This window comes from Lipophrys pholis, assembly GCF_963383615.2.
Source record: "Lipophrys pholis genome assembly, chromosome: 11".
NCBI lineage: Eukaryota > Metazoa > Chordata > Actinopteri > Blenniiformes > Blenniidae > Lipophrys > Lipophrys pholis.
In genome coordinates, this window is record NC_137631.1 from 27,194,364 (window position 1) to 27,333,665 (window position 139,302).

Here is a 139,302-nt window from a genome sequence, read left to right on the forward strand (position 1 = left end):
TAACAGGTACAAAACACACAGATATTCCGGATGCAGTGCTGTCGAAGAAAAATATATTTATATTACAGAAGTCACTCCACTTAGATAGACGGTTGAACTCACTGAACCAAAAGGGCAAGTTTCCTCTGGGTGTCAGTTCACAATGAGGAAGCTCATACAGGAAACCAGACAGAAGACGATCAACAAACCACAGTGCACGCAGAAATCAATGTCACACATAAGAATAGACAGATCTCAAAGGGCCCGTTCGGACCTGGGGTTAACGTGCATTTCGGGTGATCCAATTACATGTGGCGAGCCCCGAAGACAAGAGTGAAAAGTGTCGTGGTCTTCTTGGTGGAACGCTGTCCTGGGCCAGATGCGTGGGTGGAAGACCAATCGAACATAGTAACACTAATGGTTGTAACTATACTGGTACTCAGCTGCTCTACTCGTACAAAACAGACAGGGAGAGCGGAGCAGGATGCAAAAGTAGAGTTTTATTGCTAAAACCCGGTGCTCAGATCAGTCCCCAGACAGATGCCAACGATCAGACACTTCGCTAGGCACGATCGAACACAAAAATAACTTGCTTGGGCTTGGTTCTTATATACACTGCAGAGGGTCCTCCTTCCAAACATGTACTTCCCATTTTCCTCGAAGGGGGAGTCCCCCCTTGCACAACAGGTGCCGCCCATATCTCTTTTTGCCATTTCAGCATTGGTGCGGAAATAACCGTATTTTACTAGAGCATGTTTTGGGACCCCTCCCGTCATAAATTCATTCTCTTGTTGACACTAAGGGTGTTTTCCGTCTGGCCCTGTCTGGTCTATTTTGGGCTTCGTCTAGCACCTTTTAGCGGACACAGTTATAATCGTCCATGTTTGCATTCCAATTTTTAAAAAACCTTTATGAGTTCAATACATTGCTCTGGTATAGTTTTCATACATAATATGTGTTAGTGCTTCTCGAGATACATGAATAATTATTCAACAAAAGCCACCAAAGCACTTTCACTCAAACCACTTCCAGAGGCGCATTTGACCACAAAGGCTTTGTGGCGTGAACAGCCTGCGTCGCGAATGCGTCCTAAGGTAGTGGCATTGCAGGAAAATAGGTCATAGGTAATATGTAAATGTCTGAGTTATACCGTCTTTTAAACTTTCCAAAGCAACTATAGAAAAGAACATAGAAATTGGTGCCTGGGGGTCTGCAGAGGCACACGGTGCCTTAAAGCGGCCGGAGCAGAAGAACCGTCCAGCGCAAGCTGGATGACTCATAACTGCGAGCCGGGCCATTTAGTGAAAGTGACATATCGGCAGTAACACAATCCAATCCTAACGCTTTCGATTCGATCCAAGCAAATTTGTTCAGAGGAATAGAGAGAGATCTCTACTAACATAACGTGTGTGTGTGTGTGTGTGTGTGTGTGTGTGTGTGTGTGTGTGTGTGTGTGTGTGTGTGTGTGTGTGTGTGTGTGTGTGTGTGTGTGTGTGTGTGTGTGTGTGTGTGTGTGTGTGTGTGTTGTTTCACCCGGAGAAGCTAGAGAGGGAAGCTCATGCATGTGGGAGGGTCCAGGCGTTCTTATCTCATGGACACGGTGACTCCCTACCACGAGCCTCCTGCAGGTGTTTCATGTAACTGGCGTGGATGTTAACGGTGACTCACCCGGTAAAGATGTGTTTGCTGTAATTCAAACTTGGAGTGCCGTTGCAGCTCAGTTACCATTTTATTTGCCATTCTTTCAATTGGACAGAAACTCGACTGAAGATACTTCTCACAGGAACCCCTCAGGTGAACCTCCTATAGACAAAACATTCTGCTCCAAAGTTGGGAGGGAAACGAAGCTGCAAGTGGGAAACTGGGCAGCCTCACGGACAGATAAACAGATCCAAGGTCACAGAGTTTATGCACTTAAAGACCAGGGGTTGAAGGGAGATCACTTAAACAGAACACAAAGGAATTTTCCAAGGCCTTTAAATGTCTACTACAATTATGCCCATGTTTGTTCAAATGCTTTTAAAGAAAGATAAACTCAGCCTTCAGAAGATAATGGTGTCAGCAAAAGCAGTGGAAAACAGTTAGTCAGTGAAGGAGATCAGCTGAGATGAAAGGCTTGACAAAGAACTGCTTCGGCGATGCTTCTTTGTTTGAATTAAAGATGTTTAATGTTGAACAGCATCAGGAAAATCACAGACCGGTGGAAAATGTCTGTGGGAGAAGCTGGCTTCGTATATGTTTTCTCCCAGTATGAAAGTTCAGGCTGGCTTATATACTGTTTAAGAAACTGCAAACATGTGAGTTACATATTCAGTGCGTAACAACAGATAAGATAATAATCAGAACATCAGAATAAGCACAAAACATCAATCTTTGCTCAGGGGCCCCTCATCATAACGGGGTGGAACAATAACTCTTAGCCTGAATTTGAAACACTGCATATTATATGATCACATAGGAGAAGGACACAATGACATAACATATAATCAGTATGTCATATAGGAAAATACACTTCATCAGTAAGGGTGAACAAAGAGATTGATGTGACACGGAATGGGCCAAGAACCCAGAAGGCCGACATGATTATTTACAGATTTTTTAAATGTGGGGCCTGAGAAAAAAGCCAAGAACCAAGCTTTTTGGAGTGTCCTATTTTAAAAAAAAAATTGTTTAGCATAATTCATGCACAAGTCAAAATCATTGTTACATGTGTGAAATTGTGGAAAAATAAATAGATAAATGAAAAATTATTTGAATTGTGGGAATGGCCTAACATACTATATAAACACAGATGGCATAATAAAGTGCTATCTGTCTATTATTTTAGTCAATGTTCTGAGCTTGAGTTTATTCTTTTAAATCGGGGCTAATTTTTTCTCGGTTATGTCCAATAAACAATAGATTTAACTTATGAAGGATGTGACCTAACATGGCGTTGTTTTTGTGATTATAACCTTGTGGAAAAGTTGTTGTCAGATTATAGTGACTGTCGTGGATAAATCTTGGGTGTCGTTCAGGGTAAAGGATATATGATGCTCCCATAAGGCTCATGCCTGGTGAAAACAAGGTTTGGTGCAAACATCTGATAACACAGACACAGGTGTCAGAAGTTTCGTGCCAGTCTGTTTATCCGCTTGAGTGAGCAGCTGCAGCAACTGTCACAAGGAAGTGTCCTGATATGGAGGTGTGTCTCCAATAGGGAAGCTTATGCGCTGTGCACAGCAACATGCTGTTGTTCTATTATAACGTTGCTGAGACATCCGCAATTCTGAGAACTAAATAAAGATATGTGCCTTGTGAAACCACATGCAAAGGGCTGACGCCCTAAAAACTGTATATAAACTGTTGTTTTCAGGATCTCGGGGCTCTTCCACTCTGATGCTTGGTCCTCCCGGACAGTCTGATGATTGAGCCCGAGATCTCGCTGTATTCCATGTATTCTGCCCGAAGTTAATTATCAATAAACCCAGTGTGATCAATACCATTTCTGTTCCTTCATCAATTCAAAGAACACACTAATGACTGCTTTTCCTTCAAGGGCCAGATGTCGAACCGTTGGATCCCACGAGCATTTTCCCTAATTCTCCAACTCTAATGGTAAAAGACTTGAGACTTGCAGCAAAAAGCAGATGAGAAGTTGGACTTGAATGCAAAAGAGTCTCCAGAATAAAACACTATGAGCCGCGGATTGCTCCGCCGGCTGACAAGCACAGTGATATGGGCCTTATATATGCTCTCTTTCCCCCTTCACCCCCTCCGTAACTCAGATCATGCCACCGTCATAACCTGGTCAGAGCGCTCACATTTTTGTATTCAACCAGCATACATCTCATCATACTAACACTTTATCTGTGTTTCACTTGTCTTTCGCCGGCACAGATTTATTACTCTGCTTTTGATGTTGCTGTGTCCGCAGTGACCATGCAGACCTGCCTGCCGGTGAGTTTTGTTCCCCAGAGGCTCTGAGCTCGCGCCAGGCCTCACCCCAGGTGCCTGACCTGCATTTGAACTGCCTCTACTCTCCTCCCTTCTGACTTTCTGACTCTCCCCCTCCCCTTGTCTATGTGCTCAGGCCTGTACCTCTTACAGGCTTTAACTCACTCCAGCGGTGGTCACTCTGCTCCATTGTTTTTCTCCTCCACATGACCCAATGTATCGTCCGTCGACGTTACGAAATCGGTCAAAACCAAATCAAAATAGAGGAACAGGAAAACACACACACAGCACAACACACTCAAGCAGCTGAAAAAGAGATATATAAGTGAAATTACTCTTTATGAGGGTGAGCAGAAACAAACTTGTGGGGAAAGGGAGCAGAATATGTTAATAAAATGTTTAAAATCTTCTCTGTCAAACATACTGTTGGGATGTACTTTCTTAATAACTTGTATATACTGAAATACGTTCGAGACATGTGCACCCCAGGCAGGGGTGGACTGGGGCAGAAAATCAGTGCTGGCATTTTCGGCCCTGACTGACATTCATTTCATTCACAAAAGATGCGAAAACAAGCATGCCGGTCCTCCAGAAAACACACGCACGCACGCACGCACGCACGCACGCACGCACACACACACACACACACACACACTTTGTCCAGTCTTACACTACCACCATGGTAAAAGATACATCTACTAGATGCACTGGGACACGTCATCAGTGATGTAACCTTGGCTCATCGAGTGTTTCGGGTCTTTGAACATCAGACAACCTTGACAACCTTGCCTTGGCCCGGGCGACCCGACCAAGGTTGATCAGATCCCAGCCTGTGTCCCAGCAGCGTTTGTCCACGGCTCCGCCCTCTTGATCCATAGCCACTCTGAAGTGGATTTAATGGCCTTTTGCTTTGCCTCTAAAGTGAGGCCCAGCAGCATGAGCACTTTGCAGAGTGACCGCCCCGCAAATCCACAGCATCCCACCTCCAGGGGTTCACACCAGGTTCTCCAGCCTTGCCTCCTATATTTTTCCACCAGCTCCTGGTACTTGCCACGTTTCCTCTCAGAAGGGCCTGTCCGTAACGCGCAGTTCTTATTTATACCTTTACATACACTACTCCAAACGCATATTGGTCAGTTCCTAGTGATGTACTGTATGTGTTACTATGGTAATGTTATTATTCTCTTCTTCTGACTCCAGTTTCCAACCGGTTTAATTCTGCTTCGTACTTTTGGCTCATCGTGGGCATAATAGCCTCCACTTACTCCCTTCTCTTATCTTTACCTGACCTTCACATGTTCAACTCCTCTTTTAATTCCATTCCCTTATTTGGACCTGTTTATGTTCACCAGCTGCTCCCTGTTTTTCACTTTACTAAGAATGTGTCTGTGATTGCAATGCGCAATTATACTTTCAACACACATAATCATCAAATAGTACAATTATACTCTTCGCTATGTTGTCAGTAACTGCTCTGAGCACCTGGTCATGGCACCAGTAATAGGGTCCATCTCCATCTGTTCAAGGAATCCCCGGCCTGGGCATTGGGGACCAGAAGGTGATTCTATTTTGTCCCAGTTGTGAAGGTTGGCTGGACTTGGTAGGACGTCGTACACAGCTTGGACCAAAAATCTGATGCAGTGGAAGTCTGCTTTCCAGATGTTCGGCCAAGTAATCTTGTGTTGTTTAAGATATTCGCTTTCTTTGAATTATAATCTAAAATTAACAGTAATAAAAGCAAAAAATAGGAATAAATAAAGAGATAAATATACGAATAGAAAATAAATAAATAAATAAATAAATAAATAAATAAATAAATAAATAAATAAATAAATAAATAAATAAATAAAAATAGATCAATTGTTTTAATTTGTCAAACGAAATGTGAAAGTCGTTTTTCTGTGCCTGTATACATATTTTATGAAAAGAAATACAGAAGAGGACGTTTCCAAGACAGATTTATTACATACCACATGAAAGTAAACCTAACACTGACTTGGTGCTGCCTCACCGAATTGTGTTATACAGGATACAATAAAGATCACAGTGTTTGTTCTGCACAGGATGGTCTCTAAAAGCTGTTATTGTGCGAGTAGAATTTTTTTACTTCGCTATTTACTCTCACACACGTATCAAGGAATGTATTATTCTCTGTATTATCATTTTTTCCTGCCCTGCCTGAAGGTCTGAGGGCCACCTGATATCTATTTCACAGAAACAAAGTCACAGATGGCTGTCAGACACAGCTGCCACAGATAAGCTCATGTCTCACATTCCCATTGAAACCAAAGACAAACAGAGTGGAAAAGAGTGAAAAACTGGGTTTAGTCGTCGAAATGGATACACAGCCACTTTACCCTGAAACTTTTTACACATCAAGTCCCTACTGACTGGTTATGAAGAGTGATTTTTTATTGGATGCTGAGCATCTTCTCCAAAACCAACTACTGTCTCTCAAATGTGTTCCTGAGCAGTGATAAAGCCTAAATCATGACCACATCCCTCAGCAGTCTGAGACTTTAAAAGGATTTTTTTTACTAGCTCCATCTCAATTGTGGAAATTGCAAATGACCTGTGGCAGAGTCACATGGCAGAACAAATCATCACCTGGATAATGGAGGGAAAACCGTGTTTGTGCATGCGTGCGAGTGTGCGTGTGAACACACATTGTTGCGCTCGCATCACGCTGGCTCACACACCGCTGATTCAAGGTTGCAATTCCCATGAGAAATCAAGTCATTACACCTACTGGCCATGATAGACAGCAGCCATCTATAAAAACAATCCCTGAAGAAGCTTTGAGAGTGTCCTGCTCCCGGCGGCAAGGGTCAGCCCTGGGTTACTTCAATAAACCATCCATTTGGAGTCATCCACCTTTTCCATCAAATTGTAATACTGTATCAGAAGATGAGAATAGAAGAGAGCAGCTGTAATAGCAGACTGAGGCTCCAGTCCTGCCGCCACCGTAAATAATGTCACATCATGTGACCTCTCACGCCCACCTTGATCATACATGCTGTAAAGTGTCCTCTTCGAAGGTTGAAACATGTAGTTAGATCCATATATAAAACTAGAAGGGAAACCCGACATGAGCTCTTATTTCGTTTTCCGTACATTAGGAAGTGATATATTTTATTTTACATTACAAACAAGTTAAAGATAATTAACTCATTATTAGTACTTTACTTGTAAAGAATATATGATGCTCCCATAAGCCTGATGTGTACAAAGTTCAGTGAAGGATGTCTGATAAACCCAGACATAGGTGTCAGTGGTTTCGGTACAGGCTCAGGCCTAGTGCAAATAAAGTTCAGTGCAGATGTCTGATAATCCCAGACATAGGTGTCAGCAGTTTCGGTACAGGATGTGCCTGTCTGGTGATCTGCTCTTTCATGCAGCTGCAAGCAACAGTAACAGGGAAATGCCCTTATGTGGAGGTGCGTCTCCAATAGAGAAGCTTATGCGCTGTGCACAAACAACTTGCTATTGTTCTATTATTACAACGTCTCTGTGACATCCGCAATTCTGTGAAACTAAAATAAGGATATGTACCTTGTGAAACCACATGCAGAGGGCTGACGCCCTAAAAACTGTATTTAAACTGCTGTTTTTGGGGTCTCGGGGCTCTTCCACTCTGATGCCTGGTCCTCCCGGACAGTCTGATGGTTGAGCCCGAGATCTCGCTGTATTACATGTATTCTGCTTGAATGTAATTATCAATAAACCCAGTGTGATCAATATCTTTCTGTTCCTTCATCAATTTAAAGAACACATTAATGACTGCATTTCCTTCACTTGAAATCAATTAGCGCGCCACTTTCTGTTGGAAGGAGAAATATTGAGTATTGATACTTAATCATCCATCCATCCATCCATTTTCTCCCGCTTATCCATTTCCAGGTAGCAGGGGTGGCAGTCTGAGCACTGTCACCCAGATCACATTGCCCCGATTAAGAACCTTTCCTGCGGGTGGTGAGCCCACAGGAAGTACTTAATCATCAATAAAACAATTTATCAGTACTTCAAAACTCTGATGGTAAGTCCAGTGACCATATAGAAAACTGCAATAACTGGAGTGATGATGCGACCAAAAATAGCTGGAGATGAATATTTAGTTTTATGTGAATTTGGACTCTTTAGAACAGATATGTGATCTGGATTATTTTGACTTCAGTATCATATTAAGACTTCAAGCTAGGGAAGGGGGAGAATCATGGGGCAGGTGGGATATGAGGCTCCTGGGGGTGTAGAGTTGACTGTCCTCCGACCAGGGCCGGCACGGGCCTTTGCTTTCCTGGGTCTGGGGGCGGGGCGGGGCTGGTCCGCTCTGCCTTGCCGGGTTTGGGGGGGCTCTCGGTCCGCTCGGCCCGGGGGCCCTGCTACGGCCTTTTCTTGGCTTGGCGGCTTGGGTCGGGGCCTGGGGCCCTGTGCCCTTTATCCTTCTCTTGTGGGCTCCTCTTGCCTGGGGGGGATTCCTCTCTGCATTCTCCGTCGGGTGCTTTTTGGGCGGGGGCGTGGCTCTCTGGGGTGGTTCGCTGGGGTCTCCCCGGGCCTGGGGGGCTGCCGTCTGCCGGGGTGGCGGTGTCCGGGTCGATGGCCTCGGACCCCGGGGTGTCGCCACGGGTCCCCCCACAGCAGTTCCGGTCACACCCAGTGGACAAGCCACACACACACACACACACACACACACACACACACACACACACACACACACACACACACACACACACTTCCACTCCTCACGAAAGGTGCTTCTGAAGTTGCTTGTTCTCTGTCATCATTTGCTCAAACTTTAAAAATCATGTTCCTCTTTTGTTGTTGCCTCTTTGTTAATTCATGTTCCTGCTTCACGTTACTGTCTAGATAGAGCTGCTCAGGCTGGTTAATCTAAGAAATCATCTGACTGCCAAGATAGGGCTGCTCAGGCTGGTTAATCTAAGAAATCATTTTACTGTCTAGATAGAGCTGCTCGGGCTGGTTTAATCCAAAAACAGTTGGAAAGTATTTGGATCAGTGTGATAACTGCAAATAATATATGTAGCACAACAAGGATATTGTATGTTATCCCCTTCCCCCATTTAAAAGACTTCAAGCTCCTTTTAAAAGACTGTTGTAAAAGTCAAACTGTTCTGACATTGAGGATAAGATTAGTCATAAACTGATCTGAATAACAGAAGATGTTATTCTGGTGGATGTTGCTGTATATAATCTGAGGAAATAACAGGTGGGAGTTATAAACACAGCGGCAATCTTTCTCTCAGTCAATTTACTTGTGTTTGTGTCTTTGCAATCAAAAACAAACCTTGTGTGTGTGTCAAAATCCAGACTCCTTATCTTTAGCTCTGTCTCACAAAACTCCACAACAATTTAAAATGTGATGTGGGGGATGAGATTATTGAATTTAAATTTTGATAAGTATTGGGACAACAGGTATGTGTTTCCTCAGATCAATCACCAGCTCCTTGGTCTTTTATTTTGTACTTTGATATATTCTGCAATTCTATAATGGTGCTTTAGAAAGAAATTAGCCTGACATTTAAAATAAAAAAAGAAAGAAAAGAAAGAAGGAAAGAAAGCTCAGTTGAGCACCATTAAATTGATGCTAACAGGAAGTCAAAGAGCAATTCAATCTTAATAACATACATTTTGGAATTGAGTGTAAGTCAAAAATTAACACATCATTTGTAAAACTGTGTTTTCAATATTTTATTCTGGACAAGAACTATACTTGAATAAAACCTACATTACATTATAGAATCAAGATTCATGATCAGATATTAAGATGTAATTTCAATTATTTATGACATCCATCGATTAAATTCATATATCGTCGGTTCAATACTGTTATGTAGGAACCTTTGTAAGCGGAACTGAAGTTATAGACAATTTTCCGAGGGGACGATGAAACCTTTGTCCGACTCTATTTTGAGCTCGTGTGGAAACTCGCCATGGAACGGAGGAGTGTTCTCCGTTTGAGTTGTGTTGAAACATTTTAAAAGTCTGTTAACTTATTTACAGTGTGATATAATGGCGATCTATTTTCATACATAATATTATGCTCGGTTCTAATGGGATTATTTGATCCTTGTTGTGACAAATAGCGTTTTACTGGGATTATTCTCTTGTTTCGGGGCGGTGTGTGACAGAGAGAGAGTTAATCTGATGATTGTGTTGTGATATAAAGAGTTTTAATGGGATTATTTTCTATGTTTGGGCTGTATTGTGATATATAGAAATGTGTTTACTTTCCTACAATATGATGCATTGACAATCTCTTTACATACTTCATAATATAATCGAAATTTCCTATAGAAATGTATGAAAATAGCTGAAATGTGGCCTCCTTGATGTGCTGTTTTACTGAAAGTTTATAGTGGAAAAAATACCATGATGTTAGGTCTTGTCAATCCCAAAAAATTGTCCTTCAGTATTAAATTATTTAGACTATTTACACAACCACACAGATTGAAATATACCTCACAAGCCGGTCAATCTGAGGAGCACATCAGGAGGTTTATCTCAGAGAACACAGATATTGTCGGGGGGGGTCTGACCCCTGAGATCCAGCTGAGGTTACTCACACCAGCCTGCAGGTTCTGGAGAGAGAAGCCTGACCTCTGGCCTTTCCAGGACCCGTACTGGGCCATATACTGGCCCGGAGGACAGGCACTGTCCAGGTGAGAAAACAAGTGACATCACTTGATTGTAACCAAGAATTTCTAACGCCTTGTCCTTTATGAAGGTATCTCCTGGATCACCCCGAAGTGTGTCGGGGTAAATCCATCCTGGATCTGGGGAGCGGCTGTGGAGCTTCAGCCATCGCAGCTAAACTCAGTGGAGGCTCTCATGTGGTGGCCAATGACATCGACCCTGGTTTGTGTCCAGGTTTAATACATCTCATGAAGTCAGAATACAATGGGAAAGTTATTTTCCCGATATTCATTTCAAACTGTGAAACCTCCTCCTTATGATTTGCATTCATTGCACATGAACTGAAATATGTCAATCATTTTCTATTTAATTTTAACTTACAAGTCATGGAAGGCAGGATGGAATGCAAATGTATTTCTATAGCACCATTCAGACACAAGGTAGTTCACAAGGAAATTAAAGACATTCATTAAAATTATATATATATATATATATATATATATATATTCTTTATTTGCCTGGATGATACAGAGCATGATCGTACTAAATCTATCTTTCTCTGTTGCAGTTGCTGCAGTTGCAGCTCACATGAACTGCGAGCTGAATGGCCTGGAGCCCATAGCTTTTGTAACTGACAACCTAATCGGTTCCGAGCCCGAGAGTTTTGACCTCATCCTCCTGGGTGACATGTTTTACGATGAGTTCCTGGCCACCAGCCTTCACAGCTGGTTGGATCGTTGTGTTGAGATCCGCGGCACCAAAGTCCTTATCGGAGATCCCGGTCGAGCCCACTTCGAGGGTCACGCCATCCGAAGACTCTTGCATCAGCAGGCCCACTTTGAGCTTCCCGAGTCTGTCAGAGAAGAGAACTACGGCCTCACCTGCAGCAGCGTTTGGTCCTATCGTTCTGAACCTGTTTTCTTGATCAAATCTACTTAGCCACTCGAATGTGACTTTCTAAAGTGTGGATTGGAGCCTCTTGCTTTGGCCCATGTGCCTTATGCCTGACACCCCTGGTTTAAGGTGTTAATTCATATAAAAGTTCACAAATGTCTGAGCTTTCTTTTTGTTTGTTTGCTTGTTTGTTTTGTTTACCTTCAGTTTCATTTGTGTAACATGCAATCATAACTTTCATTGAAGATTAAACCCACACAAAAGTTACAATTGTATTCTCTCAGGCCACGTTTCCATGTTCACAAGTATTTGAAAAAACGATGATATTTCTCTGCGCATTTACACAAAAACGCAGCTACCACTCGGGGGGTCGTTTTTTACAACTTCCCAAATTATTTTATGACGGCTTTGATGTAGGATTTTCAAAGGGTTTTATTGTTTTACGGGGACTTTGAAGAATTTAACGGGTTTTCTTATTGTTTGATGTGGAATTTTAAAAGGTGTCTGCTTATTTTACAACTTAAATCAGATCTTTGAAGCCAAATGGTTTTTTTTTATTGTTTAATGTGAGAGGAGGAGGAGGGAGGAGGAAGAGGGGGAGAGGAGGGAGGAAGAGGTCTGAGGTTAGGTAGGGAGCAGTTCACGAATTTTGGCCAAACCTTGGCCCGACTCCTCCGGGCTGGCCGCACTCGGCTGGCTCGTTGGGCTGCTGCCTGGTGCTCCTGCTTCGCTCCCTCAGGTGGGCGGGGGGGTTGCCAATGTAGACCTAACACTTAGTAACCCCACCCTCCCTGGTCCAGAGTAAATAATGATACTGAAGTATATTTTCTATATGAAGTTTCTGATATCTTATTTTCCTATTCCTCACCCTGGAGCTTGGTGTTGAGAAGCCTAAGCTAAAGTTAATGTTTCATCTTGTTATGATGCGATAGGCAGTGAGGGGCTCCTGAGCAAAGACCGATGTTCTGTTCTTATCTTATCGGTTGTTTTGCACCTAATATATAAATCGCGTGTTCGCCATTTATGACCAGCCAGAACTTCTGCACTGGGAGAGAAGCATATTTGAAGGCCGCTCCTCATGCCACCAGTCTGTGATTTCTGATGCTATTCAATATTAAACATATTTATCAAAGCAAAAAAGTGTCGTCGAAGCAGTTCTTTTTCACGCTCTTCATCATCAGCTGATTTACGTCAATACAATGTGACCATTCACCTTCAGGGAGGGCTGGCGATGGTCACTAAAATGCAAAAAAAAAAAAAAAAAAAAACACCTATGATGATCACTGATACTCTGAGAACTTGGCGAGATGGAAATGTGAAACTGAGGTGTTAAGAAAAGTCATCTGAAAACAGTACAAGTACAAATACATGAATTTTGAACATCTGCTCCACATTGATGAACATCCTATTTAGAATAAAGAGAAAATCCACATATGGCAGAACAAAATGAGACTTTTCGTGAGAATACTCGTGATCCTACAAGTGTATTCTTGTTTCATTTGTGATATCAATCTTTAATTTGCTGAATTGACTGCCCCCCCCCCCCCCCCCCCCCCCAAACAAACTTCCCCATGCTTGTCTATTCCCCCCCACCCTTTCTATGGCTGCTAATGTAACATATGAAAGGGTACAGAAAAGTAGAAAGGAAAACAAAGATTACTGATGCTTTTGCTGATACACATACATTTAAACAGTTTTGAAGTAAATAAACAGTAAAAAAAAATTTATAAAAAAAACATGATTAAAAAAAGGTCCTTGAGAAATTAATGTAATGTTTCTCAACAAATGTAATTGGCGGGGGAGGGGAAAACCCCTCTGTGCCAGTCAAAGAGATTGATTTCCATGTTCACAGGGGGGTCTGCTAAAAGTAATTCTTTAATTAGTTTACCTTTCAAAAGGTGAAAAGTGCTTGTATGGTAATCAGACTTTAACAAAAGTTATGTCACGGTAGAGTAATTGCAGTGTTAATGGGAATAATGAAAGGGCAGTGTTATTCTGTTTTTTCCCCCTTTGTATTGCAACAGAGACCTATTTCAAAGATAAGGTCTTTGAGCTGGAGGTTACAGCTCCCAGTAGTGTTCCACTAATAACATTTTCATGGACAAATGTCGGTCGACGGAAATAAATATCAATGACAGGCTTGATTGCAACCCAGTATTTCCCACTGCAGTGCTGTGTATATTTTGGTGTCTTAGCAGTATTGTACTAAACAAAAATGTTCACAGTTAAATTTAATAAAGAAAAGTAAAATACTTCCACAAATATATGGGTGTCTTTTGGTGCGGTTTGCCATCACTTCATTTACAGACGCTTTGGTGCTTTCAATTCGCACCACAAGTCCTTTTGTTGGCAGTCTAACTAAAGAAAGACACATGAGTCAGGTTTCTTAAAGATTGACCATCAAATTATATTGAAGTGCGATAAGCAAGCAATATTCTCAATTTACAGAATTCTGGGTCTTGGTTCCTACTCTAAACCGAGCGACGTGAACTGCGAGCAGTTCACGGGAAGAAAGACGTGTCTGCCTAGGCGACATTTGCATTTATGCATTTCCTCTGCTCGCAGGCAGAGCATTCCAAATGGTGAGTCACGGGGTCTCCGCAGGTTTAGCTGAGGTTTGCAGGATGTCACGAAGCCAGCCTGGGGTCAAGGGGTACTTGAGCGAGGTCATCAAAAGGGACCAGCTGTGACGGGTTTCCACCGATTGTAGTCTAGGTTTTCGTTCCCCCAACTTAAGATGTTGTGTCTCAGGCTTTGTCTCCTACAAACACTTGAGATAACCACATGTTACAGGTCACGTCCTGCAACCATAAAATAGAGGTGTTTTTCATTAGTGCAGACCTCAGCAAATTGTTAGTCAAGCGGTCAGCAAATTCCTCAGTGCACGTTAGTATCTTTCACACAGCTTTTAAGAATAGAATCTCTTAACAACGCCGTTGTCCAAGATATTTGCATGTTCACAATTATTCGCCACACTCTAATTCCATGGTGATGAAGTCATTATGAGATTGGTCATTTCAAACAATTTGTTTTCTGTGAAGCAGTAGTGTTGTTAGAAACATCCCAACCTTAATGGATTGAGTTCAATATAAGTGTTTCTCCGACAGTACACTCATCAACATGCTTTACACCTTGTATGAATTCATTCAGCTTTGCCTCCATTACTGCCCCCATCTGAATGAGCTTAGCGGGCCCAGCGTGGGTCCTTTCAGCCCCGCATAGCCCAGCCTTACCATTTCAAAAAATGTTTTACCACCTCGCAGCTCTAAGAAATGTCATGCCATTCTCTCCGGTGTGGACACACCAGTCCTGGTGGTGGTCAAAGAACCCCGGCCCTCACAACCAACAGGAGGCCCAGCGTTCTGAGAAATGGGAAGACATGAGCTACCGATACATCTTGTCGGGGTTTTTGTTTTTCACCATGTTTCTGAAAATAAAAGAGAGTGAAAGAGACACAGCGATTAGTTGGAAGAGATATAACAGGTTTTAGGGAATTCTTGTGATGAATAAATGCAGCAATGTTATATGAAACACGCATTTCTTCTTAGATTCATTATAATCTCATATAAATCCAAAATATGATACTTTTTGTTAAGGTGTCGCTCAACCATGCAGCGTTTCTATGTTCTCCTTGTGCATGCATTAGTTTTCTGTTGATCAAAGAGCTCCTGGTTTCTTCACTCAACCCCAAAACATGCACGTTAGGTTAAAAGGTGTCCGTGCCTTACCTGCAAGTATGTGTCTGTGTAATTGCTGTTGAGAGTACCCATGGATGGATGGATGGATGGATGGATGGATGGATGGATGAATGTTTCCAGTGTTGAGGGAGATGCTATGTTTTTGTACTGAGCAGATGTTGAAAGTTTTTGTACAAAACTTTACTCTGGAGACTCTGATCATAACACAGTTTCTTATTTGCAGCACCTGATTCCTAAAAACCTGAAATTGACACTATCAATTCAAGGAAAATACTCGTCCTCACACTGGAGACCGTTTTTCCTCGTAAATATGAAACTTTAACGCCGCAGCGGATCCTAAACCTCGCACAGGCTTTGTCCGTCACACACACACTCCTGTCAAACTCTTAGAAATGGTCAGAGTAATTTCCCTGGAAGTATTCGCTGCAGTATTTTTTTACCCCTTTTTTGAGTTTCTCGTCATCTGTGACATGCACTTCTTGGCAACTTGTCACACTGTTTGGACGCTGGTGTGTTTTTGTTTCAAGTCAAATAAATATATTAGTGATCACTCTTTAAAGGAATGGCTGTTAGTGTTCAAAAATAATCTCCTTTTCTAATCTCATCTGAAGTTGAGCTCAGCTCATTCTAAACTGTGCTTAATAAAGAGGTATTTAGAGTAGCTGAGCGACAATTCTTGTTAAAAAATTCTTTCCCGGCGTCAGTTTGTAGTTTTTCAGCTTTTTGACTGTCACGAAAGACGGACTCAAAAGACGGCACGACCTCACTACCGGTCTTCTTCTTCAAAGTCATTCATAGGCCCTTTTTTAAAAACACAGATAGTTATAACCGTCATTATGTTCGGCCAACGCCCGCATATCGCAAAGATCTGCCCGAAGTTGTCTGAGAGGTTTGATAACAAAAACCCTATTCCTGGCCAAATGTATCCTGGCAGGCTTATGCAGAGTATAGCTGACTTGAGAGGATAAGAATTCTTTCACATCTTCTATCTTGACTTTCCTACCGTCTCGTTTTTTTAATATGCTTTTTTCATGACCCGTTTTTCAGCCATCTGACCTCTCGTAGTTTCAAAAGTTTAACTGATCGAACGGGTGATGCAAAGGCACTTTATTGAAAAACAGTTATGGAATATATGTACGTATAAAGTTTTAGTTTTCTTAATTAAAGATTCGTGAACTGCTCCTCACCTAATCGCAGACCTCTTCCTCCTCTCCTCCCGCCAACCCTCATCAAACAATAAGAAAATTCATTAAATTCTTCAAAGTCCCTATAAAACAATCAAACCCTTTGATAATCCAACATCAAAGCCGTCATACATTGATTTGGGAAGTTGGAATAAAACGACGCCCCCCCGAGTCAGAAATCACTTAGTTAAACACATAACACATAGTTATCGCTCAACTGTTATCCAGATAAGATAGTATTTCAATGTATTTTGTCTGACGCAATATTGAACTCAGACTATCGAATACAGTTGAGACCATTTATTCCACAAGAGTGGAAGGTGTTGGAGAATTAGATGTGATTTCATATTCATGTGCTTATTGGGCTGTGTTACTCTAATACTTATCGCATCAGTCACAGTACAGGTGTTGTGGTTTTCCTCTTTGTTCTTGTGAAACTGTCACGTGTCTCATATTTTTCTATGCCTACAGTCGCTTGCGTTGCAGCGTTGGCTGTTTGTGCTTGTAGTGATACAAACAGTTCAGAGTCTGTTACCTTGGTGACGCACACGGAGTGTAATTTAGCTCTTTTTCTGCAACAGATAACTCAAGTTTCCCTCGTCTCAGGGTTAAACATACTAGTTTTCACATAACCTGCTTTGTAGAATACCCTCCTGGTCCCGAAAGCAGACTGACAACACCGCAAAACTCCTCCTTTCTCCTGAGTTCTTAGGAATGCACATTAACAAGACCAGTGTCATGCTAGATAAACCACATACGGACTCTGCCTGGCACACGCTGTTCCTGCTTGACGACAATAACACACAAACACACTATATGGCGGAGTACAGGTGGAAAGATTGTTGGGTTATTCAATCCAAATCATTCTATACGTTAAACACTTTCTATTGGTACATTAATTTATGTTGTAATCAGGATTACATTATATATTTGAAAGGGGCATTTTATACCAGTTTTATTTACGGTTGGCTTTAGTCCTATGAATTCCAATCTGTCAGGACCTTCAAACTCAAAGTTCACTCCATAACCAAATAGTTTTTTTACTCTGTACATATTTTATTTATTCACCATCCAGCTTTAACTTGCATATATTGACATTTATTTACATATTGATTCTATTTACTGTAAACTACTGTGTGGAGCAACATTGGTGAGACTGTCCCCCTGATGGTAAAGTATTTCTAGTCTACATCTTCAGATGAGGCAGACTAGTCTAATTATATCAAGCAGAAGAAAATCTGAAATCACAGGTGTTACAGTTTGACTGTTTTTTACTTTGGAGGAGAACTCAGGATTTTATGGTTTGATATTGTAACAACGTCCTCTATAAACTCTTGTAGCCTCTTTTTATGGCAAGTCTTGTCAGTATCGGTTGATAGTAATGCAATTATACAAGTGTCCAGGATGTAAACAGTTTATTCCCACAGTGACAAAACGAACAGTTGCAAAATCCAATATAGAATTTAGGTTTACACTTTACTACTTAAACGCAGAGAAGTTATTCCACCATATCAATAGCGCAATAATAAAAAAATTAAAAAAACATTCAAAAGGTCCAAATACAAAAAAAATAATACACTGAAAAAAACTCAAATTCAACAAAAAATACTTGTCGAAAAATACGTAGAAAAGTAGTGAATATCAAAATATATTTTTGTATCAAAGTGTTTCATGAGCTTATTCTGCCTGAATGAGATGAGTTAAAAACGGTAAACTGATTTCACTTATGTTGCATTTTGTTTTGTTTTTTTGACCGCTTGAGCAGTCCTCAAAGCATCTCATCGCATTCACACACACGTTCACACATTAATGAAGGCAGCTGCCACGCAAGGTGCTCAGTCAATCTAATTGGGAGCGGTCAGGGGTTCAGTGTGTTGCTCAAGGGCAGTCCAACATGTAGAGATGGGGGAATTGAACCTACCCGGGAGAGAGACGACCATTTCTACCATCCGAGCCGCTGTCGCCAACTGTCAGAAATAATACGGCCCCAGTTCACTGATATGAAAAAGGAAAAACGCCATTTTGGTCAAATGTACCATTTCAAAAGAATCATTTCCCTGAGAAAAGAAAACTTGGCATCAAAAATCGAGCTGCCGTGTTCATCGCCTGCAAACGGCAGAGGTTCTTTTTGTATGTTTCTTCTGAAACTCGTGAAAGATGTTGGACTTCTTGGGGAAAGGAGTCGGCAGAGCGAGCTTTGCAGGATTCATATTCCAGGTGACTAAAAGAAAAAATGTGAAAATCAGAATTAGAAAATGTATTCTGCAGCAATGAGCCACAATGAAATGAAGAGGAATTTGAGAGTTTATTCCCATTTGTCACCTTTTGCTTTGTTGACGGCTTCATTGTGGCTCTGGTGTTTCCTTTCAACGGGTTCAGGCTTCTTCACAGAGAGCTCGCATCCAGCTGAGAATGGAAACCAAAAAGGTGAGAACAAAAACCAGAATTACTTCTTTAAACATCGGAACGTTTTATACAAAATGACATGTCATGTCTCATGATTTAAAACGGCCTTAAAGAACATCATTGGGTTAAAATTTCAATGAGCGCCCTGTAGCAGGTTATCATTTTTCCGGAAATAACCATTACAATTAATTTAATCCTTTATAGAGAACTAACTGGAATATTTTTGAGAATGTTAATCCATAAAAATGTGTTAATGAATATTTCTAAAACTTTTTTCTTCTGGAAAGAAAAAAAAAAAGACGAATGTTGATAAAATGTAATGAAAATCTGTTGGAAACTATATAACCAACCAAAAAATCATTGCCGTTCACAAATTATGGTTTTATAAAATCTCTAAATATTTAACAAAAAAAATCTCACTGGATGTCTTCAAAAAATCTTTCAGAGCCTTGTTGTCTCACGATAATCACCACATGGCTCTAGTGCCCTGCAAAAGAAGCAAGAAAAACCTAAAAGTGGCTGCATATGGTCATTTTCCCCATCAGGGGTTAAGCCAGTGTTTTAGTACGAGTGCTCTTCTGCCATGACTTCCTGTTGACTGTGCAAACTTTCCCCTGTAACAAATTTGCAGACAGGAATTCTTTAGGAAGTGGGTCTAAAGCCCAATTTACACAATATTTCAAGTGAAAACTGAATTTTTTTCATTTTCGTTTCAGAGAAAGTTTAGCATTTACACGGCAACGTTTTGAAAGCGTTGTCCGTTTACTCAGAAATGGCAGAAAAGCTGAAAACGATGCAGTTAGCATGCCAGGCCACAAGTTGGCGCCCAACACAGGGGGGCTAAACATAGGTTGGTAAACAAAAGAGACGGGCGAAGAAAAATATGTTAACCACTAAACCAAGCGGATGTGCAACCATTGCAACCATATACTGGAATATGTGGAATATGGAAAATGCACTGAAGTGTAAATACATGCTAAAACATGCAACTGGAAGGAGGGGAGGCACTCTTCGGGTCATAAAGAAGAAAAGTCCAAAAGTCAAGACACAGGTGGGAATTGAAAATGTCACCTATTAGAAGAAAAGAATAATCCATCAGAGGTGAATTGTCGCTCGGAGGAGGCTGGGGAGACTAAAGTCGGTCAACTTAGAGGTTTTCACTTGTTGATTCCTGCACTTCTTTTGACTCCACATGTGAATTTCTTAAGACAGCTGTAGCTCCCAATGTGTTGGTATAGGCCCACTTTACCACTCCGAGCACTGTCGTCGTGTAAATGGAACCCAAAACACCACAAAAGTTTGCCGTTTTCACTTAACATGGCTGTGTAAACGGGGGCGAAGGCGGCCTTCAGAGCAAACCATAGATCTCTCGTGGATACAAGACTGACTTGTATTCTTCCATCTATTAATGTGATCCAAAACATGCTCTATACAGTTGCAATCTGGACTCTGAGGGAGGAGGGTACCATTACTTCAACGGTCTTAACACCTAGAAATTGGTTTTATGCTCCTTTGCTGCAGAATGAATGAAAGCCATCGTGTAAGATTCAATGATTTTCAGCCAATGTTTGTCTTGTTTGAGGTCATCTTTTACCTGAATTAGCAGCAGGGGTTTCCTCCATCGTCTCTGGTCGGTCTTTGAAGTTGAAAGTATTGGGCAGCACTGTAAACTTCAAGATGATGTTCTCCTGGATGGCCAAAGGATCCTGGTTTTCATTTTTAGGCTCACTTTTTCCACGACCGTCCGACTCCTTCACCGTGACGGCGTATTTCTTGGGGTTTTTCTTTACAACTTTGCGTCTCTTCAGTTGCCTGTCCCTCTGATCCATGCCCGTCTTTTTGGTTGAAACCGGTCGGTTGCCCGTCTTTAGGCTATTAGCAGATGAAGTTTTTTTCTTTTGAATCTTGACTGGTTGAAGACTTTGCATCCATTTTTCAAGAATCCGTTGCTTGACTGGTTTGTTGGCTCTACAGACATCCTCTTGACCTTTTCTCTTCAAGGGATTGAGAAACACAGACAGAAACGTTGGCGGTTCAACACCAGGGCTCTTGAACTGCGCCGAGCCATACAGCGCAAGCTGTACAGTTTCTTGTATTGAACGCGATGGCCGAGCAGCAGCAGCATCAACAAAAGTCTCATCATGTTTTGAAAACCTCTCGAGGGCATGTTGTGAATCCACATCGGAGAGTTTGCATTTCTTTGGCTTCCGGATTTCAAAGGACTCATTGCTGCTCAGGTCTGATAGGTCACTTAATGGTGCCTGGAAATCCAAATGTGGCTCATTTACTTCAGCAGATTTTACCCGACTCTGTTCACAACCTGCCTGATCGTCACTTTCATGGCTGGTTGGATTGTCCGGACTCTCCAGGGTGGTCATCTGCACAGATGCTGCACACGTTTCCTCGGCTGCTGGTGTGTTAACGTCGGGATCTGGTATTTTGGCGGGAATTTCTTTTTCAACGATGATAAAATCCTCATCCTCGTCACTTAGAATTATTGCAGTCGACTGGTCGTTGGTCAAGTCAATTAATGTGATGTGATGAGTGTTGTTCTCATCTGATGAACCGTCTCCCTCCGTGGCAGCGTGAACTCTCTTGTGCATCGGTTTACTCAGCAGTGATCCTGAAGGCTTTTCCATCGTCTTTGGGTCGGGAGCTTCATCGGTCAACTTTGACTCACTAGAGCCGGTATCTGTATCCTCCTCCATACTCAGCGTCACAAAGCTTGCAGCTTGCTCATAAACATGTTTTGCAACATCGGGAGGCAAAACATCCAGTTTGAAAGAGTAACATGACTCGATGTCACCGTCATTTACTGACTTTGGACTCCAGGCTTCTGCATCCTCAGCCGTCTGAGCAGGACTGAGCTGCGTCTGTGAAAAGACTTGGTTTGACGTCTCACTTCCAGGAGGAGAAGAAGCGCCTGCTGTCATCATACCATTGGTCTCGTCGTCACTCTTATCACTCTCGTCATCACTCTCGTGTTTGTAATACTGACACTTCAAAGACCACGGGAAGCCAAACTCTTTATCAATGTCATCAAGCTGCTCATTGACATTCAGCCACGATGATTTGTAGGGCTGTTCTGTGTAGACGTCATCCTCTTTAAGAAGAAACACATTCGCGGATGCTGGACAAGACGTTTCCTTCTCTTCCCCCTCTTCTTGGTCTTTTGGACTTTCTGTGCTTTCTAGTGTTGGAGAAGGTACAGATTTTTGAGCATCTCCTTTTTCGTTATCCAGTTGCGATTCTTGAACTGAACTTTGAGGTGATGAACGTACATCCAACAAATCTGAATCATCTTTAGATCCACCTTCATTGGTCTTCATTCCGCAGGTTTTTCCCGAAAAGCTAGCCACCTCTTTCCTCAACCACGCAACTATTTTCTCCACAGTTGAGATACAGTCTTTGTCCTTGTCGGGGGACATCCGCTCACTGCAAACCTGGACATTTTCACAGGGTAGTGGTTGCACAACAGCAATGACTTTTGTACCCGGAGCAGTGGCATGGGCAGAGCAGTCACTTGGTTGAACCGGTGAGGTCGTGTCAGTCTGTATAAATGTATCAGAGAAGCACCGGGACGATTGGTTTCCGTTTCTTGGGGGTGAAAGATGTGGGGTCGTCACCCGAGATGAGTCGCTTAAGGACACAGCCGGGTTCTCTTTTGAGATTCTGTTATCAGATGGAGACGCATTTCTGGCTTTAAGTTTTTGGGCACCTGTTGCGTTGTGACTGGAAGTAGTTAGCCAATACCTCAGTGTAGAACCTCCATCTATAGGTGGACTACTCAAGGCTCCTTTTGAAATGTTGCTTTTGAATTGCCCATGTAAATATTGCCTGGAGTTGTCCTGGGAGAGACGCACGTTAGGTGCAGGTTCTTTTTTTGAATCAGACTGAGAGTTTCTGACAGATTGCTGCACACTGTGACCTGAAGCACTGTATGGTGGAGGAGGACCATTAGTGCCAGATCCATTTGCAACCGTCCCACTGAGCATGTGTTGGCCCTTAGTCGCAGAATATGAGCTACTGTCATTAAAATCGTTTACTTTGTGCATGACATATTGTACGGAATTGGTGGCGTTGCTGCCAGCTCCACCATAGTTATATGCTGAGCGGAGTTCAGCGGGGTATTGTTGAGCCTTCTGATGAGCATTGGATGCAGACAAATTTTGTCCATTTGACAAGGACATTGCATTGCCATTGTAAATAATACATTGAGAAGTTGGCAAGTTTGACGCATAAACATTGGGATTGGATACGTGCCGAGCATCGTTTTGTCTGTCACTGCATACAACATGTAAGCTTCTCAGATCAACAAGTTCAGTCATTAATGAGCTGCCACGAGACGTCTGGTTAAATGAAGCCGAGGTAGTTTTTGTTGTCTGGGCCGGCGCCGAGTCCGTGAAGCCTTGGTTGATATTTCCATAATGTCGATGTGCGAGAACTCCGTGAGACGTCGGGAAGCCAGTGTTCTCCCTTTGGCTATTAGGTAATTCTTTTTGGCCGTTGGTCATCAGTGCTTGACGACTGTAGTGCGTCACTTCAGTCAGTTGCTGAGGTGAAACTGCTTGATGGGAGACCACATGTTTGTGCCAGCCAGACATCTGTGGGTGCGAGTATCCTCCATTGTGCAAAGCGACATTGGACCCCTGAGGTTGTTGGAAGCCGGACCTCACAGTGTTGTACCGCCAGCTGTTACTTTCACTCCCGGCTTGCTGATTTCTCCATGTGTTTTGTGTATGATGAGAGATAGCTTGAGAGGCTGCTCCAGCCTGCTGGTATTGCTCGTTCATCGATGGAAATGAATACATTTCAGTCTTCCGTTGTGCCTTGCAGCAGATTGAAGGATCAGACTTTCTGAAAAGAGATAAGCGACAAAAAATGTAAGATGTTTTACATCACAGGTTAGCTTTATGATACACCAAAAAAAAAAACACTTTAAGGTCATTAAGTGAAGATGGATTTGATACTTGCCACATCTTTTTATAATGCCTAGCATTTTTGCCGTCAGGATTGTAAAAAAGCAGAGGCTAGCTTGTAGCTCGCCAAAAATTCAACACCGACACTACGCACTGCCACATCCGCATGTATGGTGTACATGAGTCTTCACCTGCATGCATGTTATCATACTTTTACTTATACAAAGTATTGTGTCTAGACTGCGCTGTTCAGATTTGGAAAACGGGTCAGCAGTCGCCCGTCTTCAGTTTGAAGACTTTTATTACGGAATTACAAAAGTCACAAAATGTTTTCTCTGCTGAGAATAAGCCTCTGCAGCCTCGTCTTGTTCTGACACAGGAAACCGTTCTTGAGATACAGGATGTGTCCCTGGAGGGGCAATTTCTACATGCACCACAACTTTTAACCTTATAGTGCATTCTCACATCCGTTGGACTGGTAGAGTAAGCCGATTCGAAACCAGCTCCTCTCACCCCGACTCACGTCATCAGTCTGATTTCTTTGACGCCGTCCAATTAAATATTAAACATTGTTAACCAAGTGAAAAAGCATCTTCGAAGCTGTTTTGTGGAATATTTATACAGGATCGCTTTCAGTAGGCGCACAATCAAAACACAAACACTTCTTGGCTAGAATAAATGCGTATTTTATTCCCCACCAATACAATACACAGCAGTGATAAATCAATCGCTTCCCTCACCCGTGACGCTGATCTGGAGAGCCCACAGATCGGGCATGGGAAATGCTGTGCTGGTCCACGCGAGTGTACGGCTCCGATGGAAGACTCTAACTATTCTTTCCCTTACTCCATCTTTATAGGGACGAGCGGCCGCCCCGCCTGCGCATCACTGGAAACTGGCCAGGTCTCCAAATGCTCAGGAGCGGGACGGCTAATCATCCGTACAAAGAGGATTCCTTTGCCGAAGGTCTCTTGTGCGAACGTGCAAATCTGCACGCACGCATTATTTCCCTTACAGAAGCAAGTTCTTTTTTCACAATCTTTAACGTCAGCTGATTTTCATCACAAGCTTCCAGTATACAAACGCCATCAGAGGCTGGACAGCCAGCCTGAACAGGCTCCATTGAGTTCATTTGTGTAATCAGATATTTTATAATATTCATTATTTAAACATCCTCCTGAATAAGGGATTTCAACACATGGACGGTAGCGGAATTACTGCCACTCATAGCAACTGGTTCATCAACAGATTTGCACCAGTCAAAGGACTTCGATGCTGGCATCAAGAGGATCGTGTCACCAACTCTGGAAAAATTTCAAAAGCTTACTGAGGAGACAGAATGTCAGACATTTACTCATATCTGCCCAGATAAATTTTCCCCTGCATCGTCCTGAGTTGATGATTCCTAATGATGATTTACACACAAAAGTGGCAAGCACAAAGCCATTAGTGAAAACCAGACAGCATAACAAGAGTCATAACTATAAATAGTTAAAGGAAAGTCTCCATAATGTCAGAAAGAAACAGAAATGCAGAGGGATCGGATGATTGCCATCAAAAATTTAAGAATAAAACAAAAGAATAAAACAGCTATTAAGATTATGAACTAGAAACTAAAGAAAAAAAATGAGCAAATTTAACATTACAAAATTAAGGCAAGCGACTTTACAAGTGCTCAAAAAACAATACGCTCCCTGACAAAGAAACATAGTCAAATGAAAAAGTATTATAAGCAGTCGAGGAAGTCATTAAAATTTGAAACGATGACTTTGGAGGATGAGGAAACTAATGAGCGAATTGTGAACCTGGAGAGAAGGCTTGCAGAAAAGGGAGAAGAAATTGTGCAACTGCAAACAAATCAGCTTGTTCCTGAGGAGAAAGTTCAGGAAATGGAAAATGACAAAAACCAGTAAGTCGGAAGGATAATCCTACAACTCAGAAATGCGGATGATGGTTTTTGATGCAGTGGAAAGCCAAGTTCCCAAAAACAACATTCAAAAACTAATTGAGAAATGTTCTATTCGGAATGGTGTGACGCTGCAAGAAATTCCTCAGTGATCGAGTGTGGAAAATAAGGTTGGAGAGCTGGGGGCCAATGCAGAACTTCCAAACTGTCGAGGCAGTTCTTCAAAATGCAAATACCAAATAAGGATTTGACACAACTTCCCAGGAGGGCACGCACATAAACAGTGTCCATTTTACAATGGTCACGGATTGATGATCTGCCTGGGGGGCACAGCTGATGACTACTGCAAGCACATATGTGACACTATAAACAATCTGGCCTCAACCCACTCCTATTTTCATGATGCGGATTACAATGGCACACGACAGAGAATTATTTCCCACATCTCAAAACACACATTACTGTCACGTCCATTTTGGTGGAAAAGTGAAGAGATGTAAACGTGACAATCAAAAAAGTGAAAGGAGTCAAAAGTGGAGTGACAAAAAAGAACAAAGACTAAATCTTCCAAACGAATACAAAACAACTGTGTGTGAGGTTGGCACTGGGGGTTGTGCCAAACAAAACTATAAGTACAATAAAACCAGGCCTTACTATTCCTCACCCATATCAAACAAAACTTACCCAAAAACCTGACTGACTCATCTAAAAACAGTGGATAAATCAAAAGTAAATACAATGGTGGCACCAGCCAAATAGCGTAGTGTATTTAACAAAAAATGAAAAATGTAAAGGATACCCCAAACTTACCAAAAGTCCTCACCTCATACTACAAACCACTCTTGGCCAAATTGACAGGGATCAGAGCTCCACACACACAGCAGACAAGGATCAACGAAAGACGAGCCCCCCCCCCCCTTTTTAAAGAAACACACACAACAGGAGCCACAGGTTCATGGAGTTAAGCTGATCACACCTGAGAGCAGACAGGAGGAGGAGCGAGAGGAAAGCGCAGGAGAGAAAATAAACTCACCCACAAACCAAACTTAACTATATTTATACGCCTGGCATGTAACACGTACTGATAGATGTGCCACAAACCACACAGCAATACGGTTGGTGAATCAAGCCTGGAACAAGGTTGTAAATGAAGAACAAGGAGATAATCACTGACTTCAGGAGATCAGAGGGGGGGGGGGGGGGAACGCTTCCCCCACCAGATTCACAAAGAAGCTGTGAAAAGTGTAGAGTGTGAAGTTCCTTTAAGGCCACGTTTACGCGACAAAAAATTAGAGTGTATCCGCAAAACTTTCTTCACTTCTGGGGGGTCCGTTTACACGGCACCAGTTTGCGGATGCACTGTATCCGCAAAGTTTTTAATCCGGCTCCCAAGGTGGAAAGATTCTTTCACGGCGCAAATCCCTCCTGCGGAGACTGCCGGAGGCAACAGAGCCTGTTACTGCGCATGCATATCTCTCCCCCGCCCTCCTGCTCATTCAGTTGTAAACAAACATGGTGGCCGCGTAGTGGTACGACCCGCTGTACATATTCTAGTTTTATCGTCCAGATCAGTAGTTTAATAGTTGAGACTCACCCTGATAGCATCCGATGTGTCACCAGTCCATGCGGATGTCGGGTGCGCTCCATTTTCTTCACGTTTATAGTGTTTTGTTCTCTGCACACGTCTGTGTGGTTTCATTAAAAAAAAAAATCAAGCAACAGCGCCCTCCAGTGGCCCGGCATACTAACTACATTGTTGTCTCTGTGTCCGCTGCTGCAGTGTAAACGCACTCCTTTTTTTAGCGGATTAGGTGTTGTCACGTGAAACGTTATCGTGTAAACAGGGCCTTAGTCAGTGTTCTCAACCAATTGACAAGGACTGCAAACACCTCAAACCTGGTAAAATAATCTCACAGACTCTTCTTCCTCAGAAAGGTGAGGAAGGCCCAACTCCCCCATGGAACTGATGCGCAACTTCTATGGAACTGCACAGCTGCTGAGGGGAGGGCCCAGCGCCTCCAGGGCATCACCCTGCTGGAGCTCCCTCACCTCGACACACTCTATGCCAGCAGTTTGAGGCCCCGTTTACACAATCCAAGCAAAAATGGATCGTTTTTGCTTGAGAAAATGTTCACATTTAAATGGCAACAATCTGAAAACAATGTCTGTTTACATGGCAACGACAGAAAAACTGAAAATTATGTAGTTAGTATGCCAGGCCACGAGGTGGCTCCGTTGGTTGATTTTGTCATGAAGCCACACATACATGGGTGCAGAGAACAGTACGCTTAAAAACGTTAATCGAGAGTACCCAACATTCATATGGACAGATGACAAATTGGATGCTACCAAAGCTGAATCCGAATATAACTACCGATATAGACCATAAAACTAGAATACGGACTGGGACTAGTCTTCATGTGACCTCACACGTCCAGTCTTCTGCTGATCCTTCGCCATTTTTTGCAGTCAAGCAAATGTAAACAAACACTGAGCCAAAACCAGCTACCGTTGATTTGCGTTGCTATACTTGGCAGGGCCAGGCTGGGTGGAGCGTACAATGGCAAGTAAACAAAGGCTCAAGTACATAGACACTTTACATTTACTAACAGTGTTAAGGCTTCCCCATACTGTAAGATTTGAACAATCTTGAGTCGTCACCGCCTGTCACACTGCACAAGAAAGTAGTAAATCAAGTCATCAGACTGTACGAACACAAACGCTTTCACGATACGCCAGCATTGCTCTGACACAATGCATAATGTAAATGTGCTCTACATGTAACAAAGTGATCCGAGCACAATTTTGTGTTGGCTGAGGGGAGCAAATGCTGGAAATCCACGCATTTCACAGACGCTCATTAAGCTTTATTGTTTGCTGACCCTCATGAAACTTTTGTCTGCCCCCTGTTCAATTGGGACAGCCACTTGTTTGACGCTTTACGCTTCTCTTCAGTGGCTTCCTGTTGAGCCGAGAATAGAATTTCAAGTCCTTCTTTTAACTTATAAAGATCTTAAGGCTGGAGGCTGACACAGTCTCTACTTTTAAGATCAGGTTTAAAGCATTTCTATTTATTTAAGCTTACATTTAAAGGTTGTTCAGGCCACCCTGGACCATTTTCTAGTTAAGTCGCAATAGACAACTGAAAAACCCTACAATTACTCACTATGGGCACGTACAAGAAAAGATGGGGAAAATAATAATAATAATTCTAATTAAGTATTTGTCACCTTAAAGGAGACATATCATGCTTTTAAATCCTTCCTTTTTACATATAAATCATACAGTTGTGGTCTATACAACGCGAAACTGCAATGCTTGGGTCTAAATTCCTCATTATTATAGCTCCACAGGCCCCTTTTCTACCCCTTTTCTGATGTGCTTCTGAGAGCAACTCGTTTTGGGGCGGTCTCTTCAAATGCAAATGAGACACTTCATACCCCGCCTCCTCTCCAGGTTGCAGAGGTGACACTCGGTTCAACGTCACCCTGTTCGGCCATCTTTGTAGTTTGATAGAACAGATACAATTATCTAGCGGCGCAGAAACTTTATATTCACACATTATTTACAAAATGTCAACAACGGAAGATTTGTCCATCCAGCCATACATGTTGGAGCCAGAGTCGGACCCGGCGGAGCGAGATGAAAATGACGATGATGCAGCTGCAGAACAACGTCTTCATATGGATGTAACGCAATGGTGTGTTACTATATTTACACTAACTTCTCCATCCATGCCCACTACTACAATACTGCCTGTATTACAACGACTATTTAACACAGAAGTTACATTCTAATCTAAAACGAGCACACAGCGCTAACATATGAAGACGGTGCAACTGCTAATGCTAACAAAACAATGACAGGGACGTCTTATCATCACACTTTTTAGCGTTATATACAGCTTACCGAAGTGCTCTGTTCGTCGTCTCCATAGATAGAAGGAACTGACCGCTCAATCAGACCAAGTCTTTCGGCAAATCCTTCTTTATACTGGCGGAGGTTGCTGAAGCAGTCGTCCTTAAAGTGATTCGCGCACACAAAAATGACCTTACCCACAGATGTGGGTACATTTCTGTGAAAAATAAAACTCAACCAGGCACTTCGAAAAGGTTCTGATGCTGGGAGACGGTGTAACGAAGCTTGTGGGTTACTACATCCAACAACCGAACATTTCCACTTATCCTCTCGTAACTTCGGTTGGACTACAAAATCGCAGCGAGAAACAAAAATGGCGGATTGCTCGAAACGTCGATGTCCTAATTTGGCAGTTCCGCTGAGAATAGTGTGACGTCATTGTTCAAAACACGTAATAGAGAATAGAAAAATCGAAACCGATCGCAAAATATGACCAAAACAGAATATAAAGATATCAACGGAGCACCTGAAGAGACTACTTTGAACTTTTCTGTACTTCTAAACACTCTAAATATACAACAAAATGCATTTAAGGGCTAAAAAAGTGGATTTAGCATGATATGTCCCCTTTAAGTACCTGTTTCCATATGAAAACTTTGCTTATAATGAATATTTATTCAGGGAAAACCACAGAATTAATGTCAACTCAACACACAGAGACTCTATTTAAATTCAAAGACTATTTTTATCACATCCTTTCAGCTTTGTGTGAAACTGTTTCTCTCCAAGATTAGCAAAATAATAAAAACAAAATAATAAAACATAAATTAAATGATAAACCTCTAACATAAATCAGGGTTTGTTGGAGCGCAGGTCCACCACTTTGAGAATTTGAATATTTCTAAAAAGTTGTAAACACACTTTCGTTATTCCTGCAACTAGAATGCTTAGCAATTACAAAGCATTTCATGCCTTAAATGTTCTGAGAATTTGACAACTTTGTCTTTTAAAAAGTAAAATAAAATAAAAAAGTAAGAAATAAATTTAGTTTACATGCAAGTTGCTGTCAAAGCCATTTCGTGATACTTTTGAATTTACTTTATTTGGTCTTGTTTATTATAATTTTTCACCACTTAGAGGAGTATTGTACCAACTTGTAAAAAGGCGCATGTGCCGATACCAGTATCGGGAGGGGGGGGCGATACCACACTAAAAGCTGGTATCGGCAGGTACGAACTATTTACTCGCCGATACGCAGCGCCACGTATTTTTCTCTCTCCCGACTCGCACTCACTGCTGACCTGACTCTTGATCCATGTATGGTGACGTATTCAGTGCATGCCAAGGAAAGCCTCTATCTATATTATTTATTTAAATTTTAATTTAACTGCGGTTACAGTACTGTTTTACATGTATTTACCGGTACATGGATATTGCACTATTTTTTGGCATTTGTGAGCTAAAACTCTTTTTTTTTTTCAGTTTCACCCATATCAGGTAGGAAATAAAAAGGTTTTACTGTGTTGGTGTTTTTTTCCAGTTTCACAAAGGTTTAAGCAGTGCCAGATGAAGCCATAATAGCAATGATTTATACAACCAAGTGAGTATGCAGTTCTTAAGAATTGGAAGAAAAACAGGCCAAATCTTTTTTAAACACTGCGGTATAGACAAGTATCGGTATCGACCGATACTATGCAACCGGGTATCGGTATCAGGATACAAAATTGGTATCGGAACAACACTAGTTTCAGGCTTTAGGTTAAAGGTAATCACAGGCGAAGACAAAATTCCAGAGGAAATGTTCTTGTGTCTAAAGAGTGTTCCGTCTGACAACTTTATCCAACTTAAAGGCTCACAGAATAAAAGTGGTCCTATATGTTAAGATATTAATTCTTAATGTAACTGTTCCGCTTAAAAACTGTGTGAAAGATACTAACTTGTTCTGAGGAAATTTGCAAGCGCATGACTTACAATCTGCTGAGGTCTGTTGCCATTATTAACTCCCCACTGCCCCTGGTGCATCATTACAACGCGTTGTGCATCTTTCTTTTTTTGTTGTTCTTTTGGTTTGGAGGAGGACCATGGAACTCAGAAAACTCACGCAAGCGCACGAAAAACATGCAAACTGCAAACAGAAATGATCCTATCGTTGTGCATCCTTACAACCCACTCCAGAGTCTTTATGCACCGGTCGATTAAATACTTCTGCAACTTTAAAAGTGATCGCAAACTTACTTTTTTGGTTTCTTTCTTTCTCATAACGGAGTCCAAGCCGCGCTGCAGAGCTTCAGTTTCTTGTTGCGTTCATCCGTCTGCAGAATGTAGAAGATACATAATCCTCTGGAACTCTCCGCGTGCAGCTGTCTCTCGGTTTCACTTCGCTGAGGGAGGAGGAGGAGGAGGAGGAGGAGGACGAAGAGGAGGAGGAGGAGCACAGCCAGCCCTACCCAAATGTCGCCACAGGACACATTTTACATGGCGCCACCCTCCGTCGGTGATTTGCACACTGAATAGAAACCAGATAACGTTATCTCCACCATTGTTTTAATTTAAAAGAAAACATGACACCCAATTTACATGCTTCACAAATTATAAATAAATGCCCCAAACTGTGAAATACAATACAAATACCACATAATTATAATAACAATAACAATAACAATAACAACAACAACAACAATAACAATAATAAGAATAAGAATACGAATTGATGTTGTTGATGATGATGATGATGATGATGATGATGATGATGATGATGATGATGATAATAATGATAATAATAGGATTATAGGAATCAGAATTACAAATGGATTTATTAAGGGTAATACATGTAATATTGTGATGTGCGAGTTTGAATGAGTCGTTCAAAACCCGTGAGTCACGTCACTGAACGGTGACTCACGAGTCATCACATTCATTAACTCGTTCACTGAGTCATTCTTGTGGAAAACAAAAATGTCACTGGTGTGCTGCTGCTAGTCTAACTGACAACTATATAATCCTCATGTCTGTGGACAATGATATTGTCATACACAAAGAGGCAGAGACCAGTGCACTGCTCAGGGTTTATTATTGTTTTAGGGTCGGCCATGTTTCTTTGAGTGTTATAAGAAAGTACATTTTTTAAATTCTATATCATGAATCTAATATTTAATGTTTCATTTGTTTCATTTTTAAGGTTTGGATATACGTTAACGCTTATTTGAAATATAGATTCAGAAATTATAAAAAAAAAAAAAAAAAAAGATGTGTTGTATTATGGTGCATTTGTGTTGAACAAACTTTTCATTATGAAGCAACCCTTACTTGCAATGAAATAGAAATATTTTTGACAATAAACACCGAATTACAAGGCTTTACAGAACAGTGTTATGGACTTCACACGTAAGATTATAATTAGATGCTTTTAATAGGTCGTGATCTAAAGTGGGTCTGAGGTATGAAACTCCAGGGCTGAAAATGGGTCCCACTGGCCTTGGTCCTCTCCCACTTCCGGGTGCCCTCTGCCTCATATTAGGGTCTTTATTATGGTGTCTGCATGCGTGTAGAGAGAGGAGCTCCTGCTGAAACTTTGACTATAGAACCCTTTGTATCGAGTCAATGTGTGTTCTTCATTCATCTTCTTGAAAGTGCACATCACCAGCTAGCATCGAAAATTCAACAACAGTCCCCTATAATTAGTTCAGCCCTATGAACATCACATTATTTATTGATACTAGTAAAAAGAGAAAATCTGAATGTTGGATGGAAAAAACAACTATAAAATCATATGTATATATAAATATATACTGTATGTCTGCCACTCTGGATGCCTGGTATTTATTCAGTTTAACCATTTATTTAATTTATTTCCTGGTTCAAATAAACCTAAAAAACAACACAAATAATCTAGAATAATGAGACCAGTGCCAATAAAAACTAGCGTGTACTTATTGTTTATTTCCCTCATAAGTGTTTCAGCATTTTACTATGACCACATGATGCTCCCCCGTGGGTTGTGATGTAGTTCAGCTGAGCCTCCAGGTCCTGGAGTGGGTGGAAATGGTGCTGTCGTGGTCTTCTTGGTGGAACGCTGTCCTGGGCCAGATGCGTTGGTGGAAGACCAATCGTACATAATAACACTAATGGTTGTAACTATACTGGTACTCAGCTGGTCTACTCGTACAAAACCGACAGGGAGAGCGGAGCAGGATGCAAAAGTAGAGTTTTATTGCTAAAACCCGGTGCTCAGATCAGTCCCCAGACAGATGCCAACGATCAGACACTTCGCTAGGCACGATCGAACACAAAAATAACTTGCTTGGGCTTGGTTCTTATATACACTGCAGAGGGTCCTCCTTCCAAACAGGTACTTCCCATTTTCCTCGAAGGGGGGTCCCCCTTTGTACAACAGGTGCCGCCCATATCTCTTTTTGCCACTTCAGCATTGGTGCGGAAATAACCGCATCTTACTAGGGCATGTTTTGGGACCCCTCCCGTCATCAATTCCTTCTCTTGATGACACTAATGGTGTCTTCCGTCTGGCCCTGTCTGGTCTATTTTGGGCTTCGTCTAGCACCTTTTAGCGGACACAGTTATAATCGTCCATGGTTGCGTTCCAATTTTTAAAAAACCTTTAAGAGTTCAATACATTGCTCTGGTATAGTTTTCATACATAATATGTGTTGGCGCTTCTCGAGATACATGAATAATTATTCAACAGTGCGCATGCACAACTGAATCAAATGACTCAAATGACTCAGACAACCGGATCACTTGGACGAACGACTCAAAAACCCTTGAGTCAGTATAAGGAGTTGGGAGATGGTATACCAAGACCCCTTTCATCAAACTCATTTAACAGTTTTAGGTCAAAGGTTAACAACGCCCCCTTTTCCCACCCCCACCCTTTGCATCTTCCTTTCCCGTGCCTTTACCCACCACCCTTTTTTTCCCCGCCTATCGAACCCTGTTGGATCGAACAATGATTACATTATCATTACATGACAATGTCGCTATAACCTTCCGATCCCTGCCAAGCCATGTGTCCTGTCACCCCTCGTCAAAGGCAGAAGAAGAAAAGAGCAAGTGTTCGTGACTCAGCTACTCAGACTGACCCTTGTAGACGCAACCCCCCACCCCCACCACACACACAGATTTTCTCCATCCATGAAAATGCACTTTCCTGAAACAAAAACGAAGCAGTTTCTCTTGAAGCATTGTCGTGTAAATGGGGCATTTGAAATCATTTGAAAAGTCTTTCTCAAGTGGCTAGATGTAACATTGCAATAATGATGGAAATATATACTGAACATAATAGTGAATGTGTTGGACAGTGGCATTGTCTTCTGGAGAACCAAGTTGGTAAATTATGCAACATCTGCTTTTAATTGGTTTATTTTAAAAATGTGCAAACAGCGGAGGAAACACATTTCGATCCTCTTTGACATCATAGTAGAAACTTTTTTTTTTGTCTAAATATAACACAGTAAAAATGAAAAAAAAAAAAGAACAAAGTGTGTCCCTGAAAAACCGCGTACAATTTTAATTGTGCTTGAATTAAATATTCACCAGTGTAAGCAGTATGTTGTATGTATAAATATTCTTTCCCGGGCCTTTCTTCCTGCTGGTCCTACACGTGGCCCGAGTCACCGACGCACCACAGGGTGACAAAAGCAAGAGAGAGGAGACCAGTCCCGAGAAGGTCTCCCAGGGCAGTGAGGTAAGGTATCGAGTAACTGTCAGGGTCTTTATTCCTCCGCCAGAGACAGTGGATCATACAGTCGGCTATACACAGCAGGGAGAAGACCTGCGAGGAAGAGACACAAAAGTTACTGCAGAGCAGGATGGGGACCTGCGACGCCCCCCAGTGGCCATAGAGGAACCATATAAGGGACCAGGATCCTTTGGTCTGGTAGAGTAAGCCGATTGGAAGCCAGCTTCTCTCGCCCCGACTCACGTAATCAGTCTGTGATTTTTGACGTCATCCGATTCGATATTTAACATTTTTAACCAAACGAAGACGCGTCGTCGACACAAGTTCTTCTTTCACGCTCTGCATCGCCCGCTAATATCTCACCACAACTGTTTTAATGTTACACGTTTAGACATTCTGTCTCTTACCTTAGAAATATTATTGGTACTGTTGAGACATTTTAAACATGTTTGGGTTATGGTTGGGGTTATCTTTATTTGTTTTGTGTGTTTTTATGTAATTTTGTTGACATCAATGTAATAATTTAATTTGTGCCCACATGTCTGAAATAAACCCCAAAATCAATTTTCTCACATTATTACTTCTTGCCTCATCAAGTGATTCTTTCAGTACAGTTGTTTTAACAATTTTGATTTGCTTGTTTATTTTGTAGGTGTTTTGGGTGGTTTAGAGTCTTATTTGTAATCATTTCAGCCATTGTTTTCTCTTAGAAAATCCCCCAGTACTTTGTGCGTCTTCGGTCTGCACCACCAGAGGCAGTTCAATGTGTGTGTGAGGTTACACCTCGCCACACTGAACAGCCTCGGAATAGATGACATGGAACTTGAAACAAAAACAAAACAGAAGCCTTTGTGTGTGAATGAGATGTGATCATAAAGAATTTGCATTCCAGTGAAAAACGCAGCCTTGTTTGTGGTAAAAATATCTATTGCTTCTTCAGCACTGTATTAGGAATTTCTGTGTTTTACACCTGTTAAGCTGAGCGTTAAAATAGCAGTTGCCAACAATGAAGGAATGTTTTTTACGACATCTGATCCAGACACCAGTTTAGCATGTAACCAAACTAGACCAGCATAAATGAGATAGTTGAGTAATTTGCAAATGTATAAGAAATGCTGATATGTACTCTGTGTGAACTCTGTGTAAACAAACATATTATGCATGCTGACTATATCAAAACAATGTATTAAAACTTGTACGTGTTTTTTAAAAATTGGGAAGCACCCTTTTTCTACATGCTCTACTGCTTTTGCAATGAAGAAATGCTTGCTAACCTTATTATTTTTTTTATTTTATTTTCATTCATTCTTTAATACTCAAAACAGGAAGGAACATTAGAGGAACCTTTTTTTGTCTCAAAGAATGATGTGAATTTTTTTTTTACTCTGAAAATTCTCCTGACAGTTTCAAAAAAACCAAAACCAAAACATTCCAGTACATTTGACTCACCTGAATCAGGGAGGCAGACAGGAAGAAAAGCGTGAAGAGTGGACTGGGCAAAGTGTGCCCACCTTTAATCAGGTGGATAGCGTGTAGGAAAATCAACTGACCAGGGATGACCAAAAAAAGCAGAATCTGGGCAGAACGATGGTTTGCTCCTGAAAGGACAAAATATACCGTCAGTTTGTGTGTTCATGTGGTATTTTGTGCGCATAAGATAGGCACACATCCAATTTATAGACATACACAAATCAATTTATACACTCATATAACCATTTATGATTAATATGTCGGATTCATCTTGATTTTCTGGCTGTAGAATTGTCAAAACCCGTGCAAAAAATGTGTCTTTCAAGCTCTGGTAATTCTGGTGTTCTTCTATCACAGCATGTTTGACTATTACATGTGACGGCGTTTGGGTGTGTGTTTTCAGGAGTTCATCTCTGACGACAAAAATCTGCACAAGGTTCTTCAGGGCCATGATCTGTGTTTTTGTCCATTGAGGATCTTGTGTCATATATTTCTGACTCTTGTTTGACTCTTCACCATGTGGAATTCCCTGCCTGCGAGCAGATGAAAATGCATAAATAAACATCTCGCAGAGACAGAGACGTCTTTCTTCCCGTGAACTGCACGCAGTTCACGTCGCTCGGTTTAGAGTAGGAACCAAGACCCAGAATTCTGTAAATGATGATTGCTTGCCTATCGCACTTCAATATAGTTTGATGACCAATCTTTAAGAAACCTGACTCATGTGTCTTTCTGTTGGAATAATCTTACGAAAGGTTATCACATTCATTGTACCAACATTCTTTCTCATCTGCTACGACTTGTATTTCTCTACTGTGGTCTATTATGGTAAGGAGGAATGTGGCCAGCAGATGGTGAAGTGCCCTGTAATAAGATAAGAGGACCCCTGTGATCTATTATGATAAGGAGAAATGTGGTCAGCAAATGGTGAAGTGCCCTGAAAGAAACACAAGACTTTCTTTAGTTAGACTGGCAACAAAAGGACTTGTGGTGCGAATTGAAAGCACCCAAAAATATCCAGAAAACAGAGACTGGATATCCGAGTTTCAGTTGAAACAGTATCCCATTGTTGGAGGGGTCAAACTGCCCTGACCTCAAAGGAGTTTACACTGAGTCATGAATCTGAGGAGTAGAGATCTTCAGAGGCCAGAGATAAGGACAGACTGGGGGCGGTGTCGTGATAAGCCGACAATGTTGCTCTGGGCCAAATGATGTGCTGAATCTTAAGCTCGCCAGTGATTCTCAAAAAGTTGAGTTGGTGCAAATAAAATTCCGTAGATTGATAAATCTCCTGCATTTCCCACATTTAACCTTGAAAGCCTTCCGGATCAGTGGCCCTCAGGCCATCAGTCCCCATCCTGTTGTACCGCTGCAACAGGGGACAGCTGCCTCTTATTTTCCTGTCAGATGTATCAACACCATTACTTCTGAAGACAAAATCTTCTCATCTCAAAAACATAAACGCAAACATTTTACAACACGGAGGTCTACAGACATTTACAACACACGGCTTTAAAGTTTAAACTTTACCGTCTAAATCTCATTAGATCATATGATCACATACTTAATATAGGATTTCCTAAACTAATGACATTGTGAATACATAAAAGTTCAACACACACATTCCAGTAATTAGTCCCATATGGAGACCTCGTCCCTTTCGTTGCTGAAAGGGTCGGTTTCATCCCACATTTACGATTCCCATTTAGACGCCTAAATATACGAAGTGAATTATTTGTAACATTTCAGTGACCTAGGATGAATGGTAACGTATTTGTACACATGAAGAAACATAGTTCCTTCGAAAAAGTAACTCAACATTAGTTTAAAATTGCCACGGGGGAAAAAAAAAAAAAGCATGTCGGACTAAAAACATGTTTTATAAAGACACAAAGCAGTTCAACAGCAGCCGCCTCCCCGCCTGCAGCAGTGAACGGACAACTCATCCAACTGTCCTCAGCTGCGCTGTGAAGCTCCTCTCCATTAGTTCACTTTTATAGTTCTCCTGTGTGAGAACATCGTATCTCTGATACGTTTCCGCGCAGATCAATTGTGCAATGCAGCAGAAAGTATTTTGCCAATACAGAGTTTTGAATTTAAAATTAAGATTACTGTAAAATCAAGGACTATAAGTATAGAACGTTTAAAACGTTTGCATCAAGCCAAATTGTCTATCATGTCTAAAAATGAGCTGATTTGCCGTGTTGGAGATGCTGAGACTACCACACATGTTGGAAAACTCAGATTTACTTGACATAAGACAAAATACTTTCTCATGGAAAGTGACAGTTAACATTATAAATGAAGATAGAACCATTATTTATTTATTTCATAGGAGGATCAGCTTTATCACAGAAAGCAAGACTCCATACTAGGAGCAGGAGTTTAAATTCAGGAGCTTTTAATTCAAACTCCTTATCATACTAATGTGAATTCTTCCTCAACTGCCGACTCCTCATCTTTCGCTCTGTGTCACAAAATTCCACAACCACTTGTGCATATCAACAGATCTATATGTGAATGAGGAGTTTTTGTCATGAGAAGTACACCAAACAAAAGGTAGACACCAAACAATGGAAGACTACTCCTTCAGCTGAACTTGTGTCAACATTCGCTTATTTGCACAGAGCTGCAGCAAACAACTGTGAAAATGCAAAAATGAGCTGCAAGAAGAGAGAGAATGTAACATTGTGGATGCGACCCACACAAAACAAAGGGTGGACCTTTTGGACAGGGCTGTTTTATTGTTTTACAAGCGGAAATGAGGCCTGTTATTTACATCATGAATGGTCACTGCAGACACGTGGAGATGCACAAGACAATCTCTACCTGAACCAATGAAAGTACGGCAGGGGCTGAAGCATCCCTCACGGCTCTCAGGAACTTCTCCAGGAGAATAATTCATATGCAGATTAGTTGAAATGCGACTGGATTGTATTGAAACCAGGTTTCCTCCGATGCCTGGGAGGGAAAGAAAAGACAGAGACACATCATTGTTATACCGTTAAGTATTTAGCCAGCAGCAATGCAATGACGAAATGCAGCATAAGAAAGTTTTAACGACTGAAAAGGAAATACTTTTAACCCTTTTGTACAAGGCCCTGTTTACATGAGAACGGATACGAGTGTATCTGCAAAACTTTCTTCACTTTTGGGGGGTCTGTTTAAATGACACCAGTGTGTGGATTGACGAAGAAAAGGGCTATTAACATATATGCTGCAATAAATTTTTTATGACTTTGTTTAAATCTTGTACAGCATAACTGATATCTGCAGCTTCAGCTTCTTGGAAATTGGGTGCAGAAGGTAGAATCCTTTGTACAGCATAATTGACATTTACAGCTTCTTGAAATAACTATAGAAAGTGCACGACGTGGGCAGCAATGAGCCTTGAAATAAAAAGACGGCCAGGGTGTAAAAACAGGGCAAGGTGCGACTTCAGCAGTGAAAATGCCAAAGACAGGATATAAAGGATGTGTCGCTTTGCAAAACCATATGCTGTTTAGTTTGTTGGAACCACAGAACATCACCGAATGGCTGAACTCCAGACGACCTGATGGAGTGGGGGTCGCCAGAGAGCAACAGCAGGAGAAGATGCCCGGATAAACAACTTGGAGTCAGATGATGCAGAGGGCAGTCGGCAGCTGCAACGGCATAAAAACCCAGAGCGAGGGATAGACAGGGTTCTTTCTCCACGTGAGCTGAGGACGCACGCTTGTCTGATTTCCAGGGAGAGGCGACCCAGAGCGCTCTGCAACTGCACAATTTCATCATTTTTCTAACAACTTTTATATTAAATCCTTTTTGCTGAAGAATTTACGAATTGAAGTGCCCTTTTGCCGATCAACCAACACGCAAGACCAGAGTTGTCCAACAGGATCTACTGTAGCCGCAAAGTTTTTATACCAGCTCCCAAGGTGGAAAAATTATTTTACGGTCACTATTCCCTCCTGCAGAGACTGCCGGAGGCTACGGAGCCCGTTACTGTGCATGCGCATATCTCTCCCCCTCCCTCCACTTCCTTCTGCTCATCCACTTGTAAACAAACATGGTGGACATGGTAGTATGACTAGCGGTCCGTATTCTAGTTTTATCATTCACATCATTAGTTTTATAGGTGAGACTCACCCCTGATAGCATCAGATGCGTCATCAGTCCATACAGATGTCGGGTTCTCTCCAGTTTCTTCACGATTATGGTGTATTCTTCTCTGCACACGTCTGTTTGGTTTCTTTACAAAATCAAGCAACAGCGCCCTCCCATGGCCCGGCATACTAACTACATCATTGTCAGTGTATCCACTGCTGCAGCGTTAACACACTCCCTTTTTTTTTTTTTTTTTTTAACGGATTAGGTGTTGTCATTTAAACGGGGCCTATTTGTTCAGATGGAAAAGAAAGAAAATTAGATGGTTAAGCTGGTATGAGGAAGGTCAAAATGCCACCAGGGGCCTCATCTATAAAGGTTGCTTTCGCCCAAAACGGATCCTGAAAGATATGTACGTCACTTTCCACACAAACTTTGTGATCTAAGATAAACTTTGTGGGAGAACGTGGGTACCGGTACACAAACTTTGAACCTTGCACACACGTAGACGGGGGAAAACTGTCAGCGCAGATTGTGAGGAGGTGAATTGAAGTCAGATTCGTCTCATATTATTAATGTCATCACATATCAAACTTATAGATCAACACCATCGTCCCTCACTAACTGGTGGGTAAACAGAACACCACGCCTCCTCTGTCCTCACTCTGATCACAGGAACTCCACAGGGCTGTGTGTTGATCCCCATCCTCTTCACACTCTTGTTGGAATTCTCCTCTAAACACTGGAATTCAGCGTGTTCATTGATCCAAGAGAAGCAAAAAGTCGAGATTTATTTCTCAGCAAAGTTTATTATCCAAATATGACAATTTTCAAATAGCAATTACATATACCAGAAGAATCAAGCGCTTGGTCCGTTCTTCCAAGCAAATCAACAAGCAATACCCTAGCTTGCAGCGAAGAAGGGCCCCGTTCTGTGGTGCAGTCAGTTCTTGTACCCTCGCACGGTTCCCTCGCTCATCTGATTGGCCATCTCTTTTCTACGTTATTGTTGCTCAGCAGGTTTCCTGCTTTCTTTGTCTGTGCAGCAGTTTCTATCCTGTTTAATCCGGTTCTTTGTTACTTCATTTGGTTTTCGACCACATCTTGACTGCTGCTGTCTGCCGTCTTTGTTTACCTACTGTTGAATAATTATTCATGTATCTCGAGAAGCACTAACACATATTATGTATGAAAACTATACCAGAGCAATGTACTGAACTCATAAAGGTTTTTTAAAAATTGGAATGCAAACATGGGCGATTATAACCGTGTCAGCTAAAAGGTGCTAGACGAAGCCCAAAATAGACCAGACAGGGCCAGACGGAAAACACCCTTAGTGTCAACAAGAGAATGAATTTATGACGGGAGGGGTCCCAAAACATGTCCGAGTAAAATACGGTTATTTCCGCACTAATGCTGAAATGGCAAAAAGAGATATGGGCGGCACCTGATGTGCAAGGGGGGACCCCCCTTCGATGAAAATGGGAAGTACATGTTTGGAAGGAGGAACATCTGCAGTGTATATAAAGACCAAGCCCAAGCAAGTTATTTTTGTGTTCGATCGTGCCTAGCGAAGTGTCTGATCGTTGGCATCTGTCTGGGGACTGATCTGAGCACCGGGTTTTAGCAATAAAACTCTATTTTTGCATCCTGCTCCGCTCTCCCTGTCTGTTTTGTACGAGTAGACTAGCTGAGTACCAGTATAGTTACAACCATTAGTGTTACTATGTTCGATTGGTCTTCCACCCACGCATCTGGCCCAGGACAGCGTTCCACCAAGAAGACCACGACACTACTTATAAGAGTTTTAGTATTCTCCTCTCCGCACTTTGTGTTTACTTCTTTGCACACTTCCTTACACTTCTTGCGTTGCTAGCTTCTCTCTGCGTGCAGCTGCACGTGATTATTTTAAGCATCTATGTTTAAGCAGTTATTCCTTTACTCTCCACTCAGGATCGCACCCACACCTCAACTTCAACACCTCCAAGACAAAAGGAGGTAACCACTGAGTTCAGGAGCTCAAAGAGAAGAAAACATCACCCCCCTCCACATTCAGAGATAAGCTGTGGAAAGTGTGAAGTTCCTTGGAGTCCGTGTTTCCAATCGAATGTCATGGACTGCCAACACCTCAAACCTTGTCACTCCGAAGGCCCAACTCCCCTTCGAACTGATGCTCAACTTCTATTGGAACACGGGATGGGATGGGAGATCATCCTAACAGGGGATCTCTCCTGTTGGCTCGCGTCTCCCCTCCGAGACGCAGCCTCACGCTACAACCCCGGATCTTTTCATGTCGGGTCCTGTTTTCCCACAATAGTATAAATAATGACTCTTAACCGTGGTTCTCAATTGAACGCTAAAGCGACTGTTTTACTGTGTTTGATCAGAAATATTACAGAGTTGTAGAAGTAGAGTTCCCTGCTCTCCCCCCCATTCCCCCCTCTACCCTCCTTCCCCCCTCTGCCCTCCTACCCCTCTGCCTCCTGCCACAGTCCACCCTCACATCACATGACCCCCCCCCCCAACTGACTATCTGCTCCCCCCCTCCGAACTCACGCACTCACAATCACCTCCACTCACTTGAACCCTCTGCCAACTTGAGTCACTTTTCGCACGTCAACGCACTACCTCACCTTCATAACTTTATTATTTACTATTGCTTAGATTGTTGTATATATTGTATAGTATTTCTATTCCTATTGTTATTTTCTTTTTACTCATTTATTCTTGTTTGTTGTTTTTTTGCACTGCAGTTTGCACTGATGGGAGGATCGCAATTTCATCTGTGCTGCATGGCAACATGCAGCATATCTGACAAATAAAAAACTTTGACTTTGACTTTTCACAAAGTTTTTCAGCGCTGGTCAGCAGAAATAGGGAAAACTCTGTCTGCTCGCTGCAAGTTGTCCTAAGGAAAAAGCACCAAATCTCTGTATTTCCTAGCTTTTCTACCGACACCCCTGAGTGGGGGTCATCTCTTGTAACAGTTTTTATTGTTTTATTGCCCTTTGGAATGCAACCCCCCCATGGGGGTCTCTCAAGCCTATGTCAATCAGTTTCCTGAGTGTGTGTGTGTGTGTGTGTGTGTGTGTGTGTGTGTGTGTGTGTGTGTGTGTGTGTGTGTGTGTGTGTGTGTGTGTGTGTGTGTGTGTGTGTGTGTGTGTGTGTGTGTGTGTGTGTGTGTGTGTGTGTGTGTGGATACCTACATATGGTAACAAACTGCTCCTGCAGCATTGTGTGATGTTGTGTGCATGCACACAATTATTCCTTCAATCCTCACAAACTGCATCATCTGCCTGGCAACAAGGCATCATTTATGCAATTGGCCAATTTGGAAAATGAAGTGTTGTTGCCAGCCAGAGAAAGACGGCTCATCAGTTCTTGTGTGTGAGATGTTTCAGGAGTGAAAAAGAATTTAGGGAAGATGGTTGGTATTCCGGAGTTATCTGTGTCCTAAACTGCATTATAGCGGTTTCAGCAAGTTTGATAATGAATGGCCTTGTTCTATTGTCCGATAAGACGCAGATGGCCAGGCCTTTCTTCAGCGTCTGAACAAAGGCACTATATTCTAGTATTAGACATTAAATAGAATAAGATTATGGTCATTAGCATTATAAGTGTAATGTTCTTCAGAGGCTCAGGTAATCCAGGACATTAGAGCAGAAATACGGTTCTTAGATCAGGACAGCCTATGTCAGGTCAGATTCAGAAAACTTTATTTGTCCCCAGGGGGCAATTATAAAGTCACGTAGTGCAGGCAGTGCAATAATGACGTAAGAAATAGAGTAGGAAAAAAAAAAAAATTAAATTAAATATATTTAATCTAAATTTTAAAAATGGGAATAAATAAACTGAGTAACATACTCGTGCAAATACAGATGAACAATTCATAATTGTGCAAAATGGCAATAGGGTATATACATTACAGCCCTGTCATTCTTTCGCATAACAACAATAAGCGTGTCCCAGTCACTCCAATCCGCTTGTGAAATTGCTCAATTGTAAATGTTCATGTTCTTTTTAAACTGCCCCTCTTACAGGTCTTGGCGTCTAGACGATTGGCTTAGCATAGATTTGCACTCTAATATTTTATCTTCCCGTAAACAACCTTAAACAGCTCTTTCAAATTTATCTTCTGCAGCCACTTTGTTTTTCTCCCAGTAACACTGATTTATTGCCATTAACCATCACAAGTGGCAGTATTCATTCCTGCCGTACCCTTTGTGCATCATAAACTGCAAAAAAATAAATAAATCAATCAAAAGATCAGAGAGCCCAGTCCTCTGAGCCTTTAGTTTCTCTGGTTGTAATCACTACTTTTTTTGCATCGTCTTTTCAATGTTTCAGTGTTTTTCATGCAATAGTAGCAGCCAGTTGGCTGATATTTAGTGAACACTTGTGCTCAGACTTAACATTGTTCACCTTCAAAGCTGTGGAGCACACTCATAAGAACGTGTGAGGGCACAAAGTACGGCTGGTGAGAGTGCACAAGTAATGGAAATTTTATACAAAGAAGTGAATAAAGTTAAGACATGGCGTAAAATACAGAGCGACAGGCTAATGTGAACACCTTGAGGTATGGAAGTGGAGAGAAAATCTCTGTTTTATTTACAGGACCTGGTTTTAAGAGTTTTTTTTATTAATGACATTCTACTGTAGGCAGATAATGGCTCAAAAACTGATATAATCCGGAAGGTTTAAATAAGTGCCCAAGCAGCATTGGACTCATTCATAATGAAAATGAGTCTCAATCCGAGAGACTGCAATTAAAATAATAAAAACTGAAACTCACCATTGATGACCGGAGCATACACTATGATTCCTGCCAAGTTTGGATCTGAAACTGTCTTGTCGAGAATAAGTCCTCCAATACTAAATAAAAGAAAAGAAAATGAAAACATAGGTTTAAATCTGCCTGTGCAATAACAAAAACATATAATTACATTTTTTTATATCATCTGGGATTTGAGGAGAGAGACAAAAAAAGTAGTAATTGTTCATTCGTTAATCAATTTACTAGTTTTTAGTATTGATTCAATACAACATAAGAATTATGGGAAATATCTTACTGTATATAAATGGCAATATATTTTGTATATAATAATATATATAATATAATGTTGTCAATCAATGCAAATCTTAACCCACATGTCACCATTTTTTGAACTGTAATGGAAGGAAAGAGTTAGACTTTGACATACCACATTAATACATTTTGCTTCATTTCATCTAGTGCAAGTTTCACTATAGAGTAAATATGAGCAGTGACCGAGTCAAGATGAGTACCTGCTGATGACCATGGCCGTGATGATTGGTTCCCAGCCTGTGCGCAGCAGAATTAGAGTAGCTGGGTGTTTGGAGGCAACGATTATCCATACGGGGATCAGGCATAAGTACAATAGATCCACCAGGTACAACACATAGGAGTACTGTTCTGTGAGGTGAGAAAAATGTGTTTTTATTGCATTTGTTTTCTACAGGACCAAAACCAGAAAATCCCATACGTGATAATCATCTTTGAGACTGTAGATTCTGGGTTGCAAATTAAGGAATTACAAACTAGAGCTAAACTCGGTAGAGTGCAGACCTTCGCCAATGCCACATTTATTTGCGGAACTGAGTTAGGATCGCTAGCATGTTAGCTGTTAACTCATATCGATGCTAACAAGCCTGTCAGGTAGCAACATCACTGTGTGAAACAATGAGCAGGGAGCGTCTCCACGGCAACAGACGATCTCCTTTGATCTCCTCCATAAGGTGCCTTTCCTATTGTTAAGATATTAATTCTTAAAATAACTGCTCTGCTTAAAAACTGTGTGAAAGATAGTTGAAAGATAACTTGCTATGAGGAAATTTGCTAGCGCATGACTAACAATCTGCTGAGGTCTGCTCTAATGATAAACAACTTTAGATGCAGTGATCATTGTTGTGGAATGCTGCCTGTAAAATCTGCTTATCTCAGTGTTTGTAGGAGACAAAGCCTTTGAAACAGGAACTTGAGTTCGGGGGATCGAAATCTTGACTGCAATCTGAGGAAACCCGTTACAACTGGTTCGTCTTTATGACCTCGCTCAAGTAACCCCGTGACCCCAGGCTGGCTTCGTGACATCCTGCAATCACAGCCAACCCTGCGGTGACCCCGTGACTCACCATCTCGACCGCCCTGCCTGCGAGCAGATGAATGCATTAATGCACATTTTGCATAGGTAGACACGTCTTTCTTCCCGTGAACTGCAAGCAGTTCACGTCACTTGGTTTAGAGTAGGAACCAGGACCCAGAATTCTGTAAATTGTGATTATTGTTGCTCACTGCACTTCAATATAGTCTGAAGATTAATTTTTAAGAAACCTGACTCATGTGTCTTCCTTTAGTTAGACTGGCAACAAAAGGACTTGTGGTGCGAATAGACGCACCAAAACTATCCACTTTGTATTGGATTAATTTTTATTTTTTTTGCAGTTTTTGGGATTTATTCAGAAACAATCAGCTGTTAACTTTCCAAAATCGAATCGATTGGCCGTTGGATGATGACAAATTTTCATGCAATTCTGGTTGTCAGTTTTTGCAAAAAGTTGGTATAATACAATAAATGAACAAATACACGCATGTGACATAACCTTCTTGGCCAACTTCGTTAGTCTCCCAACTTTTATTGGTGAAGGTAACAATATCCTGACTCAGCTACAAAACTACTCTAAGTTAGAATAACAGAAAACACCTGCTGCAGCAGTAGAGACATGGCATACTAGGCATATGAGATAAGATACCAGGCACGAGCGTCCCGCTCTACACACACACACACACACACACACACACACACACACACACACACACACACACACACACACACACACACACACACACACACACACACACACACACACTGCTGGTTGGTGCCTATGGGTCTGGCCAGGTCAGATGTGAGGTCGTAGCCCATCTTGTGTGGGGGGCTGAAGGATAGAAGAATCCTCCCAAACTAAGTCAGATGTTATGAGATCATCATAGTATATTACAATATGCGAATATGCAAATTGTGTGTATTTCTCTGGTCAATATATAACTGACCAAAGCCTTTTTGTGCTGGCAGAGTATCAGATTGGAAGCCGGCTTCTCTCACCCCGACTCATGTCATCTGGCTGTGATTTTTTTTTGATGCCACCTGATTCGATATTAAACATTTTCAACCAAACGAAGAAGCATCGTCGAAGCAAGTTCTTTTTCTCACCCTTTTCAAGTCAGCCGAAGTTTCCCTTCAGTGGTATAAATAGATAATTACAGAAGATAACAAGGTCATTATTTCTTACCTATTAGCGAGTAAAACCACTGACTGAAGCCAGCTAACAAGGCCAGAGTGATGAGATCTCCAAAGCTGGCTGCCATGGGTGTAGCCACATTATCAGGGTTGATTCCCATCCGCTTGGAGCCCATGATCACACCCACCATAATGATCCCTGGAGAAAGTTAAAAACAACTGGAGTTAGGTGAAAGCGTGTAAAGAATGAATAATGATTTTTGCAGTCGTTGTTTCAAGGATTTCCTGTGGCACCACTTTTTGTAACCTTCAGTGTCTGGAAGGCGAGGAAGCACGTGGCTCATTCTAAAAGAAAAAGAAACCGTGCTCCGACTTCATTGTGAGACAATATCTCTGACATTATTCCCTACTGCTTTTAGTACATCGCTTGTTCGAACTGAACTAAAATGTAAGCAAGTCCTAAGACGCCTAAAAGCTGTTTGGTGGTCGCCATTTTTGGCACCCACAGTAGATTGTGTATTACATGAATGTGAAGTGTGTGCTCAATATAACACAAGGAAAGCCTTTTCAGCACCTATTGCACATATTCCCATACCAGATGGACCATTTCGTCATCTCATGATAGATTTTGTGGACATGACTCAGAGGATAGGACGTACATCAAGTCTGCAGAACATGACATAGTGCTCACTATAGGACCTGATAATGCTAAAACAAGATAAAGTCCAGACAGCAGAATGTGAATTAGATGGAGTTGTCATTGTAACAATCAGCCGTACCTCAAATCAATGTATTGAGAATAAATATGGAATTCAAATTAGTTAGGAACAAGCTAATAAAATGATGCATTTAGACCAAACGTGAACCAGAAGAAGTCTGAGGACATCCGCAATAGATGTAAAATCCCTAAGATTGAGGGGGAATATGTTACAGTTACTTGTTACAGTGCTAGAAGGAAACCTCGTGTCTATCCTCCACCAGGATTTGACCAAGTAAAAGTTGTTTTAATTGCAGATGTTTTAGCTGATGTTACCATTATTTACTATTATCATTGTTATTATCATTATTATTATAGTAGTAGTAGTCAAGGTAGTTGTAGTAATAATTGAAGCCTGAGAGGTGGCTCCAGCGGGCCACCTATTGAGGACCCCTGTTATAGGATCTTTTTTTAAAGAGATTATTCGATTTTCACGGCCCCTTTGCAATTACACCACGGAGCACCAGGGGTCCATGGACCCCAGGTTGAGAATCACTGCTCTAGGCATCCTGACAGGATGAGATGTGACCTTGCATTTGACCCGCCTAGACTAGTTGGATCCAGCCAGCATTCCAAGAAGAGGAGATGACATGATGCCAAATAAGAGATAAAACATGGGAAAATTTATATAGAGAGGAAATATAAGAATAATATACTTCAGTGACAATAAAGAACTATTCTATTCAATGGTTAGCACGTCAGAGCAAATATGTGTGGGATCAAATTTCAAGATTGGCCCTTAAAAATATGGAGTTTGCATGTTCTCCTTGTGACTACATTTTATTTTGTTTGGAGTTTCTTTTAATCTGACTACTGCATACTCATCTCCTGCAGGGTTGCCCATTTTTCCCAGCATGTGCATGTCAACATTGGCTGTTAGTGTAACTGTGTCTCTAGCTCTGTCATACAGTGGCGACCTCTGCAGGCTGCACCCTGCATTTCACCTGATAAGAGCATGAAAAGGCCTGTGCAACAATATTTTGGGTACAGCAAATGTATAAAATAGATGGGTGGATGGATAGGTCAAAGTCAGGGGGTTCAGAGTGACTTTACCTTGCAGTAGTGAAGCTGCAAATGTAGTAGACACACTGGCAGAGCACAGGAGGACAACGTGATTGAGGGGCATCTTTCCCTCGGCCATCCAACCCAAGATAGTAGCCATCATAGAAGCTAACAGGCCCAGCACCGTGGCTTGTAACTACGTAAAAAACAAACAAAAAAAAAACCAATTAAAGATCATAAAAAAAAACACTTATTGCTTAAAATGTATAGAGCGGCATAATTTGTTGTAAAGTGAAATAACATACCTGCTTTAGTGACAAGTTCCCCACAATCAACATCCACTTCTCACTGGCAGATTCCATTTTTCCTGCATTTACCTGTGAACACCAGAGGCACGTCAATTTACTGAACAATAAATATAAAGCTATCGCCTTTTAAAATACATTTAATGTGATTGTATAATTTATTGAAGCTCTATAGATTCACAAAAGTCTAACTTTCTCACGTTACAACAATAGAAGAATACCAGTGTACACTGAATAAGTGTTTATGAGCATGGAGGAAGCATATGGCATATTTTGCTTTTAAAGGCATATTTTGCTTTTAAAGCCTTAAATCATGAGCAGACGCTCAAAACTGCTCATACAATGAGACGCAAAATGACTTTGTATCTTGCAAACCCTTCAACATTCAAAATAAATTTACCTGAAAGTAGGGAATAATGTGTGAACTAAACTTTTTGATGGCAAACAAACCTTTTTCATTATATACACAATGCACCAGAATAAAGAAAAAAACTTTCAATTTAAAGGTTGTGATGGCACTATTTTCCCCATCCAGCCCACTCAAGATAAAACTGAGCTGTATGTGGCCCCTGAACTAAAATATGTTGGACACGCCTGTGTCGAAACACAGATACTTATAACCTAGAACTTAAAGTAAAAAGCAGGATGGGTCATATAGGATAGAATTTCAAAGACATTTGCGATATTTGTGATAAACTGGTGGTAAAGCGACCAAAGCTCTGGTTTTTTTGTTTTGTTGTGGGGTTTTTTAATTTATAAAAGCCCGTACATTACAACTTTGCAACACAAGATGGTGTTCTAACTCAGTAAGAGAAGGAACGTGAAGAAAAGGTTAAAGGTCTGATATAGTCCAAAGGATATGGACCACTGCAACTACCACACAAAAAAGAAGAGCAGCTGAGACTGTGAAAGCGAAGGACCAGCAGTTCATTTGATGGCTAAATAAATCCTTGAACAGGGAACAACTATTGTTTTTTGAGGGGGGATTTTCAATTAAAATGGTATTTTTCGGATGTCTACTGCACAAATGAATCAGAAATGAAAGTGTTGGATGCCAAGTAATTTGATCATGATATAATGTCATTGCTCATGATGTCTGATCATATCCGATTTGAAGGGGTCTTTTGTGTGCATTATCTTTAAACAGCAAGGCGTTCTACTGCTGTGGGCTTCACAGGCCAGCGAGGAGTTTCACACCCATGATGCAAGAGGGCAAAAATATAATTCTGAGAAGGTGGTTGTAGTCAGACCGATGTTGTCATGGATTATTGTTTTTCTTTCTTTTTTTGTTGCCTGTGGACATATTTCCACCCGTTCATTGTGCCGATCCCATAACATTGTAGAAGCGTGCGGTGTGTGGATTTGCATGCACGCGCTCACAGCTGTCGAGAGCCTTGAAGCCAGAGTCATCTCCAGGTTCCCTTTCATGCCTAAAACAGCAGGAACCAGTATGAAGATCTCTGTGATTTCCTGGAACACGTCCCAGTTCTGCCATGACAAACACACATGCAAAAAAAACAAACAAAAACAACTTCCTGTATTATATATATATTCACACAAAAACATGTTTCCCACAGATGATCAGTGATTCTGACCCGTGCTGGTGGATTAATTACACTTTGGTTTGCCCCGTCTCCTCACCTGAATTACTTCAAGCAGCATCCCTGCAGAAATCGTCCCCAGACCAGCCAACAGAAACGGCACCAGGATCTGCAGCAGCATGGAGCAGATGGACTCTGCACCTGCACGTTCACGCTTCGCCCTTATGGAGCTTCTGAGCTGCGATTCGCCGTACAGCTTGGTGGGAAGAAGATAGTCCGTCTCGGTGCACTCCTGCGGTTCACACTGCAGACTGGTGCCGACGAGTGACGCATCCCCACTCGAACTCAAATGGTGTGGACTTCCATGGAGCTGAGAACCTGAGAAGTTGGATCCATATTGGACCACAGAAACGTTGGGGGAAGGTTTCGTATCGTCGGACTCTGGGGTGATCATGGTGGAAGTTTGGGTTTAGCAGGATGTTGCTCCTGCTGATCCAGCTCCAGATGCAGTTACAGCGGGCCTGAAAATGAGACACACAGAATATGATTTGTTTTTAAAACAGCATTGGCTGAGTTTTGTGGGTACAACTACCATGTCCTGGACCAAGACGTTTTTATTTATTTGTTCATTTACTGTAACACTTTTACTTTTATTCCTTTTCTTGATCTGTGATCACTTACACGAGATTAGATTTGCAATTTTAATAGTTCATGTGTGGTTTTGGTGCCGTTTTATTTAAATTTTCTATTTGCCGATAATCTTGTATTGTTGAGGGTGGGTGGGAGGGATGGGTTTTGTGAATGTTGTCGTGTTGTGACTGTTGTTCAATGTAAAGATGAAAAAGAGAACAAACAAAGTGTGTAAAAAACACAAACAAACTAACATGTCTTAACAAGATCTTGTCATTTTGACAGCCGTATTCGGTTCCTTAACAGAAAGACAACGGAGATGAACAGCCGTAGGAGTTTTCACATTGAATCAACTGCTCTGGGAATACTGGTATATGGTTCTAATGAAGTCAGTGGTCATGATATTAAAGCAAGTTAAAACTAATGTCATGTTTATTAAGAAATCAAGTGTGAAACTCTGGCATATAGAAAGCCTGCTTGTTTTGTTTCACAGTCATCTGATGCCATGGATTGCCGACATTATCATTCCTCACGCATGTTTCCCATCAGCAGCACTGAGGCCGGGTTGTCTGACACAGACAATAAACATCACTTGGGATTCTTACGCGATGACCGGGTACTGAGTTATCAACTTAAAATAAAGGAATTGTTTGCCTGCCTTTTTTGTGTGTGTGTGTGAGCTGCTGTGTGTGTTGTTAACAGTGTCATCGACAAAAAAAAAAAACTGGAAATATATTTACTTTTAAGTGGTTTTGTAAATGCAGAATGGAAGCTACAGTTTTGGAGCCAAGAGAGTGAACTTTTGAAATATAATACATAATATAAATGACATTTACTACTGATAATGTTAATAGTTACAAAAAAATACGCAACTTCTAATTGTAAAAGCCAGAAGGTGTGTAATATTCGTGACATGTTTGCTGAAAACAGATTCACACACGCACTGGGCGTCTATAAGAAAGCAGACTGAACTGACATATCTTTAAAGGGTTTTGACACAACCACAGAATCCACTTGAAATCAAGTTCACAGTGCAAATCAAGAAATTGCCGGTGCCATTTAATTTGCAAATCCTAATTTAAAAAAAAAAAAAAAAACTTTATCTGTCAAGTATTTCTGCACATATTTATCAAAATGATATGTGAAAATACAATAGTGTTAGAAGCATTTATTCCTTAGTTTGCGGTTGAGGAGAGTAAAACAACCTTACCCGTTAGTAACACCATGGGAGAAGAAGAGGAGTGGTGTTTGTTCTCGCAGGCTCCTGCTGGTCGTGACTCTTCCTCGTGCCCTCTGTCACTGTCTGAATGCTGCGTAGAGTGTTCTCTGTGGCCGTATTCTTAGTCTAACCTGCACATTAACACAGAGAGAGAGAGAGAGAGAGAGAGAGAGAGAGAGAGAGAGAGAGAGAGAGAACACACCACATTACTTTTGCTTATTCACTCCTGTCTATCATAACCACTGTACAAATTCAAATACACTGAGTCAGTATAATGCAAACAACAGCACATATTTGACAGTTGTTTGTTCAAAAGCAGTAGTCCAGTGCTGGCCCGTGACTGTATTGAGTGTGGTGGTTGTTTAAGGACAAAGTGCGGAGGAAGGTTTGGCCTGCTCTCTCCATCTATGAAGGTAGAAACCAAAATAGTTCATGATGACAGTGAACACAAGTGGATGAAGACCAAAGCCAACCAACGTATTTTTGTCATGTCAGAAGATCCAATAAAGTAAATAAAGTTATCAGTACTGTAGCGTAATGAAAAGTGCATTTAAAAAAATATTATACTATAATAATGTTATTTATTTATTATCACAGACAATTACCAATTTATTCCAACATTTGATTAAAAGATGTTTTAAACTCAATTTTAAATAGACAAATTGTATCAAATTCTGTGCTATTGACAATGCAATTAGCATTGCATACATTTATTTAAATAGTGCTTTTTTAAAATATACAATAGTACTTTTACTAGGAGTAAAATTTCAGTGGTTGTGGCTATTTGAGAACAGATGTACTGTTCTTTCTTTGCATGAGCAACTTAAAAGCCACCAATCAACTTAAATGTCCAGACATCTGGATAGGATAAGATAAGTCCCACAAAGGAAAATTCAGTTATCACAGAAGCCCAACATTGCACAAATACTTAAAGACAGTCAGGAAATATGGAAATACAGGGGGAAAGTATAGGGGGAAAATACTTAGTATTAATATTTACAATATTTACAGTATTCACAGTGCAATAGTGGTGATTAAACAGTTTATTACTGTTTCTGCTGTTGAACAGGCTCACAGCAGCAGGTATGAATGACGTGGTAGCTCCTTCCTAGACGGTGATTACCTTTGCAAGCATTTGTATGCAAAAGGGTGCAAAACAAATTTGACATTTCATTGAATTTCGCACCTAAAAATATCGTTAAAATTGGCTTTAAGTGGAGATTGTAGTAACTTCCGGAACCAATTACAAAACTTTTTTTTTTTTTAAATCTAGACTTTTTCAAAACGTATACCGGATGCCACAATAAAGTAAAGGTTTAAAGTTTACAATTAAAGGTTATTATGGCACTTTCTTTTTTTTTTACTCATATATTACTATTATGATATGTGGCCCCTGAACGAAAGCGTAGACGAACTACTACTCCACGAACTACATTTCCCATGAGCACTTGCGGCCATTCACAAAATCATAAGATCCATCATGGGATCCGGCGGCTCCACTTTTTGACAGCACAGTGATTTTGGGGTATTTTTTCGGGGGCTACCTCTCCGGGCAGCATGGCGGTAGAAAGCATCGCTCCTGACTGGGAGTTTGACCGTTTTGACGACGGTTCCCAGAGTAAGTCCTCCGTTCAGTCCTGACATGCGGAGAGAAACAGCGACGAGCCGAACTTAACCTGAGTTAGCTTAACGTGCTAGCGGTTCCGTATGTTTACAGAAACCAAACACACACGGAATTTATCGTTTTCGCGTGTAAAAAAACAAGAGTCACATCAGTTCTTGTCAATATTAGCTTGAAGCCGGCGTCACGCGTGCGGACAAAAGTCAAATGTGAAATGCCAAAAACCTGTGAATTTAATGGTTAGCTGTTAGCAAAGTTAGCAATCAATAGTCACAACAGTGGCACCAGCACATTACAATTACACTTTTCGCTCGTGCGTTTCTGTCTAAAAGGCTCATAACACTGCTTAAACATCGGTATTGGTATGTTTGATTTGTGGTCGGGCTGCTGTTTTTGGTTTTCTAATTAAACAATGTTTATGCATGTTCTGCTGTTAATTGGTTGAACAACGTGACTTTTTACTGAAGCTGTGGTTTGTTTGGTGTTTTACCAAAGCAATCCCCTAAACACTTGCATTCACTCACACTTGTTTATCCCAAATACCTTTTGATTCTGTTATGAGTGGGGTCCATCAGGTCTCCTACAGGTTTGGACGTCTCTCGCCTCTGAAACATCACATTGTGACTTTCTGCACACCTTGATGGCCAAACGTTTATCACACCCAGGTGTGTTGGAGGAGGGAGACTCCCCAAAACATGCAGGACAGCCAAGACTGGACATTTCTACTCTCGGTCCTCTGTGGATTGCATGTGAAACACATTTTAGTTGAGGGGCCACAATCAGCCCAATGTCATCTTGAATGGGCCGGACTTGTAAAACAGTACCATAATAACCTTTTAAATTTGAACTTTCTTTTTCTTGTGGGGCACCGCATACATGATGGAAGTGTCTATATTTTGGCAAAACCAAACAATTTCTATAGAAAATGTCTGCAGTCTCAACATAAAGCCAGTTTGAATGAGACTTCTGGTGCGAAATTCAGTGAAATGTACCAAAGAAAAAGCATAACAACTGCTGTTGCATTATACATGTTTTACAAACTCAACATGACAGCATGGCTTCCAGGTAGCTATTATTCATGGCACTGATATCTCAGCTTGGATCTCAGTGTTGTGTTCTGTCTGCTACTTATACGAATAATAAAAAAATTGATCTTATCTATTTTAAGCAATCTTTACAGTTGTGTTTGACACCCCTGAAATGTACAGTAAATTGTCACATTTAAATAATCTTTAATAAAATTACAAACCACATGTAGACATGGAAATTTTAGAACACAGAAAATAAAAGAGAACGCTGAATCAGAATCAGGCGATCAGAATTCCTTTATTGTCAATGTACCTTGGAGGCACAACGAAATTAAAAATAGCAGCTCTCAACAGTGCAAACAACAGAAAGTGCAAAGATGATTAGTGCCAATGCCATAAACAACAAAAAAATCTATAAAACTGCAAAAATAAAATAAAAAAGTGCAGACAAAAAAACTTTTTTAAAAACGGTACAGTCCCCAGGGGCTATTTACAAGACAGGAGGGATAAAACAGCAGCTCAGGGTTTGTTGGTGTTTTGGGGCGTTCAGGGTAACAACAGCTCTTGGAAAGGAACTGTTTTTTAGTGCTCCACAACTTGTAGAATGAAAGTAGTGTCAGCGGTTGAAAAAATTACATTTGTTCTATTCGATGAAACAACATAACTTCACAAAGTGAGATATTATTCTTTTTAAAAAAAAAACACACACAAGCGATCAGAGATTTCTGACCTCCGCTGAAAAATACACTTTTTTTTAGGAAATGAGACATTCCACATCCAGATCAACTGCCTTTGTTTATTTATTTAGTTTGCTGATCACGTGATTTCATTTCATAATTTAAAGAACACAAGATAAGACAATATATCTCAAAATGAAAATGTTCTATTGGAACAATTATTTTCTTCCAGATTACCACCAAAATGTATTGGGTTCTTCCTTTGATCAAAATGCACCTGTGTACCAATTTTTATGAAAAATATATCATTAGTTTGTGAGATAACTTGTTAACAGACAAATAAACACTGATGATTTCCTTGGCGGAGGTAAAAAAAAAAAACCCCACATGTATAACATCTCAACTAAACCGTGGGCAGTTTAGATGAAAATCCCAATTTCATCACGTGACAACGATGAAATACGCTGTGATCTATGGAAATACATGTAGAAGGGTGAGACAGAGTGGGTTTCAGTATAATTAAATTTTTTCATTGTCAAATGTCTCACGTTTCAGAAATACACACTGAGGTTCAAATGAAGAACTACAGCAAGTTTCTGGAAGGGTACACGTCCCAGCTGAAGGGTATCGAAGAGGCTCTGGACGACTCCATCGGCGACGTGTGGGACTTCACACTCGACCCCATCGCCCTCAAGGTAAAGCGCCAGAACTCAGGAAGAATGACGTTGCTTTATTTGAACTTGTTGTAACTTCCTTCCTAAAAACATTTCTGCTCCACTTCAGCTCCTCCCCTATGAGCAGTCGTCCTTACTGGAGTTAATTAAAACAGACAACAAGGTAAAAGCACACATTTCTCAATGTAATATGCTGATAGGGTTTTGGGGTTTTTTTTCGGAAGGGGGGGGGGGGGCTGGTTTGGATAATGACCTTGCGTGTTGTGTTCAGGTCCTGAACAAAGTCATCACAGTTTACGCCGCTCTCTGCAGTGAAGTTAAGAAGCTCAAGTATGAGGCAAGTGTTGGACAAGCACCGTTTGTTCTTTGTGATTCTGTGTAGAGTCCATCAATTATATATTTAGCTGCTTCTGCACTCTGTGAGTTCTTCTTGAAAGCAATGGAACTTACTTCGGTCATTTTACGTCAGACTAAACTGGATTCATGTTCTTTTTGCAGGCCGAAACCAAATTCTACAACGGCTTATTGTATTATGGAGAGGGAGGTAACAAGTTACCTGTCACTATTCACTTTGATTCTCATTTGTCCTACTGCTTTAAAAAAGAAAAAAAAATCTAACGTAAATAGATAGAGACATTTTATGTGTTATATATTGCAGTGTCAGACACAAGTGTTGTTGAAGGAGAATCCCAGATACAGATGGGCAGATTCATCTCATTTCTGCAGGTTGGTAAGAAATCATTTCTTCCCTGAACTCGTGTATTGTCACGCCGAACACATTAGTGATCGTTTCTCATCTTTGTCTCTTTGCAGGAACTGTCTTGCTTTGTGTCCAGGTGTTATGAAGTGGTGGTCAGCATCGTTCACCAGCTGGCTGCCCTCTACAACAGCAACAAGTGAGATCCCTGAACAGACAATACTGTCAACGTGATGGAGGCGTTTCAATACTCCCATTGAGGCACAATGCTTCATGCCAGGGGTGTCAAACATCAGGCGCCAGGCTCCAATCTGGCAAAACGCCAAGGAAACTGGAACGTTTTATAGAAAACACTGATATTTTGTCAAACATAATGCAACAACCATAGGAGAATTTTTCTGGACATTTCACTGTATTTTGCGTCAGAAAGTTCCATTCTAATTTACTTCATGTTGACATTCTAGTAGTAATTATTTGATTTTGCAAAAAATAACAACATTTCCATCACGTGTCCTCTGCGCTACAACAAGGAAATCCTATGAAGTTTCATTTGAAAGGTTATTAAGGCAGTATTTTTACCAGTCCGGCCCACTCAGGATGATATTGGTATGAATGTGGCCCCTGAACTAAAATGTGTTTCACACTGTAGTTTTATGCACTTCATATGCAGACAAAACGGCAACCTAGAAACCGTGCCACTGAGAGGTTTCATATCTTGGTTTTCTATATTTGAACAGTATTTGTGAGATAGTTGTACCAGTGGCTCCACATGAGATGATCATCCTTTCTTTCTTTTAATATATAATATGTAGAAAACACATGAGGAAATCTCCATATACAAGCTCCCTTTTGTAGCTCTACTCTAAAGCTGTCACAACAAATTATCTTTTTTTTTTTATTATTTAAATTTGGTGTTGATTGATTGTGTGGTGTAATATATCCTGATCAGAACTGATTACAGAAATGCAAAAGTCAGATTACACTAATATATCACAATAAAACATGAAAACCCTTTTTTTTTTTCTTTTCTCTTCTCATATCTTAGGGGCGCTACGAAAATAATCGAGTCGTCAGGTGTCCATTTTCAGGTGAGTTTTCAGGCTGGATGAATCAAATCCTCGTCCTGTTTTCCTTTGTGTTTTAATCGTCTCTGCGTTTCCCTCTGCAGATCGTGTACGAACACCTGGGGGAGCTGTTGGTGGTACTGCTCACACTGGACGAGATTATGGAAAATCACGGCACACTAAAAGATCACTGGAAGATGTATAAAAGGTTGTAAAGCGTAATCATACACACGTAACAGATTCAACCATAACAAATAAGCCGAATTAAGTTCTTAACTGTTTCTTTGTACATTATAAATGTAATATTTCCTTTCACCTTAAACAGAATACAATTGTTTCCGTTAATCTATTAGGTAATGTAACTTTATACAGCGTGAAGTAGAATCGCACTGTTCTTATTGCTCCTTTTGTTTTGGGGCTTTTTAGGCTATTGAAGTCCGTACATCACAACCCTGGGAAGTTTTCCATTCCCGAAGAGAAGCTGAAACCATTTGAGAAGCTGCTTCTCAAGTTGGAGGGACAACTGTTGGATGGCATGATACTGCAGGTTACGTTTTGTCTACATTATTATTGTTGTCGAAGTCTTTTGATTGTTTCCCCATTTTGTATTTTTTTTTTAATTTTGGAGTATAATCTGAGTCTTGGGTGACAGGCCTGTGTGGAGCAGAGGTTTGACGACCCCGGGGAAGGAGTAGCTGTGGCCAAAAACAGTGCCTTTGCGGAGGAGTTTGCCGTCAACATTCGCACCATATTCACAAACATTGAGTCCAAAATCGGTCAGTTTCTCTCCAGTGGGACGACAGTGACCATTTTCTCTGTTGTCTTTCAGCTCTGAATCATTTATAATTTTTTTTATTCTTTTCCAGGTGAACCCTCAGAAATTGACCAGAGAGATAAATACGCTGCCATCTGCGCCTTGTTTGTGCTGCACTTTCACATTTTCAGGAGCGTTGACAAAAAGTTGTACAAGGCTCTACTCGATGTCTGTAAAAAGGTGTTTTTATGTTTTTTTGCATCTATTCTGACTGAAACAACACCCCCCCACCCCCCCACCCCCCCACCCCCGCTTTTTTTTTTTTCTTTATTTGTGAACATTGTGCTTGTCTCCACTATCTTGTAGGTTCCAGCCGTCACTCTGATCTCAAACATCATCTGGTTTCCTGACGCCTTCCTCACCTCTAAGGTCCCGGCTGCAGCTAAACTGATGGACAAGAAGAGCTTACAGGCCATCCGAGCACAGAGGGACGCCTACCTGCAGCAAAGAGCTCAGACCTTAACAAAGTGAGAGGGACAGAAAGACAACCGAATCTTTTCCAACTTTGTTTGATTCGAGACTCTGAACGTTGTTGTCGTCCCCCCCCCACCCCACCCCTCCCCACAGGGACGTTCAGTCCTACTATGTGTTTGTAACGTCATGGATGATGAAGATGGAGTCCATTCTATCCAAAGACCATAAGAGCAACAGGTTGGCAGAAGACCTCAACAGCAGGTGTAACGTGTTTGTGCAAGTAAGTCCTGCAGTGAGATCCACAAACAGCATTTCCAATTCTTTGCCTCTAAAGCCCCATTTGGTTTTCAAGTGAAAACACAAAACTTTTGTTCTGTTTTGGGGGTCGATTCACACGACAATGATGCTTGGAGCTACTGAAATGCACTTTTTTTTTTGCCCCCAAGGTGTAACTTTTTGGAAATGCTCAGAACTCGGTCTTGGTGTAAACGGTGAAAACGCTGCTATTGGGAATGCTTACCACGGCCATGCTAAGCAGTTTTTCTACGCATGTGCGAGTAGACGCATAATAAGAACTATGTTTTCCTCCTCAGTGTCATGACTCACAGTCTAAATTCTCTTCGACAATCCAACTTCCTCGTCGGTCTACACAAATGTCCATGTTCTCCCATTGTTCCATGCTCCATGTGTGATTTCAATTCAAAAACAACTAATTATGCAACATTGAATAAAAAGAAATAAATGAAATTCAGCGTTTCTGTTGTTTCCGATTAAACGGACATCATTTCCAAAATGCTGCAGTGTAAATGGTGAATGTTTTTCTGAAAGAAAAACCGAAAAACCATCTGTCTTAACTTGAAACGGAGCCTAAATACTGTGTAAATGCAGCTGAGTTTCAATGAGTGGCTGGAAACTCAATTGATTTATTTTTATTTTTTGTCAGCCGAGATACGGTGTCCTATTTCAATTAAACTTGCAACAAAATAGACGATAACAAAATAAAGTGATTCTTCGCGGACATGTATGACTCCCCTGACCGCTGCTCTGTGTCTTCTGCCCCCCCCCACAGGGCATCCTGTACGCGTACAGCATCAGCACCATCATCAAGACCACCATGAACATGTACATGTCAATGCAGCGGCCGATGACCAAGACCTCAGTCAAAGCTCTCTGTCGCCTCGTTGAGCTGCTCAAAGTGAGTGTGTGTATTCCATTTTCAGTGTGTTCACCGTTTCTACAAATCGTGTCGTGTGACTCTTCCCCCCCCCCAGGCCGTGGAGCACACGTTTCACCGGCGGTCCATGGTTGTAGCCGACTCCGTCTCTCACATCACCCAGCAGCTGCAGTCGCAGGCCCTCAACGCCATCGGCATCGCCAAAGTAAAATACGATCACCGCGTCAAAATGAACAGAATCAGAGCACCATCTTGGTTTTCCCACCCCCCTTTATTTTAAAAATGAAATTTGTGCCTTGTAGAAAAGGGTGATCTCTGACAAGAAGTACAGTGAGCAGCGTCTCGATGTGCTGTCGTCGTTGGTGCTGGCAGAAAACGCCCTCAGTGGGCCGAGCACGAAGGAGCGACGTCTGGTGGTTTCTCTGGCTCTGTGTGTCGGCACTCAGCTGGTAACGCTAGAGGAGTTTTGTTTTTGTTTTTTTAAATGAATGGTTCAAAGTTGTTGTGCGGCCTTTTATCCACATCATTTATTCTTGGTTTTCTGAACTTCCCTCTAGAAAACCTTCAAAGACGAGGAGCTGCTTCCACTGCAGCTTGTGTTAAAGAAGCTGGATCTGATTAGTGAGCTGAGAGAACGGTGAGGTTTTAGTGAAAATCTGTGCAAAATAATGGATTTTCTCTAAATTCACCAAGTGCTGGCAAGCGAACATCCCATGAAAAAGAATTTGGCCTTGTTGGAGTGTGAAATGAAGGCACAAATCACCAGATTCATGAAAGGAATTCACTGTAGACATTGACCTATGTTGTTAATCAGGTGGTGATGATGTGAAGAAGATGAAAAATATTTATAAGGTTGGTAGCAGCAGGATCACAGACGGAGTTCGCGGCCGCTATACGTCTCCCCCCAAAAGGCGGACTGTCTCCACATCAGATACATTCGTGACACGAGTCTCGAGAACAGAATGTCAGGACATGTGGTTCCATATTAGGAGAAAGAAATCCATCTCTAAACATTCTCCTCCCAAGGTCTCCCACAGACTACTCGCCTACATTAACATTCTCTATGTATGTTGAATTATTTTTCTCTCATTTCTTTCAGGGTTAAGCTGCAGTGCGACTGCAGTTTCCTGTACTGGCACAGAGCCGTGTTTCCCATCTACCTTGACGACGTATACGACAACGCTGTGGACGCAGCACGGATACACGTAAGCAGAGGCCCCATGTGTACACGGTTTAGATGAGCAGTTGTAGTCATGCTCCAATGTGATTTTTCAAAAAATTTTAAATTCCATTTTCTCTCTTCTCGCCACTTGCGTGAATGATGCCTGCGATTGGCCGGAGCAGTACATGTTCAGTGCGCTACGGGACAGCGTGCCATGCATGCTGCACGCCAAACACATGGAGTCGTGTGACCAGCTGCTGGAGAGCTACGACAAGGAGATCATGGACGTGTTCAATGAGGTGAGGACACTTAGACGGTTCCATCACGGTGTCTCCTGTTCATCGGGAACGCTTTGGCTCTTTCATCACGTTACTCTTTTCTGACCTTTTGCAGCACCTGCTTGACAAGCTCTGCAAAGAGATCGAGAAGGACCTGCGCCTCTCTGTTCACACGCACCTGAAGCTCGACGACAGGAACCCGTTTAAAGTCGGCATGAAGGACCTGGCCCACTTCTTCTCTCTTAAGCCCGTTCGATTCTTCAACCGCTTCATCCACATCAAAGGTGCTGCACAACTTTCTGTACTTGTACAAACTTTTTCTATTCTTCCATTTAAGTAAATTACCGTTTTGGTTTAGGATGTTGTTTTTGGGAAAGTTAGAAAACGAACAAAAATTATTTATTTTACTCATTTCAATAATTGGTAGAATGGGAGGCCGAGCTTTCAGCTTTTAGGCTCCCCTCATGTGGGACCTGATCCCAGGCTCAGTTAGGAAAGCTGACACAGACTCTACTTTTAAGGCCAGACTAAAGACTTTTTCTATTTACTAAAGCTTACAGTGAGGGCTCCAATCTATCTGTTCTATCCTTTCCTCTCCTCCATCCCCTCACCCCAACCGGCCAGCAGAAAGCTGCCACCTCCGAGTCGGGTTTCTGCAAAGGTTTCTTCCAGTCGCTCTGCTTCCTCATGTGGATTTGATTTGATTGTTGGGTTTCTCTCTGTTAAAAGCACCTGGAAATGACTGTGTTGTATTCAGTGCTATAGAAATAAAGTTGAATAGAATAAGACCTGTTTGGCACAACCACCTTGATCTGTGTCCATGAGACTCAGACTTCTTTCATATGTGCTGATTGGACCCAACACGTACTATACTGTATTACTCCTTGTTCTTGTTGTCCAGCTGAACAGGACTAACAAAGAGGCTGTTTTTACCTTTTTGAAATCACCGTCGTGTTTTCCTCACCACTCATACCTTCGAATTGTATTCACCCACCCTGTCCTGAATATGTATCAGTGAAGAAAAGTGTAAAATGGTCTAAAGACTGCTGGAATTGTTCATCTCATTTATTTTTATTTGGTTTTTTTTCTTGCAGCCTATGTGACCCACTACCTGGATAAAACCTTCTACAACTTGACGACCGTCGCTCTGCACGATTGGGCCACCTACAGTGAGATGAGAAATCTTGCTACGCAGCGCTACGGGCTCACGATGACGGAGGCTCACCTGCCGAGCCAAACTCTGGAGCAGGTTTGCTTCTTTACGCGACACACACACACACGCACACGCACACACACACACACACACACACACGCACACGCACACGCACGCGCGTGATCGATCAAGAGTTTTACGCCGAGGTTGACTTTATCCTCCGTGTGTTCTCATCAGGGTTTGGATGTGTTGGAGATTATGAGGAACATTCACGTTTTTGTCTCGCGGTACCTTTACAACCTCAACAACCAGGTGAGACTCCTCATTCGCCCTTTCAGCAGTAAACTTCGCTGTGTCGGTGACGCCACATTTGTTTTTCCTGCAGATCTTCATCGAAAAGGCAAGCAACAACAAGCACTTGAACACCATCAACATCCGGCACATCGCCAACTCCATCCGGACCCACGGCACTGGGATTATGAACACCACTGTGAGTGTAGAAGAAACGCAATGATGTTTTTGTGCCTTTACATTCTTTTCTCAAACGGTGAATATCTTTACTTCTTTCTTTTTTTTTATTTTCAGGTCAACTTCACCTACCAGTTCCTGCGTAAGAAGTTTTATATCTTCAGTCAGTTTATGTACGACGAGCACATAAAGTCCCGACTCATCAAAGACATTCGCTTCTTCAGAGAGACGAAGGATCAGTCTGATCAGAAGGTAATTTTCACTCGGCTCTACCAGAACTCAAAAATGAGACGTGCATGGTGATCAGGTGTGGGAGTCAGCTGTGACTCTGTCACTGAGATGAAATTGCCACTCTATCATCCAGTACAGAGGGTTTGTCTGCTGTTTGTTTTGTTTGTGGTAGTACCCGTTTGAGCGAGCGGAGAAGTTTAACCGCGGCATCAGAAAGCTCGGGATTACTCCCGACGGCCAGAGTTACCTCGACCAATTCAGGCAGCTCATCAGTCAGATCGGTGAGGAAACTTTTCCCCGGGTTGTACTCTCTCCACTGTCTTTGTGAGCAGGCGGCTGTATTTTTACTCCCGTTTATCTTCAGGTAACGCCATGGGCTACGTGCGAATGATCCGTTCTGGGGGCCTCCATTGTTGCAGCAGCGCAATCAGGTAAAAAACGAGTGTCAGTTGAGAGCAAGTTGTAGGATCAATCTTTTAAACTAGATTTGTGTATTTATATAAGGCTAAATCTAATGAAGTCCTGTTTATTAAAGTATTTTGTGTCTGACCAACTGGATTAATGAGTCTTCATTTCCGTGTCACATATTCAGATTCGTTCCAGACTTGGAGGATATTGTCAACTTTGAAGAGCTGGTGAAAGAAGAAGGGTTGTCTGAGGAAACCCAGAAAGCTGCAAGGTAAGTGAAGCTGGAAACCTCTTTTCCTTCAAGCGCCATTGAGATACAGTAGGTCCACTCTGCACATTTACTGAAGGTTTATTGATTTCGTCATACCTGCAGGGGGCACCACAGCTTTGAAAATACACAGGAAGCCTCTCCAGTTCTGCACATTTCTTTCTTAACGTTGTGTGTCTCGTCCACAGCGTCCTGGACTCGGTTTTGGGAGATCTGACCAGCAACTCTGCCGAGGGCACCGAGTACTTCAAGATGCTCGTGGCTGTATTTGCACCCGAGTTTCGCAGCGCGAAGAACATGCACCTGAGGAACTTCTACATGATCGTGCCCCCGCTGGTCAGTGCAGAGGCTTCGAGCTGTAACTCACCATGGATTAGTTGGATTTCTGTCTGTTTTATTTTTTTTTAATTACTTTTGTTTGCTCTTCACAATGAACGTTTCTCTTAGACGGTGAATTTCGTGGAGCACTCCATCAACTGCAAAGAGAAACTGAACAAGAAGAACAAGAGCGGAGCCGCGTTCACAGACGACGGCTTTGCAATGGGTGAGCAGCGCAACGTGATGAATCAAACTCTGCTGAAGAAGTTATTTCCTCATATCGTTTTATCTCCTAAAGTGTGTGATCAAAGTGACACTCCCCGACAAGTATCCAAACTACAGCACGTGGGCGGACTGTTGGTTTTTGATTTCCAAAGTTCCAACACGATCAGCTGATATCAGTGGCACATGCCTGTATCGTACATTTAAGTTTCAGCACAAGGCGGAGCTTCAACACGAGTTACTTCAAGGCTACCGAGTAATATGAAGGACTACTCACTGTAAAGTTTGAATCATGTTTTTAGGACCGATCACTAGTTTAGCTTCTCGACAAAAAAAACGTTGTCTCTGCCGCTGATAAAAGTATGGCAACACGCCATCGCGGGATAATGTGAACGACTTCAGACAATCTTCGGTGATCCTGCAGTCCGGATAGTTTTCTGTAAATCCAGGGGAGGAGGAACTGACTGTAGAACAGGGGTTCTGGAAGTTTTGTTAGCTGAGGGCCAATTTAGGAACCCAACAGAAAAAAAGGGGGGAGGGGGGTCCCCATTTGTAATCATTTTAATGATCAGGTTGCATCTCTACAATTTCCATTTATTGGTCTGTGTTCAGTGACGTACAATTAACACATTTTAATTATTAACTGAGACAAAATCTTGAGAAACATTGTAATTCACACAAAATGGGGTTGCCTGCCCTCTACCGTCAAATTTGGGATATAACAGTCCTGTGTGCATTTCAGAATATATGTTAAAAAAAACCACTTTTTTTTAATTTTTATTTCGAACAGTCACGAGAACGCCATTACATGTAAATGCGCCGTTTTTGGGCGATCATCCACACGACGCAGCGTTTTAAGAACCCGAAAACTTTTTTTTTTTAACACGGGTCCCAGAATGGGGAATTTCTAAAACGCCAGCTCGGCTCTGAGGCGTCGACGGTCAAAGACGCACATCAGCCGGAAAACGATGATGACGTCACCGCCCCACGCCGTAAACTCCATTGTATGAAAAGTGACTCACATTCCAGTCACGTTTGTCCGGTTCAAGTCCACATCAGGCCAGATCCACTGGACCAAGAGGATTTAAAGGAGAATTGACGTAGACACAAACGTTCCTGCTGCCAGTCGCTGCACAAGCATGCGATTTCGATTTCTCCGACCTTATGTAATTCTATGTTACGTTAATGTTAAGATTCCCTCTTTTGGAGCATTCTCTACTCGACACTTGAGGAGAAAGGTCCTCCTGCCATCCCTATATTGATTCGTGTGCCGTCCACCTCCCTCCAGGTGTGGCGTACATCCTGAAGCTGCTGGACCAGTACCTGGAGTTTGACTCTCTGCACTGGTTCCAGGCCGTCAGAGATAAGTACAAGAAGGAGATGAACGCCGTGGTGAAGGAGCAGAACGTGCAGTCCACCAGTCAGGACGAGAAGCTGCTGCAGACGATGAATCTCACCCAGAAAAGGCTGGACGTCTACCTCCAGGTACGGTGGAGGAAAAGGAAAAGCTCACCATCGGTGTTGGGAAGTTCTGCTGTCGCTGTGGTTGACGGTCACATTTCTTGTCGTAAGCTTGAATGCTACATTCCCAGTTTGTACTGAGAGTCCAGTTTCTCTCAGCCTGGCAAGAGAATGTTTTATTTTTTATTATTTTTTTATTGCCCGTGAACTTCACAGTTTGACTTTCGCTTTGAAGCTGAAGTCTGAAATGCAACTTCACCATTATTCGATGTTTCCTGGCAGATTCCTCGTCTGATTGGCTTTGTTGATCTATCATTTGTTTGTAGTGATGAAGCCGAGGTTAATTAATAGGTTTAATATTTTGACATAGTAAAAAATTCTAGGAAAACTTAGATTTTTATTTATTTATTTATTTTGAAACAAATTTCTTAAGAGTGGCACCACTGAGACCCGAACTGAGATATCAGTGATGCTGCCATGAAAGATAGCAAACTGCCACCAGCCTGAAAGTGGTTTGTAATAGTTAATTTAATTAACATGATTATTCTACAACTTAGGGTTATGTAACAACCACCTGTCTAATAACTATTCAGGTGATTCCTTGTTTGTTTTACTGAGAGAAGTTAATTTATATTTTTCCATCGTGGGACTGATTTACACTTTCTGCCTCCTGACTGGAGCAAAATTGATTCATACGATGTTCTCTTATGGCAATTTTGCAGTTTTTGTGAGTTAAACAATAAATTTTCGAGCTTCACTGCTCAGACTTGAACTATATTTACCTTCAGAATTAGTAGACGACTAATGGTAAACAACCCGGGTGAAAATGAGCTTAATTGGCTTTATGTTGAGCTTGTCATTTTAAAAAAAAAAAAATTTGGGGTAGTAATTATTGGGAAAATACGAATATTTTCATTTGGTATACTCTGTGCTCACAACAAAGAAAAACTTGAAAGTTTTAATTTAAAGGTTTTCGTTGCAATATTTCTCGGCATACTTGAGATAAAATTGGGCTTGTATGTGGCTCTGACTCTGAGCTCCAGTTAAATTTTTTTAGTTAATTGTGTGAATTTGTTGGTGTTTGCATGTTCTTCCTACGCTCCCTGGGATTTCCTTCCACGGCCCAAAATGATGCATTTGAGATTCATGGTGTCTCTAGAAAAGTCTAAATGTGAGTGAGTGTGGCTGTCCTGTGTCTCTCTTTGTCCTGTGACTGACTGACCTTCCCCGGGTGGATTTTATCTCCTGTGATCGGCTCCAGATAAAGCTCCCCGTCGTTCGTCTAACCGCTCCTCTTTGTTTTGGCTTCGTTCGCAGGAGTTTGAGCTCCTTTACTTCTCCCTGAGCAGCGCCCGGATCTTCTTCAGAGCCGACAAGACTGCCGCCGAGGAAAGTCAGGAGAAGAAGGACAAAGGTGAGCCGGCACTGCGCTGACGAATCCAGGTTTTGAATAATTGTTTTTAAAAAAAAAAAACAGATATGGAGACGGTGTCTGATTTAATGACATCGAACTGTGTCGCTCCTTCAACTAGAGGAAGCAGCTAAAGCCGGAGGTTCTGCAGATAGCGCGACCCCCCCCGACCCCGCCTCCAAGTGAGCCCCGCCCCCAACCCCCTCTGCGACGAGGTGGAGCGGCGCCGGGCGGCGCGAAGGGGAAGCAATGCGCACGAGAGGAACTCAGGCTGCACAAGTGGTTCAGGGTGAAAACGGAGACCGTCGACGTCTTTAAGGAAAGAATGTGTACTTCTGCAAGTGTCTTTCTTTTTGTTTCCTTTCTACAGAAACGTCCGTGTAACCTCCCCAATCCTGTCAACACCATCTAACACCTTTTACAGTTTGTAGCATTTCCTCAAGCAAAACGGCGTAACTTAATTCTTCATTTTGATACTCGGGTCTGCACCGACTGGATTATTTTTCTACGGTAGAAGCGTCGATCAGAGACGAGCCGACTGAATCCGCTGCCGCTCAGCGTCCTCGTGATTTAATCTTAATTTAGTCTTTAAAACGGAAGCTCTGTAAAGAGAGCTCATGAGAATGTCCTCATCGTTTGTCTCTGTGTGGTTTTATACATTGTCTTCAGCTGTGTACGTGCCTTTTCTAAACAGCATCTTCTCTTTAGAAATAATACGTCATTGCTGGACTGAAGTTACTTATTTCTGCTGCACTGGATGTGTATCATCACATTGTTTCCTAATTTTTTTTTTTTTTATCTGATCAACATGTGGTACATGTGAAATTACATTCCATGAATAACTTTCTTTAAAAAAAAAAAATCCTTGAAGACTAATAAATGCACTTTGAAGAAAATAAAAAAAGATGTTTCAAGTAATTCTCCTGTTTTCAAAGATAAAATCCTGCATGGCTTTTAGGAATCCATCAGAATATTTGAATTTAACCAAATTAACTATTTACTTCATGTTTTTTTCTAACAGTAATAGGTCCTCATAGCCTGTGGATGAGGCCCCAGAAATTTTCCCTTCGTGATGTGATGTGGGGAAATAAGTGGACGCTCACTTTGACCCCACCCTACAGGTAGATCAAAATTAATCCCTTATAATATACCTGCTTGGCGGTAACTAACAACACAGGACCAAACTAATTGACATATTCAGCATCTCAACATTTTCAACTCACCGTTCTGAAACATTCTGCAGCTGCAAAGCCTGAAAAAAAGCAACATTTTTAGGACCATGATAAATCTATAAACATTAGTGCAGGGTACAGGAAAGCCAAGTCTTCTATAGGGTTGCCAGATCTGACTATTTTCCAGCCCAAATCTCAACCTCTGAAAAAACTCGCGCGAAAGGAAGAATGCGTCATAAGCACACAACTGTACTAAATCAAGACTGAGAGGAAACGCAAACGGCCCCAATCTGGCAACAACAGTGATCTTCGGACACAGACCCGGCTCATTGTACACCGAGCCAGCCTGTTCTCTGTGGAGCTCACTGGAGGGACTTTTAGACCGGCTGGATTTGGGGAAATACACTTTGAAGACGATGTCGTTGAACCTGACACCTATGTGAAATTGTAGAAGAAAATAATAAAAAACGGGACCTTTAGCTACTCAAAGGTGTGAATAACATCAGTAGACGTGTCCGGGGTGAAGTATCTGGATTCCGTGAGACGATCCCGACTTCGTTGGGATTTAGAAGAAAGGACACACAGGAAAGCGTGGTTCAGGAAAGCCTTTTCTGCTTTAATACAAAGAAAAGAAGCTTTTGAACTTCAGAAAATACAAGATTGGTCTGAACTTTTTTTTTTTTTTTTTCCTCTCCTAAAATGTGTCGTTTTCCGTTTCCTATGAAATGCTGCCATTCACTGTTCAAACAGCTCGACTTGAAACACATCCCGTCTTTTGCTTTGGACTCTGGGGATGACCGCCATAATTTCTTTTTCTTTTTTTCTATTGGCTGAGAATCAGGCCTTTCCTTGTACATTTTGTGTTTGTAGTATTTTTGATGCAAGTGCCCAAATGTGTCTTTTCGACACCCTGTCCAGCAGATCCAGTAAATTCCTGTTACGTCCACATATTGCATCCATGCTCACCTCATAAAAACGAGGTACAAGGCAGGGCAAAATTTCTTCCAAAATAGATGTCATATATATATATATACATACATATATATATATATAGCAATCATATATACACATTCGTACATACATATACTAATTTATGTGATGCAAAGAAAAAAAAAATGTACACATTTCTTACAAAATCGTAACAAAGACAGTAAAAGTGTTTTGTTTGCTCTGCAGCAAAGTCGTGTGGTCGTTCCGCCTCCGTGAGTTTCTCTCCAAGGTAGTGAAAACCAAAGTCGTCTCCCAGATTTGTGTCCATAATCGGGCCAGCACAGAAGTCACGTGGCGACAATCGAGGAGTGTAAGAGATAAAACAGAAGAATTCAAAAAAAAAAAAAAGGGGGGGGGGGTTAGGCAGAAAATGGTTGAAGGAATCACTGAATGAAAAGGGAGGGGGGGGGTGAAAAAGGGATGCATGTGGAAAAGTTGCATGAACTCCCTTGCAAGGAAATGGAAAATAAAATCGGGGAGTGTTCACATAAAAAAACACAATCAAATTTTGTGTACTTTTATTACTAAATATAGTGCAACAATAAACATTGCATTTTTTTCCAACCCTTTCCATCGCATCCGAGGATGTCGACTCCCCCCCTCCCCCCCACTGGCTTCTTTCGGTTTTCAACGCTTGGTGTGAAAGCGAGGCTGTAACCTTTGTTCCTGTGCTACAAGGTCAAGTCCTCCGTTCTGGGAGAAAATCAGGCTTCAGATTCAGAGACGTAAACATAACACGGACCCTGCTCAAAACAAAAAGGGAAAAAACAAAACTGGAGGAACATGAAAAATAAAAACTGAGAGTCAGTGTTTTGGGCAGCAAAATTTGGAAAGGCAGGGCAGTTCTCATGATGGCGACGACCCCCGCAGTCAAATAGCCAAATCCTGGAGGAATTTTTAAAAAAACCAAAAAAAAAAAACCCACCAAGCTGCTCTGAAGCAGCCGCGGCCTTTGGACTGCTGGGCCTTAGAAGGCCTGCTGGGCTGGGTTGTAGTTGAATGTCGACGGCACGTGAGGCCTCTCTTCCAGCTTGTCGTACTCCAGATGAAATTCCTTCAGAGACGCATAAACAGTCTTAAAAACCACACAGAAATCACAACTTTAAAAAACAAGAATTAAAAAAAAAAAAGAAGCAGTAAACCCATGTGACAAGTCTTACCTTGGCTACTTTCCTCCAGTTAAGACAATCAAAGAAGTAGTAGGTTCCCCGCTCGTAGGTGTTGGTCTTCAGTGTCGGCTCCATGCCGGGCGCTCTCGTGATCCAGACCCGCTCCTCTTTGTGGTACCGCCAGTCCCGGTTGAAGCTGAACGCCACACAAGTTTTAACAAAGTTGGGAGTCGAATTTTAATTATTCCAGTGAATAATTGAACAGATATTGATCATGTCTGTTTTATTTTGGAGGATAAAAGCCCTCAGATGGAGGCTGCACAGCAGCGCCGTCACCATCGCTGCCTCAGTTCAGTCCAGCTGTTTGCACCTTCTCCCTTTGACCATGAAGTATAAATGTGAACTGTGAAACAAAGTCTTTCAGCGATAAAGCTAAAAATATATTTTTTTAAATTTCAAAGAAAACTGAGATTTTTTTTTAATTAATTTTCTTAAGTGAAGTGAACACAACACTTGAGAGCCCAGTTGAGATATTGGTGATGCCGTGCTGTCAGGGAGAATTTGTAAAAACACCCATAATGCAACAGGTGTTTTGGGACATTCCAATGTATTTTGCACCAGAAGGAAGAATGGAAATATAGACATTTTCATCACACAAACTCTTGCACCACAACAAGTAAAGACTTTAAAGTTTAAATTTAAAGGTTATTATGGGACTATTTTACCGGCCCGACCCACTCAAGATGAAATTGATTTGTATGTATCCCCAGAACTTAACTGGTGTTTAACACTCAGCATAAAGGAGAAGTTTGTGGACTCCATGTTGACCCTCCACAGTTCTCGCCTCCTTCGTTCAGCAGAACAGAAAACTCTCAATACTCTCATGGCTCCTATCAAAATCTCACTTCCCCTCGAGTTTAAACTTGGGTTACCGTCAGTATTTTACTGTTGCCAAGCTTCCCAACACCGAAAGCTTTCCGCTAACGTTACCGCCTGGTTTCAAAATAAAGCGGTGTGTTGTAACGACTGACTGCGTACTTACAGCTCCACCGCTGCCAGGAGCTGGAGAAGATCTCCGCCGTTCATGTAGTACAGGTAGAACAACAAGTCTTCACCGTATCGAGCCAGTTTGATAGCAGCCAGCTGGAGACGAAAGAAAAGTTACCACTTCTTTGACTCTCACATTGACAACCTGGAAACACTCCGTGTTACTGAAGTCTTATTCACCTTGTCCCTTATGTGGATATTGGTTAAATACTCTGACGGTACATGGAAGTCTGAAAAAAATAAAATTTAAAAAATGAAGGCACGGGCACAGAAAAAACAACGGAGATGCTTGGTTTAAGCTCATTTCTTTTTTTAATGCTGTGAATAGTATAGACCAGCTCCAACCAGCAGATGGCGGTAATGGAACTTCACAATCTCTAACTGCCTTTAAACCAAGAAGGAGAAGAAGAAGATTTCCATCTTACCGATGTCTTGAGGTCGGCAAGGCGCTGAAGCCCAGGGAGAGGCAAACTTGGGGTACAAGTTTCTAGAAGTTTTAGAAAGTTAGATTTTATCAGGAGGGATCAAAGACCACAAAATAAAAAGTCACAAATAATTCTAAGATGAAAATCTGCACCAACAACTGGAGTCAATTCTAACGAGGCGACATTTGAGTATTTCTGCTCAGTGAACCTTTTATTAGCATCAATGTTCTTGCTTTTGTTGTGATTCCAGCTGCGACGTCGGCGATACTTTTTGATTTAAGTCGTACGCAGAGCTTTAATGTTATTTTCCGACAACTCTTCCTTACCGCCGGGTGTGTGTGTGTGTGTGTGTGTGTGTGTGTGTGTGTGTGTGTGTGTGTGTGTGTGTGTGTGTGTGTGTGTGAACTGTGTGCGACTGTCCACTATCCTGCTGTGAAAATGCAATTTCCCACTTGTGGGACTAATAAAAGGTTTATCTTATCTTATGCAGAGCTATAACTAAGTTTGTGTGAGAGGTCAAATGAAGGTATTGTGTTTCGAAAACCGGATGAAAATGACAAATTTAACATGATTTATATGGCGGAAAACGTACATGTTGAAAATAAAATTGATCTCAAAAGGGCAAAGTCAGAACATTGCGAGGCCCCGTTTACACGACGGCGTCTTAAAAGCGAAGATGGAAAACTTCCGTTGTGTTTTGGGTTCGTTCACATGACAACGGCGTTGGGAGCCACTGAAAACACAAATTTTCAAAAACACTCCCGACTCCCGTTTCTGTGGGGACGGCGGAAACGTTGCTGCTGCGCATGTACACTGTAGCCGTAGTGACTAGTTCCTCTGCACATGCTCAGTAGAGACAATCAGAACAATGTTTTCCTCCACAGTGTCATGACTCCCAGTCCAGATTCTCCTGGGACTTGGTACTTTTATTTTGACAGTCACCATAATAACAATCCAACTTTAATTATCTGAGGGATTATTTAAACATACTTTTTTTTTTTTTTTTTATGACAAGCCTTCTGATTTATCAATATAGATCCATGTGTGCTGTGCGGGCAGTATGGAACAGGCCGTCTTACTCTGGTGAGTTTAAATTGAGTCCCAGTGTTGTGAGGTCGCTTCCTAGTGCCAGATGGACCATCCCCGGATCCGTCTCCGCCGCCCGGATAAACGTCAGCAGTCCGATCATGCCGAATTGGTCTGTCACCATTCCTGAAGGAATGTTTGTCACCCGACCTGCAAGCGGCGTTACAATCCAGAGTTCAACAAACTGCGGTGGACTGCGCTGCGATCTGCTGGAAATACTTACTGAAGAAACACTGCACTCTGAGCTCCACTGGAGGGCAAACACAGCCTGTCATTTCTACATGCTGACGAGAATTTGATGCTCTCTTTGTCACTTATTATGAATATTTGGGTTTCCCCGCTCCAGCCTAGCCAATAATCATCCAAACACAAATGCAGGGTAGAGAGCTGGACTGCCTCACCCACGTTGTGGCATTAAGGAGGGAAGTCTCAGTGGAGCTGCTGCCATACAATTGGCTGTGAGGTCTCACCATCAGGCAACACCTGGATCCCTTTCTTCTGGTTGTTGTTCTGTGCCGATGCCGTCTTGTCTCCGGGGAACTTGGGCCCATCTGTGCTGGATGTGCTCTTGCTTGTTGTGTTCAAGTTCTAGAGGGGAAACGAAAACAGGAAAATTGGAACCAATATTGGTGCTTTTCCCATGAACCCTGCCAAGAGTTGCTCTCACTCACGGTTTTGCTGTCGTCGCTGTTCAACGTGGGGTCCTTGTAGTTTGGGCCAGGCAGTGCGGGGAAGTCCTCGTTGTGAATGGAGAAGTCTTGCGTCTGTTCAGTCGACGGCTTCGTCACCATGCCAACTTGATGGAGTGACCGGTTCCCAAAGCACAACAGCAAATACAGCAAAAACTACATTAGAAGCAATTAGCATCTGTTGTGAGTGCACAAAACAAAGACACGGATAATAAATGGTATGAAACTGATCAAGAGGCAGAAATCCATTTCCTGTGCTCAGTTAATCACGTGATTGTAGATTAATGAGTGAAGAGAATAAGACTTTTCTTGCAGCCTAATGGCCTACCATAAGGAGCCCGTCCAGCCAGTGGGTTGAGCACCGGTGTTGGGTTTCCAGTCCCTTCTCTCCGACTCCTGTCTGCTAATGCAGGGAAGTCTGAAAGATCCAGCCCTGTTACGTTTTCACTCCCATCTGCATCAACAGGATAGTTAAGAACATGTAGTACGTAAAACCACGTATACAGTCTACGTGCAATAACGTTTGATCGCGTGGCCAGATCCAGATTATTGTCATTCTGACCGCGGTTTGCCAATCGTCTGAAATTGTGTTTTGTTTAACGCCTGAAGGTTTTGTTGGCTGCTAAGTCTTAATCACGTCATTCTTTCACTGACAGGAAATTATGATTCTCCACACCAGATTTCCATTTAATCAACTGCAAGCACTTCTTTATGTCCCACACGAAAATCACTTTCCGTTCGACACCACAGCCTGGCGATCCGTCAGTTAAGAAAAGTGAAACAGACTCACCTGTGCCATTGAAGATGTTGCTTGATAATGAGTTGTTCATCCCGAACGCCTGATTACGGTTCATACCGAATCCCGACATGCTGCAGAGTAAATGGAAAGATAAGGTTTGTAAACAAAACACAGAAACGGATGCAAACATGAATCAAAGACCATGAGTGAATGTGAGCAGCTTTGTTCAGCTCCGTCTACCTGTTTATAGTAAACGGCTGGCGTGCTGGCTGCTGTTTGGGCATACAAATGATACTCGGTGAACTGCGGTTGGGGCTTCCCAACCCTGAGCTGCCCATACTGTTGGTCCTACCGCTCATCCCAATGCCTTGGCCAACCTGAGAGTGGTTCAGCATGTTCCTCGAGTTCATTGGTAATGTCCCTCTGTCGAAACATCGTCATCGCTGATTCAATCAGTCTGCATTTTTACACAAACACGCAACGTGCCGATCCAAACTTTTGGCGACGGCATTCATACACACACCTGCTTGGCGATGGAGGTGTATGGAGGGACATGGTGGGAACCCCTGTCGTGGGGGTGATATGACTTGGTAGTTGCGTGCCCTGCGTTAGATTTCGGTTTAGCTGAGGTGTACTGTTTCCCATGCCTCTAACCGAGAAGCCGAGTGCACCTGCACAAAAGCCCAGAAGAAAGAAAAACTAATCAGACGCCACAGAGATGACTCGTCTGCGTGAAGTAACACAAGTTCCTCTGTTTGTGTATGTACATATTAATGAATGCAGAATTAACACTCACTTTGTGGACCGTACAAGCTCGCACCGAGCTGCGACAGATGACCTGACGACGATGGAGAGGGAGAAGACAGCATCTGCAGAAGAACATTTGGAGACTGGACAGAGTGAGACATTTGAAACCCTTCCCTCAGGCTGGTAACTTAGCCACAAAACAGTAAAAGCTGTGTGAACACACGGGAGGGGGGGACAGAACTCACATCTTTGTCCGTTCGATGTGGGAACATCGACGGCTGGTTGTAGTACATGCCATCATCTGTGAAGTCGTTATCGACTACCTCGACAAACTCTACAAATTTCTTCCTAGCACCAAACATGCCTTTCGTCACCTGAAGAGAAAGTGAAGGAGAGGAAACTGTTTTAACAAAAACGTTTGCCCTGTCAAATTAAATCCAACAAGTAGCACATAACTCAACATTGGTGTCTGACACACAAACAAGTAGGAGAAATAAAAGAAGCACAGACACATTAGAAACAAAATCAGTATAACATAACTTTATACGCAAATAACTGAGGTCGTTCTTTATATCAAAAAAAAAATCAGCTGTGTTAAGTTCAATTAAAAATCAATCATATAGTGGGAACAGTCATGAGGTTCCTGCATTTGAGTAATTGAAATTACAAACAGATGAATCGGTGATCACTATATAAATTTGACCAACTACTGCACATCAAATAAGGTAACGATTTGAGATATTAACAACTACATACTATTTACTGATTATCTCCATTTATATCATCACCCAGCTGACATCACGAGCCAACTTGAATTAAAAAAAATACATGTCGTCAATTTGAGGTTAACGCGGTCTCGCTTTAAAATGAAGTCTGATAAAGCTTCACGTATTTAAACACTAAAAACATCTCATCTGTTCAGATTTTTTCTGCTGACTTGGACTTTGTGAAAGTTTTGGACGGACTTTGTCTACTTTGTTGAAGCAGCGCACACATGGATGAAGATGTTTCAACTTCCATATTAACAACTAATCCCTTCTTCGTAATACAGATCCAACACGTAAACAGTGTGTGCATGTTCACAGCCCGACAATCCATTTGATGCATATTTACATGACAATTTCGGGACAATAAATAGCACAGATGCTATGATGCTAAATTAGCCACTAGCACAGGAAGCAGCGAACGCTAGCAAGCTCGCTGTAAGTCGATGCTAAGCTAAGCGAGCTTGTCGAGTTTACAAACCGGAAAAGTGGCACCGGTTTTCAACTGTAAAAGATAAACATGTGGCCCCCAAACAGTGGTGTGTATCAGGCGTTACAAAAGGGCCTCTGCGCTTCCATAAACTAACAGTTAGCTGTCCCGTTTCTCGACTCAGTTTACGCTCCGGTTAGCAGCGGTGCTAATCCGCCGAAGCTAACGGCTAACCAGCCGCTTCGGACCAAAACAAGAGGCAAACGCCGGGAAAGACCACGTCAGTCCGGGCGATCAAAACTACACGGAAACCGCTTTAGCTTGCCGAAAATCCAGTGAAATCCTCTCACCGCATCAATTTCCCTTAGCTTCGTTAGATCCAAGATGGCTGTGTGTATTCTCAATCGAAAGAGGGTTAGCCTTTACCCTTTACCCTCTGACCTCTGTGACCTCACGAGCTGCACGCACTTCCGTACACAAAACTCAACAACACGTCTTTTTTTCTTCTTTTTTTCCCCCCAAATGAACAATATTGCAATTTACAAAGTATATGTGGCACAGTAACAATGTTTTACCTTTTTTGCTTGGCAATAAACAACCATCACGAAATACAAGACAGTATATATTGATCTACTAAGAGATTAAAAAGACAAAAATGAAGAGGTGAGAATAAATAAAATGATCCTGGGCAGGCAGACTTATTTCTATTGCATTAGTCAGACACAAGGGAATTAACAGAGCTTTACATAGAAATTAAGGAAATACATTACGTTTAAGTTTATTTCGGAAATGTGGGTACACAACAAAACAGAAAAGTAAAAGATAACTAAATAAGTAATAATTAAAGCAAGGCACTTAAGAATTTTCATGATGAGCGATTTTGAAAAAGTTAAATAAAGTAAAGGAGGCACAAAAGGGAGACTAAATAAAATAGAAGCTTTATTAAGACAACTGTAACAAAAAATTGTTTTTTTTAAGCCTGTGCAAGTAATAATATTTTAAGTCTTGATTTCAAAGGAGTAAGTGTGTATCAGGTGATTTGCTCCACAGGTGAGGAGCGTAGGAACGAAAAGCTGCTTCACCTTGTTTCTTCTGACTCTGAAACACCTCAGGGGTCTGGATGTTTCACATTGTACAAGAAAATCTGAGATGTATTTTGGCCCGGGAGCATTCACAGCTATATAGGACAGAAGTCAGATTTTGAGGTGGATCCTTTGACACACATGCAGCCAGTGCAGAGATTGAAGCTCAGGTGTGATGTGCTCCACATTCTTTGTGTTGGTGAGGACTCTGGATGAGCTGCAGCTGTCTGACAGACCTGTAAACACGTCATTACAGTAGCCCAGAATGCTGAAAATAAATGCATGAACAAGTTTCTCTGAATCTTGTTCAGTCTGAAACATTTTAATTCTTGCAACATTTTTCAGATGGTAGTAAGCTGATTTTGTTGCTGTTGTCGTAATGTGGTTGTTGAATTTCAGGCATGGGTCCATAATTACACCCGGATCTTTCCTTAATTTTATGTCCTGAGTGAAATGGAGTCAAGATGACTTTAGCTTTTTCATTCTGGGTGATATGTGTCTACACTGTAGGAAGGCAGATAGATGCAATTTTGATCCAACTATGTGTCTTACATTAGAAGTGAAAATAAAGCTCACTTTGACTTTGACTTTGATTTTGACAATGACTCACAAATCATCCACACGGACAGAAAACATACACAAAGGTGACGTGTCTGACCTGCAATAGTTACAAAACCATCAAAGAGATCCAAAACGATCCCAAAACAGGAAAAACTGCTACATGTAAAGACAGAAAATGCTGCGAAGACACATAAATGAGCCCAAAAACATTAAATCATGTGTTATCATAGTGTCGTAACCTAAAAGTAATCAGAGTTATTCAGAACTAATATTACAAAATGACACAAGCAGAGGACAAAGAGGCACAAAGGTTTGCCTGCTCGAGGCCTCATGCATGGCAGTGAGTGGATGATGGGAAGTGCTAAAATCAGCGTGTCGGTGAGCGAAACCAGACCAGGGTCAACCGCTGACCTCTGTGATAAGGAAAATGAAATCTTTTCCCACTTTATCTAGCTGGAAAATAGCTCTAATGAAGGCATGTGAGATACCATGGGCGAATCACACCTCCAACAGGCTGGCATGACACGTGGCTCACTTACGGTTCCTGGGGGAGACTTTCCAGGGAAATTTGATGAAGGAATGATGGACTATTTTACTGTCCCACTGCTTGTGTATCAACAAGCACCTATGAAACACAAATCTTTCCTCCACACAGCTCAGGCCGCTGTTTTTTTTTTTTTTGGGAGAACTTGCACCTTAATTTCTCACTGAAATCACACACACACACAAATTTGGGGTTTCTACAATAGAGAACCTCTCATTGGGTCCGGTGGCACAGACCTGAAACTGCATCCGGGCTGATTAGAGCAGAATATAAATGACCTTCGCTGCTCTTTCATCACAAAGCACTTCTTCTGCTTATCCATGGCACCCTGCCCCTCCTTCCCTCCCTATTTCCACTCTCTCTCTCTCTCTCTCTCTCTCTCTCTCTCTCTCTCTCTCTCTCTCTCTCTCTCTCTCTCTCTCTCTCCTACCTCTGTCATCTCAGAGAAGAAGGGGAGAAAGTCATTAGGCACAAATTGGAAGGAGAGAGGGAGAGAGAGAGAGCCAGTGGTTGCTATAGCCATGAAGTCAGGGCAGTCCTTGGAGCCACTGAGAGACTGTTAGAGGATTGCATTGGGGAGTATCTGCCGGGAGAATACAATACACTTTCAGCTCATTAAGTTAGATAAACAAATGGCTTAGCGTGGCAGAAGCTAAGACCCATTGACTTCAGCAGGAAGACGGAGGAAAGTAGGTGATCATGATGTTTAGACAAATGTTTTGGTTTTATCAAAACCATTTCAGCTTCTTTTTTTTCTTTGCTTTTTTTAAATCATCTGAAAGGATGTAACTAAACTTCTGGAGAACTTGTATTGTTTGTGTATGTTATTCGGATCAACTGAGCCTGAAAGGCAGATGAGGTGTGGCAAGGCAGCATCAGGAAATCGCTCTGAAGGCACCGGAAACATCATGTTTGCAGCCTTTTCGTTGTGTGACATGGATAAGCAGAGGTGTTGAGAAGACACTGACAGAGATGGGCAACGCAATGCGAGGTGTCATCGCCTTCATTCCCTCGGACCGATGTCAACGCTTCCTCGTGGGGGACCTGAAGGAGATGCCATTAGACCGGACCCTTGACCTGAGCAGCCGTCAGCTGCGTCGTCTGCCCGTGGCCGCCTGTGTCTTTGATGAGCTGGTGAAGCTTTACCTGAGTGATAATAACCTCAGCAGCCTACCCGCTGAAGTTCAGGGCCTGAAGAAACTGCAACTCCTGGCCCTGGACTTTAACTGCTTCGAGGAGCTCCCTGCAGCAGTTTGCAGATTGCCTCAGCTCGGGACCCTTTACCTGGGTAACAACAGGCTTTATCACCTCCCCAAAGAACTGAGAGACCTCAAGGAACTCAGTACTCTGTGGCTGGAGACTAATTGTTTCACAGTTTTCCCTAAGGTGGTGTGTGAGCTCTCAAATTTAAAGACCCTGCACCTCGGCTACAACCAGATACGGAGTTTACCCGATGAGCTCAGGCAGCTGGAAGAGCTGCGGAGTATCTGGCTCGCCGGGAACGAGCTCACAGAGTTTCCGCCAGTTCTGCTGGACATGCATTTGCTCGCCGTCATTGACGTGGATCGGAACAAGATACGGTACTTCCCGCCCCTGACTCACCTGCAGGGGCTGAAACTTGTCATCTACGACCACAACCCCTGCGTTAACGCCCCGGCGGTGGCTGAGGGGGTCAGAAGGGTCGGGCGCTGGGCAGACAGCTCAGACAGCAACCTCGTAAACGAGGTGTCGAAGGCAGCGAGCGAAACTGCGGCCGAGGATGTAGAAGTCAACCCTGAGGAGCAGCACAACATTTAGGGTCAAGAAGGTGACCTTCGGCTGTGGTGAGGTGTGACTGGCCGGCCTCTCACTTGTGTGGCGTCCTGGAGCACTTAAAGCAAAGTAGGCTGCTGTACATCGGTCCGGTGGCATTCGGTCCATGTATGGTAAAGCCATGAGCTTTGACATAAGTCACAAAACAACAGACAGTACAAATGAGAATGGAGGAATTTGAATGTAAAAACTGAAGATGTTGTGATATGTTTGGCTACTGACATTGTATCGACTTCCACCTTGATAATATCGATCAATCTCAGTTTATTGATCACACGGCCAACGACATTAAATATCATCCACATAGACGTTTTACTGTATTATCTTACAAGTTCTTTTTTTTTTTCCTTTGGGGAGTTTCATATGCATTACAAAGTCTGGTTACAAGCTTACATTTTAACCTGATAAATATATGCCATATAAGCAGAAAAATGATACACAATGATAGTTTTCCATTTCTATCAAAGTTTCAAGGTTTATTTGGATCTCCATTAGCACAGGAAGGCCTGTACTATTCTTTCTGTGCCATGATCTGAGAATTCATCCATATTACTCGTGTGAATAAATGACAGCCATGACTCCCATTGTTTCACATTGTGTCGCTGTTTGTTCCCCCTCTGTGGTGCATTTAGAGAATTAAAAAAACAAAAACAAAGAAAAAACAGGGCTCAGCTGAATTTCTTGTTTCAGCTGGGTTTGAGATAATATCTGTGTCTGCTCAGGCTAAAAATGGTTAGGTTTTTAATACACGTGATGGATGGTTTAAGTCAATTAGTGCACTCCTTATCCAGACCACTGCATAATTCATCTGATAGATCGAGGCTGTGGCTTTGAATAAGGACTGCTAATGGAGTTTAGGATCATCACCATATGGTTCTGGTTTAAAGGAGGTAATAAATGCAGCTTTTGCAATTCCCCAGTTTGTTGGGAAAATGTTCAGTAAACATGACCGTATGCTATTACACCATTTGGGATTATTATAACGATTTAGAAAAACATTTTTTTTCAAAAGGGCTGTTTTTTTTTCCTAAAGTGTGACAATCTTCTTAAAGTTAACGTCTATAGTTCCATTCTTAATAATAACAATAGTATCAGAGGTTTTATCCACATATGAAGACATCTTTAATCATTCAGATACACTGGTAAGTCAAACATGAGGCCTGCGTCAACAGTAAGTTGTGTGGACTTTCTGAAAGGTGGAAGTGATATTGTTGCAAGAAGGAAAGAAAAAAAAAGTGTCATGTGTACACAGTAGCACGGCGAGACTTGTCCTCCGGATGTAAGCCACGAGTGTCAAACTCTATTTGGTTCAGAGGCACCAAACAGACATTTTTGCTCTGAAATGGCCCTGACCATTGAAATTACTGCATAGTAACTGGAACATACTGTCAATTCCAAAGGAGTACATTCTGAAAATATCTGCATTTATTTCACTTTTTTCAGAAAATCATAAACATCAGGAAATCTCTTTAAAAACAAAAGGCTACAGAATGTCAGTGCATTCATGTTTTTGCAAACTCACCATAACAGGATGAATTGATACGGAAGTAACTTTGCCAGAAAAGCAGTGGATGAATTCCATTGCTGCAATTCAAGGTTCCGGCGCCTTGATAAGGGGCAAACACTAGTGGCATGTCAAGTACTGACAAGCAGTTGGTTTCTCTCTCCAAAAACCAGAATATCTTACCAGGTATTTGAACTTTCAACCTCCTACTTACATGTTTGTGTCACTAACTTCTAAACGAGCACCCCCTTCTTCAAAGACTCTTATTTGATCTGTTCAAAACAAATGTTCCAGATCTGTTTCTTTCATGAACATGACCACCACTTTATTTTTGTCCTTCGCTGCAGTCAGATGTATGAGAATTTCTCTTAACACTACTTTTGTTTTGTTTTTTATCTTTAAACGTAGGCTTTTCGAATAAAACATTTCATTACAGCACCTAAATTTAAAAAGAACATATTCAAATTGAAAACTTGGGTTAGAGCTTCTTTATTAAGTAGACAGGCGGACAACAAAATAAAGTTGCATTGTGTTTTGTTTTTTTATATGCAGTAACAACACACTCTCTTACATCCTCAGAGGAAACAAGAAGATACATAAGTGCTTCATAGTTTATCAGTATCTTTGGTACAAAATCTGACATTAACACTTCTTACAGCAACTTACTTACACCCAAAGTTGTATGGAAGCCTAAGTCAAAATGTGAATGCTGAACGACACAACAAAAAACTCCAGGTTCCTCTTTAACAACGTAACAAACACCATATCTTTTTCTCTTAAAACATTACTTATCCTTCTTTTACTGTATGCTTTTTGTTGCTAAATAAAACAGACATGTTTCACATGACATTTCAAACTCACATATAACTTAAAAGACCAATTTAAAAGGTCTAAATATCTGATTGCAAAGAAAACCACATAAATACATTTTTCCCAGCATCGAATTTAGTAAACTGCACTTGAACAGAAGTTAAATACAAAGACCTGATTGAATGAACACCAACTGCGTAGGCGCGGGGAAGCTGTAACTAAATGTGCCATGGCTTAAAGTCATCGGTCACACAGAGACAAAACATCTATTTGCATGGTAACATATCTAATAAACAGATCGAATTGCTCACACCCCTCAGGCTTGAATTCAATACACATTCTTTTCTGGGAAAATATAAAAAACAAAGTTTCTAATTGGGAGGGGCAATATTTCCAAACCAAATAACTTTGAAAGTGCATCTTAGCGAAAGTGTCACGAGAACTTGGATATTCATTCAAGCACAAGTCATCTCCGTACAAAAATCTCCACAGATTTCATGGCATTTGAACTAATCAACAGACACTTTGTGCGTTCATCTTCATGGTGAGATTGTATGGAAGCTTGCCCCGTTTACGTGGTGGCTGTGACGTGAGGAAATGGACAGACGCAGAGTTTAAAATCCGAGCTCGTTCGACAGATATAAAAGGGTGTGTTGAGCTGTTGCCAAACACCTGATCACTGACAAGGCAGCTGACAAGCCAAAGCTGGAATGTAACATCACTTAAACCAAAATGACACAAACATAAGATTTGTAACAGTCATGCAATGAGAGGACAGAAAAATGCACTGAGGTTAAAGTTACAATGAGGTAAACTGTTACTGAGAAAAAAAGCTGTAGCGTGAAAGCTTAATACACAACATTGTCATGCATGTGGAGTTAGTTTAACTCAAGCAGTGGGTTTGCTTTAATCTAGCTATCTGCGCCGAGTCACATTCAAGCTACTGAGGAACAGTAAGACGTAATGCGGCAACGACACAGTTCATGGAGTGAGGATAGGGCGGCTTCACAGGCTCATCCAGGGCCCAGGTCTCTGGCGGAGCACCGTCTCATCGGGTTCAGCTGGCAGGGAACCATTCACCACTTCAACGCCCTGTTCCCCCTCTGCCTCCTCTGGTTCCTCGGAGTCATGGGATTCTTCTTCCTTGCTATCTGGTGCATCAGCCCCAGAAGCATCTGGGATGACAGAGGCGTCCTTTGACGGTGGCTCTGCTGGCGTGTCATTTCCCTGGAAATCAGACACATCAGTCACAGAACCAATCACTTTTGGAGCAGCAAGGTCCTTGAAAGAGTTTTCCTTCTCCATGCGCTTCCGGGCAACTTCTGTCCTCTGCTGGATGCGGGTGTTGTCCCCCATCATCACCCTGACTCTGACTTGATCTGGCGGCCAGATTCCTCCCCACACAAACTGCAGGTAACTGAACAACACGATGACGCTGAGGAAGGCGAAGTTGGTCGCCACGCCGATCACTGCAGATGTCAGGGGGAAGTTGTAGAGGACATATCGCACGCCGGTGAAGTAAGCGTGTATACGGAGCTGAGATGAATAGACCTGCACCCGTTTGGAGTGGATCTCGATGACCGCACCAACCGTGGGTTGATAAGCATTCGACTTGTAGTCCGAGAAAAGCTCCACTTCTATCAGTTGCTTCTGCTCGCTCATTCCAGTTAGAAGCAAAGGAGAAAATAGTAAAGTGCTCAGGGTCTGCAGAAGGCTGGAGCGGTAGTGCAGCATCGTTGATCTTCCCACGGATGAGACAATCTTCCCACCCTTGGTGTAACAAGACATCTTGACCATGAACATACCGAGCTGTTCATTCACTGGCGACTCTGGCATCTCCAGCTCCAGGGACACCCGGTAAGGCTGACTGTTTGCCATCACATGGTCCTTCTCGTTCTTCAGGAAGGAGATGTTGGCTTTGGGGTGGGAGCAGAGTGCTGACTCCAAGGGATCACAATCAGAAGTGTAGTAGAAATGCACAGGCGTGGAGAAGCTCACCGTTGGCATGTAAGAGTAATAGAAGCTACCGTAGAGAAAGATGGACACCCAGAGCAGCAGAACCAGGACGCAGAACAAGACAGCGGCCTGAAACAAGGTCCGCCGGGCTTTGAGGAGCGTCACAGCCCCCACATCTTGCACCCAGTGCAGGACGGGCGCCATTGTACCCCCCATCGTATCTGATCCGGAGCCCACCGACCGTCCACTGGTGCCGGTTTGAGCTGTCCTCCTTCTTTCGCTCCCAGTGGACTGCTGCATCTGCTGTGGTGAGTCTTTAAGCCCGTACATGAGTGGGCGGATCCTGTCGAAACCCGAGAAATCGCTTATCTTCACCCTCCCATGTCAAGTGTGTTCACTGAGCAACAACACACGTCTCGGTCCCAGTCAGCGCGTGTTCGCTTCACGGGAAGACGTCGTCAAAACAAACAAGGAAGGTACTAGATGATAAAGGCTGGTGTTTATTCGCAGACACGTCCGGGTAGTGTCTAAGCTTAAGCTTGTTATCAACGAGCCTTCAAAACACATAAACATGACCCAACAACCTGGAAGTGAATCCCCACTGCAGTCAGTCTTCTTCAGTTTGTAACTTCCGGTCTGGCAGGGTGCCCCGGAAGTGACGTGCGGGAAACCAGCTTCAGCGGAGTGTCTTTTGTGTGGCCGCCGCGCAGCTGGGACAAAGTGTGGTGACGGGCCTCCACGTACACGGACCGACATGGGCAAGAAAAGTCGACTCACGGGAGGAGCGGTTGGTCGGAGAACCATCCTGCAACTCTCCCCTCCCGGAACTCGCGTTGGGAATGCCGGAGACGAAGCGCCGTCGGGCTCTGACGGTGAGTTTTCAAATGTAGCATAGTTAGCATCGGGTTAGCTCCATGCAACGTTTCCGTTGTGCGTGCCCGCCAGGTGTAAATCAACCTTGAAGGAAGTGATACGCTATTATAATTCCTCGTGTGTGTATAATGTGATGCTTGAATATAAATATACAAAAGGACCGTTTAGCCTGGTTTCGTTATGTAAGCCGTGAAGTTACGTGCTAAGCTAGTGACTACGAATAACAGATTCGTGGCCTGCCAAGACAGACCAATGGCAAACAGACAAAATGGCAAAAAGCTGATTTAACATAAAGCTGATCTCATTTGTTTTGAGCGTGTTCATGGTAACAAACGCTGATCTGCAGCGCACGGCATAGCACTCGTTTTATGAACAAGCTGCACGTTTTGATATTTGAATGGTTCAAGTCGGTTGCGGATGGTTCCTAAATTAGCCCGCGATTGGGGTCTGCACCGTGCTTGACGGAGCGTGGCGCAAATAACCGGTCGCCCAAAAGCGTTTTGCATCTGCATTTTTGAAGATACACGTTTGCTTCTGTCTTCCAGATGAACAAGAAGGTGATGCAAACAGATTCCTGAAACGCTCAAACATGAAGACGGCAGCAGTGAAGGCCACAGGTGAAGTATCTTGTATATGGTTATGTTGTCTGATGATTCAGAGGAAGACATTTTTGTGAATTATTGTAATTTGTCACGTGTAGAGGGTTTATCCTTGCTTGGAGCCTATGAAGACAGTGATGAAGAAGATGCTGGAGACTCCTATCGTTCAACTGTAAAATCCCAACTCAACCAGTCAGCAGACATCGACAGCACATTGGCCAATTTTATGGCTGTGAGTACAAATGAATGTTAAAATTCTAAACCTATATACTGTACTTTCTCATTCTCTTGATTGATTGCTGATTAGTTTTTCAAATAAGCTTTTTTTTTTTTTTTTTTAGTCTGTGATACCAATGGTGGTGTGCTTTTGTTGTGATCTCCTGTTACTTTGTTTTTGAAACCCAATATATATAAATGTTCATATTTTGTCCATTCATTCATCCATTTATCCATCTTCTGTATCGGTCAGTCCTGTGCAGGGGCGCTGGAGTCAATCCATCACAGGGCAAACACACAGAGACTGACAACAACACACACATTCATACCGAGGGGCAATGTAGGGTCACAAATTGACTTCACATTTATATTTTTGAACTGTGGGGGATACCAGAGTACCCTGAGGTAACCCACACATGCACATGGGGAGAAACATGCAAACTCCACACAGAAAGGCCCGGCTGACATTTAAACCCAGACCTTCTCGCAAGAGCACTAACCACTGTGCCACCGTGCAGCCCCATGCATATGTGATTCCGTATGATGAATTATCAGATGTGCAATCTGAGCGATCATCTCGTGCTCAGGTTTCCATAGTTGTCCGATTTATTGGTGCCTTTGCTAAAATGTAGTGAACAGGTTTTCATTGTTGCCAAAGCAGTACAAAGGGGCTGATTTTTCTGTCAAGGCTCAGGACTAATTGGCAGCACGTTGTGTTCCTGTGATACGAAAGAAAACTTTTTTTTAGGTCTGCAGTTGTTATTGAAACAGCAGGATTTCATTTGTGTTTTTGGAATGGGGTTTTATTACCATTTCGAGTAATAAGTGATTAGTGGTGTAGGTTAATTGTTTTTAACTACAAATTGATGAGCAAACTATTGCTCTGAAGTGTGTCATTCAAGTGACTGAAATCTACTTTTAAACATGAAAATTAGTTTCTTCTTCTTTTTCATCCCAGGAAATTGATGCAATCACGACTCAGCCGACACCGGATGAAACATCTAATCCTCCAGATCCAAACACAGCACCTCCCAAACCAGAAGGAAGTGCTCAGCATCCAGCTGCCGGTGATGGACCAAATCAACACAGTGCAGACTTTGAGTACAATACACGGGACTCTCTGGCAGGAGGTAACTATGTTTGTCTTAATAGAACGTATTTGTGTGTGTACATAAGGAATGTCTGTTCCAGCTTTATTTGAACAAAAGTAAAAACATTCCAAAGACGGGTAGAATTCAAAGTTCAGCATATTGATACAACTATTCTCATTTTATTTGATGAGTGTGCATTTCTGGTCTATAATTATATTTAATAATTTTAAACCGTTCTTTCATGTGCTCCTGTTGCAGTTGGTGTAGAGATGGGTGACTGGCAGGAGGTGTGGGACGAGAACTCTGGCTGCTATTACTACTGGAACACTCAGACTAACGAAGTGTCCTGGGAGCTCCCACATTACCTGGCTGATCAGGTGCAAAGCCTAGGTCAGCATGGCAACAGGTAGGACAGACTGACAGCTGGCTTCAGACTAATCACAAGTTTTGAAATGTATCTTTGAAGTCCAATTCAGTAGTTTTGCTCAAATTAATCTTCTGTTTTGTCTCTTTATTTTCTCTGTAGCTCTAGCGTCAATGGCAATGGCACAACCAAAGCAAGTTTCTACACAGAGGAAAATGTTGCCTCTGCTGCAGCGCCAACAGTGAAAGAGACCAAAGTGAAGGCAAGTTTCAATCAAATATAAAGTTGAATCATTGCTTTTCTGTTGCTAAAAATTATTATTTTTTTCTCTCTCTAAAAGGAGGTAATAGAGAGTGTTGTTGGTCTCACAAGTGAAGAGGAGGAGCGTCGCGGAGTGGCTGCGTCTCTCCTGGGTCCACTGATCTCCTCCGAAGTGAAGGAGGCGGAAGAAAAATGGAGGAAAAAACTGCTCAGGGGTTTGGATGAGCCCGAGAGCAGTTTAGATTCTGATGGGGAGGGCGTTCGTCCAGCAGGATCCCCCTCGTTACCATTTCTGGATTCAGAATCGACGCCCGCAGTCCAGAAAGACGTTTGCGCCAAGAAACAGTCAGTAGACAACTCTGAGGCTGAAGAGGAAACGGAAGAAGACACGGTGGAGCTCGAGCTTGCTCTTGAGAGAAAAAAGGTGAGTGTTCAATGCAGGAAACAGCTCTCCCATTGTACACATTGGAGGGTTTAGTTATTTTTCTTAGTCAGTAGCACATTTTGACGTGAGTAACTGAACTGGACCACCTGACTCTTAGGCTGAACTCCGAGCATTGGAGGAGGGCGACGGGAGTGCCGGGGGCTCCAGTCCCTCTTCTGAGACGAGCCAAGAGGTCTCTGCCCCCCATGGTCAGTTACTGAAGAAAAACCGGTGGAAGACTGCCTTCCCTTGTGCTCCCAGCCCCGACTCAAACAGTAGAGGGTCCGACTTGGTGGACAGCACAGATTCCGGTGAGTTCGAGTAAAGTTTCTCAAGTCCTGGGCATTCAGGACTCTATAATATTCTGTTGGAATATACATGTGTAAAATGCTGTTTCTTGTGTCACTCAGCAGTTCCTAAAGTGCCAGAAAGTGTCATGGAAGGAGACGACAAGGAAGTGAAAGACTCCGATGACAAAACGGCTTTAAAGCCTCCCGTGAAAGAGGAGCCGGAAATATCCGAGCTCAAAGTGGAAACACCTGAGCTCAAGGTAACGACGCTGCAACAAGCAACCTTGGCAATTTTCATATCCTCTTACTGGACACAAGTTAAATCTATGTAATTGTAGTTTCAGATTGGGGAACTGGCCAACACCTTAACCAGCAAGATGGAGTTCCTCGGGATAAACAAAAAGGCGATCTCAAACTTCCAGCTGCTTCTCCTACAGACTGAGGTAAGAGGATAATACATTAGTGCCAAAACTATATTCGCTAACTTCTATTTGTAGCCATATCCTTGCAAAAAATGTCCTTTTAAGTTTTGTCTTGAATGATTCTACACTTGCTCCTTTTGGTAGTTAATATCTAAAATGCTCATCATAATCTATCACAGGGTGTCACTCTAGCAGCTTCTTATAATTGCTTTTCTCTGCGAGTCATCTGTCCTCTGGCTGTTTAATTGATCATTCCGTTAAATAATTGATCTTTTTTTTTTCTTTCTTCCAGACAAGAATTTCTGACTGGAGGGAGGGTGCTCTGAATGGCGTCTATCTTCGCCGCAGGCTTCAAGAAGCTGCCGAACACATAAAATATTACGAACTTAACGCCACCCCTAAAGGCTGGTCCTGCCACTGGGACAGGTACGCGCTCCTTACCTTTCACATCTCTAAACTCCCTCGCCCCCCCCAAAACCTTACCGTGTGACGATGCCTCCCTCAGTGCCGAGGTTACAGACTTTGTAACATGACTTGGGGAGAAGCTTTTCCCAGTCCGAGTGGATCAAAATACTTACCAGAAACAGACTCTTCAGGGTTTGTGTGATGCAGTGCTTACACATGAGGCTGCATCCACTTGGGGCCAGCCTGCTTCCTGATAAATAATCCTGCCGCAGAGAGGACTCCCTGTCCCTATGACAGACTCCTAAGCCCCGTTTGCTGGGGGGCATTTGTAAACTGATTTAAGTCAGTGGAAAACCTGGGAGGGAGTGTATGGTAGGGGGCTGGTTGCTTGGGAGAGCTTTGCACTTTGCAGGACTACCGCTCCCCCCCACAGAATGCAATGCAGACAGAGTGATGCCGTGGAAGCGACGAGTGTCACGCATCAAATAAAAGGTGAAGACGGAGCAATGACGGGAATCCAGCAGGTCAGACCAACTCTTATTCCATATGTCTTCCTGTTTTTCTTTCTTTATTTTTTTACCTTTTTCAGATGTAAAATGAGTTGACTGTGTGCTTGTTCTGGAATATGGTTGTTGTTGATGATGATGATGACGATGCTGATAATGATGCTGATTCTTCCCTGGCGTGTTCCTGTGTCTGGGAGGCAATGGTTGTCTAAAACACAGCAATGTGACAACCCTGGTGTGAGCTGCTGATTGCTACTTTCAGGACCTAGATGATTTGTTTTACTTTAAAAAAAAAAAAAAAATTGAAAGCAAGGTGGGTTTCCCTGTCCACACCCAGAACCACATTCTAATTGGCCCTTAGTCCCGGATGGCTAAAATTGCTGTCCACACCAACTTCATTGTGGCCTTTATGTCCACATATTTTGCCCCAGCGACCCAGGGTATCGTGGCACTCAGCAAGTTTCAAGGCTAGTGGTTAAGACTCTTGCCTTTTATCTCTGTTGTCCCACTCTTTAGAGAGCACAGGCGGTATTTCTATGTGAAGGACCGGACTGGTTCCTCCCAGTGGGACTTTCCAAAAGAAGAGGACAAGGAGGATGACCCAAAGAACGGCAAATCACAGACATCAAGCCAAGGAGAAAACAAGTCTTCTACATCTACTGGTGGGTTTCTGCTGTTTCTGCACTTTTCTATCGACTGCAGAGAGTTGGGCTGAAATCTGTCTTATGTTAGTGAAGTTTTTAACCTCCTGCATTTACATTGACTACAGCGATAAGGTTTCACTTACTTATACCCCTCAGTTTCTCAGGCTTGTTTACATGACACATTCAAGTGAAAGCAGAAAACATTTGCGTGCACATTCGGGTTTGTTTACATGCCGATGGTGCTCGGAGCCACTGAAAACTTCTCCTCCTCCTCCCGTGTAGAAATGCTGCTACTGCACATGTGCACCACTGCTGTAGTAAATAATTATATTGCACTCAAGTGGACAAACATGGCTGCGTCCAGACTGTCCTGACCCCCGGTCCATATTCTGACTTTTTATCTGACAGTCCCTATAATAACAATCCAACTTGGTCGTCTGTCCACTGTCCGTGTTCTCCCACTTAATGTTTATAGTGTATTGTTCCCTGCGTACATGTGTGTGGTTTCATTCCAAAAACAAACAGCACCCACATTAAAACTGTTGTTTTCAGCGTTTCTGCCGTTTCAATGTGATCGAACATCGCTTTCAAAACGCGAAATTATTTTCTCAAACGGAAATGCAGATGTTTTTTACTTTCACATGTTTGAACGGAGCCTTACAGTTTTCTTCCCATAAAGTGGTTCTCTCCTTGTTGTGAACCCTTCTGTTTGGCTCGTCATAAAACGTGGGATCGAAAGAGAAAAATTAAGTTTTTGTAGCTTAGCAAGGCGAGTGACTGTTGTTCTATCTGACCGATTGGTTGTTTGAAAAATTGTTTCCATCTCAAGAAAAACGCGTTTTTGAAAAGTTACTGCAGAAAACTACTGGCACTCCAGTGAAAAGGGACTCTTTCTCTCTGTTGAGATGTTTTTGTTCAGATATCATGTGGGTATAACTCATTAGATTCTGTTTTGCTGTCTGCCTGTTATCAGACATTAAGATGAAAATGTCCTCAACAGGACCTGCTACGTTTGCTGCTCCACCACATCCACCTCCCGAGTCCAGCGCGTCGTCTATTTGGCCCCCTCCAGAGCCGCCGCTTCCCGACAGCCCTCCTCCGCCACCGTCCAACTACCCGCCGCCCCCACCTCTCCCGCCAGGCTCGCCCCCTCCCCCTCCTCCTCCTCCCGACAGTGACGGGGAGATCATGGAGGTGGAGATGGAGATGGATGACGACGATGAGGAGCCTCCGGCTCCCGGAACAGAGGAAGATGGCAGTGGGAGGCCTCCTTTACCCCCCGGCACGGCCGGGATGAAGGTATGGGAGAAATGCATGCGACAGAAGTACATTCAAGAAGGACAAACCAAAACTTTTATTGTCTTTGTTGCCGTCTTTCACGCAGATTGTTGATCCATCCGGTTCTCTGGGGAAGGGTCAAAAACGAAAAGCTGGTCAGATTGGTAAATCCATTACGATCGGCAGCAGTCCAATTCTGTACACACAGCCAGCCGTCAGCTCAGGTAAAGAACCCCCCCCCCCCCCACCCCCACCCCCTACCTGTGGAGTGAGAATCTGACAAACATTTTTCAACTACAGTATTGATAGGCTGCTCTCCTTTGTTTTACAGGTTTCTCTCTGTCTGCAGCCCCTCTGATGTCGGCAGCCGCTTATTGGGCTGTGCCAACTGTCGCTGCCCCTTTAGTCCCCTGTGAACCTCCTGCTCCTCCCCTACCAGCCCTGCCGCCTCAACCACCACTGCCACCACCACAGCCACCGCTTGAACCTCCGGCAGCCAAACCGCCGCCCATAGATAAGAGCAAAAAAACAAAAAAGGAGAAGGTTAGTCAAATTTGAATTACTTCATACTGTACATGAAGCCGTACATTCAACACAATGATTTGTCACTTGCAAAAGCATGCATTTTTACCAATTCCTCTCCTGCATCTTTAGTCCAAGAAAAGTAAGACCAAAATGCCCTCCTTGGTGAAGAAGTGGCAAAGCATCCAGAAGGAGTTGGATGAAGAAGAGAAGAGCAGCTCCAGCGATGAAGACCGAGACCAGCTCAACAAGAGAAATATTGAGGATTGGAAGCAGCAGCAGCTCGTGACGTAGGGCTCAAAACATACACACGATTTTCGCAGCTTAACCAACACTATATTTATCTAACCGGCTTCTCTCATGCGTTTTCTTTTTCAGGGGAAAAGCCTCAAAGAATGCCAACTTCGAGGCGTTGCCTGACGACTGGCGGGATCGCTTGAAAAAACGGAAGATGATGAACAGCACATAACACCCAGCGGAAGTCGTCTATCCCTCAGTCTGCCTTTTTTTTTTATTTCCACAAACTCCCATATCCACTTAAGTTTGTTCAGTGACCAGTGGACATGAACATCAGATAAGATGTATTGAAGCCCCTCCTTGGCAGGCCATTCACACAGAGGGGTCTACATGTCTTTTCAGTTGTCAGTTGTAAATGTGCCAAATGTCCTCGGGTCAGCAAATTCTCAGTACTTGATCTTCATTGTGTATTATGTATAGACGACTGTTGTCTTACATTTGGTTGGCTTTTGTTTTTTAAAAATATGTTTTGGGGATGGGGGGGGGGCGTTAATTTTTAGAACTGTGTACATAAACTGTATAATGGGTTAAGTATTGTTTGTGAAAAAGGAAGGAAATGTCATTGAGCTTGTATATTTTGTAAAAAGTTATTAAAAAAAAAAAAATTTGAAAGCCAATCCTGTTTTTTTTTTTTGTTCTGTTTGTTCTGGAATAATTGTTTGTGGTTATTCAATATGTTGTACATTTTCCCAGGAACTCAGTAGGGGAGCGGTGTGTGCAGTAAATGTTGACCCAGCTGATCAAAATGTAATGAGGCACACTCCACCCATGAGAAACACTGCTGAAAAGTTTGCATAAAGGGCAGCAGACTTGGGATCTGATGTTTGCTGGTTCAATTCCCATGGCAGACAGGTAATGACTGGGCCCTTGAGCACCACCTCCTGTGTCACCTGCTCCCCAGGTGCTGTAGTGGCAGCCCACTGCTCCTCATAGGATGGGTCAAAATGTACAGAATTGGTGCTGTATAGGATCAATTTGTACAACAGATTTTTTTTAATTGAAAGGTTGCAGGTTCGATTCTTCATCTCTCTTTCTCCTCATCAAAGTGTCCTTCGGCAAGACTCCGGGATCACTGCTGTGAGTCCTTGGCAGGAGTGCCCTGATGTGTATGTGTGGGGATAAAAAAGAAAAAAGGTTTTTTTTTTCCCAAAAGGGATCAACAAATTATGATTTAGTTTAAACTGACAAGATGCAGAGATGTGGATCTTCCGTTGATCTGTATAGCTTTGTTGGCGACAGTGAATTTACCTTTGCTTACCTCTGTGTGTACAGTGTCGTTGTCAACGTGATGACATCACAGTTTAGCCATCTTTGGACAAACTTGGTAAAATAACTAATTTGTACTGAAACTGGAAATAATGCCTTTATAATGATTTTTTTTTTTTTAAAGTATGTATTTTATTTAAATTTTTTTTAAAACGAAGGATTTGTTCCTGAAAGAACCAGTTGTACAGTGAAAAATTTCCATGGCAACCGCGGTGTTATTGAGGAAACCCGTTGCCAGGTAACGAGGTACCCAGAGAAGGCTCGCTCCGCTCCGTCGTGGCTGCCCAGCTCGCTTCTGTGTTTCTTTTCTATAAAGCTTCTTTTATTCACGAGGAATAATGAAGCGCGAGAAGAAGCCGTCGTACACTCGTAAACCCCGCTGCTTTACTGGAGCTCCGTGTCGGGGCGGTGTTTCAGTGGAGAAGCTAACTTAGCTTAGCAACATGTGAGTGTGATTGGCTGACTTTAATCATTTCGGATTGAATTTTGATGAATTACCGCGGAACTGCCGTGACAAAGGTCTTGTGGAGACTGCCATCGTGTGTGCATAAAGAAACGTGAGACTGCTGATGGCGTTTCCTTTGTGGCAGAGAAGCAGGTGAAGATCCCAACAACAACAACAAAACCTCACGAGTGAGTTACTTAAAAACTTTGGTTCTCCGAGAATTCAATCTGGATGTATTCAAGACAAAATGTGTACACAAGTTATTTTTCTTATCTACATCAGTGGTGTCAAACATGAGGATCGTGGGCCAAAACCGGCCCTGGTATGGTATGGTATTTTTTTATAGCTTCATTTCAAACATTTAAGAAAATGAAATAATAAATAAAAAGAATTTAAGACAATTGTACAATATGATAGTACCCAAAAAAATATGAGCATAGAAAAGAAAGAAAAAAGGCTTAATAAATACAATATGATTGTTATTAATGCTTAGCTCAACAATAATGATAATGTTAATAATCAATAATTACTCAATCAAAATAAAAGTGTATACTTAGCTGTTTGAAAAGGGAATAGGGAGAAGCAACTTCCTTATCCAGCCCTACCCCTATTCTATCCTAATTATCTGTTTTATTTAATAGAATAATTGTCAAAATTTCAAAGAAAAAATTATATATTTTTTAAAACAAATTTCTTGTTTCTTGTTTTAATTAAATTTTATAATTCAGTTTATAGTGTTTAAAAGTTCATGCACGTGTGCATGAACTTTTAAACACTATAAACTGAATGCACGTGTGCATGAACTTTTAAGCACTATAAAAGTTCATGCACACGTGCTTTGTTTTTCTTTTTTTCTTTTTCACAATTTCTGTAGCCGAAATGGGTATAGGCTGAAGCCAAGGAATATTATTGCCTATTCCTTAAAAATCTCTAAAGTTACCCAGAATACCAGTGATACAGGAGAAGTGGACAATTAGCAACACTGGCACCCGAGCTGAGATATCAGCGATGCTACCATGAAAGAAAGGAACCTCATTACTATCAAACTCGTATCAAAGCCACGCTTCCAGGGGTGAATTTGTCCAAACATGCATAAAGCAACCGTTTTGTTAACATTTCACTGTATTTTGTGCCAGAAGGTTTCATTATAATTGGCTTTATGTTGAAATTGTGGTCAATTCTTTCTGGTAAATGTTTGATTTTGCAAAAATATAGACATTTGCGTCACGTATAATTTACACAACAGCAAATAAAAACTTTAAAGCTTAAATTTTCCAGTCCACTCAAGGTGAAATTGTGCTGTATGTGGCCCCTGAACTAAAACACGTGTGACAACCCTGTCTTAGATGCTGCTTTTATGACTTTGTAATTGATAATAGTTGATTTTAAAATCTTAATTGGAAGACTACTTAGTCACTAAAATGAATTTGTTGAAATGCATCATGTAGTAACTCGTTGGAAAATTTTAGTACAGGGTATTTATTAGATATAACAAGTAAAGAATCATCAATACAAAAATGTTGTTACTGATTTCCATAACATTTTATCAGAACTTATTTAGAAGTTACGATCCTGTCAGTGATCTGAAAAAACCCTGATCATAAATGTGTAACACCCTGAATTGCTCGTATGAAAATCTGTAACTGCTATTATGTGAATTTGAAGGTGAAATTAGTGATATTCCATTAAAATGAAGTGACACTATTCGCTTGTTATCTTAACAACATGACAGTGTTGACATGTTTCCCATTAGGCAGCGAAAACATCCCACATGGCAGTCTCTACCATCAGGAATTGGTGGAATGATCACCAGAGAGAAAACCTGGACTCCAAGACAGAGGAAGAAGAAGATGAATTAACTGGGAGGAAACAGCGTAAGTTTTTTATTTTTATTTTTTAAACATAGGCCACGACAAAATGCATGTTTAATGTGTGTAACGTAAACGTTGCTGACATTTGAGCGAAGTCGACTTGCTGAAGCCGTTGTCTCAGAAGGAAAGGCAGTAATCTCATCATATATTAAACAGGAGCTCTTTTGTGGGAAGGCGATTAAGTCGATCAGGTGCAGCCTAATCCTTTTAGCTTGTTTGGCCTATAATGCAAAGTGGTCGCACCTGATAAAAAATATATACCTTAAATTGCGCGTGGCGTAAGAACAGAAGATGGGGGAGCACTGGTTTGAACTGCAATTCATGTTCCTATTCAGTGGTGGTGAGCGTGAGTGAGACGCTGCGGACCAGGCAGCTGCTCATAAACTTTGATGGCGGTCGACCTGTTTGGAGTCTCAGGGCGCCGCTGGAGCTGGTTACCTTCCCATCTAACCCCCGTCCTCAATGGCCCATCGAGTGTGAGGTCATCAACGACGTCATTCACCACATAGGTAATTCACTTTTAGATTATGCCAGCAAGCCGAATAGTAATATACTGTATATATATATATAAATACTTTTTTTTTGGGGGGGGGGGATGTAAAACACTTTTATGGGAACAAGCACTGGCCCACATTATCAGACCCAATACCAGATAACATCGGTACAACTGACTTATATTACAAGAAAAGATCCCTCTTTTATCACCTGGACGAAAAGGCTTTTTTTTCTTCATGAAATCAACATTGCTCCTCACACAATATAAGTTGGTTTAAAATAAATTAATAATTGTTAAACTGTGTCCATAATCACTTCCTGCATGTGTACATGTAAACAAGATGTATTGATTGACATTTCTCAACATAGACAACATATCCAATGATGAAGGTAAGACAGTCCATATATTAATAAATAAATAAATAAATAAATAAATCCTCGGTTTGTATTTGATGGCACCTACAAAGAAGTTCTGATTATGTTTCTAATACTGTGGAATCCTCTACAGCACATTTTCCCCCTGACAAGTGAATCTCTGTCAAAGGTGTTTTTTGGTTTTATCTAATTATATCTTGTGACGTGAATGTGGTCTAAGTTTTGAGAGGATATGAAGAAGTCAAATAGACAGTTAATGAAAAAACAAAGTTAATGAAATACAAACTTCAGGCTCTCTCTTTAAGTATTAGTGGAGCAGAACAGTCGACTAGTAATATTCTTAAATGATTATTGGAGCTGATAATCAACCAAAGAGTGATTCAATTCATTTCAATTCAATTTTATTTATGTACCGCCAAATGCAACATGGTCACTTCAAGGAAGTTTTCCAAGAAAAACCCAAACAATTTCACATGAGCAAGAGTAGGAGACGGCGGAAATGAGGAAGAAACCTGCAGGACCAGACTCAGAGGTGGAGATTTTCTCCTGTTCCGGTCGGGGGAGAGACAGACAGAGTGTGGGGAGGGATTCTAAACTTGGTTCAGGTAGGGATTCTCTATTCTATAGACTCTATTTCTCTGTACTGAGCTGCGTCAAACAAACCATCCAGTGTTAAGTATGGAATTGATACGTTTGCCATGTCTTTCTGCTGTTTCACAGAGTGGGAGCCCCCAGAGCCAGAGCCTTTTTATCAGCCCACGGGACACGAGAGGACACCCATGCCGGTCGGAGAGCAGAAGGGGAAGGTGGTGTACTGCATTGATCATGGTAACTTGTCAGGAGAAATGCTTTCATGTTGCACCTCCAGATTAAGTGGCCCGGCCGACGAAGGTAGTAATAAGGGGGGTAAAAATACATTGTTCTAAAAATAATACAATCATAGGCGCATCATGCCAAGTGTCAATCAATTTAACATAATACTACAAGTTATTGTTGATCTCTCTCTCTCTGTTGATTCTCTGATCATATATTGTGAAAGGTTTGACAAAAACAGCACCAAGTACTTCTCAATGGAAGCATACTAAACCATTCACACTCTTTCTTTTCTTCAATTCCTTCTCTTAAGCCACGAAGCAACCGTATTTCACTTGTTCTCGTGTTGGAGGAAGCTCCGGACGCCTTAAGAACGCCACTTGTGACGACCGTCAGACCGAGACTCTGGAGTTTGAGTCACGCTTTGAGAGTGGGAACCTTCAGAAGGCCGTCCAAGTGTGAGTCTTAGCGGACAATTGGTTCACTGTTTCAGCGTTTCGAGCTGTACATTTTCAATCCGTGTCTTTTTTTTTTTCTTCCAACCTCAGGGGTGTTTACGCCTATGAGCTCACTTTGCGCACAGACATGTACACCACAAAGAACACACAGTGGTTCTACTTCAGGGTCCGGAACATGAAAGCTGGCGCGAGCTACTGCTTCACCATCGTCAATCTGATGAAGAGCAGCAGCCTGTATTCTGTGGGCATGCGGCCACTCCTCTACTCTGAGAGGGCTGCGGAAGAAAACGGCGTTGGATGGCAACGCGCAGGCTCCAATATTAGATACTACCCGAATGGAAGTCAGGCGAGTGCCGTGGAAAATATTTTGAAATTCAATTTCATCTGAAATCTGTTGGCATAATTCTAAAAGTCCATCGCCACACACACCATCACTTAACCCAAACCTTTAAAGGTAATTGAAATTACAAAGTCATTGTCTTTGTATCCATGTAGAGTGCGAAGGGCAACGATGGTGACCACATCGCCTTGTACTCGCTGTCCTGGACTCTCCAGTTCGCGTACGACTCAGACACCTGCTTCTTGGCCCACTGCTACCCTTACACCTACTCGCGCCTGCAGCGCTACCTGGGGAGCGTATCTTCCAACCCCGCAGTCGCGTCGTACTGTAAAGTGCGAGTCTTGTGCCACAGCCTTGCTGGGAATGCCGTGTACGTCCTGACAATCACGTCGCTGGGTGCCGGCAGGCCGGAAGGCAAGGCCAGGAAGGGTGTGGTGGTGACGGCCCGAGTGCACCCCGGGGAAACCAACGGGTCCTGGATGATGGAGGGATTACTGGATTTCCTCCTCGGGGACTCAGATGACGCTCAGCTACTCAGGGACACGTTTGTTTTCAAGGTGGTCATTGTCCTCTGGATGTCTTACATCTAGTAAAAGAATTGGCTGTGGGATTAGGCTTTTCACTCTGGCGTTTTATCGTGTGCAGGTGGTGCCAATGCTGAACCCGGACGGCGTGGTGGTGGGGAATAGCCGCTGCTCTCTGGCCGGCAGGGACCTCAATAGAAACTACAGAACGTTGCTCAGGGATTCTTTTCCTTGTGTGTGGCACACGCGAAACATGGTGGAAAGGCAAGATCCACACGGTCAAAAGCACTGCCTGTAAACTATGGAACTCTTTCGCCTTGTATTTACACTTTATTTATTGCAGGGTTTTTTTTTTTTGTTTCTCTTTGCATTTTGTTTTCGATTGTTAATCACTGTTCTCTTCTGAACGGAGCGCTCTGGTTTTTGTACTTTCCTCCAGACTGTTGGCGGAGAGAGACGTCGTTCTCTACTGTGACTTTCATGGCCACAGCCGCAAAGACAACGTCTTCATGTATGGCTGTAACTCCCGAGGGAATGTTTCACTCAAACTTCACGAGAGGGTCTTTCCACTAATGATGAGCAAGAATGCCTGTAATAAGGTAGAGTAACCTCTAGTTTTATTTTTTCCTTTAACATTAACCTTTTATCAAACATTGTGACATCTATCAAAACACTCCCAAATATATATTGTGTTCATTTCAAATACACCATCTGATTTAACCTCTTCTTTAGTTCTCTTTCAGGAGCTGCAAATTTCGAGTGCAGAAAAGCAAAGAGGGCACCGGCCGGATTGTCATGTGGAGACTTGGCATTAAAAACAGCTACACCATGGAGGCCACCTTCGGAGGCTCTACTCTGGGTGAGTGCAGCCTATTTGAATCCCGAGTTCGTACGCTTACGTGCATCCTGTCTGAGGATCTGTCGTCTGCTTTGGCGTTAGGCGACAGGACAGGAACTCATTTTACCACTCAAGACCTGAAGTCCCTGGGTTTCTACTTCTGTGACACCCTGCTTGACTATTGTGACCCCGATTCCACGAAGGTGAGCGACCAAGGTGTCCAGTTACGGTTCAGATCAGGGGTGTCAAAGGTACGGCCCGCTCTGCGAGAGGCTCTAATCCAGCCCAGCAAACAACCAAGCAAACTGTGAAGGATTTCAAAGAAATCATTTGGATTTTCTTCAACAAGTTGCTTTGGAGTAGCAACACAACACTGAGACCCTTTTTTGTACTTTTCGTTGCATTTTGCATCAGAAGGTTTCTGCAAATTTGGCTCTACGTTGATCTTGTTGTCATTTTTCAGAGGTAATTGGTTTTTTTAATGAAACTAACTACATTTTCATCACGTCTACTCTGTACAACAATGATTAAAAACGTACAGTTTAAATTTTAAGGCTTATTATGGCTCTATGTTAGCAGTCCGACTCACTCAAGATGAAATTGGTCGGTCTGTGGGCCCGGAACTAAAATGTTTGACACTCCTGGTTTATTTCAAAATATTTGTGTTCCATCTCAATCTGAGAAAGGAACAGAATTATTTCTATTAAAATACAGGTGATACCATTTGACCCCATGCTTAGATTTGAACATTAGGAACTCTTGCTATGTGTCTTCTGGGGTTTTGGATTCCAGAACATGTACTGCCAGAAAGAGCTGAGAGCTTTGTTGAGAAAGCAGGTCAGAAAGAGACTCGGTACAGATTTGGGCTCCGACTGTCGCATCTCCGTGTCTGACCTGGAAACCAGGTGAAATAATATATTTTGTTTTACGTTATGAAATAACTGCGACATTGATTCACGGTGTCATGTTCATTTGGATGTCCAACATTCCTCCTTTGTGTTGTTAGCACCAGCGGTTCCAACAGCTCCGATTCAGACGGACTCCCGCTTCATTTACTGAACCAGCCAACGACTGCCACACCACGGGTATGACTGGAATTAACATAATGTCCAGCAGAATAGTGTTTCTATTCTTTAGTCCCGTTGTTTCTGCTCCGGTTTTATAATTACCATGGTATAAAAATGACTTTAGATCCAGCAGTTTATCAAATCCTCCTGTTCTCCGCAGCAAACTGCAGTGAAGAAGAAGAAAAGGCGCTTGAGGAGTCGCAGAGAAAGAAACAAGCTGCTGTCAGACAGAGAGAAGATCAGTCTTCAGCCAAAGGTCCAGCAAATCCACATCAGTAGTAAAGTAAGACTCAATGACAGTCTGGTTTGTGTCCTCACATAAGGCATTACTGTGTTAAAGAATGTCCTGTAGTAAGTACATCGTCTCTGCAGAACAACTCGCCTCACGACGACTCAGCTAAAAAGACCGTCGCTGTCAAACCTGATGGACGACTCAGGAGGAAATGGCGGGTATGAAATAGATGTGAATCGATTTAGAAGCTGGTTTCCAATTTTGTAAATACTTAATTTCAGATTTCCTGAGCCGCTCCGGTTCACAGCTCTTGTGTGTCTTTGTGCAGTCAAAAGGCCTCGTCGGTGAAGCAGCGATCCCTCCCACTGATACTCACCCTGGAGGAGTCAGCCTGGTGACACTGGTGCAGGGCTGCGAGCACGCCTCGGTACGCACGACTCAGAACTTCCATTCATTCTCTGTTTTAACTAATTTATTCTCTGTTTTTACTTATTCCCACTTATTTTGATAAGTGAGCACCAGTATTTCAGAACGGATTTTATCTTGGGTACTTTATAATTGTGTGCGATTGTGTCGCTGATCCTGAAATTTCATTCTGCAGTCCATCTTTGATGTAAATTGTCAGAATGACAATAATCGAATCTAATCTAATCTAATCTAATCTAATTTTTTCGTTAAAATCCATAAAATTTCATATGATGCATTGGAAGCTGTCTTATCTGAGACTTTTTGTCAATAATGAAATATTCTCCATGACTTGGAAATCAAATTGAATTACAATTTTGGGTTTGTTACATTTAAGTAAATAAGATTTATCGGATTCACGAGTTAAGAACTTAGAAAACACTTTTATCCGTAGTTTACTAATTTAAATTCAAAAGAAGGACTTCATGAAGAAAATCTTCACTATGAAAGTTAATCACAATGACTTCAGTGTGTTAATGTAACCAAACATCAAATACAAGTCTGCTGGAGGAAAAATGATCTTTGTCTGGATAAAATCCTGAGCTTATTAGATGTGTGGATCAACGACAATGCACTGCTGACACAGGTTACCATGGTCTCTTTGGAACATATTGGGGAGTTTTCTTTTTCTTCTTCCCTAGAATACTTGTCCGGAGCAGATAAGTGGCCCAGACCTGCCAAACAGACCAAAAGCATCTCCAAGCATCGGCACTTACTCGCCGCACACAGGTAGGGTTCGTACTCACGGAAAGGCAGAATATCTTCTAAACCACGGAGGCATCAGAACTCAACAGTCTTGTTTCCACAGGAGACACGGTGGTGGACACGAGACGGTGGCGATGTCCCTCTCAGCTGCTGCAGCTGAGTGCTCTCCTTCTGCCTTCTCCGAACTGCTCACACTCAAAACACCAACAGCATCGCAGCAACCGGCAGCGCGTCGCTTCCTATAAGGTCTACAGAGGTTTGTCCGGATCCAGCTCTCGGTGAATTCCATTTCACCTTTAATTATCTGTAATGAATCTGGTTTCTCTCTCAGGGCTGTCGCCTGCCTCGACATCGCCCCGCAGGTAAACCTCAAAGTGCAACCCAAACACAAGACACCGGTGCAGCGCTGGGCCGGAGGTTCCAGACCTGAACGCTGGGAATACCAGGATGATTCAGAGCTGCTCTGTTTCTACCATCGCAGGTCTCCTTCCTTCACTCGTGTCCAGACGCTTCCAGACGTCGTGTCACCAACGTGCCTGCTGTCAAGCTTCAACGCCGTGAAGTTCAGCGGACACATTTTCCGAGACAGAAGCACTCTGCGAGTTTCGGAACGTTACCTTGTCACCGACGTTTCCTCCACTGACAGAAATAAGAGCGACCACCGGAGAGAGGAACGGGAGTGTTCGTCAAAAGGTTCTTATGCAACTTGTAACATACAGCCATCTTCCTTTTATCTTATACAATTCTTATTGGAGAGGTGTCTTCACGTCTTTATTTTTCCAACTGTGTCTATTCAGCGGCCAAATCGCTGCCGAGGTGTGAACCAGTCATGGAGCAGATCCGGAAACACAACACGCCTCTGAAAGAATCGGAATCATCTGGAAATGTATTTGCGCCTTTGCCGAGGGACCCGAGAGGAAAACAGTTAATACACTTTGAACTTCCTCAAGCATTCCTAATTGAAATCCCTCATTTTTAATACACTGCCTCTTTTCATCGTTTCATTTTTACCAGACAATGCAAAGACTCTATGAAGGACAAAAGACACGGCGAGGTTTTACCCCCCTTGTCGAAGCCTTCAGGCCTCCAGCAGCCACGGAGGGACGCACTCAGTGGGCTTCAGCGCGGGGACGCCAGGCGCCACCAGCCCGGGGGGGGAAGCCAAACGAGTCCCCGAGAGGCAACGCTCAACAGACAACCTCAGTCTGTCCAATCACAGGCCAGAGCTTTTACAAAATGAACAGGACTCATTGGATCGATTCTCTAACAAAGTGACGCGACACGTTTCTGACCAATAAACAACTTCAACTCGTGTGCTGAACACGAAAGAAGAATTTAAACTCATTTGTGGATGACTGCAAATATTGATTATTGAGAATATTGTTGGATACAAGAGACTAGCGAGTAATTAAAGAAGTTAATTGTCTCTTTTAGTTCTTCAAGCAGTAAGATGCAGTACATTGGCCTCAAAACAAATAATACACAGGTAGTATGCCATGTATGTGTTGTTTACTGTAAAACTGTAACAAAACAATACAAACTGGCTGTGATTAAAATAGAAAAATACATATATTAAATACATTTCTGTTAGTTAACAGTATCGGTAACAGGCACAAACACATGAAGGAGAAGTCTCAGTGTGACAGGATATCGATGGGACATCAAAGCTTCATTTTTCACTCAAACTTTTGGAAACCAAATTCTCTGTGCCTGACGATGTCCCGGAGCGCAGCGAAGCCATAGAAGACCTGCAATGGCAAGGAGTGAGAAGTACGACCTCATAAATACAGTGCGCAAAGAGAACATGCTAGAACACAGTAGTATCTGAGATGAAAGTCGTCGTACCTGTGTGAGTATGAATATCGTGAGAATTATGTGGACACTTCTCTCCAGGGGCAGTATGAGAATGGCCTCGTTAAAGAGTTGAAAGAGGATAAGTGGAAACTGCAGGAGGATGGTCAGCAGCCAAAATCCAGCCAACTCTGGGAGCTTCCATAAACACAAACATTATATGATATTAATTTAAACGTGACATTAACCATATGACGGTCTGAGAGATGTGTTACCTTTTCTTGTAGATTCCCAGTGTAACCAAGATAGAGTCTGATGGCCTCAATCAGAGTCATCAGACAAAGGATGGTCACAAGGATGAACTTGTAGTGGTTTCCCAAGGCATGATACTGGCAGGAATGACAAAAAAATAAAAAATACTGCTGAAATGAAGGTTTTTTTTCACAATGAAATATTCCAATACATTTATATCTCGACTAATATTTTTCAATAACATTGATTCGCATGCTTCATGTGTAATATTTAAGTGAACACTGATTCTTCTTCTATCAGCATTTGCCTATTTGGGGCTCACAGTGGATCATCTTCGTATATCTGCTGTCTCCTCTATCCTCCTTCTCCACACGAATCACCAATGATTGCAATGTTTCCATCGACATATTAAAACTCACCCAAGTGACATGTGCTGAATTTAACCTCCACTAAAAACATTATATTCTCCCACAGTGAAAGGGCGGACTGCAGGCACAGTGGAACATGTTTACATGGGTTCATTTTTAGAGTCTTTGATGTGGTGCTGAATCAAGAGATTTATTCAACTTATTCATATTCGAATAACAAAGAAAAGTGTTTCACACAAACATTTTCAAAAGTCCTTTGTGTTATTTACCTTTAAAGTTAAATAACAGCCCTATAAGAACAACAATCATGGAGCTTTGGCACTAGACGAAATTGAGTTTGACACCTTTGCTCAAATATATCCATGCTTAATCATATCAATACAATATTGTGTATTTGCTGGCGACATAAGACTAATCCTCCCTTTACATTTGCCGTGTTTATTGCTGGATTTGAGGAAGCTGGGGTGTGTTATTCTCCTCCACTTGTCCTCGTTGTCTCACCTTGAGGTGCAGCGCGACAGTTTCACTGACCCACCAGCAGGGGAAGAACCACATGTTAAAGTACAGAGACATCTGGAGCGGGAGGTTGGACAAAAGCCGTTTGTCTGAAAGCAGAGAGAGACAGAGACAGAGACAGAGACAGGCTGCACAATCAGACGGGACAAACAGGACAGCCGCACACGCCGGGAAGCTTCAGCTGAGGCAGATGACGTGTAAACACTGGAGCGGCGATGCTAACATCTGCTAGCGGACCAAAGGCTCACCGTGGGGGGAGAAAACTGCGTCCTTGTCGCTCGAGGAAGCTCCAGTCCGAGTCTGAGCGAACAAAACACTCCGTAAAAAGTCTTCTGAACGCCGTGTGAGTGTCGGCGGCAGGTCCATCCTGTCAAAGGACCCAGAAACGAAAGCAAAGAAGGGCAGAAACACCCAGTGGGATGAGGCTGAACGCCAGAGCGTTTCTATGGAAACCGAGGAAATCTCGCGAGAGTTGTGTTTTCAGCGAGACTGAATGTTAATTTTAATTGAACAAATTAGAATTTACTATCTATCTATCTATCTATGTGTGTGTGACACAGTATATCTGCTAGGCTAGGCAGTAGACAAGTGAATATTCTTTCAACACGTAAAAGATAAAAAGATAAAGAAGGAAGAATAAACAAATACATCCCAGATTTCTAGGAAAAAAAAGACTTGGGTTTCTCTGTTAACACTAAAGTCCTGTACTACTGCGCAAGAGCAGCGTGAACATTTGGTTTTGCTTTTATATATCGTATCAATTTATGTGTGTATAGAATTTTTCGATAAATATAATTGTGTTAATGGCTGATTTTTCTTTTAAGTTCAAATTTGCAAAAGTATCAAATTTACAAGTCTATTAATTGACAGTCAAATATGGATGCTCAGTTACTTCACTGTCTTTGGCACAGGAAGACACACACACACACACACACACACACACACACACACACACACACACACACACACACACACACACACACACACACACACACACACACACACACACACACACACACACACACCTATCCCGATGAACTAAATCTGCAGTATTTACACATACACATGACAAAAGAGTTTTTCTTTTTAAATCAAAAACAAAGTAAACCAATTTATTTTCATGATATGGGGACTTTTCGGTGATACAAGATATTTACACATATTTACAATGTTTGTTTGAATTTTAGTCTGATGTCTAAAATCTGTGGACCCTTTGATGGACTAAAGTAAATGCTGTTTCATCCTCGGTGGTGGAGCATCTCATTCACTATTATGTTGATGTTTATTCTGTTTTGACAGTTAAAAAAAAAAAAAAAAGTGAAGAGATTGATAAAATATCATATACTCCACACATATTTTCCACACGTTCTCGTGATTTCTTAGTTTACTGAGTTTATCATTTTCAACAGCAGCGCCGGCGCCACTGAGAGGAGAGCTTGGACTCAAAGCCGTTATGAGACAGAGTCAGTGGAGGCGTGATCCACCGTGTCGTAGAAGCGCAGAGTGGCTTTGTAGTGCAGCAGCTTCTCAGTCAGAGGGCTGACGGTCTGGGCTCGCCCCTGCACACGCAGGTCAATGTACCTGGACAGCAGAGAGGATCAAATGTGATGATGTGAAGTATTAATAACTTTAGTAATGCTCACAGGCCGGATGAGATAGACCATCAAACTACCAACAATCGAATTAGAAATGAACCGACTACCAATGTGGCAACACGCAAATAACGTGGCTGCAATAGTGCTTTAGTAATAGTGATTAATGTCTGAATAATAAAAGAGTAGCACCATAGCAGGAGACATATGGCCTGCCAACCAGAACTGGCCCAGCAGTACAATCTATTTTGAGAAAATATGACATTAGCAGCTATGTCTTTATTTGACCTACACAGATGTAGAAATGTGTACATTATAGTTCATTTTAAGTAATTTTTTTAGAATTTGACAAGTCATTCTGATCATAACACAAACTAGCCGACTGTAATTTTGAATTCCAGCTACCTTTGACTAAATGTTTTATGACTTTGAAAATGTAAATAGTGTAAAACAAATATGAACAGAGGCATGATATTTCGGAAATGACAGCTTTTTTATCCAATTTTCAGGTTCAGCATGTTTTGTAAAAGGATAGTTCATTAAATACAAACGCATTAATGTTATATTAACCCTTTACTGCACTAAAGCAGAGACAGAGACTTTGAGTTGTGGTTATGTAGAGATTATGATGCTACTATTTGAGTCCAAATTGCACTTTACTAATTAATTTGAGACAGATTGCACAGAATTCCTCAGGTTTCTGTTTTTCAGTTGTTGTTTTTTTTTAAATTCAAACATGTTTTTGCAATCCATCATATTGATTTTTGTAAGAACATACTACTATACCTATAGGACACGCTCCAAAACGCCATAGTATTTATGGCCATCAGTGTGGCCAAGAAGAAGAAAAATCTCTCCAGGTTGCCGTCATGCAGCACGTTCGGATAGAAGTTTCCTGTAATGCACGGTCACGTGGTGGGTGAGAGCATGAGAGGGTGAGTTATAGAGCGAGTGTGACCTTTATTCTTTTACCTCCAGAGCTGTAGTACACCAGCTGGATAATGAAGGCCCCTAGAAAACAGCCCCCTCCATAGGACAGAGTGAGGAAGTGCAGGGAGATCCCTCTGATGTGGTTGGGAGTCAGCTGGAAAGGGATGAGGCAACCTGCCAGAGAGGAGGTGGAACGTAAACGTGTTTCATAGATATGTATAATAAATGTACAAATTGCACATTATATTGCAGTCAAAATGCCACGCACACGCTTACACAAGATTGTCTCTCTCTTTTTTTAATAATCAGCTATCGTACAGGCACATTGACAAAATTTGGAATAACATGGAAAACATTTTCCATAAAGTTTACTGAATCTATAAAAAAAATAGCAGTTTAGATTTATTGTACATTATGCCAGAAACCAAGCATTTGTGTTTTATTCTCTCTAAGTTCATCTTATAAGTCATTAAAATAAATTTAACATTTCAAAGAATCAGAGAAATTGAATCTTTTGAACAAGTAATAAATAATTGAAGTTTTTAGTTTATATGTTCCCAGTGGAGACTAAACAGCGGAATGTTCAATGATATTCTTACATTTTTGTACTTCATATGACTTCATATTACAGCAAATTAAAGCTTTTACATCAAAATTTTAAAGCAAACGTCAGAATTTTTTATTCTTTTTATTATCAAAGCAGGTTTGTTTCTTGAGAATTGAGTACAATACGATGAATTAAGTCACTCTCTTCACATAATATCTGTGATAATAGATCTGTTGAAGTCTATTTTTGACCTGAGCACATAAATCATTCCAAAACTAATTTTGTTCAAGAAATGACTTTATGCTGTGACGTGTCACTGGAGGGATGAATATTTCTTGAATCATTTTGCTCCATTGCATGCCCTCCCAGCATGGACGATGGATTTAATCTCCCGCGCATTACTGCGACAGAGTATTTCACGCAGTTGTGGAGGCTCCGGTTCTCCTACTCACACGCAGGGCTGACGAGAGCCTCAGCCAAGCCGAGCAGGACGTACTGCGGCGCCAGCTGGAAACACGGCATGGACGATACCTGCAGAACCTTGCCGGACAGAGTCTGCTCCACCAGGGGGAACGCTTTCCTCTGCAGCTCCGATAAACCTGCCACCAGGACGGAGAGAGTGGCACACACATGGCCCAGAGCTGGAAGGGGAGGACGGACAGGGTGGGGTGATGAGAGAGGGGGCTGTGATTGCAGGAGGGGGAGTGGGGGGAGCGAGAGAGACATAGGGATATTTAGGTGAATAAATTAAACTGATGTGTGGACTATGTGTACATTTGTTAAGAGTACTCACTGATGAGCTTCACGGGAGCCAGGGGAGTTTTTCCCATGGAGAGGTAGCAGGTGGTGACACACTCGATCAGCGGGGCTAACAGCAGAAGAGGCAGGATGCTGATCACGTTCATGGCGCCGATGGGCAGCAGGAGGCTGCTCAGGTGGAGGTTGGAATTCATCGTCTGTATGTAGTAACCTGAGGGAATCTGTGAGGAAAAGTATTCATAAACTCACAGATGCTGATGGGGAAACGCTTTTCTCTTGTACTCCCTTTCTCCTATAATTGGTCACTATCTCTCTGCCCATGGCCATGCATGGCACTGAACTGACGTACATGTACAACCTCAAACTAGACCTGAAGTCTCGGTTGTTTATGTTCATCTTTTTTGTAAGCGAAAAATCATTCTGTTTGCTCTGTGTAAATAAACCCTGTTTTCCCAGTGACCTGCCTGAGTGACGCAGGCTCTGTATAGCAGCTGAAGCCCGTACAGAGGGAAGAGTTTGGCCAAGACTTTGACGTTCTCCACATGGGTCTCACTGTACCGGCCACCGTTGTTCTCCTTTGCCCGGTCCAGCCACGATGTCACATCTCCACTCAGGTGGCGATAGTAGAGGCAACACATCTTGAGCGAGTTCAAGAAGACTCCCAGCGTGGTCAGTAGTGACCCCCCTGTGAACGATCACATCAATCAATGAGGCATCAACTCAAACGATCTCTCCGCTTCTTTATTTTATGCAGTTTACCTTTCTTGGGTTTGTAGGTGAGTTTATTGCGCATCATGTGTATGGCGATGAGAGCCAGCAGCACAGAGGTGAAGGGGATGAGGAAGCCCAGGTTTTGGGCTACAGACTGCTGGATGAAAGCAATACCCAGAAATACGATGGTGGAGTTCAGGTTCACCAACCAGTAAAACCTAAAAACCAATTAAACGAATGAGTCAGTTATAGAAAACCAACATGTTGGCATACCGACAATTTCTTTTAAAAATTCCTCACATGTATAGATGTTCATCAGAGCCTGAGAAGAAGGAAATCTTTCACATCTGAGTGGTGAAAATTCTTTTGAGTGCTTTCAAACTCAAGACTGGAGACTTCCAAGAAGCTCGTATGATGTCACTCCACTCAATGATAGTTATTTATCCACTCCAGGAATCGTCAAATTTCTTTGAAACCGAGAGCTACTATGAGTGTAAATGAAGGGCGACTTGTTACAAACCTCAGATAGTGATGTATCACGGTAGGAAACGGATGTATTTAAACATAGAACATCATTCACTTCGGCTTGCCTCAATCTATTTCGACATTTGAAAGTCAGTGAACACGTCGCTTGTTCGATTATCTTGTGTCTTTCAGCATGGATTTGAATGAATAAGCATTTTGTTTCATTTTCAGTTTTTTGCAGACCATCACAAGGTTCCTATATGGGCTGCCATGTTCCCACAGGCACCCAGCATGTTCTCCCAAGCTCCCAAAGTCATGTGAAGCACTAATCAATCTCAAGAAACTTATTAAATGAAAAGGTTGTCATAAGGTCATTACTTTCTCCACGGCGGGGGGATGAACCCATCTCTTATGAACAACTGACAAACCAGCTTCTGTGATCAATTCATGGCGCATCTTCCACTAATTTTCCATCTATTGTGTGTAATGTAATGAGGAAAAAAATAGAAAGAAGAAGACTTTCTGATCCTGAAGTGAACTTCCTAAAACTGCGTCCACCTACCAGTTGAAGAAGGCGAGGAGCTGGTGCTGGTTGTAACCCTGCAGGCTGTAGGCCCCCATGGGACAGAGGATGGCCCGGATGCCACCGATGCCCAGCGCAGCAGCGAGGAGGCCGGTGTAGAACAAGATCTGCTGCTGCCGGTGCTCCAGCTGGTGGCTCATGTGATGGGTGTCAATGTAGAAATCCTCGAAGGGAAACGCCACCACAGGCAGCATGGCGGTGCCTATGGTAGACGGACACATGTGGGAAACTTGGAGCAAATATGCAAATGAATTGAACCTCAATTAATTAATTCTCCAAGGAATAGAGCAACGCTGCGTCTTACCAAAGAAATGAAGAAAAGCACAGAAGTAGAGCACTTTGGCCCGTCCCAAGCAGGTTTCCGCGAACCACCCAACCAGGACGGGGGTCAAGGTGCTGGCGCCGATGAAGCACAGGTTGACGGTCGCAGCCAGGTAGTTGTCATAACCCAGCTTCACGGTGCAGAAGAGAATCATATTGCACACGATCCCAAAGAAAGTGAATCTTTCACACAGCTCCACAAGCAGAACGCAGATGATGACTTCGAGCTTCTTGCGAGACTTTCTCAGTGGTCTCTGGTCCGAAAGGGTGTGTGAAGCTCGCCGTGGCCGCCTTTTGCCGTCTGGCGGCTTCCGGTAGCCTTCTGCCACCATTCCTCTGGGCCTGTGTGAAGCCGGCTGCACGATACTTCCAGTAATAAAGCACGTCGAGCCCTGAATGAGAAGTCCTGCCCCTGTGGGGAAGCATTATGAGTGGGCATGCCTGGCATCTGGCACCCTGGTGTAATGCTGGAGTTGGACAACAGACATGCATTCTGCACGTGCATGAGGTGGCTGATCATCTTGTGTCATTTTCTTACCAGGAACTGTGGACGTCTTACAAAGATCCGGCATGTGAAGTCGACGTGGTGGATAGGGGCAGTTCACAGAGAGCATTCCTGGAAATAGTGCTCAAAAATACCAGTTTAAATGTCACTGTTCTCTGCAGAAACACTGGAACAGCAGAAACAGTGTCCTATGCACCATTGTATAGTTTCTTCTCTCTTATGGTGAAAATTGAAATATCATGAGGACCTTTTAGTTCATGGTTGTTTTGTGATGACTTCCTCTTCTATTGATGAACAATGCAATTTCAGAATAAAAAAAGTAAAACATAAACATCAGTTTACAGCAGTTACGGCGGTTGGTAGAGTTGGCCATCTTGAAATCATAAGGTTACAGGTTGGATTCCCCATCTCCCCCTGTCCACACGTCGAAGTGTCCTTGAGCAAAGCACTAAAAACTATTTTGCTCCCAATGGATGGATGGAGCGCGATAAAGACTGTGTTGGCCGATAATAGTCACAATAAACTAAATTAATGGCACTTGACATTGATATTCAATTAGAAAAAAAAACACATCAAAGTTCAAATATTAAAATGTTTGCGTAAAGCAAAATAAACTATACCTGATTGCTGCAGTTTGCTGCACACACACATGCAAAATGCCACACGTCTTTGAGAAAGCAGCGATCCACAGAACAAGTTCATTTTGTCTGCCCTGCCTCTAATTAGACTGATGGTGTGAAGAGGCAGCGAGACAACAGCCAGGGTAACTTCAACTAGGTCGCAGCTGGAGCGTTCTTTTTCACTAGAACCGGACACGCCGCGACGACATGCCCCTGCCTCTTACAATAGTGACACGTGACGTCACCCATACCTTGAGCGTCAGGCGGACCAGACCTGGTGTCCACGTCGGACCGAGAGCCAGCACCGGTGTAGGCATAGACATAAACACTAGACGCCGCACCGCCTGTGTCCGCCCGCCGCTCCGACACGTCACAGCGGCCGCCATCTTGTGAGGGGCAAGTCTGCCCCGTCGGCCTAAACAAGTCTGTGTGACAGCGAAGTGTTTTCTGAAGAAAACCACGCAGATATACATTTACATGACTGTGAAGAATCATTGCTTTCATTTTTAATTTATTAAATTAAAACCATTTCATTTATTTATTCATTTATCCAATGTAGCATACTTATAGAAAGTATTGAGAGGAAATGGAAGAAGTTTGCAGATGGACATTGGGACGCTGTCCTCTCCTTTTAGAGCAGCAACATGATGGAGCTCATGACAAAAATATGCAAAAGCGTTTATTTACACACAATGTGACATTTATATACAATGAACATGTACATTAGGGCACAAGTTATAACATTTTTTGTGGAACAAATGTAGATTTTCTTATTTACATATTTACACACAATAACATATCTACCTATACTACATTTATTTATCATTACATATTTACCTTTATTACATAAAATTATTGTTACATATTTACCTATTACATATTTATGCTATACATTTATCTATTACATATTATATGACATTATTCCTACATATTAACCTCACATTATATAGTTGTTACATATTTACCTATTATATTAGTGATTTATTCATTATATTTACATATTTGTTGTTCCATATATTTACATATTTATAGATTGATAACAGTAACCACAAACTAATTGTGAGGTTGCTTCATTTCACAAATTCAGAAGCCTTGGAAAAGGACTGTCTTGCACAGCCTCTTCCGTGAATTGCCAATTTGGAGTTTTAGTGTTCTCATTTTTGCAATGTGATGGAATCTTAGTTTGTGGAAAACTGAAACTACCACTGACATGAGCCCAAAGTGATGGTTTTCAATGTCATACTGTGTGTCCTCGATGTGCCCCTTGAGAAAAAATATGTCCTGTGATCCAATGTCTGCACGGACCAACCGGTTGAGAGAGGACACGCTCATGTTCTGCCCTGGTTCTGACTGGCGAATGAAACGCTCTGCTGAATTGACAACCTTCACTGTCCCCTCAAAAGGAATCATGAGTCCTCCCCTATTCCTGTGGGTCAGCAAGTGGTAGCTCTTATCAAAAGATGCAGATGCAGCATCTGTCACCAGGCTACCACGGCACACACTACAAGACAGCGTCCTTAAAACGCGTCTCACAACAAACCCTGATATATAAGTCAGAGCATTGTCCACAAGGCCACCAAAACGTGTGGGCAGATAACTGTGGTCACACACGAGAGCAGGGATGTTGGCGAACGGGGATGGGAGGTCTTCAGATTCTTCTGCTGCTGGAGCTGAGGACAGATCAACAGCAGACAGGGACACAGTGTCGTTCACTGCTGCCACGTTTCCAGACTTGCCAGGAGACACACCACAGTTGACCATGAGGTGGCGGAAAATAGCCTGGAATTGGCCTGCCGATGGATTGTTATTCCAGCCCCCTTAGATAAACAACAAAAACACATTAACAGGCAGGGAACAGTACACTGACTGGTCCTGAGACGCTGCAGTGTCTTCCTGTTTGGATGTCCAGCTTGTCCTGGTTGCCACCGGCTGAAATGAATTCAATCACACTTGGAAGGCTATATCTGGTTACCACACAATGTCGTAGAAATACTTCTTTGAGTCGAACATGTAGCTAAACAAAGTAATTCTCCAAACTGTGTGGTATTGTTTTAACTTTATCACAGAGTGATGCACCTACTTTTTTAAGATGAGCTGGGAAGTTGAAGACAGATGGCACTACTCCATCCCTGATCCGGACAGTCTGACCCATCCTGTCGAAGTCCACCTGCCTGAAGTGTTCACTGCAGAGCCTCGAGTGCACAGTGGCAATAAAAGCCTTCCTTCGGAGGGCGACCTCCCACTGCTTCCCCGCCGTTTGGTTGGTGGGAAACCTTCAAATGCACAAAAAGTTAGTCAGTAGCCGTCATATAGGACCACAGTTCAGTTAAAAGCAACTGATTTCTTTTTAAATGTAATATTCTACACACTGCAACTAAAATAGCCTCCGTTAGATGAACCCAATAGACCTTGATATTGTTGGTGTTTTTGTTTGAGGGCGAGCTTAAGCCAGGGAATAGAGAGCATTTCCCACGGCTCCAGCTCATCTATATCCCAAGTTAATATTATATGAGCTAAACACAGCGACAACAACAAAAAATATGTTTTTCCTACCTGTGGAAGGTAATCCCACGCAGTCGATTGTCCTGATTTTGTCTATTAGCACAACCAAACGCAGAACAGTGATGCGGCATCGTTGCTGACGTCCTGACAAATGACACTCACAAGATGACGTATGCTCCTGCCAGTCGGTGAGGCGTCTAGTGTATATGTCTATGCCTACACCGGCTTCCATGTGCCCAGACACATCCGTAAACCCCTCGTTACTACCAGCAGCTTGGTACAGCCGACCAAAACCAAAAGGACGCTCCACAAACCCCGACTTGTGCGTCAAAACAAATTAATCGGCCAGTACTGCAGCCTTGGAGACGTCAGCCATTTTATTCTGATTTAAATACGTCGGGACCTTATCCGGGTGGACATTTTTAAAGTCCAGCTGGTTAAACTCAGCGACTTTCTGAGACGCGCACCATCTGTCAAAGAGAGCCTCTTTTTCTCCCACGACTGATTGTAGCGTTTCTTTTAATTTACGAAACTTCTGCCGATACGCCTCAGGGACAAGTTCATATGCGCGCAGCACAGCGGCTTTCACCAAATCGTAATCGAGGCTATCCTCTGCCGACAAAGACGCATAAGCCTCTTGCGCTTTTCCCACTAGCGAGCACTGCAGTAGTAATGTCCACACGTCTTCAGGCCATTTAAGTGAGACTACCACTCTTTGAAAAAGGATAAAATATTTATCCACACCCTCATTAAACTGTGGAACAAAGCGGATATTTTTACTCACGTCAAATAGCGAACTTGCCTGCTGCCGCTGCGCGGCCACCTCCAATTCACGCAGGCGTATTTTGGCCTCAAGCCCAAGTCTCGTTTTCTTCAGATCAGACTCAACTTTAGCTTTTTCCAAAGCTATTCGCTGGAGTTCCACCTCCAACTCCTTTAAATTGAGTGATTCCTCCAAACCAGGGGACTTCTGGGGGCTTTCTGGAGTCGCAGAAGGAAAAACACCTTCTTCTCCCAGCGCAGCCAGCACCTAGGACTTTACGACGCCATTTTTCGCCAGTTTAGAAACAGGTGCCCCGTAATGACTCGTAAACTCAATCAGGTCCTCCTTCGAGCACCTGTTAACCACCTCCACAATGGGATGCTTCTCAAACTCTTCCAGATCCGGTACAAACGACACCCTGCCCAAACAGACTTCCACTTAACCACAACGAGTTCGTAGACACACACCACCCGACCACTTCCGAAAAAAAGATTTGCCTCCCCACAACCAAGTCAAGCCAAAACGCCCCAAAAGTCCACACAGTTACTATGCACTAAAAAAAAAAAAACCGAAGTACGAAAGGGCTCCAAACATTGCGGCTCGCTGCGGACACTCCAAAACAACAACTGCCCAATATGCCTGATGATAGTTGTGCATTCCAAATCATTATTTTTCTGCGAATATGCACAAGAGTCTGTTTGCGTGTTCTCCGGGCGTGGCTATGAGTTAGGCAAATTGTTCAAGAGGACGGATTGCTAGATTTGGATTGTACTATATTGAATAAATCAGAATAAAAAGAACTGTATCCAAAAATCCATTAATTCTGTTTTCATTCTCACTCCCTCGGTTGTGCTTCTTCAATGCGTTTCCAAACTTTCGCAAGAATGTGGAAGGTCCTTTACGAGTTTAAGCGTAACCAAATCTCAAAATCCAGGTATATTTAAATATAAATAAATGGTTCCAGTTTGGGGGTTTTTTTGTCTTTAAAAGGAGTAGAAGACTAACCTCAGCTTCAACTGAAACATTAAAGATTTCTGTGAAATGCTCTATGAGAGTCATGGCCTTTATCAGCCGACATCATTCCCCGGGACACATCGCAGCTTATCACGAGCAAATCCCGGCAAACAGTTTCCAAAAACTTGCATCACTCCGATCTCAGAAGAGTTACGGAGGAAAATAAATGCTTGCGGCTTTGGAATGACATGTCCGGCGATCGCACGTGGGTTTGGTTCTCTGGCATCTGCATACTTGTTATGAGAGAGGATTCCTCGGAAACGTCTTCTCCACACGCGCGGTGTCTCTGTTACACCGACGTGCCAAACGCTGTATTAATCTTTTAAGTTGGGATTCCCAAAGTTTGGCTCAGAAACCAACAGGAGGTCTTAGCAGTGTTTTCTTTTTATTTTTTTTGTTATCATAAATATACTCTCCTTCCCCGACTCACCGCAAAGACTGGAAACTGTTATATATAATTCTACAGCCAAGCAAAACACTTCAGGATGCTCCCCCTGATCGATTTACACAAGACAGATAAGCTGACACTTCTGAAAAACACCAGCCTCTTCCTTAAACGCTTCTGGTGGCAGAGCTGGAAACTGTCGCTACTTTGAACTCCGAGATAATGATTATTTTTAGACGTTTATTTCTGGAATGTACATGAATTAAATGCGGATGATGGAACGCGAACGCGTGCACCTGGCGATCACTCCCATTTGCATACTTGACATGAATTGTAAGCTGATTTAAGGGGAATATAAACAAAATCTGCAAGCGTTCTAAACTTAACAATCCTCTACCTTTTCCTTCTACTATTTGAAGTACTTTAGTTCACTGCAGCTTCTATTAACGATTGAAATATACAGACGGGAATTTATTTGTGACTCTGCAGAAAATACAACAAAACTCTCGAGCAACTGGAGCTGATGCACGAAAACAAGTCAACAACACACTCGTACAGTTAATAAAACAAAGGAAAAAATGTTTCTAAAATATTGCTAATAAGTTCAAATAAATAAATAAATAGCAGCAGAAGAAAAATCGGGCTTCTCATGCGTCACCAACAAATTTCCCCAAAATGAGAAACAGTTCATCTCGTCTTTAATTTAAAACGATCGGATTTTGTTTTGATATAATTTCTCTGACTCCGCTCTATTCACACTTTCGCGAGGTGCGGACGAGACAAACGCATTTCAGGACACACAACCCCTCAGGTTCTGACTTGTGTACGTGTCTGCGCGCGTGTGTTACCGTGAGCAACCGTCACCATGAACAATGAGCGATCGTCTTTTCTGAGGCGAACATAAATAACGGAGCACCTGGACGGAGACGACGAAGCCAAACCTGTGCAGACAGACTGGTCCAGGTAGATGGATGGCAGCACGAGGGCATTAATGAGAGCACAGGTCCACCAACACATGGAGGTGAAAGCTCCGCAGATGGCCTGATGTCATCATTATATGGCAACGCGTGTGTGTGTGTGTGTCTACGTGTACGTAGAGTGTACGGAGAGTGAGTGACCGCCATTTTCCTTAATAATGGGAGTGAAGCCAGCCATTAAGGTCCGCAAGAAACGTTTTTTCCTAGAGTTAATGAGATGAGATCCACTCCTAAAGTACGAAAATATGTGTTTGCTTGTTTTGTTTTTTTTAACGTTGGAATCAATGGTCATGTATAACATATTGTTCACATTCAGAATGGGACATTTTACTCTGCATTATCTCACTGTAGAACTTGTGTCTCGTTTTACTCTTCCCAACAATGTCAGAATCACTCCCCAGAAGAATGGTTACACCAGAGGTCAAAACAGACAATTTTCTTAATTTATGTGTGTAGTTTAGCTCGGAAATCCACGCTGAAAGGCTGAACACAAAGACGTAATGATATTTCTCCAGCTTACATTTACACTCGCACACATTCTGATCTAGAGATCAAATCAGCAGCAGAGCCTTCCTCTTCTCGTGCTGCCTCTCATGAGATCACCAAAACGAGCGTCTATTTCTGTCCACATCTGTGATGGTGCCCAAAGTTTAATCATGATGTATTTGGGTTTGCACAAGATCTCGAGTCTGTATTTAATGAGGGGACCGTGCTGATATAAGAATTCCATCACCGCAATTCAGCAAAGCACATTATTTTTTTTTTATTTCTTGAAAGGCAAAAGAAAAAGAGTCCATCACAAGGAGAAAAATGCAGCCGATTTTGCAGATGATCTGCAATTCTCGAGCAATGACGTGCAGATTAAATTAGTTAAGGTGACACTGTACAGCGAGCTCATCTGCCAATAAGTCTTTGGGACACTATCATCAGTTTGAATGAAATAAGGCTGAAAGGCGTTAATCTCTCCCAAGCTCAAAATCTGAATGTTTATCCACTGTTGTGGACTTGTGACCTTTATTTGTGCTACTAAAAATCAACAATTGTGTGTTTGTGTTATAAACAGGCAGCCCTGGTGTCTGTGGAGGATAGGGAGTCCCAGTATTGGTGGAAGCTGTTATCGGTGGTCTATTTTCTTTTGTGTGTGTGTACCTAAAAACAGAAAATACGTTATTAACTAAGTTGATTTAAAAAAATAATAATAAATGAATAAACATTTTGCAGTTTTAGTGATGTCATGTGAACATTTATGTGTTTTATGAGAGTTCATACATAGATCCCTTCTTATGAGGACAGGTTATGCTGATGATTGTATTGAAGACAGTTTCTTCCAAATGTGGGAATGCAATACTTTGTCATTTTTGTACTACAAATGTTCTCTGTGTTACCAATCTTACAGAGTATGCTGTACAAATGAGCCCTTTGTAATAAACTACAGCAATGTATATATTCTCTTGTGTTCTATACCAGGGCTCTCAAACTTATTACAGGTCTGCATCTGAGTTTTAGTCATGGTCGGAGGTTAGGAAAGATTGGCTTTAACAAACAAATTGTAATGAATATGTCTTTTCATTGAGCCGGCATGTCTACAAACCCTATGTTGATGATAGAAAACTGAGGCAAACACAGCTGAGACACTTTGTTATTAAGTGGAATTAGTTATCAGTTGAATAAGTTTAAAGTGAGAGCTCTGTACTGTTGGTTCTGGGAAACGGTGTTGGAGTGAGAGCTCAGCTCTGAGTTCTGGTTCTTGGTTCGTGAAAACTGCGTCAGAGTGAGCGCTTGTTGTACAGTCCACTCTATAATGTCCTCCTCCGAGTGCTCCACTAACTTTTCCTGCTACTTTTCTTCAGGTGAGCTCAGACACATGAACAGTGTTTAGGTCTGGGTATTTGATAAGCCCTGCATACTTTGTTTTCACATTTGTGAGGATTTATACCAACGCAAATATGCGTTCTCCTACTGTCACGTACTGGAATCCAAATACGGTAATATACTGTCAAATAATTTACAGTGGATACGCTGTAAAATTACAATAACCCATTTATCGTACCATCATGCACTGTAATCCAAAAAACGGTATTATACTGCTAAATAAATTACAGTGAATGCTCTGTAAAATAACCCTGTTATTATAACCCAGGTACTGTCATTGAAAAAAACAGTATTATACTGTTAAATAGGAGTTGTATCGTAAAATAACAGTAAAACAGTGGTATAATTTGCATATGACTCGTCACATTTGACATAAAAGAGCCTGAGATTTCAAGATGACAGGCTAATGATATCATAGATGTTAGTCAGGAACTTGGTCTTTGAAGTTGAAATTGACTGTCCTGGGATGGTAACCATCACACAGTGGATTTTTAGTCTTCTTGAGTCCTCATTGTCCTTATCAACTAACCATGACCACGATGCAACCGATGACCTTCCTTTACCCAGGGACTCAGCAATGGGTACCACAGCCTACTCTGTACTGGGTACCACAACCAACTCAGTACTGGGTACCACAACCAACGCTGTACTGGGTACCACAACCAACGCTGTACTGGGTACTACCACCCACTCAGTACTGGGCTCCGCAGTCCACCAATTTTCAACAGGTATGTACAATTTAGAATTATTAATACTTCAATGAACATTTCATACCCCCTTAAATAAATGATGGGGTATTTCTGAGCTCCTGTTGCAACGGGGCCATCTGCTATAGCACTATGTTTGACTGTAGGATGCATAAGTAGCTATATTTTTTATACCTCTACTCTACAGCTTTGGGAAGCCGAACAGTGTGAAGAGGCTGAACGGCTTGAAGAGGCTGAACGGCTCGAAGAGGCTGAACGGCTCGAAGCGGCCGAGTGGTGGCTCGAGGCTGAAAAGCTCGAAGACGCCGAGTGGTGGCTCGAGGAGGCCGAACAGCGTGAAGAGGCCGAAAGACAAGAGGCCGAACGGCGTGAAGAGGCCGAAAGACAAGAGGCCGAACGGCGTGAAGAGGCCGAACGGCGCGAGGCCGAACGGCGTGAAGAGGCCGAACGGCGCGAGGCCGAACGGCGTGAAGAGACCGAACGGCGCGAGGCCGAAAGACAAAAGGCCGAAAGGCGCGAGGAGAACGAACGGCGTGAAGAGGCCGAACGACAAGAGGCCGAACGGCGCGAGGCCGAAAGACAAGAGGCCGAACGGCGCGAGGCCGAAAGACAAGAGGCCGAAAGACAAGAGGCCGAAAGACAAGAGGCCGAAAGGCGCGAGGAGAACGAACGGCGCGAGGCCGAAAGACAAGAGGCCGAAAGACAAGAGGCCGAAAGACAAGAGGCCGAAAGGCGTGAAGAGGCTGAAAGACAAGAGGCCGAACGGCGCGAGGCCGAAAGACAAGAGGCAGAACGGCGCCAGGAGAACGAACGGCGCGAGGCCGAAAGACGCGAGGCTGAACGGCGCGAGGCCGAAAGACAAGAGGCCGAACGGCGCGAGGTCGAACGGCGCGAGGCCGAAAGACAAGAGGCCGAACGGCGCGAGGCCGAACGGCGCGAAGCTCAACAGCGCGAAGAGGCCGAAAGACAAGAGGCCGAAAGACAAGAGGCTGAACGGCGCGAGGCCGAACGGCGCGAGGCCGAAAGGCGCGAAGTTCAACAGCGCGAAGAGGCCGAAAGACAAGAGGCCGAAAGACAAGAGGCTGAACGGCGTGAGGCCGAAAGACAAGAGGCCGAACGGCGCGAGGCCGAACGGCGCGAAGCTCAACAGCGCGAAGAGGCCGAAAGACAAGAGGCCGAACGGCGTGAGGCCGAAAGACAAGAGGCTGAACGGCGTGAGGCCGAAAGACAAGAGGCTGAACGGCGTGAGGCCGAAAGACAAGAGGCCGAACGGCGCGAGGCCGAACGGCGCGAAGCTCAACAGCGCGAAGAGGCCGAAAGACAAGAGGCCGAACGGCGCGAGGCCGAACGGCGCGAGGCCGAACGGCGCGAAGCTCAACAGCGCGAAGAGGCCGAAAGACAAGAGGCCGAAAGACAAGAGGCTGAACGGCGCGAGGCCGAAAGACAAGAGGCCGAAAGACGCGAGGCCGAACGGCGCGAGGCCGAAAGGCGCGAAGCTCAACAGCGCGAAGAGGCCGAAAGACAAGAGGCTGAACGGCGTGAGGCCGAAAGACAAGAGGCCGAACAGCGCGAGGCCGAAAGACAAGAGGCCGAACGGCGCGAGGCCGAACGGCGCGAAGCTCAACAGCGCAAAGAGGCCGAAAGACAAGAGGCCGAACGGCGCGAGGAGGCCATACGGCGCGAGGAGGCCGAAAGGCGCAAGGAGGACCAGAAGCCTCAGGGAACTCAACAGTGTGGGAGGTCCAAGAGACGACGGGAGAACAAGAAGAGGCGGGAGACCGAGTTGCGCGATGACGCCGAACTGCGTGCGGAGGCCGAACTGCGTGCTGAGGCCGAGTGGTTTCAGGAGGCCAAGCGGCGCATGGAGGACAAGCAGCGTCTGGAGGCCAAGCAGCGACTGGAGGCCAAGGCGTGCAAGAAGGCCAAGAAGCTGCAGACAGAGCCGCGATGCAACGCCAGGAGGCGTCGGCAGTGTTCTCCTTCATTCGATTGCTTCGACTGATGAAGAACGAATTAAATAAAAATATAAACTTTACAAGCTTTCTTTATTGCAAGAGCAGCAGAGCATGGGGAAAAAAAGAATATAACTGAGTGATCATTATTCTGGATGGCAGCCAAGTACTGGGGGGGTGGAGATGGGTGGGGGTGCAGGAGTACAGCTGGGCCACTGAATGTATAATGTCTAGATCTATTCTTTTCTTGTTTGTTTGTTACAGATGCCCAGGGGCACCCATATTTAAATTACATTATCGGAAGATTGTTAGTTGTACGTTATCTAAAATAACTGTTCTGGGACGCTTAAGCTCAAACCCAAATTTAAAGCTGTGAGATAAAAAAAAAAAAATGGTTAAAAAAAAATTCATATATCACTGCCATGCTTACTAAAGTTAAAACGAATGATAAAACCATTTAATTTCAAGTCACAATGACTTGATCCATAAACAAAACTAACTTAAAACTGATTTGCACAAGGCTTGCTATTACAAAAATGTCCAAACATTGGAATATCATCATTGGTAAACCTTTATAGGGGAGATATTGAAACACATTTGAAAATGAACATTTCAAACCTGAGGTTTTGGAAGGATTTTTCATTTTCTTAACTTTAGTGAATAAGTCTTTACATATAGTAAAGTCTAACTATCATGATATATTTTGTATTATCACTTAATGTGTGAAAAAAAATATAAAGTCAGTTGTATGGTCAGTTGATCGATTTATGCCTGAAGGTTTTTTTTTTTTTTTAAACTAGAGTGAACACGTGCACAGGTGTGCTAATTAAGGACGCGTTCATGAACACACTGCTTTACTGCGACGTGGTTTTACCTGGAAGCTTAATGGAACTAAGCCGTGACTTCCCTTAATTAAAACAAAACAAAAAAAAAGATAATAACGCCCAATTACCAATGTACCACCAGCCAACTAATATTTGTTTCTTCCAAGAGAAGGCAAAAGTCCAAACATAACAATTACCTTGAAAAGAAGTAAAAACTACCTTTCAGCAGCATGCACGAGAAATAAGTTAAGGTTGCCTTTTCAAAGCGGAACACGAGGTTTTAAAGATCTGCATGGAATTGGCCAGATCCACAAAGGCAACATGACATAGTAGTTTAGCAGGTAGAGAAATAGTCCACACGCAACATGCCACCGGCTGTCCTGTCCAACCAGCTGAAGACGCAGCCGCGTCCACGCGCGCAGACACGGTGTCCAGTCGCTTTGCGTCCATCGTGGTCCCGTGTACCCGGTCCGGGTCCCGGGAGGTGAGCTGAGGATGGTGCTGCGGGCAGGAGCTGGAGAGATCCTCCTCCACCTGCACGGATCGTGCTACTTGCTGCTCCTCCAACTCTCAAGTTTGGCTGCGCGAGTGTGAGAGAGAAACTGACAGACAACGCGGGCAGCATGCTCGTGCACGCCAAGAAGGGCACGCGCATGGGTGGGTGTTGAGTAAGAAATGCCAGTGAAATAAACGACATGAGAAAAAAAAAGGTAAGGGCATGTGTATTTGGTGGATTACCTTGGTCATTGGTGGTACACTTGTAAAGAACATGTATTCTTGGCCATGATAAAGAAAAAGACTTTGATTTAAAAAAAAATATATATATATATATATATAAAAATCTAATAACCACTCATGTTTTTTTGATTTCCTTTTCTGAACAGAAAACCCAATGACGCTCGTGGGATCAGCTTGTTCACTTTGAGAGACCAACACAAACAGTTTGTTGTAAAAAGATGAACTATTGAACTGTTATCACACTTGCTTATTTGTGCACGTTTCTCATAAATGTGAGAAAGAAACAGGCTTTAAATTGTAGATCAATTACCAAGAAGCGTTGTTGAAAGAAGTGACTTTACATTTTGTGTAAAGTTTTGATGTGTCAGGAGCCACATTAACGGTCATATTTCTTCCTGAAAATGACAACTACAAAGTTGCAGGGAAATACACAGGGATACAAACCGGCTAATACTTCACCTCTGTTGATATCCAAAAATTTAGCAATTCTGTTCAGCATCACATTTGGTACATTTTACCGTTTTGTTGACATTTCTTTAGGAAGTAAGTCCAAGATTTACAAGTCATATTTTTATTGACAAATAGTTTTATAACTTTCCTGCAAGGTACTTACAAAGACCCTTATAATAATAATAATAATAATAAAAAAAACAAACACCAAAACAATGTTGACAGTGGAGCACATTTGCGTCTCCGAACCATTTTCTCACATAGCTCGTCTTGTGCGACTTGTTTTTATAATGCTGTCTGTTACGACCCCAAAGAGGGAGGGAACATATTTTAGGACATGGGAGACGAGGGCATAAGTTTTTACACATTCAGTTTATTTTCTTTGATTTCTTTTTACGAGAGCCTCGTCCACCTGTCCAAAACAAACAAACAAACAAACAAACAAACAAACAAACAAACAAACAAACAAACAAACAAACAAACAAACAAACAAACAAACAAACAAACAAACAAACGGAACAGGAAAAAGTTTAACTGAAAAATGGGCGTGACTGCCCGGCCAAACGAAACAGGCAGGTGCGGCAATGGCCCAACCCTGTCCAGGGCCGCCGAACCAGTACCGACACCGAGCTACGGAAAAAAAAACACGAACCCTGACTAGACCCAGAGGGAAAATAAAAAGCGAAAACAGTACGGCCACGCCAAACTACCCAGAAAGAAAACACCCAACGGACCCATTAATTAAAGACAGGACAGCGTCTGCCACCACATTGTCCTCGCACAAATATGTATGATGACAATACCTGCTCTCAAGTCAACGCCACCACGAAGCCATCAACACCTGGTGGTGCTGAACTGGACAGATCCTGTCCACTGTCACCAGAGTGACGCGCGGCTCGGCGCATCTGTCACTCAAGCCACCAAAATGGCGGTTGTTGCTCTTGTATCGACCGAATCGTGGGAAGCCACCTCCATCCGGTGTGGTCGCTCCTGGTTTCCCCACTGCTCCTTCTAGTCACAGTGGGTTTACGTGTTTGCCACCGCGTGCGCCACGGCCCCAGACGTGATCATGTCCCGATAAACCCGCGCGAACTGTTCCGGACGCTCACAAACAGGGACAGGCGTCACTTCGGGGTAACTCGCAGCCTGCCACCAGCCAAGTCGTTCCCCATTATCATCGACACATTCCCGATATCGGGAAGCTTGGACGCACACACATTGTCTCCCGACCAGAGGTCCGACTCATGCACAATTCTGTGCAGGGGAACATCAATGTCCCGCATATTAAAGCTGCGCACCCGAACATATGAACCAACAGCCGTAGCACGACTCAACGGAAACACCCGCGCAAGGATAAATGACTGAGGCTGCCGTATCACGCAGGATCGTCACCGGGACCTTGCTCCTTATAGAGACACAAATCCATTCATCAAAAAAGGCTTTTCGGCAGCAAGATCATTGCGTTTTTGAGACTCACTCGATGGGCACACAGTGTGGACTGAAGCCACCGGCTGAAGGCCTCTTCATACTCCATAAGAACAAGACGAAAGTTCGCCAGTGCGGGGTCCTGCCGAACAAAATGACATAATTTCCTTCGGCCAGCTCCCTCTGGCCGAAGACATAAGTTTCGGCTGTGCCAACCACCCTGGCCGAACTATGTGGGTGCTGCACTGCCGAAACTTCTGCACTGCGCATGCGTGTTCCAGTTCGCTCATGACTATCAGTCATATTTTAATCATATTTAGCTTGTAAACATCGCTACTGTACGAGCGCCGCAGCTCGTCAAAATGTCCAGGCTTTTACATGATGCACCTGAACGCATCACAAATAGCTGTCATCTCCTGTAGTTAATAACGGACCAACATCGCGCTCGGACAAAAACTCTCTTTTATTACTGAAAAAGTTCAGAGAAATGTATTTCTGAAAGCACTGGAGGCGAGAAATAAACTGTTTAGTTGAAAAGTTTAAACGCCGCATCACAGACATGTGGCTGCTGCGAGGGGGCGTGGCCTGCGAGTTCGGCAGCTTCTTATCGGAGTATGAACAATCCTGCCGAAAAAGCTTTTTTTTCGGCAGCTGGCTGACGTCACTGCCGAATTTTCTTCTTGTTCCTATGGGTTCCAAAAGGGAGTATGCAGGGGCCTTTAGACAACTGTACATCTTCTCAAAGGCAAACCTATACATGTTGTACAAGTTTACAAGTTGACTAAAATGCCATGACCTTCCTTTCATTTTGTGAAAAAAACATACGAGTTTCTAAATATATCTTTGATAATGTAATTTTAATCATTCAAGATCAATCCATCAAGACGTCTTCGTGCGTCCCCATGGTAACAGCGTCCTCCCTGGCGTGGGGGCGTGGTGTATTATGGGAAAAAAAGTTGTGGGTAAATCAGTTGTTGGTTTGGTTTCACCTGCATGAAGGAGACTTTTAAAACTCCAACACAAAGAAGGTATGCAAACATCCGCAACTCATTTCGAACCGCGTACCCACCACTCACTTTTCAGGATTCAACTGTTTGTAGTAGGATAGGAAATAAATGTTATCGTAAAGTTCGCCTATTCGCTGTTATGTTGCGATGTTTTGAATTAAGTGGCTTCCCTGGTAACTGGTGACCGGCTTCCGTAGTTACTGATCGTAAAACCAGACGCACTGAAAGGTACGACACTTTGAAATCTTATTATAATGCGCTTAAAATGGCGTTCGCCAGAACAGCTTTGGATTTCTGTAGGGGTTTCTTAACATCTGCTTTTACTAGCAGTAACAAGTACGCTAAAGGAGGTCGGTCACTAGTTAACAGAGAAACCAATGGATCCGAAACACCGATGCTAACTTTAGCCGAGCATGGATAACTGCGCGATAACTCCGTAACGCACACCCGGTTATCAACTTCGATGTGTTATTCTGAATGCTTGTTCACAAAAACAAAAGTCTCACAGGTGGGGTAACAGTTCGTTTGAGTGACTGGCTTCTGTGTGACTATAGTGGTCATGTCCGGAGCGAGGATGCCCGCCCGCCCTGCGTCCGCGTCCGACGGTTTCAGCTCGACCCCGATCAAGACCGACATGGGGAAAGATTCCGCTGCACGCAAGGACTTTAAAGACGACATCCTAGTATCCGACGACGACGATACGTTTTCCCTGCTCTCCCCCATCTATCACGATAGCTTCGACACAGACGAGGAGGAGCAGGAGTCTGTCTCGTTTCAGCAGACTTCACCCCGCATGTCGCCAGTGAGGTGCTGCAGAAACCCTCCACATCTCCCTGTCCGGCCCCGCAACATGCTGCGGTATTAATATCTGCTGGTGGATTTCTTTTGTTTTGTAGGTGTGAGCTACCAAAGACGCCCTCAGAGCAGATGTTGGGTGCAGCCCTGCAGCCTCCAGCTTCACCCACACTTGGTGCATGGGAAGTGTGGCTGGTGAACAAAGCCAAAGAGGACAGGATCAAACTGGAACTCAAAGCAGAGGAGGCAAGACATCTGATAAACCATGCAATCCAAAACTAAACATACCTGTCTCTGTAATTGGGCTTCCTCTGAATTCTTTTTCTTCTTCTTTTCTTTCATCCCACAACTCAGGAGCGCCGACTAATAGAAAAAGAAGAACTGCAAGAAAGAGAGCGGAAAGAGAAAAGCATTTTCATGGAGGAGAAGATTCACGGATGGCTGAAAATGAAAAGAGAAAAGGTGTGTTGGGATTGTGTGTTTGAACATGGTGTAAACGTGCCACTTATAATAATACACTTCCACACACTAATGTCTCCATCATCACCATTCATCTTCTATTCCACTTAATCCAGTGCTGGGTGCTGGAGCCAATCCCAGCTCACTCTGGAGGGCAGGGTACACCCAGGACGGGTCACCGGACACAGCAACAGACACACACACTCATATTCACGCCCCGGAGTTTAGGGTCACTATTTAACCTCACACCGTGGGAGGAAACCCACGCACACAGATTGAACATGCAAACTCCACACAGAAAGGTCCCGGCCAGTGTTTGAACCCATGACCTTTTTTTTGCCGTGAGGAGAGACTGTTAACGGCTGCTCCGTCATCTAATATTTCCCCAAATGATTTGTATATATTGATGTCTTTACTAATATTCAGTGTTATTGTGGATATAAAATGCTTGTTGCCAAAGGATGAAGCTGCTTTGCCTTGTCTTACTTTCCCTTTTTTTTTCTTCAAATCTTTTGTTAGGAGAGGAATGAGCAACTTGAAAAAAAGAATAAAGAGCTGGAGAAAATACAGAGGCGGCAGGAGAAACAAAGGGAGATCCAACAAAAAGCTCAGCAGAAGTACAAAGACTGGCTGCAGAAAAAGAACCAGGAAGAGAAAGAAAAAGAAAAGAAAGAAAAAGTAATGTGGTTCTTCCATAGATGCTTTTGTTTGTTAATTGTTTTTACAAAGAACACTCGGAGGGTGGAGGAATGAGAAAGATTGTGAAGGATTTTCTGTGTCTGGCAGGAGGAAGCTTCCCTCAAGGAGGAGCAGGAGAAGGAGCGCCGCAGGAAAGCGGATGAGACGTTTAAAGAATGGCTGGCAAAGGCTGATGAAAAAGGCAAAGCGAGTCCCCAATCGCCCAGTCACCTAGGAAGTAATGGCATTTAAGTAGTTTGAGTTTTTGAGCAACAGCGCTGTTAAAACTCGTATTGTACTAAATGTAATTTTAGCTAATTATTCTGTAACGTCATATTGAGTCGTTCTCTTTCAGGTCCCTACGACAAATCCTACCCATCCCCCAGCTTCTACAATCCGATTCCCTGGAAGCCGATTCAAGTCCCGCCGCCAGAGACATGTGTGATCAAGACATCCGTAAAGAAACCCTCAAAGCAGAGAGGGAGCGGGCGGAGCTCCGGCAGCGCCGTTAGACTGAGAAACAGCGCGAGGAGGCGACTGTAGCCTAGTGACAGCTCTGTATGATTTCACCACCACTCATCTCCAACAGGCCGAGGCTCTGCTGAGTCACTGAAAACATTTCTGTCTTCCAATGTGGCCACAATGATCCAAACACCCGCCCATAAGCTTGTTGCATTTGTCTGCGTTTCATGATGTTGAGATTCTTCACATGATTTTACCAAGATTATTTGTTCTGAAGCTTTTTGCAATTACTCCTAAATATGTTAACTCAGCGTTTATACAATGAGTGTGTTTTTCTGTTGTTTAATGCTCTGTAAATTTAATAAATTTTTATTTAGATTTTATATGAAAAAACAAAACGTAACTGTTTTTCATTCCAACCTTATTTACTGGGCCATTGAAAAGAAAAGAAAAAAAACTACACTTGGCAGTAAATAATGACTCAGACGCCGACCACGGCGCAGAAAGAGCGTGGCTTGGTGGTCACAGCCAAAGATAGACCCGGCTCGGTCAAGTGCCCCTCACACTCACATATTGTTCTGTGTCCAGCTGTGCCTTGTTCTTCTGTGGGCTGAGATGACGACAGAAGCGAGTGAGGGGGTGGAGATAGAGAGAGAGAGAGAGAGAGAGACTCAAAGCTGCACTCATTCTGTGTAAGCATCTCACTGTGATGACAATGTGTGAAGCCTGAGGTAAAATATATATTTATTTTTTTACATTTTACGTGAGAATGAGTGTTCTTAACAAGTCTGTTTGTGTGTGTGTGTGTGTGTGTGTGTGTGTGTGTGTGTGTGTGTGTGTGTGTGTTGCGTTGCGCTTCAGCTGGTCTATCTGTTGCTGACTGCTGTGGAATGTGTTGCTTGACAGCACCCACTGAGGGGGCTCATAACGCAGGGCATTCTACGTGGTAATTGAAAAAAAAACCGAGTGTGTGTTTTACTGAAAATATGCCAAAACAGATTTTAATGCGCTTACATCTGAATATTTACGTGACAGGTGTGATTTAAGCTGTTTGTTTAAGGCTGTTTGTGCAGTGACCTTTTGAGCAAAGCTTCTCCTCTAGATGGGCTTGTTTTTGTTTTTTAGGGATGTTTCTAGCAACTAACGTCTGTCAACAACAAACATACAAAAAAAAGTTAGATCCATAATTTATAGGTGATTGTTTAACTTTACCTGATACAATAGTGTGTACATTAAGAGCCTTTAATCACAATATTCAACAACCATGTACCGTCATTTTGTTCCTTGGTGGTTGTCGTTGTGTATAACTACACAGTCTGTTCAGATTCAATGTATTCCTTTAACTTCTTCAAGCTTTTCCCTTCAACACACTTTAGGGGAATAATATTTTTCAAGGTCTGTATTTTGCACCAGAAGGTTCCATTCTGATCGGCTTCATGTTGAGATTGCAGTCATTTTCATTAGTAATTGTCTGGTTTTGTGAAAATATAAACGTTTCCATCACATATGCTCTGCACCACAACAAAGAATGTTCAGATTTAAAGGCTGTTATGGCACTCAAGATGAAATTGGGCTGGATGTTTGTCCCTGAACTCCACCTTGTTTGACACCATTGCCCCTCCTGCTTAGTGCTACTACTCACACACTCCCCACGTCACTGAATGGAAATGAATCACCTCTGATGGTTCACGTCAAAGATCTGAGAACCGCTTGGTCGTTGGCTGAAACAAACTAAAATCTCAAACTGACTCATACTTCTTATGCCGACTAGAGAGAGTTCAGACGTTCAATAGTTCATGTGAGTTCAGTTCTACACGTCCCTCGTTTTTTCTAAGTTTTAACCCAAAAGTTTGGGATCATGAACAATTTCCAGGTGTGGAAGTAACAATAAGTCCATATTCTGATCTGTAGATGTCAGTATTTTCTGTCAATAGTAGCTTGACTCTTTATTTGGAGGAAGTGTCTGTTTTGCATCCACCTTAGTTCACGAAGCAAATGACCCTCTTGTACAAAATACTTAGTGAAAGTTTTGTATTCCTAAAAAAAAAAAAAATGAGTACAGTTAGTGCAAATTCTGCGGACTGCAAAAGTCAGAAGTGGCATAAACCTTCTCCACCTACTACTGATGAATAGATAGACATCAGATATGAAATATGTTTTTTCTCTGAGTATGTCAAACTTAATTTGTATTATTATTATTATTAATTATTTATTATTATTATTATTATTATTATTATTATTATTATTATTATTCACTGACTGCTAAATTATTCCCCCCAAAAAATTTTAATTCAAATTTATTTGATTTTAAAACATAGATTTTTATTTAGTTTTTTTTTTCAGTGAGTTTTCTTTGAACAAAGTCCACATTAATGTTGTGGATCATAAATGGGGAAACAAAAAGTAATGGAAGAATTAACTAAACACCAGACGAACAGCAAACCAGATCTTCCCAGATGCTTTGCAATGTGTGCTCAAATGGAATATTGTGTTTTGCAATTGTTTTTTCTAAATATACACTTTAAAAAAAAAAGAAGAAGAAATGTGCCTTTTGTGTAAATATCTTCAATTGAATGCCTACTTTTGACAATGGTTGAAAAGTTACTAATAATTAGAGTAGTTTTAAAGAGGAGTGTATTTTAACAACAGTACTTTAAAGTCCTAGTTAAATATTTTCAGACCTCTTTCCACCTCGGGTGACTGATATTCCGTTTATCCGCCTACTTCAGGTCCTGTTTTCAATTTCTCCGTCTGAGTAGGGAAAAGAATAAGTAAATCCATATCCCAAGATGCAGTGGTGCAGGTGGGCCAGCAGCTGGAGGTCACACCTACCAACACAGGTAAGAGGCGTGTCCTACGCCGTCCCACAGTGAAAGTGAGTGTGGTGAAGGTGTAGCAGGCTGAAGGAGGGCAGGAGTCTAAAGGGCAGGAGGACACGCTACCGCTTGTGGTTTCTCCTGCAAGAATGTGTCTGAAGGCGTAACCCAGATATGTAAACCTCCCCGGGATGAACAAACAGACTTTTCCACGTTGTCACATGTGAACAGGGGACTTTGAGTCCTCTGCTGTGTGTCACTGTCATGGGTCTTTGGATTTTTGCCGAGCTCAGCCGATGAGAGGAAGACGAGAGACACAAAGAACATGAAGATCATTTAAATGTTCTCTTACTTAACATTCGAATTGCACATATCCTCATGGGCCCAAATTGCTGGATTTACTGCCCTTGATTGTCTTTGTTATTTATTTACTTTCCTAAGGAAGATGTGGCTTGTGTTTCAGCAAACAGCCTCACTTCTTATTGACACAACTTGGAAGAAACCAGTTCTGTTGCATGGAGGCGCATAGGGGTTGGATTTAGTGTTTCCACCTCAGTATTTGTGGTGAAGTTTCTGTTGATCTTCCCTTGGTCACCATGCAGTCTGCAATATCGGAGAATGAAGACGCCTTCGACTTTCTCTTCAAAATCATCCTGGTCGGGGACTCGGATGTTGGAAAGACCTGCGTGGTGCAGCGCTTCAAGTCTGGCATTTTCATTGAGAAGCAGCAGAACACCATCGGGGTGGACTTTACCGTCCGCACCATGGATATTGATGGGAAGAAGGTGAAAGTAAGTGTTTCTGACCAACCTTTTCCTTTGACATTTCTCACATCACATTTTTACATGCACCATATTAAATGCATTGAATTGTAAAAACCTGTCAGTGTGTGTGTGTGTGTGTGTGCGTGTGTGTGTGTGTGTGTGTGTGTGTGTGTGTTTGTGCTTCAATAACATCACTGCTTATTTGAGTTAATCAGTGAACTTGCCCTCCAAGATAGAGGTGTGGCTGACTCCCTCTTACGTCTGATATCATCAGTGTGTTGGCTTTCTGGGTGTGTTCTTCTGTTTACAACAGGGATGTTTGATCAGTCTGAGACTCTCCACTGTTTTTTAAGTATCTTCTGAAACTGAGGAAATTAGGTTAAGCCATTTTTTATTTTTATTTTTTACTGTTGTTGTAGATGCAGGTGTGGGACACCGCAGGCCAGGAGCGCTTCCGGACTATAACCCAGAGCTACTACCGCAGTGCCCACGGGGCCATGGTGGCCTACGACATCACCCGCCGCGCCACCTTCGAATCCGTCCCCCACTGGATCAGGGAGGTGGAGCAGTACGGAGCTGCCAGTGTGGTACTTGTACTTATTGGTGTGTACAATTTTCTGTACTTCTCCATCTGCTTCACATGCTGACGGTCCATCACACACACTCACACACCTGCAGGCCATTTTGGAATAATCAGTTCACCTAACAGGCCTGATCAAATCGAGAGACGTCGGAGAAAAGAATCCCTGTCCATGCACAGGAGGAATACAGAAACCCCCCCCACAGGGCTGGACTCGAATGGGGGGTCATTCACACTGTGACGCGAGAGGGCTTCACACTACCTAATCTGTCCACTTAAAACAAGTTCAGGTGTAGACGACACTATAAAGAGCAAAACACCACGAGCCTTCATTTGATTCATCACACTCAAATTTTACAATAATGTTCCAAGTTTTCCTCTTTATATATATATATATATATATATATATATATATATATATATACTCTCTTGTGTTGAAGGGAGGCCCCTCTGGTCGTTCTGCGTCAGCTCTATGATGGGCAGTGTACCTTGTGTTGTTAACTGGCATTGGCTCCAGATATCCGTAATCCTACTCTAGATGGAGCCGTTACAGGTGATGACTGAAATATACGGATTTATAAGCTGCTGATTCATGGAGTCGGCAAAATTTAGCATCAACTGAGAAAATGATGAAACACTGAAAGCATTGATGGAAAAAAACTATATCACAATGTTGAATGTAAAAGTTAAATTGTAGATGTATTTATGGGCCACGCAGTGGTGTATAGTGGTTAGCTCTGTCTGGGCCAAACCTGTGTGTTACCTTTCCGTTGTCTACACCTAGAATCATTTCCATGGCTGACTGAAGGGTGGCACAGTGAGAAATTCCCCGGTTCGAGTCCAGCCTGGGAGGCTTTCCTTTGTGTATGTGCCGTGGATTTTCTCCGGGTTTTTTACAAAGAATCAAAAACATGCATTTTAGGTGAATTAGTGACCTTAATGATAGACTCAGGATTTAGAGTTCCAGTTATTTATATATCATATTACACTTGATCAGATAGTGTGACACCCCTGGTCTATATTAACAGCTGCACAGCCGATTCAGCCGACTCCACGGCCCGGTCACTCTGCTCTGCTCACCACTGCAGGGAACAAGTCCGACCTCCACGCTCAGAGGCAGGTGCTGTTCGAGGACGCGTGCACTTTGGCAGAGAACAACAGCGTGCTGGCAGCTCTGGAAACCTCCGCCAAGGAGGCCCAAAACGTGGAGGCCGCCTTCACCCTGATGGCCCGGGAGCTGCTGGCTCGAAATGGCACCACCATGACGGACGAGGGATCGCAAGAATGGCCCCAGTTGATGTTGGGTAACAGCTCTCACCCCGTTCATGGCGTGGCGCCTACAGGTGGAAAATGCGGGTGCTGAGGAGACTGACGCAGGGACGTACCGATTAAGACGAAATATCTGTGTGGTTGAAGGTTTTTTTTTTTTTTTACCCACAGAAGGAAAGGTACTTAAAGAGAAACAATCTGTAATGCAGTTTTTGTGCAGTAAGGTTTTGTATGTATTTGTATTATTTATAAGTTTGAGTGATATCTGTAACACAGGCGTTAAACAGCACTTGCCTGTTAAATGTAGTTATATTGTTCTGGAGATAAAAGCTGCTGTGACGACAAACCACTGCTGGAGGAATCTGAACAACGGTAAAACACACACATTCCCATAGCGCACACACAACTCTTAGTGTCCTCCCATCTTTTAATCGTCACACAGTATGGCTTTTACAGTATAGAATTCAACAAATTATTCACAAGTCTAACAAACCAGCATATGTAGTTTTATTACTGATGTTAAAACACAGTTGCATTATCATCCTCTTCAATTCAATCCCACTGAATAAGACAGGTTTGCACAAAAAAAAAAAAGTTGACATGTAATTTGATGAACTAAGATTAGTTTCATGTGCATTATTCATGTTTGAAACAAAGCTAAAATATAAGAGCAAGACCAGCAAACACCCACCAAGTGGACAGGGTTGTTTATTTTAGAAAGGCACTGTGACCCTGGTCACGCAGACTATTGTGCAAAGAATAAAATCCACCTTCCTCTGGACTCTAAGTGGTATTTTTACTGCAAAGCTTTTTCTGGATTGATCCGAACAATACAAAGCTGCATTGTGGTGTCTATGAACTCAACTCTCGTCTGCCACCCGACGAATTCTTAACATCTGAATGTAATGAGACATGTGCAGCCAAACAACTAGGTTTGTATTACTTACAGTTGTTCTTTATTTTGAAGGCAGGACGGATATTGCACTGGATGAATCCTCAACAGCATTTATGTGTGGACACAGTGATGATGTGAGAGTATTTATTTATTTATTTTTTTAAAAAGCTGCAAGAATCCGGTGCAAAGACGACTTAAAATTGAACTACATTCCGTGTTAAAATTGCTTATTTTTGCCGTTTCTATGGCACTGGAACACCATAACAGCTACGCCTCGCCTCACATACTCCAAAAAAACAAACAAACAAACCCAAAAACCCTCACAAACCCCGTGTTAGATCTTAAGAGCTGAGTTTGAGCGACTACTCCAGAGGCCAGCCTTCTTCCTGGAACACCAGCTCCACGGCCTCCTTCACATCCTGCACCAGGGAGGACGGCTGCAACAGGCTGGGGTCGAATCGGAAGTCCCTGTGGCCGTGGAAAATGCGTTGCTCCGTGACGGTTTCCGTTTGGTCTGCGGGCGGCTCCCGCTGGTCTCTGCTGTACACGCCCGTGCACACCAAGATGGAGCTGCACCGCTCGGGGAGGTCGCCTTTCGCGCCGTCAGTGCTGCTGTCGGCCTGCGTACGACGAGAAGCCTGGAGGTAGTGGTTGTACAGGTTGGCACCGTAAACATCAGCCATGGGGTTATCGCTGTGAAAAGAGATGATTCAGTTCAGTTTTATTTAATACAAGTTATTCCAAGGCACTTTTACAGAGAAAAACTCAGAGGAGACGGTGGAAATGAAGAAGAAACCTGCAGACTCAGAGGTGGAGACTTTCTGCTGTTACAGTTGGTGTTACGGGATAGGAGGAGAGAAAAAGACATGCAGGTTGTGTAAAAAAGGATTCAAACCCTGGTTCAAGTAGGGATTCTCTATTTGATATCTCTCAATTCCATCTGCATCTTAGGAAATGTTTTCAGTGAAATGTCTTTCTCTACTAATCAACCAACATTAAAACTCAGTTCATCCTCTGGAGCATATTACTTCATAAGATGTATGATTAGTCAGATCTATTTATCACAATCAAGTCGGTTAAAGGAAAAACTATTTAAATACTGATCTGTGGACCGGGATGCATGCCGGTGTAGTGGTGAGCACTCTGGCCTCACAGTGAGAATACCCTGGTTTAATTTCAGGCTGAATTGCTCGTTCACACTGCAGGGAAATGCGAACCAATTCTCATTTTTTACGCACAAGTGACTCATATCCGACCTGTTTTGTGGCCATGTGAAAGCTCCAATTCCAATTTTTTTTTCACACCAGACCCAGGCTTCAGTCGTATGTGGTACCAATTCAGATATTTTTCTACATGCGACTGCTTCATCACCGACGTCCCTGATAAGCGCCGGAGGAAGCGGCTCCACCAAACTGTTAAAAGCTGTGCTCACTATTCCTCATTCCTCCTCTTCCCCTCATCATTTTGTCTAGATTTTCTCGGCTCGTATTTAACAACCACTTGAAAATGAATTTACACGCTGA

At 42.6% G+C, this 139,302-nt stretch overlaps 14 protein-coding genes across 21 annotated transcripts in view; 7 read left to right on the forward strand and 7 right to left on the reverse strand.

Moving 5' to 3' along the window:
* The first annotated feature begins 9,834 nt into the window (after nucleotides 1–9,834).
* etfbkmt (electron transfer flavoprotein subunit beta lysine methyltransferase) lies at nucleotides 9,835–12,594 on the forward strand. The gene is made up of 3 exons (XM_080474596.1): nucleotides 9,835–10,592; nucleotides 10,658–10,788; nucleotides 11,135–12,594. Exons 1-3 carry the CDS (start codon nucleotides 10,303–10,305, stop codon nucleotides 11,503–11,505), a joined length of 792 nt encoding a protein of 263 aa, XP_080330722.1. The 5' UTR covers nucleotides 9,835–10,302; the 3' UTR covers nucleotides 11,506–12,594.
* A 5,148-nt stretch (nucleotides 12,595–17,742) lies between these two features.
* On the reverse strand, nucleotides 17,743–31,820 carry amn1 (antagonist of mitotic exit network 1 homolog). 3 transcript variants are annotated; one of them, XR_013935780.1, is made up of 5 exons: nucleotides 31,403–31,426; nucleotides 20,343–23,605; nucleotides 19,169–19,235; nucleotides 18,665–18,748; nucleotides 17,743–18,563 (listed from the first exon to the last, which is right to left on the reverse strand). XR_013935780.1 is itself a non-coding variant. In XM_080474888.1 (4 exons), exons 2-4 carry the CDS (start codon nucleotides 23,557–23,559, stop codon nucleotides 18,442–18,444), a joined length of 3,423 nt encoding a protein of 1,140 aa, XP_080331014.1. In that variant the 5' UTR covers nucleotides 23,560–23,605; nucleotides 31,667–31,820; the 3' UTR covers nucleotides 17,743–18,441. The 3 variants fall into 3 exon arrangements, 2 of the variants coding, with proteins under 2 accessions (XP_080331014.1, XP_080331013.1); XM_080474888.1 differs by lacking the exons at nucleotides 19,169–19,235; nucleotides 31,403–31,426 and adding an exon at nucleotides 31,667–31,820; XM_080474887.1 differs by lacking the exon at nucleotides 19,169–19,235.
* Nucleotides 31,821–35,042: 3,222 nt separating this feature from the next.
* Nucleotides 35,043–51,994, reverse strand: slc41a2a (solute carrier family 41 member 2a; the record flags this gene model as incomplete). Its single annotated transcript, XM_080474826.1, has 10 exons — nucleotides 35,043–35,219; nucleotides 36,576–36,724; nucleotides 39,426–39,557; nucleotides 45,475–45,554; nucleotides 45,969–46,116; nucleotides 47,988–48,134; nucleotides 49,746–49,890; nucleotides 50,000–50,071; nucleotides 51,380–51,487; nucleotides 51,641–51,994. 10 exons carry the CDS (start codon nucleotides 51,992–51,994, stop codon nucleotides 35,043–35,045), a joined length of 1,512 nt encoding a protein of 503 aa, XP_080330952.1.
* Nucleotides 51,995–54,835: 2,841 nt separating this feature from the next.
* washc4 (WASH complex subunit 4) lies at nucleotides 54,836–69,848 on the forward strand. Its single transcript, XM_080475019.1, has 33 exons — nucleotides 54,836–55,007; nucleotides 57,271–57,410; nucleotides 57,499–57,552; nucleotides 57,661–57,726; nucleotides 57,888–57,933; nucleotides 58,048–58,115; nucleotides 58,203–58,285; nucleotides 59,132–59,174; nucleotides 59,255–59,358; nucleotides 59,577–59,697; nucleotides 59,803–59,926; nucleotides 60,017–60,144; nucleotides 60,271–60,431; nucleotides 60,532–60,658; nucleotides 61,448–61,573; nucleotides 61,650–61,757; nucleotides 61,855–62,001; nucleotides 62,110–62,189; nucleotides 62,652–62,757; nucleotides 62,897–63,013; nucleotides 63,108–63,276; nucleotides 64,087–64,241; nucleotides 64,383–64,457; nucleotides 64,531–64,635; nucleotides 64,731–64,865; nucleotides 65,017–65,125; nucleotides 65,209–65,275; nucleotides 65,437–65,523; nucleotides 65,709–65,856; nucleotides 65,968–66,064; nucleotides 67,349–67,545; nucleotides 68,839–68,935; nucleotides 69,054–69,848. Exons 1-33 carry the CDS (start codon nucleotides 54,947–54,949, stop codon nucleotides 69,116–69,118), a joined length of 3,516 nt encoding a protein of 1,171 aa, XP_080331145.1. The 5' UTR covers nucleotides 54,836–54,946; the 3' UTR covers nucleotides 69,119–69,848.
* A 1,730-nt stretch (nucleotides 69,849–71,578) lies between these two features.
* cnot2 (CCR4-NOT transcription complex, subunit 2) lies at nucleotides 71,579–78,575 on the reverse strand. Of its 3 annotated transcripts, none has more exons than XM_080475025.1 (15): nucleotides 78,481–78,575; nucleotides 77,182–77,310; nucleotides 76,986–77,058; nucleotides 76,713–76,860; nucleotides 76,430–76,612; nucleotides 76,241–76,320; nucleotides 75,779–75,868; nucleotides 75,433–75,557; nucleotides 75,232–75,349; nucleotides 74,755–74,911; nucleotides 73,676–73,737; nucleotides 73,431–73,480; nucleotides 73,246–73,346; nucleotides 72,255–72,399; nucleotides 71,580–72,148 (listed from the first exon to the last, which is right to left on the reverse strand). In XM_080475025.1, exons 2-15 carry the CDS (start codon nucleotides 77,296–77,298, stop codon nucleotides 72,062–72,064), a joined length of 1,536 nt encoding a protein of 511 aa, XP_080331151.1. In that variant the 5' UTR covers nucleotides 77,299–77,310; nucleotides 78,481–78,575; the 3' UTR covers nucleotides 71,580–72,061. The 3 variants fall into 3 exon arrangements, with proteins under 3 accessions (XP_080331152.1, XP_080331151.1, XP_080331150.1); XM_080475024.1 differs by having other exon boundaries at nucleotides 71,597–72,148; nucleotides 75,779–75,904; XM_080475026.1 differs by lacking the exon at nucleotides 75,779–75,868 and having other exon boundaries at nucleotides 71,579–72,148.
* A 2,708-nt stretch (nucleotides 78,576–81,283) lies between these two features.
* On the forward strand, nucleotides 81,284–82,706 carry lrrc10 (leucine rich repeat containing 10). Its single transcript, XM_080475035.1, has one exon. The coding sequence runs from the start codon at nucleotides 81,290–81,292 to the stop codon at nucleotides 82,112–82,114; it is 825 nt and encodes a 274-aa protein (XP_080331161.1). The 5' UTR covers nucleotides 81,284–81,289; the 3' UTR covers nucleotides 82,115–82,706.
* Nucleotides 82,707–83,237: 531 nt separating this feature from the next.
* LOC308116707 (seipin-like) lies at nucleotides 83,238–87,002 on the reverse strand. Its single transcript, XM_080475030.1, has one exon. It carries the CDS (start codon nucleotides 86,727–86,729, stop codon nucleotides 85,449–85,451), a length of 1,281 nt encoding a protein of 426 aa, XP_080331156.1. The 5' UTR covers nucleotides 86,730–87,002; the 3' UTR covers nucleotides 83,238–85,448.
* Nucleotides 87,003–87,048: 46 nt separating this feature from the next.
* Nucleotides 87,049–95,206, forward strand: fnbp4 (formin binding protein 4). 2 transcript variants are annotated; one of them, XM_080475021.1, is made up of 17 exons: nucleotides 87,049–87,271; nucleotides 87,818–87,889; nucleotides 87,973–88,103; nucleotides 89,046–89,217; nucleotides 89,437–89,584; nucleotides 89,705–89,804; nucleotides 89,883–90,227; nucleotides 90,346–90,538; nucleotides 90,641–90,777; nucleotides 90,856–90,960; nucleotides 91,232–91,365; nucleotides 92,367–92,512; nucleotides 93,495–93,793; nucleotides 93,879–93,996; nucleotides 94,104–94,315; nucleotides 94,427–94,584; nucleotides 94,673–95,206. In XM_080475021.1, the coding sequence occupies exons 1-17, from the start codon at nucleotides 87,154–87,156 to the stop codon at nucleotides 94,761–94,763; spliced, it is 2,679 nt and encodes an 892-aa protein (XP_080331147.1). In that variant the 5' UTR covers nucleotides 87,049–87,153; the 3' UTR covers nucleotides 94,764–95,206. The 2 variants fall into 2 exon arrangements, with proteins under 2 accessions (XP_080331147.1, XP_080331146.1); XM_080475020.1 differs by having other exon boundaries at nucleotides 87,057–87,271; nucleotides 90,638–90,777.
* Nucleotides 95,207–96,093: 887 nt separating this feature from the next.
* agbl2 (AGBL carboxypeptidase 2) lies at nucleotides 96,094–105,307 on the forward strand (the record flags this gene model as incomplete). Its single annotated transcript, XM_080474827.1, has 20 exons — nucleotides 96,094–96,490; nucleotides 98,056–98,176; nucleotides 98,509–98,682; nucleotides 99,764–99,871; nucleotides 100,170–100,314; nucleotides 100,405–100,660; nucleotides 100,810–101,211; nucleotides 101,300–101,442; nucleotides 101,618–101,777; nucleotides 101,911–102,037; nucleotides 102,119–102,219; nucleotides 102,809–102,921; nucleotides 103,023–103,101; nucleotides 103,244–103,366; nucleotides 103,456–103,533; nucleotides 103,644–103,742; nucleotides 104,422–104,509; nucleotides 104,589–104,763; nucleotides 104,817–104,966; nucleotides 105,283–105,307. The coding sequence occupies exons 2-20, from the start codon at nucleotides 98,074–98,076 to the stop codon at nucleotides 105,305–105,307; spliced, it is 2,649 nt and encodes an 882-aa protein (XP_080330953.1). The 5' UTR covers nucleotides 96,094–96,490; nucleotides 98,056–98,073.
* Nucleotides 105,308–105,774: 467 nt separating this feature from the next.
* On the reverse strand, nucleotides 105,775–107,851 carry tmem17 (transmembrane protein 17). The gene is made up of 5 exons (XM_080475038.1): nucleotides 107,661–107,851; nucleotides 107,398–107,501; nucleotides 106,552–106,665; nucleotides 106,331–106,474; nucleotides 105,775–106,233 (listed from the first exon to the last, which is right to left on the reverse strand). The coding sequence occupies exons 1-5, from the start codon at nucleotides 107,776–107,778 to the stop codon at nucleotides 106,162–106,164; spliced, it is 552 nt and encodes a 183-aa protein (XP_080331164.1). The 5' UTR covers nucleotides 107,779–107,851; the 3' UTR covers nucleotides 105,775–106,161.
* A 1,012-nt stretch (nucleotides 107,852–108,863) lies between these two features.
* slc15a5 (solute carrier family 15 member 5) lies at nucleotides 108,864–113,574 on the reverse strand (the record flags this gene model as incomplete). The annotated part of the gene is made up of 9 exons (XM_080474828.1): nucleotides 113,304–113,574; nucleotides 112,979–113,201; nucleotides 112,000–112,169; nucleotides 111,705–111,925; nucleotides 111,275–111,461; nucleotides 110,934–111,122; nucleotides 109,977–110,108; nucleotides 109,791–109,899; nucleotides 108,864–108,993 (listed from the first exon to the last, which is right to left on the reverse strand). The coding sequence occupies exons 1-9, from the start codon at nucleotides 113,473–113,475 to the stop codon at nucleotides 108,864–108,866; spliced, it is 1,533 nt and encodes a 510-aa protein (XP_080330954.1). The 5' UTR covers nucleotides 113,476–113,574.
* Nucleotides 113,575–128,997: 15,423 nt separating this feature from the next.
* Nucleotides 128,998–131,842, forward strand: ccdc34 (coiled-coil domain containing 34). Of its 2 annotated transcripts, none has more exons than XM_080475031.1 (7): nucleotides 128,998–129,082; nucleotides 129,616–129,868; nucleotides 129,958–130,102; nucleotides 130,211–130,318; nucleotides 130,835–130,993; nucleotides 131,102–131,231; nucleotides 131,349–131,842. In XM_080475031.1, exons 2-7 carry the CDS (start codon nucleotides 129,621–129,623, stop codon nucleotides 131,534–131,536), a joined length of 978 nt encoding a protein of 325 aa, XP_080331157.1. In that variant the 5' UTR covers nucleotides 128,998–129,082; nucleotides 129,616–129,620; the 3' UTR covers nucleotides 131,537–131,842. The 2 variants fall into 2 exon arrangements, with proteins under 2 accessions (XP_080331157.1, XP_080331158.1); XM_080475032.1 differs by lacking the exon at nucleotides 128,998–129,082 and adding an exon at nucleotides 129,248–129,289 and having other exon boundaries at nucleotides 131,349–131,672.
* A 201-nt stretch (nucleotides 131,843–132,043) lies between these two features.
* On the forward strand, nucleotides 132,044–137,994 carry rab19 (RAB19, member RAS oncogene family). 2 transcript variants are annotated; one of them, XM_080475037.1, is made up of 5 exons: nucleotides 132,044–132,186; nucleotides 134,185–134,295; nucleotides 134,874–135,062; nucleotides 135,455–135,638; nucleotides 136,704–137,669. In XM_080475037.1, exons 2-5 carry the CDS (start codon nucleotides 134,245–134,247, stop codon nucleotides 136,976–136,978), a joined length of 699 nt encoding a protein of 232 aa, XP_080331163.1. In that variant the 5' UTR covers nucleotides 132,044–132,186; nucleotides 134,185–134,244; the 3' UTR covers nucleotides 136,979–137,669. The 2 variants fall into 2 exon arrangements, with proteins under 2 accessions (XP_080331163.1, XP_080331162.1); XM_080475036.1 differs by lacking the exons at nucleotides 132,044–132,186; nucleotides 134,185–134,295 and having other exon boundaries at nucleotides 134,324–135,062; nucleotides 136,644–137,994.
* hdhd5 (haloacid dehalogenase like hydrolase domain containing 5) overlaps nucleotides 137,814–139,302 on the reverse strand; it is a 4,481-nt gene continuing 2,992 nt past the window's right edge. Inside the window, exon 8 of the mRNA XM_080475029.1 lies at nucleotides 137,814–138,472. Coding sequence (XP_080331155.1) covers nucleotides 138,142–138,472 — 331 coding nt within the window. The 3' untranslated portion in view covers nucleotides 137,814–138,141. The remainder of the gene's footprint in view (nucleotides 138,473–139,302) is intronic.

Bases quoted from the DNA above. Each gene is read 5' to 3' on its own strand.
- etfbkmt (XM_080474596.1), top strand. From the start codon at position 10,303: ATGATGTTAGGTCTTGTCAATCCCAAAAAATTGTCCTTCAGTATTAAA. The intron at 10,593-10,657 runs GTGAGAAAACAA...TCCTTTATGAAG, and splicing joins GGAGGACAGGCACTGTCCAG to GTATCTCCTGGATCACCCCG. The intron at 10,789-11,134 runs GTTTGTGTCCAG...TCTCTGTTGCAG, and splicing joins GGCCAATGACATCGACCCTG to TTGCTGCAGTTGCAGCTCAC.
- amn1 (XM_080474887.1), bottom strand. From the start codon at position 31,425: ATGGCAACAGACCTCAGCAGATT. The intron at 23,606-31,402 runs GTAAGTCATGCG...ATCTCTTTTCAG, and splicing joins GCAACAGACCTCAGCAGATT to AAAGTCTGATCCTTCAATCT. The intron at 18,564-18,664 runs GTGACAAATGGG...TTTTTCTTTTAG, and splicing joins AGCCGTCAACAAAGCAAAAG to TCACCTGGAATATGAATCCT.
- washc4 (XM_080475019.1), top strand. From the start codon at position 54,947: ATGGCGGTAGAAAGCATCGCTCCTGACTGGGAGTTTGACCGTTTTGAC. The intron at 59,359-59,576 runs GTTGTAAAGCGT...GGGGCTTTTTAG, and splicing joins CACTGGAAGATGTATAAAAG to GCTATTGAAGTCCGTACATC. The intron at 65,524-65,708 runs GTAAGTGAAGCT...TCTCGTCCACAG, and splicing joins GAAACCCAGAAAGCTGCAAG to CGTCCTGGACTCGGTTTTGG.
- cnot2 (XM_080475024.1), bottom strand. From the start codon at position 77,298: ATGTTTGGTGCTAGGAAGAAATTTGTAGAGTTTGTCGAGGTAGTCGAT. The intron at 76,613-76,712 runs GTGTGTGTATGA...ATGTTTCGACAG, and splicing joins ACACCTCCATCGCCAAGCAG to AGGGACATTACCAATGAACT. The intron at 73,347-73,430 runs GTGAATAAGACT...TTTCGTCTCCAG, and splicing joins ATATCCACATAAGGGACAAG to CTGGCTGCTATCAAACTGGC.
- lrrc10 (XM_080475035.1), top strand. From the start codon at position 81,290: ATGGGCAACGCAATGCGAGGTGTCATCGCCTTCATTCCCTCGGACCGA.
- LOC308116707 (XM_080475030.1), bottom strand. From the start codon at position 86,729: ATGTACGGGCTTAAAGACTCACCACAGCAGATGCAGCAGTCCACTGGG.
- fnbp4 (XM_080475020.1), top strand. From the start codon at position 87,154: ATGGGCAAGAAAAGTCGACTCACGGGAGGAGCGGTTGGTCGGAGAACC. The intron at 90,961-91,231 runs GTAAGAGGATAA...TCTTTCTTCCAG, and splicing joins TGCTTCTCCTACAGACTGAG to ACAAGAATTTCTGACTGGAG. The intron at 94,585-94,672 runs GTAGGGCTCAAA...TTTCTTTTTCAG, and splicing joins AAGCAGCAGCAGCTCGTGAC to GGGAAAAGCCTCAAAGAATG.
- tmem17 (XM_080475038.1), bottom strand. From the start codon at position 107,778: ATGGACCTGCCGCCGACACTCACACGGCGTTCAGAAGACTTTTTACGG. The intron at 106,666-107,397 runs GTGAGACAACGA...CATTCCTGCCAG, and splicing joins CTGTCGCGCTGCACCTCAAG to TATCATGCCTTGGGAAACCA. The intron at 106,234-106,330 runs GTACGACGACTT...TTGCCATTGCAG, and splicing joins CGATATTCATACTCACACAG to GTCTTCTATGGCTTCGCTGC.
- ccdc34 (XM_080475031.1), top strand. From the start codon at position 129,621: ATGTCCGGAGCGAGGATGCCCGCCCGCCCTGCGTCCGCGTCCGACGGT. The intron at 130,319-130,834 runs GTGTGTTGGGAT...ATCTTTTGTTAG, and splicing joins TGAAAATGAAAAGAGAAAAG to GAGAGGAATGAGCAACTTGA. The intron at 131,232-131,348 runs GTAATGGCATTT...GTTCTCTTTCAG, and splicing joins ATCGCCCAGTCACCTAGGAA to GTCCCTACGACAAATCCTAC.
- rab19 (XM_080475036.1), top strand. From the start codon at position 134,868: ATGCAGTCTGCAATATCGGAGAATGAAGACGCCTTCGACTTTCTCTTC. The intron at 135,063-135,454 runs GTAAGTGTTTCT...CTGTTGTTGTAG, and splicing joins TTGATGGGAAGAAGGTGAAA to ATGCAGGTGTGGGACACCGC. The intron at 135,639-136,643 runs GTGTGTACAATT...CTATATTAACAG, and splicing joins TGTGGTACTTGTACTTATTG to CTGCACAGCCGATTCAGCCG.